We start from the raw sequence: 112,555 nt of genomic DNA on the forward strand, positions 1-112,555 counted from the left end.
CAAGGAGGCAACTGTCGGTCGAGTTGATTATTGTATCGTGGGGGGTGCGACAACACACACACAACTGAGAGTACTGAGATGTCGTGTGAAGGGCTTCCCCTCTCCATCGAGTGCACTATTCCATTGGCCCTAGAGTTCTCCGGTAGGAGCAGCAGAATTCGCAATGGCTGATGGGATGCAGCCAGGAAGACTGAGGGAGGAGGGTAGTTGGCGCACCGGCAGCTCAGGAGGATGCTGGGACTTTCAGCCATGCAATGGGGGAGGGGCAACATGTTGTGTGAGGAGTACCAGGAGAATAATGCACGGTGAGTGTGTTATTACCCCCTCCGTTGCCTAATATGTTGTCTAACCTCATCCCAACAGTGGTTTAAGTAGGCAACTGTTAGTTGAATAGTCAACGGTTGGTTATTGTGTTGTCTGTCAGGCAAAAACACCCCACGGCTGACTATTTTCCCAAAATAACCAACGGGGAAAAAACAATGCTCTGTGGAGTTGACTAGTCACACAACCATTGGTTAGCATGTTGTTTGTCGGGCTCCATGGACCGTTTTGCCCCATTGAGTTGACTATTTCAGCTGCCTACAGAGTCCTATGGCAAGAGTGACCAAAGCAGCAGCTGCCGCTCTAGACCAGCTGGCAGAACTTCCAATGGCTGATGGGATATCAGTGGGAGGACTGAGGGGGGGGGAGAAAGTGGGGGGAATGTGTCAGTCAAACACACCATTGACTAATACTCAACTTGAGTCTGGCCCAACCCCACCCCACAGTTGATTATAATCATGTTGTGTGGGGAGTACCCCCTCGATAACCAAACATGGAGTTGACTATTACCCCACCATGGACTATTATGTTGTCTAGTCTCCCTTCTCTGCTCCCTTCCCCTCCAGTGGAGAGAGCCACTCTACAGCCCATAAAGGCAGAAGCTGGGCCAGCTGGGTCCACTAGGTTCAAGCCCTTGGTTGCTTTCCGTTTAAGTAAAGCTATTTAGGATTAAAATCAAAGTCAGCATCTAATGGAGAAGGATGCACACACAGGGGTCATCTTCCAAAGGGGTAGCTGTGTGAGTCCGTTGCAGCAAAACCAATGATGAGTCTATGTGCTATTCATCCAGCTATGGCATTTGGAAATATATGCTGTGGGAAGTAGGTCTGGCATATAAAATATTCATTGTGCGGGAGATGACAGAATGAAAAGCAAAAGAATTGTCTGCCAGCCGACATCTCATCACTTCACAGCCCTGCAGGGTGTGGCATTCCTTACCGTCTGGAGTCTCTCCCACTGGGTGGAGACGTTTTACCACTGATGGAGAAAAAATGGCAAGCTGTGGTAGGTTCACAGCATCATTCCCTCTTGTTGTTTTCAGAAACAGTTTCTGCTAATTCAAGAGGCTCATCCCACTGCAGGCTCACTCTGTAGACACCTTACTATTCAATTAACAGCTCAGCAATCTGCCTTTAAGCCACTGTATGGGTACTTTTTACATCTTTCCCACCTACTAGTCCCTTCCAGCTCATGCTAGAGAAGAGAAGAGGCTTCTTCACATTAACCTCCTCCTGTGCCCTGTTGACTTTTGAGCATTGATTTCCTATTTGTGCAGCTGAGAAGAAGATGCCCATGAAAGTAAACAGGTAACTTTTCAATAAGACAGTGGGAGACAAAGTACATTATTGCTGAGGCAGCTGCTGTGGAAGACTTTCTTGTCGGGGGTAGACATGCTTGTTTTTCTTAAGCGTAGACTTTTGGGGTGGAAGGAGTAGGCTAAGAAATGAGGTTGGTCTTAATTATGGCTTTGTGTATTCTAACAGCAACTGACAAAAGCTTGAGTTCTACCCTAAAAATGCAAATTAAGTGTAAGCACATTTCAAGACGAGGCATAAATTGGGTTGCTGAGACAGCAGCTGGCCCACAGGTAAGAAAAGGATGCTGCAGAAAGAATCAACACCTCCATTCCTTCTTTATTGTTTTATGATTTGGAAGAAATTACAAACTATACCCACGATTAGAAACCGTACAGGTTTTTTACTGGTTGGATTCTACTTTTGCAAAACAAAAACAAATGGACCCTACTTCTTTTGAAAGTTGTTGATCTGGCCTAGTATGTGCCCCCGTCATGTACATCACATGTTCGAAGTTTTGTAAACCATTCTTTTATCTCTGGCAGTTAGGGTGTGAACGGCTAAGGGTAGCTAGGGCATGCTGGAAGTTGTAAGACTTCTCAGTCTAAACATGCTTGGATTGTGCTCTAACTGTGTGGGCTGAGAAGTTCATTATGTAAATCAGCCATCAACTTCTGCTATAAATTTGGAATTCTAGACCCTTAGTTAAACTGTTTTCTCTGTCATAGCCCCTCCTCTTGGAATGTAAGGGCTACTAGCCCTGATGGTTGTGTGCTATCTCCAGTATTCAAGGCAGTAAGCCTGTGTGCACCAGTTGCTGGGGAACATGGGTGGGAGGGTGCTGTTGCACCAGGTCCTGCTTGTTCATCCCTGGCCAATGGCTGGTTGGCCACTGTGTGAACAGAGTGCTGGACTAGATGGACCCTTGGTCTGATCCAGCAGGGAACTTCTGATGTTCTTATACTGGGCTGTCATAAGGATTGCTGAAATGATTACTGGGCCTTATACATACGCACATTCAACCTGTGCATCTTTACTCAGAAGTATATCCCACTGTATTCAGTAGGTATTACTGTGTAGTAAGGGTGCATACAAATGCAGCCTTAATACCTTTCTTGCTCCTTCAGTGTTCATATCACTTTGAATTAAGGCAACAGGCTTTTTATAGATACTGATTTGTTCTTTTATTTAGGCATTGTTTGATGGGTTTTTACACTTTACATTCATTTGGGTGTATATTTGTTGTCTTTGTAAGCCACCTTGAATAGTGTGTATAGATGGGTTGTAACACGTTGAAAATAAATACTTTTAAAATAATGGAGTGTGTAGGAGCAGAACAGCTAAAACGTTGGCTATTAACACTCTAGCAACTAAAATTGTACTTGGCAAACTCTTTGCAGAACAAGCACCACCTGCTGATTATATGGTAGCAACTTTACTCTTTATTATTATTATTATTTATTTATATAGCACCATCAGTGCTCTTCTTTCATTTAGCATAGCTCATGGGCTTCTTCACACAGAGGCTTTTTAATTTTTATCCCACAATTTTCCTGGGGTTTCTGCTTCTGGATTTTTGTGGGATTAAGATCTAGCCCTTTACATGTGTGTTCTGTTTTCCCCCTCTGTGAGTTTTATATGTTTCATTATGCAGCCACTAGATAGCACTGTGGTGTACTCGGTTATTGTGTGACTGCCTCTTTTTACAGAAAATTTCAGTGGCTATAATAGATAGCTCATTATTTCCAATCTTTAAAAAAAAATGGGATAAATGTCAGAAGACACAGGAGAAGCTCTGGAGGCTGATGACATCATGCAAAAGACATGCAAACTTCTATGAGAAACTAATTTCTATCACAGGATAAAAGCCTTATGTAGAAATCCTCATAAAACATAACAGGAGCCGTGTCAGATCAGAACAAAGGCCTTTCTAGTCCAGTATTCTCCTTCCCACGGTGGCTACCCAGGTGCCTCTGGGAAACCCACAAGCAGGACATGAGGGCAATAGCACCCTCTCTCTTGTTCTTCAGTGACTGGTATTTAGAGGTACAGGGCCTCTGATCCTGGAGGTAACTTATAGCCATCATGACTAATGGTCATTGATATCTTCCATGGATTTTTATCTAATTCTCATTTAAAAATTGGTTAGCCATCAGCACATTTTGTTGCAGCAAATTCCATAGTTAAGTAAGCATTTTCACTTATTTACACGTATGAAAACAATACCAATCAGAGCCATATTTTGAAGCTTCAGAAATGAGAGACAGGAGACATTTAACTTGGGTTTTATATATTTTGGCGATATAAAAGACATTAAACTAAATAGCTGGGGAGCATCAATCAGCATCCTTTTCCCCAAACTTGTGTGTCAGCATCTTATTTATTGGATTTCAATTCCCCAACGCTTCAAACTGAGAATTTAGGATGTGTTTACTGATGCCTGGGCAAAAGGAGGGCTAATTAAAATCATCTGATCTAATACATCCAGCTGAAGGAGTTTTGATTTGATTTGACTCTTGCCAAGTTGCTATTTATTGAAATTTTGCAGAAGAATGGCTTGTCAAATAATATTTATGATCAAAGCTTTCAGTGCGAGACACCAGAATAGCATTCAGTGTCACAAAGCCCCATAGAGAAGAAATGCATTCACTCCCCAAGAGGCAGCCTGAACCAGGTCCTAAACCTACTTGCTTTGGCTTGATTATCACTCATTCAGCTGTAAAAATTAAGGTGCATCATTGCCTTTCCATCTCTGATGCTTGAATTCATATCAAACATTTCAATTTACATCTAGACTACATTTCCTATGCACGCAACTACTATGCTGCCATGTCCCGCTGTGCCAGTATGCAATGCTGATAACATGCCCTTGGGAAACGTAGATGGACAGCTTTCTGGTAGCAAGGTGTTACAACTAATGGGTTGTATCCAATATTAATCTAACTTAAACCCCATTCATTTACATGGGTTGGCTCTAAGAAGAACTAACGTTAGATAAAGCCCAATGTTGAAACCTACAGACGTGACAATGCTGGGTTATGGGTAACTTCGCACATATATCAAAAACTGTGTCTTAAATATAAGGAATGAATGGTTCATACCTCCATTTTTCTTAGGCAGTTCAGCAGCAGGAGTCAACCAAAAGCAATGTCTTGTGTTTTAAGAGATTACTTCCTTTGAAGCACTTTGATTGGATGCTTCTTAAATGGGGTCAGTTGAAAGATAAGGCCAGGAGTGTAAAATTCAAATGGGTGGCAGGACCAAATTCTCCATTCAAAGATTGCACCCATAATTGGGCACCAACAAAAGCGTGACGTAATCAATTCCATTTCTAGCCGGTTGCCAGACTTGCAGGAATATTTTCTTATATACTATGCAATCCTATACAGAGTAAGAGCCATGGAATTCAGTGGGACTTACTCCCAGATGTGTGTGCGTTGGATTGCAGCCTTAATGTCTTAAGTGAAGCAGGATTGGTTGCTAAAGGCTTAAAAATGTAGAGCAGTCTTCCTCATTCTGGTGCCCTTCTGATATCTTGCACTACAATTCCCAGAATGCCTTACCACTGGCCTTGCTGGTTGGGGCTGACAGAAGTTGAATCCAAACATCTGGAGGGCACCAAGTTGGGGAAGGCTGGTGAAGAGCATGCGTTAAATAATGGAGACTTCTTCAGAGTCCTAGCACTGCAGATGGGTCAGTTTGCCATGAAACATGGTTGGCGATGTGCTCTGCCTTCCAGCTACATTGGCCATCTGTTCCATGGAGGTTTGTGCTCCCTCTACAGGCCCTGCCCACTTCCTTCCCCATGCTCCATCTCTAGCCCGGAAGCTACCAGGGGGTTGAGGAGGCAGCGTGGAGAGGATCCCCGTATTCTCTTCAGATCACAGATTGTATTGTATTTTGTATTTGTGTTTTTAGATTTTTATGCTCTTCATGATTTTAATTTTTATGAACTGCCCAGAGAGCTTCGGCTATTGGGCTGTATAAAAATGTAATAAATAAAATAAATAGGGGGTTCCCTTAGTGTGCTGCTGAGGTGGCATCCTAAGTGCTTCTCTTGCCCTGCGTCATTCCCCAATAGGGAAAAGTGTGGGGCAGGCAAAACCAGCTCCCAGCCAAAGCACTGGCTGGAGAAGCTCAGAGGAAGACGTGGGGTGGGCAAAGCCAGGGACGGCCTGTGCTGGGAGGAGCAGTGGCCCCAGCGCTGGCTGGCACGGAACTCTATGCCCCTGTCAGCATAAAGAATGGCAAAATGGGCAGGGGTGGGGCAATGGTGTTAGTGGGCATGGCCATGCCTACTGACATCATCCAGTCCATGGAGGGCCTGGTGGTGGTAATAATTCAGCCCCCACCTCAGACTGGTTCCTGAACCCCTGGTATAAAAGAAAGAAATATAAACCAGTTACTAAAAGGTCCCCTCTCCCCCCCTCCAAAAAAACCCTAACCAACATTAGGGGCAGGAACTAATAATTCAAAGAACAATGAATAAGTTGTTTTCACTAATCCCCATCCATACTGAATAAGAAAGAACAAAATTACCAGAAAGGTACAAAGAGGAAACTTTTAATTAACATTGCAGGGTACTTTTGCTGTTGAGCTCTTATGCATGAGTAAGTATTATAGAAGGATTTTGGCCATGTGCAAGGCCATTGTTAGAGTAGCACTATATTAAGTGCTGCTGTGTGGAGCCACCGATTAAACACTGCTTCCAGCTGACTGAGGAAAATAATGCTATTGAAGAAGCAACCTTTGTCTCTTTGGCCCAATGTAAACAAAAGGAGACTTTAGAAATGAGAAGGCTTTTGGGGGACCTTTTAAACCGAAGGGTGTCGTATGCATTGATTGCTGCGCAGGAGAAGATTTGACATCTTATCACCTATGCAGGCAAGCAATGAACCAATGCCATGGCAGGAGTGTAAATGCCTGGCATTAATTCACCAGGAAGGGAGTCCATGCTGGCTGGTAGTTTTCCAGAGTACCTAAAGAAACATCTCCTCCCATATGTACCTGCTCATCTTCAGAGGCCCTCCTCTGGGTGCTCCCTCCCAAGGAAGTTAGGCGTGGTGGCCACAGGCCTTCTCAGTTGTGGTGCCCCATTTGTGCAACTCCCATGCCTAGGTTTGCCTGGCCACAGTGGAGGCTGGTGGCTCTGATGTCAGTGGGGCAGTGAATCCGCTCTGGGTTTCAGTCAGAAACCTGGAGTGGATTCACCGTCCTACTGACATCGGAGCCACCAGCCTCCACATTGATATCTTTTCAGCACCAGGCAAAGACCTTTCATTTCTCCCTGACATTTTTGAAGCTTACATTTTTAGATTTTCATGGCTTTGGATTTTTATACATCTTTCTCTTTATCTATTCCTGTGCTGTTGGTCATTTTGGATCGAATTTTATTCTTTCAACATTTGTAATCCACCCAGAAAATGTATTATCCAGCAGATTAAAAATATAATAAAGAAATACAGGTAAGAAATGTTATACGTGGGGCTGCCTTTGAAAACGGTCCGGAAACTTCAGCTGTTACAAAACAGGGCAGCCCGCCTACTAACAGGGACTGGCTGGTGAGATCATATCACGCCAGGCCTTCTACAACTTCATTGCTGCCAGTCCAGGTCTGGGCCCCGATTCAAAGTGCTGGTATTAACATTCAAAGCCCTAAACGGCTTGGGGCCAGGTTATCTGAAGGAACGCCTCCTCCCATATGTGCCTGCCCAGACCTTAAGATCATCCACAGGAGTCCTTCTCCGTGAGCCCCTGCAAATGGAAGTGAGGACCTTTTTATTCTCTCAGTATTTTAACACCTAATTTAACTTAAATTTAAACTTTGCTGTTTTAATCTCATATTTTAACCTATATTAATTTTTGCTGTGTGGTTTTATTCTGGTTGTGCTTTTCATATTGTATTTTGTATTTGTTTTAAATTTGTTGGTTGTTTTTATGCTCTTCGTGGTTTTAATTTTTGTGAACCACCCAGAGAGCTTCGGCTATTGGGCAGTATAAAAATGTAATAAATAAATAAATAAATAAATAAATAAATAAATAAATAAATAAATAAGAAAAGCTTTGATGGATCCACCTAGCCTGGAGTTCCAGCATGTTGTCTGCAGTAATGGCCAACCAAAGCTCACACCAAGCAGGGTGTTATGGAGATAGCTGTCCTCCTTGGTAATCAATCAGTGGGTCTTTGAACATGGAGGCCCTGTGAATATGCTTAGTCATTTTTAATAACACAGAGGGAGGGAGAGATAGCTGTGCTAATTATCATTGTCAAAACATCATGGCAATGATTTCAGAGGCTTTCAGCTTCCAAAAGTTATGTTAATAACTAAAAGCATGTTTCTAGCTCTCATACTGATTGTAATCACTGGAAGCTTGAGAATATGTGGTATCTGGAGAAGGCTCAGAAGGAGGCAATCTTTAGGTTTACCAAAGACTTCTCCTTACAAAGGACTTATTATTTCAGACAGTATCTGAATTTGTGTTGTTGTCCCAGGCCTCAGAGAGCTTTGTGTTAAGTCTGAAGTCGAGAAGGAAGAGAGGCTTTACTATGAAATTTGCTATATGATAACCCAGGGCAGATCCACACACAGGCTTTGGGACACCCTGAAGGCGCTTTAGGGCGCCCCAAAATCGATGATGTAGACCCTACCTTAACCGTTCCAAGAAGAGGAGGAGGAGGCAGCCCCGCATCGCCCCTCACGGGGACGGGATGAAGAGTTGCCGCGCCCGGCAGCTTCACCGGGGAATCAGCTGCCGCCCACCTACCCGCCGGCCTCCTTTTGCCGGTGAAAGAGCCACCCGGGCCCACCCGGGTCGGAGAGCTCGGCAGAAGAAGCCGCCGCTGGCTTCCGCCTGGGTCATACAGCTCGGCGGAAGCTGGCGGCGGCTTCTTCCGCCAAGCTCTCCGACCCGGGTGGGCCCGGGTGGCTCTTTCACCGGCAAAAGGTGGGTGGCAGCTGATTCCCCGGCAAAGCCGCCGGGCGCAGCAACTCTTCATCCCGTCCCCGCGAGGGGCGATGCGGGGCCGCCTCCTCCTCCTCCGCCTCTTCTTGGAACGGTTAAGGTAGGGTCTACATCATCGATTTCGGGGCGCGCTAAAGCGCCTTCAGGGCGTCCCGAAGCCTGTGTGTGGATCTGGCCCCAGTGCAAATGCACACCTTATAGCACAAAGAGGGGGAGGGAAACATCTCCAAGCGCATACTCCCACACTACTGCCCTGGCTCAAGTGTGGTGCCTCACACTATGGCCTTGACCATTGTTAGGACTGGAGGTGAGCTGAAATGGTGGGGTACAGATGCTTTTTACACAATCATTTGCCTCTTGAAAGAAGTGTCCCTTCTAAGTGCAAACAGGCAAAAGTGTTTGCCCATTCAGAGTGAGGACTTCAATTATTGCCATAACTCAGAACTGGCTTCATATTGTTCTCATAGTCAAATTTGTTTGGTTCCATTGTAACATGGTGATTCTCCATGCTCCACTTGCCCTGCATCACCCCCAATAGGGGAAAGTACGGGCAATAGGGGAAGAGCAGAAGCACTGGCTGGAGAAACACAGAGGAAAGTGTGGGGTGGGCAAACCAGGGACTTGGCCAGCTGAGTGAACCATGGAACCCTATGTTTGCCCATTGAGAACAAGGGCTTCAAGTATTGCCATAACTCAGAATTGGCTTCGTATTGTTCTCTTGTAGCCAAATCTGATTGGTTCCATGGTGATTCTCCATACTGAGGGGAAGAAGCTTTGCCCTAACTTTGAACTGACTGAGATCCAAAATGTCACAGAAGCAGTTTCTGATAGGGGTGTAGTGTATGGACATAAAAGAAGTAAACATTTGGGGGCAATTAATGACACCACTTTTGGACCACCATCACCTAAAATATTCATCTACACAGCCCCTAACCCTTTGCCCAAACCTGAAGGGAAGGGAGGTGATTTAACATGCAAAAGGAATTTATCATGAAGAGTGTGAAACGTCAAGCACATTTGGACATTTTATTGGCTGCTTCTCCCCCCCCCCCCTCCAACGTCCAGTTATAGCCAGAAAGTCTGTATTGGTGTGGTGATTGCTGTAGTGGTGCATGAGCATAGGCAAGAGAGCCCCAGTCATTGTACCACATTGCTTTCTATGCCCAGCCCCTATTCCCATCTCCAGCTGGATCAGTGCTCCACAGCTGTCTTCTCCTGCAGATGCAACTTGTATTGGCATGCTGAATGAAACCCTCGTTTAAGACACAGCTGGTAATCAGGATATTAACTTCATGTTCTGCATACACTTCTTCATCATTCCAACTCACTGGTTTACAACATGTCCATTAATATCCTGGAAGGAACTTGGAAGAAGAGATTGGTGTTTAAAACAAGTCTGAGCGCCATTGAAATGCACCAAGGCCATCAAGCACAATAGTAAAAGTTTCTCGTGTTTTAGGGTTCCTAAAGTCACATTCAAACAATGGCCTTCCCATCATTTGCCACCATTAAAGCTGTCCAGAAAGATCTCATGAACTTCACAAAGCTAATTCAAGTGTTCCTGGATGATGGAGCTCTCCATTTCAGGAGTTCCATATTTGGACATCGGGGCTTGAGAAGTAGGCACTGGGGGATAGCAGCAGAGCTTGTGGTCAGGCATGTAGCTAAGGGATTGTCCAAGATGACAAGGGGAGAAACCAGATCCTCCCCCTCTCCGTAAGTATCGAAATGTCAAAAGAAAAGTCATTTGGATCAAAACAGGCAGAAGCACAAGGGCAGAAACATCAGGCCTCTGGGCCAAAGCATGGGTGGGCTCCTAGTACTGAGGAGAGCAATGTCTTCAGCATCTTGGTTTGGGGCTTTTTTAAAGGCAAGTGTGTAGCCTGTTCTTTGATGCACCTTTGGGAAGTTTTTTTTTACTATGGAATTAGAAAGCAGAGGAGGTTGGTGAGACACATCCAGTGGTCAGGAGGCTAGGGTTTATGCTGGTGCTGCTCCACTCCCTTACCATCATCAGTAAGCCATACCTCCCAAATCACAGAGGAATTTATTTTGATCATCCGGTCTTTTAATCTTCCGCCCCCACATACACACACAATTTTCCACATGTCTCATTCCCCTTCTTCACTGGTCCCTGACACGCAATCTCAAAACCTATAAACTTTGCAAGTCAATTGAATGATGCACAGGAAGAATATTGATGCCACGTGTCATATTAGCTTCTTTCTTTCAGTCAGGAAAATTGGGTTTTCAAGTTGCAGCAGACTTCTGCGCTTTTTCATGGTGTGATCAGGAAACAGCAGTTGAGGAAGCAATTTCCCTTAGTCAAGCAACCCAGTGAAGGTGACTCGGGCTGGGGGGGGGGGATCAGATTTCCTCCCCTTGAACATAGCAATGCTATACTTGCTGAGCTGAGTTGTCTTGATTTCCAGAAGTGAGACTGTGCCCCTGTCATGCACACAGTGGAGCTGCAAATCTTGGCAAACATTGGTGTGTTTTCCATGCAGATTACAAAATACTTTGTCCTTCCCACTGAAGGGGCAATCTTTATGAGTCTTCTGTTGTTGATGATGTTTTCCCTTAGTCTCTGTCTATATCAACATAAAAGCATTGGAGAACAGAGACCCTTGAAAATTAAAGCCTTTCTTCTTAATGGACCTCCCATCTCCTTTGTACTCATCAAAACAATGCTGGCTGATGACAGGACCATCCCAATTGCCATCAGAGGCAATTGTCCAACATGGTGGAGGGGCTGGCTCTTCTGTAACCCACCATGTAGGGAGATTCATGCTGACTGAGTCTCTTTGGCCTGGGCAGAAACTAGGAGAACAGCTTCCAGGGAGATGTTTCCTTCCATCAAAACTAACGTGCCCAGAAAGCATTTGCATGGGAAGTTCTCCACAACAGCTGAGGAAGGAGCAAGAGAGAGTTCGCACGATATCAACAAAGTCTTCTCAGAGGAAAGGGTTCATACTGCCCTGGGAAGGTAGTGGCGGGGGAACTGAGCCAGATAGCGGTAGGAGAGGTTGGGGCAAGTTGCCGGGTAGCTCTGGGAAAGGCCCTGCTCCAGCCTGAGGGAAGGCACTCATGGAGGCTGGAAGGGTCATTGATGGTGGAATGCTGCTGAGTGGAAGAGGGAGAGAAGTGCTGTAGGACATGGAGTTCATGGCCATTCCCATAGCTGCACTGGGCACCGGAGAGCTGGTCCGCATCTGGTTGAGTGTTGGTTTAGGCTGGTCAATGACATTAAAGGGGTTGGTAGGAGAAGGTGTGCTGAGACCTGCAAGAAGGAAAAAGAGACCGTCACCACAACTTTCATCAGGAGTTTAGCGCCCAAAGCCTGAGATCCAGGAAGTGAACACCACTACCACCACCACCCTGAAATTCTGCACAAAAAAGATGGCAAGTTTCACAAGCAAGAAACCTAGCCCCCCTTTAACTTCAAATAAGAAAAGCATGGAAATGTGTCTCGTCTGTATTTCGGAGGGTGCATATTATTTATTTTTTTATTTATTTAGAATATTTATATACCGCTCCTCATTGAAAAAATTTCGGAGCGGTGTACAAGGTAAAATGAAAATAAAAACAGAATAAAACAGTTAAAACAAAATTTAAAAAGAAGCAAAACAACAACAACACAGAAATCCAAGGCTGCATGTTAAAGAAAGGCTTCTTGGAATAAAGATGTTTTCAGGAGGCGCCGAAAGGAGTACAAGGTCGGAGCCTGCCTGACCTCCAGAGGCAGGGAATTCCACAGGAGGGGCACCACCACGCTGAAGGCTCTTCCCTTGGTGGATTCCAATCGGAGGATGGATCTAGGTGGAACCACCAGGAGCAGGCCCTCGGATGACCTCAGTGACCGGGCAGGTTGGTAAGGGAGAAGGCGCTCTCTCAGGTATCCTGGTCCCAAGTTGTTTAGGGCTTTGTACACAAGTACAAGAACCTTAAACCTGGCCCGGTAGCGAATAGGCAGCCAGCGCAGTTCCCTCAGCAGAGGAGTTACATGCTGGAAAGGGGCAGCTCCAGATAACAGCCGAGCTGCAGCATTCTGCACTAGCTCCAGCTTCCGGAGCAGCTTCAAGGGCAGCCCCACATAGAGCGCATTGCAGTAATCCAATCTTGAGGATTATTGCACCATGTGCTCCAATGGTATTTGGGTTTAAACCTTGAAGGATGGACAGTACAGGGAGTCACAAGCAGAGAGGACAGGAGCACTATTCCAGCAAAGTATTTTTTAGTATGGGGGCAGTCTTGATTTTCTGACACCAATAAAGAAATGGCCCCTGGGGAAAGGGGAAAAGCTCTGTGGCAGGGGCAAAGCAGGGGACCATGGAAAGGCCAAGTGCAGGCACAGGTGAGTACAAAGCAGAAGTCAGCGGGCTTCTTGTAGAACCCTCTGCAATCTCCCATGGACCTTCCCGCCTATGTGACCTACCTGCCAGGAACGGGTTACGAGACTTCAGGCTCTGGGGGGCTGTGATCAAGGAGTCCAAATTAACCAAGGAAGAGGCATTTGGGCCAAGAAAAGTCTCTGGAGTTTTGCTATCATTTTTCTCCTTTGAATCAGGAAGAGAGTCTCTTAAAACTGTAATATCAAATACATCCTTATTCCTGACTCCATTTTCCCTGGTGCTTGGAATAAGGTCACCAAAGAGGTCCACATCTACCAACAATAAGAGAGAGAGAGAGAGAGAGAGAGAGAGAGAGAACAATGTGTTATTTCTCTTCTTTATTGTTCAGATGCTCCCATGGTTTGCCCTACATTTCGTCTGGGTTCTCATTGGCTGATTTACATACTTATTCATTTTTTTGTGATTTATTAACTGGTCTTCAGCTGAAGCTCTCAGAGCAGATAACAAACAATTTGAAAGCAACCAGCAACAAAAACAAAAGATATAATGAAATATGCCAGAACAGGAAACAGAGCAGCAATAACATCCCAGCTCCAAGAAATGCAAATGCAGTTGACAAAACGCAAAAGCCTGGGCTAATAAAAAGGGTTTTTTGTTTTTTTCCTGGCACTGGAAAGAAAACAAGGACAGTACAAGGCGGACTTCCCTAGGCAGGGAATTACAAAGGTGGGGAACTAAGGCTGGTCACCCACCTGTCTGATGATGGAGGACTTTGTAGAAGGACCTTGGATATTATTAATATTCATATCCAAGTGGGCTCCTGCAGGTAGAGATGAGCCTTAGGTCATAGGTGGGGAATTTACAGCCCACAGGGGGATGTAGGACACAGGGCCTCCCTAAGTGGCCTGTGCTCTTCTCTCCTTAGTGTGTGTGTGTGTGTCCTGAATAGGTATGTACGGATATGGATGGATGGCTTATGGGACGAGGACTCCACTCACTGCGGGCATGTGGCCACCGGGTTATCCATGAGCAAATTCAGCCTTACAGCTGAAAAAGATTCCCTACCCATGTTTTAGAAAACACAGTGCCCTCCAGATGTTTTGAAACTACATCTCCCAAAATCCCTGACCATTGGCCATGCTAGCTGGGATTGATGGCCATTATAGTCCTAAACATCTGGAGGGCACAAGCTTGTCTACAACTCCTTTAGATACTCAGGTCTCAAGCCATTTAGGGATTGAAAGGTTAAAACCAGCACAACTTATTCTTCTTGGAAATGGAGCTCATTTCACACTACACTTCTACCACAATGCTTTGCTCTTGCAACTCCACATTTTCATTCATGCTACGTGATTTTGTAGCATTGAGTTAATAATAAATATATGAGTCGCCTCTTGACCCGAATAGGACCCCCAAGGTGACTTACAATGAAACTTAAAACAATTTAATGGCATTAGCAATTTTAAGAACTTTAAAACAAATCAAAGCAGTGGGAGAAAAGTGGTAGGTCAAAAATGTTGTCGCCATCCCCCGTTCCCCCAATGGGAGCTGTCAAAACTATGGGGATCAAAATTATGTTGGGAAAACAAGGCAGATGTTCGTTTTTGTCTCCATCTACACAATTCTCACAACCATCTCTTCCCCCTGGACACAGTAGATCAGCATCCACCTCAACCTGGGTCCCTCCAGATGCTGTCAGACAATAACTCCCATCATCCCTGACCAGCTGGCTAGGGCTGGTGGGAATTGGAGTCCAAAACTTCTGGAGGGACAGAGGATGGGGCAACTCCATTAGAGTTTTACTTACCTACAGGGCTGTTGGATTTCACAGAGGAAGGGGCCTGGGAACTGTTATGTTCTGGCTTATCTCCATGCTCTGGTAGCTTTGCAAACAAGTCAAATGTAGCATTGCCTACATAGGAACAAAGACAGAAAGAAAAGTTAGTGGGGCTTAATGGTCTCGCTGCCAGCCCCTTTCGCTCTCTGTTCCTCTCTCCACCACTCTCGGCACCGCTGTTGACCTAAGAGCTCAGGACAAATGGTGGCGATGATCAATCTCCATACTTGCCTTTCTCTCTCAGTGCAATGGAAGCTAAGAACCTGGACAGATGTCCTATGGGTGCTTCCTTTGGGAACCCTAGAAAAGCGGTGGTAGAGATGTGCTCATCCTCTCCCAGCCTCTACCCCCAGTTTGTCCCTTGAATTTGGAGACTTAGTGGGCAATTCTATGCATGCTTAGACAGAACAAAAAATCCTACAAATGCTGGGAGTTGTAGGACATTTTTCAGTCTAGGATTGTGCCCTAAGAGCAGCATTGGCAGAAATGGCCATGCGGCTGCTATATGAACGAAGTCACTGTCCATGGAACTCCTGTGTCTCAATTGTGCCTTTAAGGGCTAGAAGTCCTTAGAGGTAGAACGGCAGCAGAGAGAGATGCTCGCGCAATTTCACAAGGTGGTGGCCAGTCCCATCTCTATTCCTCAAGCTGACAACATTGTACATCTAAGTTTCTTCCATGTTATATAGAGCTTGATATTCAAGTAATCATCTAGCTGAGCAGGTAAACAGGACATTACGTGGTGTGCATAGGTAATGGACATTATGAGTTTCCTTTTTTAAAAACAACAACAGTTGCTTATTTTATTTTTAATGATATGTTTAAAGCTGCATTTTCAAATTATCCTTTTCCATGTGTTAGCGCCTTCCCTTTAAAATTTGTTTCAACTGTTGTTGCTGTTGCTGCTTTTAAATACTTTCTGTTTTATCACTAGTTTTGTTGTAGTTGTCCTTTTTTTAATTATTATTAAGTATATCACCTTGAGAGCTTTGGCTACAGGATAACTCATAAGTTGAATTAATAAATTATCATCTATTATTATCATTATCTCTTTTTTCGCTCGTGGCGGTTTTCCTAGACAGAGATGACGGGCTTTGCCAAGTCATGCTGTCTTTTACTAATTCAGGAATTTCCTGACAATGTGCGTGTTTTAAGTATGACTGCTTTCTGGATGTTGGTGTTGATGTATTTTGGTAGGCTCAGTTTCTGAAGGTTTTCTGTATAGTTTTTTGATGTGATGCTGGTGACCGATGTGACTAATGGAATAATTGTGACCTTTTCCTGTTGCCATATTGCTTTAGCTTCCATGGCCAGTGGTGTATATTTCTCTCTCTTTTCCTCTTCTACAACATTTTTTGTCATTAGGTATTGCTATGACAATGAGGTGTGTGTTTTTTTTCTTTTTTTGGTCTATGGGGGATTCTACACGTCATACTGAGGGCACTTCCATGCGCCCCCAGTGCGGCCCCAAAGCGATTGTGTAACTTGCCTGGAGAAGAGACGAGGAAGAGGCGTCCTTGCCGCCGCCACCCACCTACTTCCTCGCCGGCCGGGTCGGAGAGCTCGGCGGAAGAAGGCGGGATGGCTCTCCACCCCACCTTCTTCCGCCGAGCTCTCCGACCCGGCCGGGTTGGAGGTAGGTGAGTGGCGGCGGCGGCAAGGACACTTCTTCCTCGTCTCTTCTGCAGGCAAGTTACACAATCGCTTTGGGGCCGCACTGGGGGCACATGGAAGCGCCCTCAGTACGACGTGTGGAATCCCCCTATAACTTATGTCTGGTTAGTTGCAAGGTATTGTCTTGTCCGTGTGAATTATTCTGTCCCAGTATATTTTATGATCCTCATTTTCCAAGACTGTTTCAGGTGAATATGTATAGCATGGTGTAGGTTGTTCAATAAGGTTTAATTTGATGGCTAGTTGATGGTGTATTATTTTTGCAGTTGTATTGTGTCTGTCCTCATAGTCCATTTATATTATTATTATTGTTGTTGTTGTTGTAGATGATGATGATTATTAAAACAAGGGGGGAACTAAGGCCACCTGTTACAAAGGCAGAGGGAGTAAACCAGTGATACTTCACCTTAAGTGACTTCTCTTACCAACTGTGGAAGATTTTTCAACAGAGCCTCCCCAAGGATCAGAAGCAGAAGCAACACCTGCAGAGACCGGAGCAGGTGGCGAGGCCTTTCCCCAGGGGTCTGACGATGAGACACTTGAAGGCAGGGACTTCATCCCCCATGGATCAGAAGAAGAGGCAGAGGAGGAGGAGACATGAGGAAGATTCCAGGTCCCTGGAGAAGTGTGATTTGTGGATGATGTTGTCTGGCTTAGTGAGTCCCCTGAAGGTACAGGCACCCAAGGGTCTGCAGTGGGACCCCAGGAAGTCCCTGTTGATTCCACAGTGAATTTGGTATCTGAAAGAAACAAAAAGACCAGAAAGTGTAGAGTGAATCAAAAAGCAGTAAGGCCGACACAAGGGAAAGGGGAAGAAAGTGGGAAATGAATAAACTTACAAACTCAAAAGCAAGAGAATGAATGGGCACAGCATTTAGAGAGGTCACCTGATTCAAGAAAACTTACTTGATTTATTTTATTTATTTATTTATTTTATTTAAATAAATAAATTGATTAATTGTATGAATTTAAATTGCTTAAATCTGCACATGTTTGCACATGAATACATTCTGAAGGGGGCTGGAAAAATCACTTTTAAGTGATACGTATGACCCAAACAGAACCATCTCAGGAGAAGCATGTCTGTGAGAGACGGAAAGGGAAAACAGTTCTCTGAAGGTGGCACCTGCCACTCAAGGGTTTTTGCAAGCACTTTTAACAAAATACTTGTAAGTACTTTGGGAGTAACAAACATTAAAAGGGAAAGAACTGCTGTCCAGTTAATCAAGGGATCTTTTAATCAATCAAGAAGTTTTTAATCACTTAAGGCGCGATCCTATGCATGCTTAGACAGAAAGAAGTCCTACAACTCCCAGCATTCCTCAACCACCGTGGCTGGCTGGGGAATGCTGGGAGGTGCGGGGCTTTTTTTCTGTCTCCGTATGTATAGGATTGCGCCCTTAAGCTGATGAATCAACCCCAAGTGCTGCAGCCCGAAGCAGAACATAAAACATGGCAGCCCAAAGGAACCCATACAATAGCAAACTACAACAAACAACAGCTAAATGTTTGCCCATGCTGGCTAAAAGCGTGAATGGCAGGGGAGAAAGGGAAAGAGAAGGGAAAGAAACCTCTACAAAGCTCCTTACTGTTGTGCTCCCAAGAATTGGACAGAGACAGAGCAGGAGGGGAGAAGGCTGCGTCATGATTCCAAACCTCAACAGATCGAGAGTTGCCCCCACCTGGAATATCCCACGGGTCAGCAGAAGTGTGGGTAGAGGTGGCCGGTGCTGGTCCAAAAATGTCTGCCAGCTCTAACACAGAAGACTGGAAAGATACAAAGGAGCACAATGGATTGAGGCCACAGATTTCCCGGAGTGTGAATGGTTCAACATGAACCAAGATAGATTTGGAAGCTGGTGGCTCCAATGTTACGGTGACCATATGAAAAGGAGGACAGGGCTCCTGTATCTTTAACAGTTGTATTGAAAAGGGAATTTCTGCAGGTGTCGTTTGTATATATGGAGAACCCGGGGAAATTCCCTCTTCATCACAACAGTTAAAGCTGCAGGTGCCCTGCCCTCTTTTAAATCTGGTCCCTCTAGTATAGCTCCTGCAGCTTTCACTGTTGTGATGAAGAGGGAATTTCACCAGGATCTCCATATATACAAATGACACCTGCTGAAATTCCCTTTTCTATGCAACTGTTAAAGATACAGGAGCCCTGTCCTCCTTTTCATATGGTCGCCCTATCCAATGTCATTGGGCAGGGAATCAGCTCCCGGTTTCAATCAGAATCAGTCAGAACTCTAAAGGTACCAACCAAGGTGCAAAGTTCTGACTGGTTCTGACTGAAATCTGGAACAGATTCACCACCCCACTGACAGTCAGAAATCTAAAGAAGCTATCCAAGGAACTCATGTAAACCCCACCATTCGCCAGCCTGCATGGGGAATGCTGTGAGCTGTGGGACATTTTTCTGTCTAAACATGCATAAGATTGCAGAGCGTCTTGGATAGTTCCTTTAGAGTTGCAGAACACATTGGATGTAGAGCACCTTGGATGCAGGCAGAGTACCCTGGATAGCTTCTTTACACTTCTGACTGAAAGCCGTAGTGGATTTATTACCCCACCGACATCGGAGCCACCAGCCTCTGCTGTGGAAGCTATAGAAAAACAGAGCCAGCATTAGTTTCCACCTGACAGAATATTTAGATTCCTGTTCCTTTAAGTTAACTACTGGCTTTCACACAGCTTGGTATAATTTGCAGAGGAAGGTTAATTCCCCTCAGAGCCAGCAGTGAACAGTTACTTGTTGCAGCTTGTGAAGAGTTTCCTTATTAAGTAAAAGGACTTATGTCTCTTGAATTATACTGTATATGTTCAGCTAATTTCAGCTTTATATGTGTATTTCTTGATACAGATAAATGTGTGATATAGAGGTTCAGAAAACTTCTCACCAATATAGAAAACATTTAGAAATGTGTAAGTACTGAGGTTCTCTATTTTATATTTTAAAAAAATGTTTTCTGAACATGTATAATGAACACATACACATTGAAACATTTGGTATTTTAAAGCTGCAGTTTGTATAAATTATTGTATCTTATCTATCAACATTTGTATTTTGAACAGTCTTCTCAGAGTGGGACACCATTCCTGTTATCACTCATTAGCCTTGAATAATTTTCCGTGAGGTGGGCATTGCTCCTGCTACTGTTAAATAACATGATTCAAAATAACAATTTGAAAAAGATTATTTGAAATGGCAGTATACTAGATACCCATCAAAAAGAGGTCTTCTTGAATCATTAGTGTGTGTTTTTATTGTAATCAACAACTTTGTATGTTCATGTCACAGAATGGCTATAAAACAATGTTCATATTTAGAGGTTACATGTAAACAGTGAATTATATTTCTTACGATATTTTCATTTTTGTGGTTTTTCCACTCTTTTGTGTTTTCAGGAGTTGGAGCCCAAAAGTGTTTGGAGGCTCACAGGTTCCCCACTATACAGGCTGTGGGTTTGATAATGGACTGTGGTCACATGATGTTAATGTTGTTCAAGTCTGTAAAGAGTCTATGAGGCATTCAGAGCATAGTGGGATGAGTGTGCAATAAATTAATACAAACAGCCCACTATACTTGGATCTGTAACAAAGGCATCTTGAGTGACTGGGCATTTTTAATTCTTTTAACTTTTAATGCAGAGAGGGACAATCCCCCAGGTAATTCTTACTCTCACTCTGTCTTTACAACTCAAGGACGCAGCCAATAAATGATTAACATGCAAACTTTTTGGTATTTCACCCTGCCAATACAGGGGGTCCAGTCTAGAGAAATTTAAGCACAGTTAAGTCCTACTGCAACCACTAGAGCTTGACCATATATTCAAGTGTTTCAGTCCCACTGAGGGCTGTTCTTCTGACAGTTCTCTGGGTTGTAGCTAATGATTCAAGAAAGTCCACCTATGCAACAATAAGAAGTTTGAAATCACCCATCCTCAATCAGAGACCACTGGGATGCTATAACCCAGTCCCCACATTATGCCCCCGTAAAAATTTTGAGTTTCAAAGATGAGCAAAATTGGGACAAAATTTGGAGATCTAAGCACTGAACCAACAAAATATCTTATTGAATTTGGGGAAATACCAGTTGACTGTCATTTTGAGGAAGTGGAGAAGTACTTTGGAGACATCTACAAACCTCACTCAAAATGTAACACTTTTGGCAGTCTATGTTTCAGTAAGTGTAAAAAATATGTACCAATCAGTGAGCTTCTGCCCACATTGTAGCCACCATAGCTGATGAGTATATTACAAATATGAGTATATTTGTATATACTCATGAGTATATACATACTGATGAGTATATTTAAGTATATTACAAAACAAAATATACTTAAATTTCATTCCTTTTTTTAAATGAATGATGCAATAAACCATTACTAAACCATAATGCTTAAACCATAAACCATCATGAAAAAAATAACCATATAAGCTAATAATTCACATTACATGGCCTATTGTAGGGGGTGGAAGTTTGGATGCCATTTTTAAAAATAGTGGAAGGACTGCCTTACCATCAGAACTAATGCCATTGTTGACATCCTCAACCCCCAAACCCTATACTTTAAAGCCAAAAACATGTTTGTACGTTGACTTGTCAAGAAAATGACACATCATTTCACTGCCGTCTTTGAAAATGGCAGAAGGAATACTCTGACAATTAAATAATGTATTCTTTGAACTCCTTGACTCCAAAACCCTATAATTTGATACCAAACACAAGATAGTTACTTCTGTGGTTGACGAAAACTAGTGACCTAAAGAAAAGTGTCTGCTATTTTGAACATAGTGCCTAAAATAGTTTTGCCCAAGTATCAGAATTATACTCCCCAAGTTATTACGTTAATCCAATACCTCAAGGTCACATATCAGCAGAGAAAATCTCTAGACCTGGGCTGGTCCATGAAGTCACGAAGAGTTGGAAATGACTGAACGAATAAACAATAGCATAGTGTGGGGAGGACAAGATTATTATGGTGAAGGGAAAAGCCTGCTACTATGTCTGGGCTCAGACTCTTTGCAAAGCTTCTGGCATGGTAAGCTGCAGTAGCGGGGCAACGTGTGCTGATCATACATTTAATCAATGAGCATGTGGACAAATATTGCCAGCAGTTAGTGGGGAGGACTCCAACACCAGGCTATCTAGTCTGCAATTCCATCTTAAGTAGAAGCCATTGTACGAACTTCAAAGGAAGGATGGAGGAGGCAGGCAGCACAGGAGAAATATAAGTTTGCTCTCTCCAAGGTAGATATTTCCATTTGTCCCCCATAGGGTGGCCAGGTGTCCTACTTTACAGAGGTCAGACCTCTATTTTGAAGAGCTGTCAGAGGACAGTCCTTTATTTGAAGGTGTCCTCTGCTTGATGGGTTGTCCAGTCTAAGTCTGGTTTGAAGTCAGACAACAACAAGGAGGGAGATCAGGAGAGGCCTTGAAGTTGCTCATCCACAGTTAGCACCTGACAGCAGACTGAGCAGGCACACAAGTCACCTGAGCTAGATCTATACCCAGAGGACCTTCTCTTCTGCTGCTCCCAGACTGTGGAATGGCCTGCTGGAGGAGACTCATCAACTTAACAGTCTATTAGCATTCAAGAAAGCTATGAAGACTGATCTCTTCCGGCAGGCCTATCCAGTGGAATTTTAAGATGTTTTTAGGATGTTTTAATGTATATTATGTTTTAATTCAGTTTTATGTATTTTATATTTACTGTTGTTCCCCGCCTCGATCAAAATGGAGAGGTGGGTAAGAAATTATTATTATTATTATTATTATTATTATTATTATTATTATTATACCGCTTTATAGTGGTATTGAAGTGCACTGATAACTGTTGGGGCACATTACACATTCCGTATATTGCTTTCATAGTGTTATTTCCTGTTTTTATTCCACATTATCCAAAATACTGCAATAAATGTCATTATGTGACCTACGTGGCATAAATGCACAAGAGGGATATAGCATTACCATGATTGGATCATAACGATTTGACATAAAGTGTAGATCTGGCCCTGGTCACAGTTTTCTCCACTATGGTGAGATGCATTGTATTTCTGTTCCAATTATTTCTGTAGCAACTATTTCTGTTTTCATCTATACATATAAATTAGCATATGCAAACATTATGCAAATATGTCTCCTCCTCTGTCCTCTTTTTTTTGGTGATGCATAAGTGACCACCCTACTCCCCCACCAGTCAGCTGAGCAACTGAGGTTTCATACCTGACTTTTCTTTGTCTTTTCTTCTTCCTCCGCATCAGGGTGACTCTCTTGCAATGCCCTCTGCAGGAGTGAACTCTCTCCCTGCCATGCCCTAACTTCCTGCAATCGAAAGAAACAGCACACAAGTCAAGTCCAAGAAAAATGAAGGATTATTTCCCACTGACAATGATTACTGTTTAGGGAACACCATGTGCACTATTAATAGCAACAACTCTTTTAATTTTTGAATATGCTTGTATACAAATGCATAAAATCAGGTTTAAGTGCTCTCTGTTAGGAATAGTTAGTCTTTAGAACTGTGAAAGTTAAAAGTTACCAGCCAGAAAAGAACCAGAAGGCAGAAGAAAAAGGACATAGCTGAGGGTGATGGCAAGGATTGGGGGTGGGTGGGTCTAGAATTTCCTCATCTAAAGAAACCCCACAAGTTCTGTGACCATAGGCCCCTGTTGCAATTGTACGCACACTTTATTGGAAGTAAATCCCATTGAGCTTGGTGGGGATAACTTTCAAGTAAACATGCGTAGGTGTGGGTTCAATAATTATGAAAATAGGTGTTGAACCTGCATATTTTGACTTTACATTAATGGTCTGATTGTCAAACTTTGAGTTTAGCAAATTCCAGAATTTGACAATTTTGTCATGGAAAGAGAGGGAGAGAATCCATAAGACCCACTCTTGGGTTTTGAGTCTCTGAAACTACTTTCCACATGATGCATAGTTTCTTTTATAATTGTGAAGACTAGAAACTTAATCCCCCCCCCCACATGAATATTCTCAGGATTCCAACAAAGCGATGGAATTTCGGAACCTGTGGCAAGCTAACAGATGTGCAGAATTTCTAGACCCTGATGGATATAGCAGCATTGTCTCAGGAAGAAGATACAAAGCTAGGCCAAAAGCTGCCAGGTTAAAAGAGACCATGAATTCAAGAAAAGGAAAGTTAAAGTGCCCTTTCACCCCCTGGTCTTGGGATACCTTCTCATGCTCCTGTTGGCTCAGGGTAAGTGCAATCTGTAATTGCAAATCTTCATCTGTGCTGGAGACTGGAGGAACTGGCTGCTGACAATGAAGGAGAATTGGGTAAAAGGCTGATCTAACTCCAGGTCTTGATATTCAATCACTTATCCTGGATCTGTGTTCCAACCCCTCTTCCCCTTTTGTGATCAAACAGCAGGATGGCTTTGAATCCAGCCACGCAACTATTCAACTATATTTGCTCATTTAGTTACTCACCTGTGTAACTTACTGCCTATTCTTTCATCAAGTTGGCAGTCCCTCCCTCCATTCAACACACCTCACTCCTCCCTTGTTTCTATTTCTGTCCACCCACACTGTATTTTTGTATGCCTTATTTTCTTCTTCACTTGCTTACAGTATTGCTAGACCACCCCAACAAGCATGACAGTCACAAGTATAAAACAGATGGATAAAAATAATCATGTTGAACTAAAGCAACAAAAATCAGGGGCATGAATGGCAGCAGCTAAACCTATGTCTTCCAGCAGTGAAGAATGTAGCTGATAAACCAACATCCACCATCGGAGGATCCAGGAGCAATGCTAGCTTTAGTAGCACCTCCGAGCCATGAACGTACTCTTTGTGGGAGAACGTGACCCCTATCAAGGACAGGGCATTTTCCCCGGCCATCCAATTCACCGAGTTCCCTCCACCATCGTGTCTGTCTTGGCTAGATGCAGCTTCAATTTATTCACCATTCATGTACAACTCATTTCAGACACCACTTCAGGGAAGCAACCACTTCACCAGGACAGGAAGAAAGCGAGAAATGAAGCTGAGTGTCAGCACACTGATGGCACTCAACCCATATCTTCAGTTGAATCCTGCCCCCCCCCCCCCGGTGGTTTCATGTTAATGTTTAAAAGCACGGGGGCCTAAACCAAACCCCATCAGACAAATTCCCATACAGAATGGAACAATAGTCTCTCAGAATCTGTTCTCCAGGAAGGAGCAGAAGACCACCACAAAACGGGGTCTCCCACTCCTAACCCATGTAAATGGCCTAGAAGCAATGACATCAAAGACCAAGGAGCAATGGTGTAGTGTGGCTGGTTTTGAAGTGCAGGCACTCCTCATGACAATCCCTATAGCTACACTCCCAGGAGAGTCGAGCTGTGTTGATCCACAGCAACAAACCTGTCCTGGTAGTTTTCATCAATTAGAAGCAGGACTTTTGTAAAACTCATGAGTCTTGGTGGGGCTGTGGCTTAGGGGTAGAGCACATAGTTTGCATGCAGCATCTCCAGATATGGCTTGAAATGTTCCTGCCTGGAGACCTGCTACCAGTCAGTATCAACAGCACTGGGCTAGATGGACCGAGGCTCTGACCTTGTATTAAGCAACCTCCTGTGTTCCTATGGCTTAATTGCCCATTCAAGACCAAGCCACCCCAGAATACTTTACATTACAACAAGGAACACCATATTGCTGCTGGGAAAATTCATTTCTCCCCAGCTACTGTGAAAATTTCAGCTAAGCTCAGAGGGAGCAGGGAATTTGGAGGGGGCTGGCAGGTGCCATCTGCGGACGCCAGTTGTCAGCCTTGGGCAGCCAAGGCCCACTTTGTCTGAAAGGAATCCAGATAATCAGCTTCTTCCAAAAGTACCTGGAGTTCTCCAGCCACCACTCTTCTGAATACCTAGCCCAGAAATGGCAATTCTTTGTTTTGTTTTGTTTCTGTACTGTCCTTCAATTATACATTCCCAAGGAATTTTACAATAGGTCAAAATGAGAGACTAGTGTACAGTCTCCTGAACAAGGTCAGCCAAGCCTAAGGGTTTTCTTCCAAAGGGGGAACAACCTATTGTGCCTTCTTTGAGCCAGCAAGCTCATATCCTGCCTTCTTAAGAAGTACTAGCTTTCCTGCCAATCAGGTTGGCCAGCCTCTGACAACCTGCCATTCGTCAGGAAGGACAAGGGTAGAAAGGACATGGTCTGCGTCTGACCCAGAAATCTCCAAGCACCTTCTCTGCCTCCTTAGGTGAAATCAAGTGAAGCTTATATTTAAGCTTTCATATTACGTTTTATGCTCTACTTATGATTTTAACTTTTGTAAACCACCCAGAGAGCTTCTGCTATTGGGCAGTATAGAAATGAAATGAAACAAATAAATAAAATACATAAATTATCCAGGCAACCACATGTAGCAGTGCCTGAGCAAACAACCAATGCAAATTCCTGAGATCAATGCGGCATCCAAATCACAGCAGATATGAGCAAGTCAACATCTGGCAAGTCAGCCACAGTGGGCTACTAATGCTTCTAGCGATTCACTGTCAAAAGGCTGTATAAGCAGCAACAGCAGCACTATGGTAGCAGAGAGGTCTTCTGCATTTTTCACAAAATCAAAAGGCTTTGCCTTCCCACTGGGCCACTGACTTTGCCAAGACTCGCATGTAAGGAAATGATCCAATAACCCAGCTTTCCCCAACCTGGAGCTGCCCTGATGTATTGGACTAAAACTCCCATCATCCCCATGATGTTGGGCATTGTAGTCCAAGACTTCTGGATGGTGCCAGAATGGGAAAGGCTGCAACAATCCTATAAAAACCTGTAACATCACGTGAACTATCTACCATTAACAACACACCAACACTCCATTATGTTGCACTCAGTGGCTGTCTGTGTGTTCTGGTGCCTACAGCTTTGGGGTTTTATTTTGCTTTGTTTTAGACTTCTAGCAAGCTGGCTGGCTTCCCAAGCTAATGTAACCTGAGAGCTTGACTCGCTGGCTGCTATGACCCTTCTGTCCTTTCTTCAGGCTGGAACTTATCAAGTGCCGTTCCAAAACCCAGTTCCCTGCAATGAGGCCAAACAGCAAGCAAAGAGATTGTGGCACCAGCAGGTACATCAGTTTTGTTGTGACCTTATTGGGGAAAAGGCACAATTGCACTTTTGTAGAAGGACAAACAATAATTGTCACCGCTCCTTGCAGAAGCATTTTCACGCGCTGCCATTAATGCCGCATTTAGAATGACTGTACTAGTAGTTACATTGATCTTGTACTTTTAATTCATAAAATGTTTCATGGGGCTTAATGACTGTGGCTCTGATCCAGTTCTAGTCTTGGGTGACTAGCTGAGTGTTACAAAATGTGGTTTCAGGCAGGATTGCTACACAAATCTCCATTTGTATTAAAAGGCATATCCAGACAATTTAGCTAATGAACCCCATGATACAAACATGGGGTACATTTCCAGGTGTCCATCCACATCTGTGTCAGTGACGAGAGCCAAAGGTTACTTTTGCACATAGATGTGAGGTACATCACTGTGGGCTTTGGATCTCCTCACAAGCAAACACTGATGCAACTTCCTATATTTATCATGTTTGCCTCCCTAGGATTCCTGGGATATAGATCTCTATGACCCTGTTCAGATGACACACTAAGCCATGGTGGTTATGCATGTTACGTGAAACATTATGTCTTAGCATGTCATGTGAACCATTCCTAATCATGGTGGCTACACGCTCACCAACCATTTGCTGCAAAAATAAATAAATAAAAGAGTTAGTGGCATAACCATGGCTTAGCATGTTGTTTGAACATGGTCTATGTCACTTCAGTTTACAGGTGGGGAACTGAGGCTGGAAGAAAGTGAGCTGCACAGGGCCATGCAGTAAGTCGATGGCAGAGATGAGATTTGAGCCTAAGTCTTTAATATCCACGGCCAACCATTTCATCCACTGGACTGATCCCCTGAGAACAGCCCAATGGCACAAGATGCCATTGGACCTTCTGCTATGTATTGCAGAAGGTCAGTATGACATAGGTTGGTCCATGCCTGGATGGAAGATTGCCTGAGTTCTCCAAAGAAAAATATAAATAGGGTAAATAAAATCCTGCCAGGAGAAGGAAAGGAGGGGGTGCTATTCTGCCTTTGCCCGGCAAGGCCCCAGGAATTGTATCCAACCTTGCCGAAAAGAATTTGAGGTTGTTTACACGATACACTAACTCATGTGTTGTTGATGAACCGTTGCTTGTTTGGTGAACCATGGGTTAGCATGTTGTCTGAACCCATGACATTTTCTGCAGGGTGGCTTGCTAACCACCCTGAAGAACCCAACAACAAACCATGGGTCCTCAAGGTGGCTTGTCTGAGAAAAATAAGCCACACTGCTTATAAGCCAAACAACATGCTAATCCACAGTTCAACAAACCACAGTTCAACAACAAACCACACTCAACCACTGAGTATGGGTTAGTGAGCTGGGCAAACCCAGCCTCTGTCTCATCTCTGCTTCTGGCAGTTGTTCCAAAAATACAAATACTAGGAGTATTTTTGGAGTGGGAGAACACACACACACACACACACACCTCTCTATTAGATCTTGATGTTCCTCCATCCCACAAGACAACTTCTCCAGTCTTTCAGTTCTTTCTTCTGACTTTGGCTGTGTCAATAGTATCAAAGTTCTACCCATTAAACTTCCTTAGAAATGTGTTCCTTCATGTATTGTTTTATTGTTGGCCCAGTACAAAATGTCTAGGAACTCTTTGAGCCTTTCATGTTGCAACCCTGCGTGCTGTACACAACAGGCTTCCTTTCTCCCTATGAATCTCTCTCTCTCTCTCTCCATTTAGCAGTGGGAAGAAGACAGATTTTGTGCTTTAAAAAAATTGGCACTAGATGGGCCTTTCAAGAGCCTTCCTTGAATCATCACTAAACACATAGAGGTGTGCAAAGCCTGGAAATCAGAGAAGCCAAAATGAGAGGAGGTTTCTGTGAGAGTTAAAAGGGTTGGATATGCATGTGTAATACATTGCTAATCCTTTTTTAAAAAAAGCAGATCAAGATGGAAAATAATGTGAGGACAACTGAGGAATTGCATAACAGGTCTGTTGCTACTGCCAAGGGATGCCATGGCAAGTCTTAAGATGCATTTTGAGGTACATTTAAAGCCCTGGATAGACACAAATCATGACAGGACATGAATATTTTGTGGGTCTGTATGCTGGCTTTGAATGGTATCTGGTACAGAGGACAGGGCTGCTGCACCTTAATAGTTGTGTAGAAGAAGAATTTAGGCCTCTTCTACACAACTATTAAAGGCACTGAAAGCCTGTCTTCTTCGGAATCTGATCACCATAGTACAGTTATCAAATTTCCTTGTCTCTTTCCTGAAGATTTTGGGAGGAATATGGTGACAGATGCATCAAATTTGGCTTGGCTTCTGTTGACCATGGAAACGTAGTCAGAGGTCAGCAAGATTTTAATTGTACATTACTTGGATTTTATCATTTTGCTTTTGAAAAAAAGTGGGGGATATAAATGTGAATGAATAAACATATAATAGCAGAAGATCACGCTGATATTCCCCAGTGCTTGTATATGTTCAGCCTGACACAGTGAATGCTGGGAAGCCATTTGCCTCCTCTAGAGCAGCCCTCCCCAACATGGTGCCCTCCAAATGTTTTGGATTACATCTCCCAGAATTCCTGACCATTGGACATGCTGGCTGAGGCTGATGAGTCCAGAACATCTGAAGATCTGGAGTTTTATTGCGTTATTCTCCTTTCTCAATTTGTCCTGACTCTACTGTGAATCTGACAGATATCATAGCTCCATTCCAGAAATGTGTATAACTAAGCAATTATATAATTGGCTGTTACCAGATCAAAGTTTTAAAAATAAGAGATGCTCTTATTCAAGAAATGTTTAAAATAGAGCAAAAGCTAGTGTTTTTTGAGGGGGAGGAAAGGGGAAAGAGAAAAATATGAATACAATTTATACTGGTATAAGTAACTGTGTGCGTCTGTGTGTGTTTAATTTGTCACACCCAGTCTGAAAATTGAAATTGCTGCGTAGGAGAATAAAAGGCTAAAACCATCATTAGGGCATCACTGACCTGTTTTCCAACTCTGTATGTAATAATTAAAATAATTAGAAGGATATGACTACATCCTTAAGATGATACTGTGGCCACAATAAACCCCCTGATGTCCTACTCATTTTGCTGCACTGCTGAAGGGCAGGTTATCCACATTTGCCATGATAAGAGGAGAAACAGAAGCCCAGGCCAGGGCGATTGAGCCATCAGCTCATGAAGGAACTTTCAACTGGCCTGAGAGAACCATATTCTCAGGGGGAAGAAAGATTTTTGGGGGAGGACACTTGTTTATTTCAGTATTTAAAAACTGTACACTGCCTTGGGAGCGTTGGCAGAAAGTTGGAATAGAAAGCTATTAAAAGAGTTTACAACTGCTCATTTTGTCCTTTAGCCATTCCCTACCCCTGTCCTAAAACCAAACAAGCAACCTGGTATTAACATTTAAAGCCCTAAACGGCTTGTGGCCAGGCTATCTGAAGGAACGCCTCCTCCCATATGTACCTGCCCGGACCCTAAGGTCATCCTCAGGGGTCCTTCTCTGTGAGCCCCTGCCAAAGGAAGTGAGGCAGGTAGCTACCAGGAGAAGGGCCTTCTCTGCTGTGGCACCCCGGCTGTGGAATGAGCTCCCTAAGGAGGTTTGCCTGGCACCTAAACTATATTCTTTTAGATGCCAGATGAAAACCTTTTTATTCTATCAGTATTTTAACAGTCTATAAATTAATTTTAACTTTGCTGTTTTAAATTTGTATTTTGACTTTGTATTTCTGTACTGCTGCTGATTTTATCCTGGTTGTGCTTTTATATTGTTTTTATATCATGTTTTTATATTTTATACTTTGAATGGTTTTAATTTTTGTGAACTGCCCAGAGAGCTTCAGCTATTGGGCAGTATAGAAATGCAATAAATAAATAAAACACACACACACACACACACACACACACACACACACACACACCATAATATAAGGGTGATGGAGAGCAGATGATTAAGAGAAGGGATTTATTATGTGGCCTGTAAAGAAACTGATTTGAAGTTCTTAGTCAATGGTTTAGAATTGTTATTACTAAGACCAAAACAAAGTATCTCCTATTGGAGGTTGTAAGGAGAGTGGGTGTGCGGTATGGAGGTAATGTATCTCTCCACTCACATCCCACGGGCCAGAAACTACGGCTGTGGTGGAGCAGAAGGGAGAACTTCTCGTCATCTGCCCACAGACCTGATTACATTGCACAGAGACAGGGGCGGGGGAAGAGGGGACACAGCAGATTGAAGTTAGCAGAAGCATGAAACAAGAGCCCACGTGATGTAGGATTTAGCATGCTGAACCATAAGACATGAAGCTAACTGTAAGGCCTCGGGCCAGTCAGTCTCGCCACCTGACACATCACACAGGGGTGTTGAGAAGATAAAAAGGACAAAACCCCATTTGTGCCACCCTGAATGTCTTGGAGGAAGTGTGAGATGCAGGTTTAATATACCTTGTAGTTCCTGGGATTTGTCTTCTGGACTAATCAAGGCACACGCCGTGGGTGGGAAGGAGGAAGCCAACCCCCAGGCCTCCTCGGGAAAGCTTTTCTCCCATTTTGAGAACAGCTACTTAGCTGGCACTTCACTGAACAGCAGAACGCGCAAATGGCGTCCGATGCATCCAAGCATAAGGGCACACTGTGGGCATAATTCAACGCGGCTTGAGAACTCCTGAGCCAGGGAACAGGGAAGAGCATTACTATGTGTGACAGAGAATGGCCCAGGTAGGTGGAAATGCTGTCACTTCCAATTGGTCATGCAAGTTTGTTAGAAGGACACAAATAGCTTTCCCTCCTCCGCTGCCTGCCTTCTCTACGGCGGTGGAAGTTCTGAGAGCCAAGATTCCAAAACTCCTCTTGAGACTAAACATCTCTTTCCTTCGAGGAATCACATCAATGGATACTGTTTTTATATTGTTTTTATGGGTTTTTTAAAAAAATTGTATACTTTTAATGTTTACTATTTTTAATGTTGTAAACTGCCCAGAGAGCTTCGGCTGTGGGGCGGTATATAAATGTAATAAAATAAATAAATAAATAAATAAACCTTAAGAGCAGCTACCTGTTCCTCCCCACTGTGCATTTAAATCATAGGTACCGTTGGAAAGGGCACTGCATGTGAGCAGCTTTTGTAAAACTCTTTGGGGAAAAATATTGCAGGTACAAACCCCCAAGCACTCGTGATCTGCATACACTGGAGTCATGTGTCCTATTTACAAAAGTAAATATTTTACGAGTGCTCTCGAACCCTGTAGGAAACCAAGGACTTTCCCAGTGCCTAAGCTGCAAAGAGAAGGCCCCTTTAACACACACCCCCAGTAGTACCCTTCCCTGAGGTGGTTGTGGGTGGTGAAGGCAGGCCCTGTTTGCCTGGAAATTAGTCCTTCTGATCTGGGCAGGCTGGAGCTCTGTTTTGACCCAGGAAGGTGGCAGGGACCCCGGAAGAGAGGAGAAATTGATCCGATATAGATGTTTCTTGTCAACATAGGAAATGAGAAGAAGCCCTAAGAGACTACATGGTTGAAGAATGCCAGTTGGGCACTTGGTACATGTGTACACATTCCCAAGTCTTTGGTCTTGGACAGCAGGGGTGGGGAACCTGTGGCTCCCACCCAGGGCTGGCACCAGACTATTTTGCGCCCTAGGCAGGCACGCTGTACTAAAGCCGCCCTGCGCCCACTCTGACGCTGGGGTTGGGGGGTGGGGGGTTGGCTTCGAAGCAGCGCACCCAGAAGTGGCTTCTGGGCATGCCGTTCTGAAGCTGCTGCCCCGCCTCCAAATCCCAGCATCCTGGCTTTGAAGCCAGGATGCTGGGGTTGGGGGCAGGGTGGAGGCTTCGAAGCAGCGCGCCCGGAAGTGGCTTCCAGGTGCGCCGTTCTGAAGCCGCCGCCCCCCAACCCCAGCATCCTGGCTTCAAAGCCAGGAGCAGCTTCCAGCTGGGCGCTGGCTTCGAAGCCAGGATGCTGGGGCTGGGGGGCGGCCGGGGCGGTGGCGGCTTTGGAACAGCGCGCCCGGAAGCCGCTCTGGGAGAGCAACTTCCAGGTGCGCCGTTCGGCGCCCTCCTTTGCTTGGTGCTTATTATTATTATTATTATTTATTTATATAGCACCATCAATGTACATGGTGCTGTACAGATAACACAGTACATAGCAAGACCCTGCCGCATAGGCTTACAATCTAATAAGTTGTAGTTAACAATAAAGAGGAAGGAGAATGCAAACAGGCACAGGGAAGTGTAAACAGGCACCGAGTAGGGTAAAGCTAATAGTATAGAGTCAGAACAAACTCAATATTTGAAGGCTATAGGGAAAAGAAAAGTTTTTAGCTGAGTTTTAAAAGCAGTGATTGAGTTTGTAGTTCTCAAGTGTTCTGGAAGAGCGTTCCAGGCGTAAGGGGCAGCAGAAGAAAAAGGACGAAGCCGAGTAAGGGAAGTGGAGGTCCTTGGGCAGGCGAGAAGCATGGCATCAGAGGAGCGGAGAGCCCGAGCGGGGCGATAGTGTGAGATGAGAGAGGAGAGATAGGGAGGAGCTAGACCGTGAAGAGCCTTGAAGGTCAGCAGGAGAAGTTTATATTGGATTCTGGAGTGAATTGGAAGCCAATGAAGAGATTTCAGAAGTGGAGTGACATGGTCAGAGCGGCGGGCCAGGAAGATGATCTTAGCGGCAGAGTGGTGGACAGCGCCGGCCCTGCTCCCACCCAATGTCATCGGATTCCCCACACATTGACTTGTGTTCTCAAAGTAGAAGAAGCAGGCCCAGCTCTATCATGTCGCAAGGTGAAGCAGTCAGGATGATTTAGACGGTGAGTTTTAGGGGGACAAAAGGGCAGGAATTGATTTCTGAATGGTGCAAATGAGAGCTTGACCATTGGCTCAGGGAGATGCTATTTGGAACTCTGCTTCAGCAAAAATGTCTTGGGTATGGGCTAGCATTGAGCAAATACTATGGTCCTCTTTTTGTTCATCTCAAGGTTAGGAATGGGATCCCTTCTAAGAATCAACCACCACTCTCCACTGCTAAAAGGGGGGACATGATAGAGGTCTTTAAAATTATGTATGATGTGGAGAATGTGGACAGGGAGAAATTTTTCTCCTTCTTTCATAATACTAGAAACTGGAGTCATCCCATGAAGCTGATTGGAGGGAGATTTGGGACAGATAAAAGGAAGTACTTCTTCACACAGTGTAAACTATGGAATTAGCAGCCACAAGATGTAGGGATGGCCACCAATTTAGATGGCTTTAAAAGGGGGGTTGATACATTTCTGGAGGAGAAGGCTATCGATGGTTACTAGTAGGGTTGTGCTCTGCTTCACTTCAGAGCGTAGAAGCAATAGCGAGGCGGCCTGATTCGCCTCCGACAAAGGCGGAGACGAAGCGGGTCAGGAGGGCTGTGGATCGAGATGAAGAGGATCAAAACCAAGCGGATCCTTCGCCTCGATCCAGAGCTCTGAAAAAAAGGTAAGTGGGGGCTTACCTGGCGCTGCTGCAGTCCATGTGGCAACGGCGGCAGAGCCAAGTAAGGGGGCAGGGAGGAAGGGTCTTACCTGAGTCTGTCGCATTCCTGCAGCGGCTTCACTTGAGCCCGAGGATTCAAACTGTTTGAGTTCTCGGGCTCAGGTGAAGCCGCTGCAGGAACGCAATGGATGCAGGTAAGGGGGGAGGAGGGAGGAAGGGCCTTGCCTGGCGGCGGTGATGCCATCACAGTCCATGCGGCGATGGCGGTGGAGCCAGGTAAGGGGGCAGGGGGGAAGGGTCTTACATGAGTCCGTTATGTTCCGGCAGCAGCTTCACCTGAGCCCAAAGACTCAAACCGGAAGACCAGGCCACGACTGTGGCCTGGTCTTCCTGTTTGAATCCTCAGGCTCAGTTGAAGCAGCCGCCGGACTGCGACGGACACAGATAAGAGGGGAGGAGGGAGGGGGGCCTTACCTGCCGCTGCTGCCACCGCTGCGGAGCTCCAATTTGGATCCGGAGTTCTGCAGCAGAGTGGACCCGATCTGGAATTTGCGGATCGGGTGCGGATTGGATCGGGGGGGGGGGGTCCGTGCACAGCCCTAGTTACTAGTCCTGATGGCTATGTGCTACCTCTGATATCAGAGGCAGTAAGTCTATGTTCACCAACTGCTGGGGGACACAGATAAGAGGTTGCTGTTGTGCTCATATCCTGCTTGTGGGTTCCTGGTCAACAGCTGTGTGAACAGAATGCTGGACCAGATGGACTCTTGGCTCTTCTTATGAGATTCGCTACCACAAGAGGTTGTGAAGGTCTCCAACTTGGATGGCTTTAAAAGCAGATTAACCGAATGCATAGAGGGAAAAACTGTCGATGGCTTGTAGTGAAGATGGCTACTATGTACGTATTACCTCCAATATCAGAGGCAACATGCCTCTGTATGCCAGTTGCCGGGGAACATGAATGGGCAGATACTGTTGTACTCTTGTCCTGCTTGTGGGCTTCTCACGGGCATCATCTGACAGGCCATTGTGGAAACAGAATGCTAATCTTTGGTCTGATCCAGCACTGCTCTTCTTATGTTCTTATGAAGATGTTTGGTGGAACCTCATTGCAACAACATCATGTCAGCCTTTAGAAATGGGGCCACAATGTAAAAATGTGCCCAAGGTCATCATTAACTCTTGGCAGCTGTTTGGAGTGGGGAAAGGTCAAAGATAATGCCACACTGCATCTACTCAGGGTATTATTATTCAGTGGCTGCTTTGCCTGGAAAGAGCCAATCGTAATCCTGTCTAAACTCCATGGAGCTGTTCTCATGGGCCAAATGGACAGGGCCTGAGTCTCAGAACTACAAATGGCTTCTCCAAGCTACAGATATCCTACACCTGCCCTAGAATCCGGCTTGGCCTAACAATTCTAACTTGAGTACTCATGCTCAGGGAAAGAATATAATTTCAGTGGGTCATTGTGCCACAAACCTTGTAGGCGGGCTCTGTCTTCTGGTCAGTCTTCTAAGCAATGCAATGCATTTGGCTCATCAACAGGAGAAGGACAATCGGTGCCCCTTTCATTCAATGAACTTTGTAAGAATCTTTACTGAAAGATGCAACTTCATTCTTTAGGATGCTTTATTCCCATTTTGCTGTACTTGGAGCCCATAAATCAGAGGTGAGCACCTGGTGCCCCCCCTCCAGATATTTTGGCCTACAAGTCCCATCAGCCCTAGCCAGGAAAGCCAATGGTGAGGGATGATGGGAGTTGTAGGTCAAAACATCTGGAGGGCCACAAGGCAACCAGCCCTGCCTTAACAAGCAACCGTCCACCACACCCCATTCAGTTTCTTTACACTCCACCTTTTAATCCCCAGTTCTCATCTCCTAGTGCTCCCACCTAGCTAATGCCTTGACAAGCTGCCTCTTAAGGCTCCAGCTTAGCTTTCCTAGATGAAACACATGGATAATTGGGGTAAATGATTCAGCAAGTTGAAGGAGTGGGCCTGAAAGACATGTGGGGCCCTGCTAAAGGGAGACAGTCGCTTAAAAGAACTTCGAGAGTGATCTTCGGTCTGTTCTAGCCATTTCTGTCCCAGAATGGCTTGTTGACACAGCAGCTGTTACCTGCCCTTTCAATAAGCTATGCTGCCAGAGAAATGCCATTTTGATATTGATGGATTTCCCTTATCGCTCCTCTTGGCTATCAAGCCTTTCCTCTAAGTAATCAGACACTGGCCATCTATCCATCAAGGCCAGGGGTTAGCATATTATATTGAAAGAAAATATAATAGATGGTGCTCTCCTCTTTTGATTACTCCGTGAGATGGCTTCATTCAAAGGAATGTAGGCTCGTGTTAAAGGTTTATTCAGCCAGATTTACTACGCAGATGCTTCTCAGGGTGGGTTGAGCTCACAGTAGAAAGGGGGGAGGAACCTCTTTCAGCCAGAGGCCCGAATTCCATTCCAGAGAAACTCTCATGGGCTGCATTCCAGTGGTGGGCGGGGCTGAAGGCAAAAGGGGAGGGGCCAAGATATCACAAAATGCCAACCTATTTTAGCGTTAAACTGTTGCTGCCAGTAACTAAGCTGGGAGAAGCATTTCAGCCTTTTAAAAGGTGGAGGGGGTCGGACTGCACAAAAAGCCGGGAAACCACTAAACGATAGATGGTCTGGGAAAAGGGGCCGTGGCTTTCTCGGGAACCTCAGGGGAGCAGGCAGTGGAGGCTGGTGGCTTCGATTTCAATGAGGCTGTGAATCCGTTCTGGGTTTCAGTCAGAACCAGCCAGAACTCTAAAGGAGATATCCAAGGTGCTAAATCCTGTCCCCAAAATAGGGTTGGCACACTGGATAGCTACTTTAGGCTGGTTCTGGCTGGTTCTGACTGAAAAGCAGAATGGATTCACAGCCCCACCACCACCTAATTCACAGCCCCCTAACCTGGCCACCAGCCTCCACTGGAGCCAGGTTTGGGCCTCCAGAGGGCCAGATTTGGCCCATGAGCTTGAGGTTCTGCACCTCTGCACTAGAAGCACAATATCCATGAGTTCTTGATATTGCTTAGCCGTGCTAAGGCTGCACTGAAGGAGAATGCAATTCTGGGCTTTGACCTTTTTGCCCTTGAAGCAAAAAAACCAGAGTAAGCCAACTGAGGAATTGAGAATTAGGCTCCTCAAGAGATTAGGATGTGACCAGGCTTCCTCAACGTGTGTGTGGTACAGAGAGGAGTATTATCGTGATATGACTGATGTGCTAGTTCAAGGGAACAGGTCTTCGCAAGAATGTGCAGGCGAGATCCCGCCAGGCAAAGCTTGGACAGAAATACGCATGCTGTTCCTTCCTTTACCGGCTTCAGGCGTCTCCAATGTCACTAGTGCCATTGGCGATAAGAAAGGCAGTCAAAGTTAATCTTGTGTTTGCACATGTAAACAAGTGCTTGAACTACCTGGAAAGGGAAAAGCAGATCTGCTGATAGGGAGGGCTGCTGGTGGAAAGCATTACAAGGGGCAAAAAATCACTGGGCTGCAACCCTGGAAGCCATTTTCAGCTTAGCAAACCAGAGTGGCTTCAGAGAGGTTAAGGCAGAAGCACAGTCAGCCAAAACTGCAATTTCTACAGCCGCATTCAGCTGTCAGTGCTTCTTGGGCAGACAACCTACACAGTCAATATTTGTGGATGCAGCTTGTGCAAGCTCCCTTTCAAATATTAGAAGACGACCTGGCAGCTGAATATGGAAGTGTGGCATCTGATTGGCTGCACAGAGATGGATTAGAACAGTACAGTCTTCAGCTCACCTTCCGTATCACAGAACAAAACACACACACACACACCGTGTGACATGTGCATGGACATTCCCTTCCGATATGATGTTTCCAGTAGTGACTCGTGGGAAGCCTTCTTTTATCATCCAAAATGCAACATGGATCCTCAAATGACCTCCAAAAGACATGTATAGAACATTTTGGCTACGTTCAATTGCTGCAACCCACAATGCCTGGGGAAAGTAGATTCTTCTTGAAGGCGGCCATGAAAAATAACTAAGTATTCCTGAGCGGATTTCAAAGCATTGTAAGCCAAAATAATGGAAACCGACATTTAAGGCCACTGATGCAATCCACCAAAAACAGATTCATTACAACAGGAGCTGGAAAGATGTGGGGTGGGGGCTTTTTCGTGACACCCACCCCACCCCCAGATCTCTGCTGCCGTGTCATCAAATTTGCCAAATTATGACAACCTCTATTCATGTCAATGTCTGATGTGTTACACCCAGAAATCCCATATGCAAAAGCCCAATAAGCAATACAATGCTACACAGGTTTACTCAAGAGAAAGTCCCACTGAGATCAGCAGGACTTTATTTTCTAGCACGTGGGCAGAGGAATTCCGCCTTTGAGTGAAATCCAATATTGTGCGAGTGGAAAGCAGCTCACACAAAGGATCTGTCCCTCCACCTCCTCCTGCCCTGCAGCCCCCTGTGCCCCTGAAAAGCCTCTCTAGAGAGTCCGGGGGACCTACCAAACAATGTGTCTTATGGGGCTGCAATGGGAGAGGGGGATTGGCTAAAACTGGGTAGAGGAATATTACACCCCTTGAGCAAGGTTCCCCATGTTGGCAATTCCCCCCTCCCACTTTAGCCCATAAGACTTGGTCCACAATGCTCAGTAGGTCCCCTTGACCCTTTGGGGAGGCATTTTGGGGGGGGGTGCATGGAAATATCCATAGGGCAATGTTGGATTCCACCCTCGGACTTCTGGGACCTTCATATTTTATTTTTACGAATTCTGGATATGTGTCTAACCGAATTCTCTCTTTTCTTAAATAAAAAAAAGGAAAAAAGATCAATCATACTATCATAGAATAGTAGTGTTGGAAGGGGCCTACAAGGCCATCGAATCCAACCCCCTGTTCAATGAAAGAATCCACCTTAAAGCATTCCTGACAGATGGTTGTCCAGCTGCCTCTTGAAGGCCTCTAGTGTGCTTAAAGGACATTCATAATAAAGAAGGCAAGGTCAAGGTAGACAGTTGCTATATCTACCTTACTGATTCAAGGCACAGTAGAATCCACTCTCCCAATTTTAATATACCCGTAGCCCAAGAAAGTTAAATCAACAGAGCAATCAATCCCCATCATTATGTCCTGAGTTGTTGAGGCTCATCTGGAACTGCCCATAAGAAATCAAGACCACGCCTTCCGTAACACTGTGGTTCAAGGGGTCCAGAAATCGCTATCCAGCCCCACTCACTGTGGTGTCTAAAACAAAACCGAGAAGGCAAACAACCCAGACATTACCTTTTCTGCCTCCTCTCGACTCATGGCCAGGGCCAGTTGGAGCTGCAGCTCCTCTTCTCCAGTAGTCTGTGGTCTTGCCTGTTCCAGGTCGGAATTGAACCGGGGCGATGAGGAAGAGGCTGAGGCACAAGACAGAAAGGAATTAATGGGGCAAATGGGATGGGGCCAAGCCAGATGCTCTTCAGTGGGGCCCAGCAGGTTCTCCATATGATGTTTTCTGTGGGTGAGCAACTGTGGCTCCCAAGCCTAATTTCAGAAGCCTGGTTGTTGCAGGAGATCAGTGCAGACCTATGGCAAGAGCAATCTGCCCACCTCCTCTCGCTGGGTGGGGGGGGAGGGAAAGAGAAGGGCGTGGCAGGAAGCAGTGGGGGCTAAGAGCTCTAGTGTCAGTGGGGTGGTGAGAACCAGTCAGAACCAGTCAGAACTTTGAAGGAGCTATCCAAGGTGGAAGATGGAGGCTCCGACTGGTTCTGACTGAAACCCGGAGCGGATTCACCACGCCACTGTCACCGGAACCCCCAACCTCCACTGGCAATAATATAAAAAGGGATCTCCCCAACTACTTTTGGCTCTGTCTCCATCTGCCATTGGCAAATGCCCCCTGCCCCGGGAATGCAGGCCTCCACAGAAAAAGGCTTCTCCACCCCTGTCCTAGGTAAAAGTTTTGCACTTATCTCCTTCTGGGGCGATGGCCTTTCCCATTCCCCCCCCCACACACACCTATCTTTTGTTTGTTAATTTTATGAGATGATCCACAGTTTTAGACTACTAGCCCAAGATGCCATATATGAAGGGTGATGGAAAGAGCTGGAGAAGAGAAAGCGTTCTGTGCAACTGCATTTTATTTTGAGAACTCCCGTCCTCTTGTGTTTCCACAGCAACATCCTACTTCTTGCAGTTAACAAGTAGAGCAAAAATATGTTGCTGAGGATCACTGTTGTACTAGAACTTTAGGCAAAGAACTGAATAGGCTGTAAGATCCATATGCTTAAAGAAGAGCTCCGTGAGGCTCAGAGGCCTCACACTTCTCCCAAACAGAAGTTTGACAATTATTATTACTTTCTTCTTCTTCTTCTTCTTCTTCTCCTCCTTCTCCTTCTTCCACCACACACAATTTACAGGGCAATCATCTGCATGTTTACTCAGAAGTAAGTTCCGGTATCTTTGATGGGGCATACTCCCAGGAAAGTGTGCATTGGATTGCACCCTAAGACTGCCACCCAGTGCATACTTACCTGGTAATAAGCTCCATCGAACACTATGGGACATATGTCTGAGTAAACATACAGAAGACTGTGTTGCTCAAAGTCATTTCCCCAGCCCAGGGAACTCTGTGAAATGTCAGCTGGACTACATGATGGGGCCCAGAGGCATTCTTTGGGAATGAAGATGGTGGGCGGCTGCTGGCCAATGCTTTGCTCTGCAGCTCATCCAGACACCAAGAAAAAGAAGGGAGGAAAGGATACAGGTCTCTAGTAAGCTGTTGGGGGTGGTCTAAAGAGGGCAATGGGAGGGGGTGGCTAGGACCAGGAGCAGGAAGTCAGTTGCGGGGAGCAGGGAAGCCAGGAGGGAAGGGTATTGAGAGCACTGAAAACTGGGTCCAAATGAGTTTTGATTGGGGCTTAGACTCTACCTCTGCCTGGTACTCACCCCTTTGGGCAGGTTACTTGCCCTTTGGAACTAACCATGCCTCCCGTGGCAGCCATTTAGGACCACTAAGCCATGGTTAGGCCACTAACCCCTTTGCAGCAAATGGTTAGTGAGCATGTTTAAACCGTGGTTATGTAGCCACCATGGTAAGGCATGGTTCACAAGACATGCTAACCCATCATGTTTAGCTCAAAATGCTTAACCACCATGGCTTAGCATGTTGTCTGAACAGGGTCTTAGTGGTGGTGCTCAGGACAGTTTCTCAAATGACCAAATGTGCCAACAGGCCCCAAATGGTTGCTAATGCCTACCGCTCGCGTAGACTAGAGTGCATGATGACTGCACATGTGCCATGTACACTCTCTGAAAGGCTGTCATCGGTTAGCATTTGGCCAATGTGTGTAGACCAGCCTTCCCTAACCTGGTGTCCTCCAGATGTATTGAGCTATGAGTCCCATCATTCCCAAGCAGAATGTGGTGGTGGTGGGGAAATAGTGTGTGTGTGACCTTCATATGTGTGACCTTCAACAGTTTTCCATGTTGCTTCCATGGAAGAGCCTTCTTTTAAAGCACTAGGTAATGCAGGGATGGGCACATTGTGGTGTTCCAGATGTTTTGGCCTATAACTCCCATCAGCCCCAGCCAGCATAACCAATGGTGAGGGATTATGGGAGATGTAAGCCAAAACATCAGGAAGACCACAAGTTGCCCACCTCTGGTGCAATGTAAGAAGTATCCTGAATATGGCCTTTTAATACAGAGCTTACCATCTTCCACCAATCCTATTTTGTCCTGTCCCTGTTCCCCGCCCCTCTCCGCCTCCCCTTCACATTCTGTCTTCATGGTTATGGAGAGAAACCTGAAAATATGCATGTAAATTGGCTTATAATTTTGAAAGCAGAGAAGTCTTGTTTCAAGGTTCCAGTGTGTTTTGTGGGGAAGGGCATTAGGCCAGGGGAGAGAAGGTGAAAAAGGGCCTCTAAACGCCATACATCTCATTTCTCCTCATGGACCTGCTTGAACCCCTGCCCATTCACCCACCTGCACCCTATTTGCCACCCCTAAAGTGAACTCAGGTCCTCCCATCTTCCCTTCCTCAATCTCTATTCTAGTCACTCGGGGGTCAGGGAGAGAGAGCAAGGTGTACGGAAACCGTAGAACCAAAAGCAAAACATATTCTGAAAACTGCAAATTTAACCAAGAACACCACATGCATTTCTTCCAGCCACAGGATCAAAGGGTTTGTGGAATATTGTTATAGAACCACCTCCACCTCCCTCCCCTCCCCAGAAACAACAAGCATTCACAAGCAGCATTCATCCAGATACCCTGTTAGCCAGAGATGTGGCTGCATGCCTGGAACCATCAGAGAACAGGCCCATGTCATGGTGTGCTACTCACAGTTGAAGGAGGATGGAGACCCTCTTGACCTGCCGTACTCATCTCCATACTGTGACGCCCGCCGTCCGTAGGCGAGTTGCTGGCTGTTGCTGCTACTGATGCCCATGCCCTCCAGGGACATCCGCTCTTTGGTTTTCAGGGCGTAGGCTCTCTCCTGCTTCAGCCTCTCCTCATCCTTCAGCAAGCTCATCACCTGCTTTACCTTTTCCCGAACATTGATGCCCTGGTCCTTGCCATCACGGTCTATGTACTGGAACTCCTTTAAGGTCTGGATGGTGTACAAGTTCTCCCGGCACTGGTGGGCCACTTTCTCCGAGCCGGTTTTGATGAGGTAGTCCAGAAGCGTCAGTGCCTTGTAGACGTGCCGCCAGTTCTTGCCGCTGTCGTTCAGCCGCCTCCAGATCATGCCCATGACCTCCGCAAATGCCACCGTGTTGAAGGTCAGGTCTGCAATCTCAGACATTAAGGAGCTCGGGGGTCCCCAGGGGTCATTGGAGGTGGCCTCGCGCACCTTGATTTCCGCCTCCGAATAATTGTGCACAATGTTTTTTACCTGCCGGCGCAAGGCAGAAGTGGTCATGGCTGAACCCTGGAGGAAGATCTCGCCTTGCAGAAAGAAATGGAGCGCAGTGGAGGAAAAACAGATAGGAACCCAGGGGGGAGAAACCAAGCCCCAGCGTGATCAATTAAGGGGCACTAGTTCTTCAGTTTGTACATTGATCTAGAAAACAAGTAAGGGAAAATAGGTTAGGTTCAAACATTTTAGCTGATCACCAGTTCAGCTGTATCCAGTTAGTCAAAATCCAGTTAGGTTAGTTCCCCTTGATTCTTTCAATGATTATTCCCATAGAACAGGGGTGGGCAATGCGTTGGACTGCAACTCCCATCCTCCTCACCATTGGCTATGTTGGCCAGCGATGATGGGAGTTGTAGTCTAGAAACATTGGGAGGGCCACTAGTTGCCCACGCCTTCTACATCTATCTCAGATATTCAGAATAAAACCCTTGTGGTTGAATTTCTCCAGTGTAATTTTAAAATAACTTTTGTTCAGCCTTTGTATTTAAAAATCTGGCATTTAAAGTTAGTTGATGAGTGAAATTTCTCTCTCAAATGCTCACGACAAGTTAAAATATAACTAAAAACACAAAAGCAAGAACACAATGTCAAAACTTAAGATGACCTCCTGGGGAAAATGTTAAAATTAGAACTGCTATTTTTTAAAAAAAAAAAAATATCCATATCATTATATTTTAATTATAAAGAGCCTAAAATTACTAGGTGCTGTAGAATACTTTTTAAAAAGAGGCAATTCCTTGCCAAACAGGTTAACCATCTTAAATTGTGACACAATAAGAAAAATAAGGGAATGGATGGAGAAAGAGGCTTTTTTTGAGCAAATTGTGGGGTTCCAGGTGTTTTGGCCCACAACTCCCATCAGCCTTAGCCAGCATAATCAATGGTGAGGAATGCTGGGAGCTGTAGGCCAAAGTATCTGGAGAGCCGCAAGTTGCCCATCCCGTACCTTCACTTGCTCAGCTGACTTTCACGTGGGACTTGCCCTGCTTGAGCCCGTGAGAGATCCATTCAAATTTCACCAAGGAATCAGATCTCCCAATCTTATCTCTGACTTCATCTTCCCCACCTTTTCACTTTCTTTCTCCATGTTGTTGCTTTATGAATAGCCATAGTTTTAAAAAGGCAGTGATGGTCAGGGAAAGGTTTAGTGACCTTTTCCCAGTACCCTTCTGGTTATACTAGTAACTACAGAAGGAAGCCATCGGCACAATCCCGCCCAGAGATACGTGCTGCACACTGAATCCCCACTGAAATCAACAGAGCTTGAAATCAACAGTAAGTCCATGCAAGCATGATCAGAATCCAAGTGACAAGAAATAACTGCCCATGACTCAGCGTCACTGAGAGACCTGAGTTTGATTTTGGCTTGGTGGCTGGCTCTGATGAGCAGAGCCTACTCACTTAGACATAGACATAATAGGTCCTGGTTCGTATTAGATGCCCTGTGCATGTGTGGCAGAAAAGGTTGCCACATGGGTCACATAGATACTCTTTCATTCCCCTTTCAAAGATGCTGGTGATGCAGCAATTGCTGCTAGTGCTGCACGAGGGGGGGTGCTCATCCCTGCTGGAGGAAGATGAAGGGTGGATGTCAAGTCAGGGGAGCACATTGTCACAGCACTATACAGGTGCATTGCTCCTGATAGGCAAGCAGAGCCAGCTCCTGGTCTGAGGTGTCACTGAGGAAAGGGTCCTTCAGTGGACCATCTCTGTCGGTGGACCCCAGCAGATTCTTCTGGTGCCAGCAGCAGCACTCCAAATAGCACCAAATAGGTGTGCCTTTGCCACCATTTCAATTTCTCACCATGCCCCAGGCAACACTACACTGGGAACATTCTGGGAAATTTCAATGGTGGCTAGGCATAGCTATTTGGGCCACTGTCAACTCAGCCTGCCAGGCTCCACTCTTAAACATCAGTGTTCATAGAAGCGAGCTGGACTATTTTCTTTTTAAAGTGAGATCCATGGTTGGCATCAGCAGTGGCCCCTGCTGTGGACCCTGGCAGCTGCCCAAGGATTTCAGGTTTTGGTGCTGAACCTAATAGCTGGATGCCGACATCAGTGAGATGCACAAGACACTGTTGGCTGTAGACCATGATGCTGGTGGACTCTCCCTGCCTTGAGTATGAAGAATGCTGCTCTAGATCTAGAGACTGGGGAGAAATTGTTCAATTTGTGTTTTAAGACAAATTTATCTAATTTCACACTTTTAACCAATATCTGAAACAAAATTCAGCTACTCTCCAAAATTTGCACTTCTCCAAATTTTGCAACAGAGTTCTCAAATTACAATTGCATCCAAAAATGTGCATATTAGAGAAAATAAGATTAAAAATGCATTATGTTAGGGAAATTGTTTACCAAAATTGTGTAGATAAAGCAAAAATGCATACAAAAATGCATGAGAGAAATGCAAACATTTTTTAAAAAATCAAATTTTAAGATTTACTGATTTTAAGATTGGGAAAATGAATAACTAAGGGAAACTACACTAGATAGATTTGTTCATCCCTGTGTAGATAGCCGAAGCGCAAAGGTGATCCCAATCCATTTGGCTCAAAAAAGAAGGCCAAACCATGTCACTTTGCCACAAGGAAGACAAATTTCCAATCTGACCTCAAGAAACTTTCCTCCTGGTTCCAGTCAAGTATGGTAACAAATCAAATTGTCAGCAAAGAAGCAAAGACAAATAGCTGATTCATGGCTCCATCACCACTCCCACGACCTATCTGCGCAATCTGAATTCAGATGTTGAAAAATTTAATACATTCATTGAGAAACCTCATCTTCATCCACCAAAAATCAAGTAATGTCATTTGACCTTCAACTATGTGCTTTGCCACTATTTTTTGCCACTGTAAATTTGGGGGAATGTCAAGGATTTTAAAAATCTGGATTCTATCATCAGCATCATCAGCATCATGAAAACTGACTGGATTTAACAGAGTTGCTTGTGAAGAGACTCAAGCGAGCCCAGGAGGTCTTCCAATCCTCCATTTGGAGAAACAGGGATGGACTCATGTATGCTTTCAACCCTATTTGCTTCCTGAATGAAAACCCCTAGAGAGGATTACAGGACTGTTCCTGAAATGTAGTTGCTTCATCCTTTACCTTCTGAAATGACTCAGAATCAAACCTCCACTTACAAAACGTCATTTTCTCCAGAACTTGAAAGAGGTGGCCCTGAAACACACACCTGGGAAGTATGTAGGACTCCCCGAGCCAGCAAAATGAGTCACGTATCCTAATTCTCTCTAGGGCAACTCCACCCTTTGCAGCAAGTATGACCTGTCTATATACCTCCTTCACCATTCCAGGGCAGGCATGAGGCATCCTTCTCCACCCGATGACAGGAAGCATCATTGAGAGTGAGTCAGGGAGAGAGAACCTGGAAGCTGCATGAGCAGTGCTCGCAGAGTTTCTTTCAAGACATTTCCCTATATTGATTTCTGTACACAATCCAACCCACATACTGTTTTTAGACCTTCATGGAAGCTAGATCTTCATGTGCCAGGAAAATGACTGCAGCCAAGCATAGTGACACACACAGAAGGGGTGAAGGGTGTGTGTGTGTGTGTGTGTGTGTGTACAGAATTTCATGGTTACTTTAAAAACAACAACACCTGAGGTTTTTACTACAGCCGCCTGGACCAAGCTGACTTGCACTGGACCTGACTTTATTCAGTCTTTCAGATGGGGTTCCCTTTCTGCTAACATACCTGTACCAGCTGTGTGCCCCCTGCAAAACAGGACAATGGGGCACAGTAGAGACCATGATGACTAAACAGCTTGTGAGTAGCCAGCCTGGGGTTTCAGAGGTGCTACCTGACAGCTATCCTCTGTCAGCCTTACCAAGCATCCACTCCTGCATATTGGCTCTTTAAATCATATGCTCCAAAGGCATCATTCACCTCACCTGGCCTCGCCCAACCTGGCACCCTCCAGATGTTTTCGACTTTGACACCATCCAGCCCCAGCTAGCGTGCAGTTGAGTGCATACAATCTGTTCCATGCAAAGATCCCTAGATTGGGGTACTAATCCCAATATTTGTTGCTTGGTACATAGGTCAAATTAAGGTATTCTTAGCTCAGGGGCATCCAAGCCCTACTGCACCATACATGAGATCAGCCTTCCCCCAGCTTGATGGCCTCCAGGTGTTTTAGACTTCAGCTCTCATCAGCCACAGCAAGCATGGCCAATGGCCAGGAATGCTGGGAGTTGTCATCCCAAACACCTGAAGAGCTTCCACTTGGAGAAGGCTGCCCCATATATGGGCTGGAGGTCACTGACTGCAAGCTTCATCAGATGAGCGTTTTATCACACGCTCGCTACTGCCCACTTACAGAGGTTCGCACATCCTTTAGGCAATGACGTCAGCCTCCCACGTGCCTACTGCTCCTTCTTCCATTGCAAAATAGACCCCTTTTAATCACTCTTTAAAAAAAACAAAAAATCATGGAATGAGCTGCCATTTCCTGCTGTGTGCAGGAAAAGCGGCACAATATAAATGGCCCCTGAATAGGCCACGTGGTTGTTGCTGTTTCCACTTTCTCTCCCCATGGGGAGAGAAAGGGACAGCAGCAGCAGGCCATAGCGATGGTAGGGAGACATGAAAACCCACTCTTCTGATGATGCTCTGTGTTTGCATCAAGAAAGATGCGGCAATCCTATTTAAATTGGTAGGGCTGCAGCTAATCCAAAAAATCAGCGGAAAGGGAAAAGGGTGGGCTGCCACAGGTGCTCCGGGAGAGGGCCAAATGGATGGGTGCAAGGCAGGGACAACAGAAGTAGGGAACATGGAGGGCAAAGGGAGGGTAGGAAGCTGCAGCAGTGGAGGCTGGTGGCTCTGGTTTCGGTGGAGCTGTGAATCCATTCTGGGTTTCAGTCGGAACCAGCCAGACCTCTAAGGAGCTATCCAGGGTGCTGAGCCCTATCCCCCATGTGAATCGTCTCCCTAGGAAATTGCCTTGCACCCGGACAAACTGTTTGTCTGTCTAGCCCACTACTGCCTATTCCAGCCTTCCTCAACCTGGTGTCCTTCAGATGGTTTGGATTACAACTCCCAGCATCCCGCAGCCAGCCAGAGGTGTAGCCTAACCCACCTGGAGGACACCAGGTTGGGGAAGGCTTGTTGGCTCTGATGAGCGGTAGCTCTCCAGAGGTCTTTCCCATTGCCTGCTACCTTCGCCTTCTTATAGGGATGCCAGCTGCTGAAGCTGGGGCAATCTGGACCCAAAGCAGGTGCTCCACCCCTGTGCTCTCTTCCCTGCTTGTGGAGTGCCCAGGGCAAGGGGATGATGAAAAGGGGTGGAAGAACAAGCAGCGCCAAGTTGCTGGAGGCGTGGGAGGTCTTGAGTAGGTTTCAAAGGGCTGGGATGGGGGATGGGTGGGAGTGATTGGACCATGAGGACCATCAAGGGACCAGAGGCCCACCTGGCACTGACGCTGTCATCTTTTCAGTGCCAGGTTAAGGCTTTCCTTTACTCCCAGGCATTTGGTGGTACAGCCCAGCATCACTGATGTTTTAGTTGTTTTATAGGGTCGTGGTATTTTAATGATCATTGTTTTTAGCTGTTTTAAATGTTTGTGAGTCTTTCTTTTAGGAAGGAATCTAAACAACAACAACGAGAAGGAAGGAAAGGGGAAGGGGAAGGGGAAGGGGAAGGGGAAGGGGAAGGGGAAGGGGAAGGGGAAGGGAAGAAAGAAAGAAAGAAAGAAAGAAAGAAAGAAAGAAAGAAAGGGAAGTAATCTACTAAAGTATATGCCATAGTGACCAGCAGTGTTGGGGAAAGCGAAAGATCTGGCAAAGCCCTGAGGCTGTAGGAGCAACTAGGTTGCAAGCTGATGAAGAATCAGAGACATTTGTGCTCCCCAAGGATGGATGGGAAGAAGGCATAGACTGAAGGGAACACAGTGGCAGGTGAGGGCAGCCCTGCTGCCTAAGGCAGCAAAATGCGTGCCAGCTCCAGAGATCAGCATTCTCCTTCTGGCCTCGACAAGGTTATAGATAAAGTTCCACCTTCTAAAAATGCCTCCTCCTCCTCTGGCAAACACTGCGTGAGTACTGATGGAAATGTCCCTCGAACCCCAGTCTTGGGTCAGGACATTCTTTCCGAGCAAACACCTGGTTCCTTCCACTGGAGGAACTCCAGGTGCAGTCGCAGGCAGCCCTGAGTTAATTAAGACTGCGGAAGAGACACGTTGAAGAAACTGCCCAGGCGGTTCATTCACAATATAAAGAAAGGAAACCTCTCCAGTGCCGGGAGGCAGGGCCTCACATGGCACCGCTCACCTGGACTAGCTGCCAAACCTGTTTTTGATCAGCACAGGTCAAGGCTTAGCTCTGGACCGTGGGCAGTCACGATCGCTCCTGTGCCCTTGAGCATGTGCAAAGGGCCTTGTCCTCAGTACTTGGCCCTCCTTACACATGGGAGGGAGAGGAGCAGGAAATGTTTCCATGGCTGAACAGCTCACTCTGAAGGCCAGCACGAGCCCCGAACATCTCATTTCAGCACGGGAGTGGGGAGGAGGACTGGAGGAGGAGGAGGAAGAAAAGAGAGAAGAGAGTGTTTGTGTCTGGAGCATTGCCAAGGGTGTTAAAAGCAGTAAGTTTTTATCGAACACAAGATTCCCAGGAACACAAAGAGAGGGAAACAGAAACTGTGTGGTAGATAAGACAGCGGCACCAGGCAGCCACATATGAAATTACTGCAGTGACCTTGAAGAAAAGAGCTGTCAGGTGGGGAGAGCATGCCGAGGAGGAGGAGGAGCAGGAGGAAGAGGAGGAGAAGAGGCAGTTGCCCAGGGCTGCCCAAAGTTTCTTATGTGGCGTGACACATTCCAGGAGAAGAACTGCCACCTCCTCTAGAGCAAGAAGACAATCACTCCTACATTGTGGTCCATAATTTTCTAGGCTGCGATCTACAATAAACCAGAGAGGGCATCGCTCTTGCAAGGCTCCCATCCCCGTTTTAAATAATAATAATAATAATAATAATAATAATAATAATAATAATATATTTATTTCTTACCTGCCTCTCCCTTTGGAGATAAATAAATAGAGCTTGGGCAGGAGAATTTCCTAGTGGATTGTACTCATAATCCATCCTTCCCCAACCTGGAAGCTTCTAGATGTGTTGGACATCAGAACCCATAAGCACCAGCCAGCATGGTCAATAGTCAGGAATGCTGGGAGTTGTAGCCCAAAACATCTGGAAGGCACCAGGTTGGGAAAGGCTGCTATAACTTTTGGACTAAACAACACCTGGCCTTATTTGTAATTGTGCTTTTAACCTGTTGGTTGTTTTATTGTGGTTTTAATGTTTTATTGTGGTTTTAATTTTTGTGAACCACCCAGAGAGCTTTGGCTATTGGGCGGTATAAAAATGTAATAAATAAATAAATAAATAAATTTTAAGAGATGTCTTGTACGTTCCCACACCCTGCATCTCCAGGGACAAGAGGGAACTTCCCTTGTGCCAGAATTGTAGAACTAGCATTAGCTTAACAACAGGAGGAGAATATGAATTCGGGGTGGGGGGGAGGATGGATGGATGTGAAATAGGGGAAGAAAGTAACATCTGCTCACATCCATCACTTCTTACCTCTGTCTCTTCCTTTCCTCCCTTCCCCTCCCTTTGTTGTTTCACCCACTTGGGGGCAGGGGGAGTAGATACACTGTAAGCTCCTCAGGGCAAGGACCTGTCTTGGTTGCATGCGCCACACTGTAAAGCATCACAGCCACTGACAGCACTTATAAAACAAAGCAAGGGTGGGGAACGTGTGGCCCTCCAGATGTTGTTGGACTTCAACTCCCATCAGCCCTAGCCCGCACAGCCAACAGTGAAGAATGTTTGGACTTCTGGAGGACCACGTGTTTCCCCATCCATCCCTGACATAAAAGAACAAAAGAAACAAGTGGGGGTTACTCTGCCTGGGTAGGAAAGCGATGGAGCAGGTGGGGTGGAGGAAGAAGGCGCTCCAACCCCTAGCAAAGAGCAGCAGCACCTGAATCAAAGGACCACAGACACTGGGGCAGGAAAGGGGCAACGTGCCACCCATCCCAAACTGTCTCCCCTAAAGCTGCCCCTTCATCTCCCCAATAAGATTAGGGCTACTAGCCTTTGTGCCCAGGCTTAGGTTTCTGAGGAGTTTCCCCATCTGCAGCAGAGTTGCCAGATGTGTTCCCCCTTTCTAGAACTCCTTCCCTGGTTTTCTTTTCTTTTATCCCTTACTCCTGAACAAGTGTGCCTCCAGTTTTAGATTACAAAAGCCAGACATTACAGAAGCCCTTCCTAGAGAAGCCAAGACACTAAAGCAGCTCTCAGCCACCAACGACAGCAACGCTAGAATCTGAGTCCTACCCTAAACTGCCCTGGGCCAGATGGCTCAGTCTGGGCAGGGGGAGGAAGGACTTGAACCTGATCAAATTCTGAGGGAAGACTGAAATCGGACCAGCGGTGCAGTTAGGTCATTTTATACTCTGGTATCAGGGTTCGTGGGGGGGGTGGGGGGGGTGGGGGGTAGCTCTTTAGATGGAAGTGTTGGAAGCCTTCACTGACTTCAAACTGCTGGGAGTCGGCGCTGCTGCATTTGCCCTCCCCATGTTTATTCTGCTGAATGGGGTGCCCTGGGGGCCTCGACCTCTGCCCCAAAGTCCTGTCCTCATGGTACCGCTGAGACAGAGCTGGGAAACGGCAGCCTGACTGGCCGCGGGACCCGAGAGGAAACTTTCAAAGCCTGAGTTGAAGGAGGGAGGAGGGGGTGTCTCCCCAGTACAATACAGCGCCGGTGGAGGTGGCGGCCCTTCCCCCGTGTTACGAGACCCCCACTTATCCCTCGCCGGCTCGCCCGCGCCCGCGCCCAGGCGGCAGCCCAGCTCTGCCCGCCGAAACAGGCGGCATTACATAACGCTGCTGCTAAATCTCACTGCGATCCAGAGCTGAGCGAGCGGGCGGCCCAAGCAAACGGGAGGGGAGCCGAGGGACGGGCAGAGGAGGTCCGCGTGTGGGAACACAGCCGACCCACACCCGCGCTCGTGCCCACACGCACCTGGAAAGGATCCGGCGGAGTTGGGAAGCGGCGGCGGCTCCCCTGGCAGAGGCGCGATCCATCCAAGCCCAACCGCGGCGTGCGGGGAGTAGGGGGATCCGGGGAGCGAGCGAGGGCCGGATGCGACTGAGCGGCTTTGGCCGGGCACTGTAGCCTGCAGGTGACAGGCACCGATCGGGCAAAGGAGAGGAGGCAGGGAGGGAAGGAGGAGGAGGAGGGCGAGGGGGCGGGCGTGAGAGGCTGCCCGCCGCGCCCCCACCCCCACCCCCGGCATCTAGGCAAGCGGAGGATGGATCTCTGGGGCAGACCCGCCCGCACACATACGCCAAAGGCGCCCCCTTCAGGGCGGAATCGCCACGCAGCACCCTGGGCCGGGGAGGAAGGCGAGGCGGCTCTGCCCTCCCTCGGCTCGGCCTCCCTGCGGATCGGGAAACTTCAGGCGGCGGCGCACTGCGGGGAGCCCAGGGGTGGGGGCGGGGGGGGTGCTGGCCCTGGCGGACGGGGGGGGGGGGGGGCGAGCGGGGAGGAGCGGCCGGTCCCGCTCCGCTTTGCCAAAGTAGTGATGATGACGACCAAACTGGGCTTCGCTGCAGCCAGGCGAGCTCTCGGCGTCCAGAACTTTCCTACGGCTCCCGCTTCCCCCGCCCGCACTCCCGGGTCTCCCTCCCCGCAGCCTCCCTCGGAATATCTGCAGCAGCTGCTGGTGGTCCCCTTCGTCCCCCTCCTCCTCCCCCTCCTCCTCCTCCGCTGCTCCGCTGGCGAAAAGTGATCGTGGACGGAGCCGGTTGTTTCCCCGAAGAGATGCTGTGAAGCTCACGCACCACAGCAGCGGCGGCGACGGGAGTGTTCTTACCTCGGGCATTCCTGCTGTCTTCTCCGGGCTCAGTAGCAGCTTCTGCAGGCGGCGGCGGCAGCTGATGGCGCGGGTGCCATCCTCCCTGGAAGCAGCCTTTCCCGCAGCCCGGAGAGCAGGCAGGCGCCGCCGGCTCACCCGGAGCCTGCGCTCCCTCGAGCCATCCAGGGCGAAGACGAGCCACCTCCGGCGCTCCTCTTCTCCTCCCCACCACCTTGCAAGCGGACTCGGAGCGCAGAAGCGGGCACGGCGGAGAAGGTGGTGGTTGGTGGCGGCGGCGCTCTGCCTGCCTGCCTGCCCGCCCGCCTGCCTGCCGCGGTGGCGACGTTGGCGAAGGTGCGTGCGTGTGTGTGTGCGCGCGCGCCTGCGGCGGAGACGGGGCTGTCGAGGCGGAGAGCGTCGCCTCCCCGCCGCCCGCAAGCCGGCGCTTACGAAAAGTTGCCAAGCTCGCTGGGCAGGTTTGCTTCAGTTTGAACAGGACAAGCGTGGCGCAGAGGGGGAGGAGGAGGACGGGACGGGCCGGGCCGCCGCTGCTCTTCGTACCCACGTCAGGCCCCCCGCGTTGGCCGAAGGGTCTCCCAAACCCTCCCCTCTGGTCCTGGGTACAGAGAGCGAGAGAGACTCGCGTAGTAGAGCCCAGAAGAGATTATGAAAGCAGAGGCCGTGACTCAGCGCCTTAACCCCTTCGGGCACCGAGCGCGCGCGCCGAGGCAGCGGCTGCCAACGGGCGAACGGAGAGGAGGCCGGACGCGCAAGGGTTAAACGCCGCGGACCAGGCTCGTCTCACTCAGTCCCCGGCTGCCCCCGTTTTGGATCGAAGCCACCGGGTTCCGTTGTTTGGCGTTTGCACAGCCAGCACTCGTGCACAACCCAGGGCGGCAAGCCTGCGTTTTGTTTTTGTTGCCCCGGGGCCCTGCCGGGTTGCTTTCCAACCGCTTCCCTTCAGCGAAATTTTGACAGCAGCTACATGCGGGAAAAGAGCCACGAGCGAGTGAGCAATGGGATGACATGACAGAATATTTCTTCTCCCTTGCTGCCATCCTCCTCCTTGCCGCCACTCCAGCACTCTCTGCCTTTTAATATTATATTGCGTCGGCAACAGATTCCTCCATGCACATACCCCACACACTTGTTTTATATTTGATGGCCCTGCTGTTCTCCTAAATAAAAATACACCCTCTCCTTCTGTGCTGGAACGGCATTGAGAACCAGCTCCAGCTAACACCCACCTATCTACTCTGAAGAACCAGCATGTCCTGAGTGAACACCTGTGCCTTCTGCCTACAGAGCCCGTGGGGGCCTCTCATCAAAGTGATCCCGCCAGGAAGAGGAGGAGGTGTCACAACACTGGCCCTGCCATGAGAGAAGTTTTTTGCATACAGCTTCTGCATACCGAAGGCCCTGGGTTTGATACGTTTATATCCTCCTTTTCCCCCAAGGAGTCGAAGGCGACGCACATGATCCTCTTCCTCCTCTCCATTTTATCTTCACAACAACCCTTTGAGGTGAGGTCAACCAGCAACTCTGCCCTGATCAGACCTCACCTCAAATACTGTGTTCAGTTCTGGACACCATGCTTCAAGAAGGATTTAGATACGTTGGAACAAGTTCAGAGAAGTGCAACAAAAGTGATCCGGAAACTAGAAACCCAGTCCCTACAAGGAAAGACTGAAAGAACTGGGTATGTTTAGTCTTAAGAAGACTAAACATATGATAGCATTTTTCAAGGGTTGTCACACAGAAAAGGAGCACAACCTGTTCTCCATCATCCAAGATGATAGGACATGGAATAAAGGGCTTAAGTTACAGGAAAGCAGAGTTTGGTTGAACATCAGGAAAAACTTCTTAATGCTCCAAGTGGCCTAAGGAGGTGGTGGGATCTCCATCACTGGAAGTATTCAAGCAGAGATTGGACGGCCATCTTTCAGGCATGCTTTAAACTGGATTCCTGAACTCTGCAAAGGGTTGGACCTGATGGGCTAAAAGGCCCCTTCCAACTCTGTGATGCTAGGTCGGCCAAGTGGGGACTTGAACCTGGGTCTCCCCAGTCCTAGTCCAACCCTAACAACACCTACACCATGCTGGCTCGCAATTCCTGAAATCTCTTGTGTGGGGTGGGTGGAGAATCGTGTAGCAAGTGACACAAAAGACCTTTCAGTGGAGTGGTGCTATCAGTCAGAAGAGGCAATACTGGGTGGGCTAGTTGGTCAAACAAACTAGCTGACCTGGGATAAGGCTGCCTCTGAGGAAAAGCAAGGCAACCACTTCAGGCACTGGATTTTGGGCTGAGTGCCTTTCACAATCTACAAGGGCACAGGGATGGTGGTCTGTACAAGACAGCTGGGATCTCTTCCACTCCCCTTGATCCAGCCAGAAGAGCTGGCTATGCTTCTGGGAACTCGTTTGGGCTTTCCCCAGATACTTAGCCTGCAATGCTACAAAACCATCAAAGGAGAAAATGCCTGTAAGTAGATAGCTAGAGATGTGGGATGTGGCCCAGAAGGCTGGAGAGAAGCAATAAAGTACAGGCTCTTCACTGCTGATGGCACCAGCCCCAGGGTTCATTTGAAGAGTGATAGGGAACAACAGCCTTCTTTGGAGGAGGCCTCTATATCATGGGTGCTGCTCAGCCATGAATAACGTCTGTGCTCTTGTTTTCTTGTTTCTTAACCGGAGCTGCTTCCCTGAGCCCCCATTCTGGCTGGCAACTTATTTTTAACAGGGCCTGCTGTTAAAAGGGTCCCTCTTTATCCCCATCTTCCCTGGAATTGACACCAGAAAGACTTTGGCACCTCAGTGGCTCACTAGCATTTCCTTGCCCCTTGGCTTGTGCATGGGAGTGAGCAGCTGAGGGCCAAACCAGGCGAGATGCCGCTCACGTGGATCCAAATCAACACCTCTACTTTATACCACTAACAATTCAACCCAATACAATTATACAAAAGTAAGCCCCACTGAGTTCAGTAAGACTTACTCCCCCAGGAAAGTATGTTGAGGACTGCAGCCTTACAGGGTTTTTTTTTTAAGGAAAACCTTTACATACTGCTGTAGGTTTATGGGGAGAATGGCTGGTTGTCATCACCAATGTCAAAAGTATTATCCCGTCCATGGTCTCAGTAGATACATATTCGATTGCAGAAGAGCAAGCAATGCTTCTGGATGGGAACTAGTTCAGGCTTTTGTCTGAAGTGCTACAAAACCGGTTAGACGAGAAACCATGGTGGCACACAAAGAATATTCACCACAAGCAACGTCAGCTGAACAATACCACTGGCAAGTCTCTGAAAGGTTATTGTCCGTTAAAAGGCTACACTGATGGAGCTCCACAGGCACTAACTCAGTGCGCTGCAATGCGTGTGGAGTAAGCTGCCAAGATCTGTTTTAGCCAAGAGAGCACCTGACGACCAACCCCAATAAAAAACACATCATGGGCCATTGGGTTCGGCCATGCACTGGGTATTGTACGGAGTTAGTGTAAATCTAATGGGAAAAACATGTAAGATTGCACATAGCGTTAGTCCGAACACCTTGGCAGTACTGCTGATGACTGCCCTTCATTACATGTCTAAACATTCTCAACTGTGTTGTACAAGAGGGGAAAATATACAAGCCAGCTAAACATATGCCTGCAGGGAGGGAGCAAATTGTACAGATTAGCCTCCTAGTCTTCTTGTCAATTGCCAGTGTCATAAACAAAAGGAAACGGCTCTGAAGCTTTTTATACAAATATAGCTTTTTATTTCACTGTGAAATCACTATTTAAACAAAAGGTGCTTTATTCTTCTCTGGGGCATCCTTCTTCAGCCCCTCAAAGAGGAAAACCATTTTGTCCACCATTGAATTCAGCAATCCATAAACCTAAAAGCAGGAGTCAATTCAATGAAGCTTTCAGGACCAAAAAAATGGACATCACTTCTCAGCAGGAAGATATGAATAAATGTTGAGTTCTCTACAGACATATGATCAAGTACACCAATCTTCCCCCAACCTGGTGCTCTCCAGATGGAATGATAAATGTTGCTGTCCATCATATCTGGAAGGCACCAGGTTGGGGAAGGCAAAAGTAAACCTATGAATTTTACAGATTTTTTCAGAAGTCGTAACAAACATTGTCAGGGCAGGTGTGGTAGCAAATTTGATGTTTTCTAATGCCTATCTGATATCTGAATTTAGTGCCAACTAAACACTTAAAACTTAATCCACTTTAGTCATGGAAATAGTGGGTGGAAACCAGCTTTCTGTGCCATAGCTATAGAAGAATGTTATGCCTGGCAAGAATTGTGGAGTCACGAAAATCTGCTCCATATGCTTGGCTATACAACCTCCTTTAAACCTCCACAGAATGACATGCAAAGAGACTAGAAGGGATCCCTTGCCCATTTTGTGCAAATGCCCTTACAATACAATTAGTTATGAGGTGGGTCTATCAAACCTGGACCTAGACAGGTTCCCTGTAGCAGTAAGAGCAAAGCCGAAAGATGTTTTGATTATAAAAGATTTTTCCATGGATAATAAAGACTTTCCCACTGCAATCATGAACATCTTTTTGTGTACCTCTACACTGTTGCTACTGAAATCCTTCATCAACGACAAACAGAAGCAATTGAGACAGCTCTTAAAACCACATTGTTTCATTACCACAATGGCCAAGGAGATTACAAACATACATACATTAATTAGGAGCACACCATTCTCCTTAACCATTGACTGAACATATCTTTGTTTTTTTATGGGCAGAGAAAAGGCTGACATGACAACCGACAGGAGAGGCTGCTTTACCTCCCTACTTTGCATTGTACTAGTGCAAGGGAGGCCTGTACGCTTAGAGACGAAGTGAAAGAGCCATGCAAAGGGATAAGTGTTTCCTAAGAATGCAAGCAGCACTCCCTGGGCCACGGATCCAGGCTCACTGAGCAGAATGTCCTCTCCCATGACCTGCTGGCTGAAGAAGATGCAACCAGGACACCCAGTATGTGATGGAGATTTGTGATAGGATGTCCTGTCTGCTGGCAGCCATGCCAGATCGTGGGACCATCTTTGGTAATGTAGCCAATCAAGTGCCAGTACAGCCAGCCATTCTAAAAAAGTTCAGGGGTAAGAAGTAAAGTGAATTCAGAAGCAATCCTATAACACACTCTCCTGCGAGGAAGCCCCACTGGGGCTTAGTTCTGATTAGGCATGTATAGGATTGCACAGTTAGAGATGTTTAAACTTCCTTTTGCTTCCTCCCTCTTAGCTACATTATTCTTTTTAAAATATTATGGTTCTGGCTGACATTATTCTGAAATAGCAGGTCTACGCATACTGCCTTGCTGCCTTCCTCAGGGATGGGGAACCTCTGGCCCTCTATATGTTGTTGGATTACAACTGCCATAATCCCTAACCATTGGCATGGTTGGCTGGGGCTGATGGGAGTTGGGAGGCCCCAACATCTGGAGGGTTACAGATTCTCTTTCCCTGATCTAGCCCTGTGGTAATAGCAGAATGACAGTAATTATCCCATTAGTCCATTAAGCTTCCCAATCTGCCTGAGTCTGATAGTAGAGATCAGTGGTTAGAGTTCAACCAGATTCAGGGACTACTTGAGAGACTCAGTTTTGCCTCATGCTCTATCGTCACAAAATAAAACCCTGTTCGGTTAGCCTGGGCCTCAAACAAGCACACACCTATCGGTGGAAGCAGACAAAGCATTTGAAGAGCCACTCTGAACTTGCACAATGCAGCCATTTAAGAAGTGATGCATGAAGGACCCATCAGAGAGAAGTAACTTCAGTCTTAGGGGTTCAGATGAAACTGCTGCTGACATCTCACAATGGAGAGAAGAAGCTCTGAGACAGACACGTAAACCATCATATGCTGCAAAATGAAAGCAGGCAGTCCCATCCTGGACACATTTACTTGGAAGTAAGCCCCACTGATTTTAGTGGCACATACTTACAAATCACCGGGTTCAGAACTGCAATCAAAAAATAAAAGCAAACGGACAGCTCCGGACACACTTACTTCAACATAAAGTTTCTCGTGGTACTTTTCCTGCAAAATTGGATCCACTTGTTCGTGGCGAAGGGCTTCTATTTCTGGATTGTCTACTGAAAAAGATATCACTTCCTTTGCTTCCTTTGTGGAAAGTCTTCCTTTTCTGTCTTCTTTCAATTTGGTTTTCTTGCTGTTTGGCCGTTCCTGCTCAGAAAAATGGAAGTATGCTAAAAAGAGACGAGAACAAGCTAAGTAAACACACATAACATACACCCAGCTTCATAACAATGTCATAGGAAGGTGTGTTTCAGCAAAGAGTCAGCTCAGTTCAGAAACTCCAAAAGTGCATCCCGTTAATAGTTCCTCTGAAGTAAGTCTTTCATTTCTTGGTATTTGCCTTGAAGAACACAACTACATACCTCTTTCACTGCTTTCCCTTTTTCTTTTTCCTTCATAGCAGCCTTCTTATCCTCTTTCTGAACTTTCCGGTCCTCCTTCCCTGGCTTTACAACTGGTTTCACCTCAACTGCACAAAAATCAGAGCAGTTCACTCAGATGAATCCTGTTGAACTAAGGTTGACAGCTGTCCTTCTGAACAGTAAACCACATATACACACACACACACACACACACACACACACACACACACCTTTTGGCAGGTAGGCAGCACTGAGGTCAGAAAAGCCTGTAAAATTTGAGATCCATTTAAAAAAACAGACCATTTTCTATTGATTAAAATATTGATAATCAATTTTCTATTGATTATCTGGATTAGCCAGGCCCTACCTCTGACCTCCTCAGATTCTTCCAAGCCCCACACCCTCCCCCAGACAGACCAGGTCTGTTTTGATGACAGCTTACCTTGTTCCTCCGGGACAACTTCTACATAAATGTCCTTCTCAGGCATACCAAGGAGGGCCCTGAGCATTAGCGAGCTGCTCACCAGACCGTCAATGACTTCACGCCACAACTGGAAACTGACATGCAAAAGAAAATTATCTTTATTTCTGGATGGAAAGGAAAGGAGAGCAAGGCAAACCAGAATTTCGCTATCTGTCATTTTGGCGATTTTCTCTATCTCCATAACTAAGGGCAGACTGAAGCTAGCAGGAGCTCATGACAAAGCTAACTTTTAAGGCAGTATTTCCCCAAAATTTTGATGACCATGACACCGACTTAAAAAAATTAAATTGAATTAAAACTGAAGACAAATGGCACTCTGACATGAGTAGGTTTACTTTTAGACTGCAAGAATTACTCACCCTGTCCCTCAAGCAATATTTAATTCCTTCATACACCTAAGATTTTTAAGATGCTGTGATTGTTATTTTAATATTGTATTGGTTTTATATGCTCTTTTAACTAAATTTATGTATTATATTGTGTTTGATGTTGTTCCCCACCTCGATCCAAAGGGAGATGCTGGTAATAAATAAATAAATATATTATTATTATTATTATTGTTATTTACTACACAAGGGGAAGAGATAAGCAAACATATTATGTACAGAAGTCCCAAGCAAAGGGGTCTGGGTATCTCCAACCTGAAGTGAACTTACGATGCTTTTCCACTGAGGCAGTCTCTATTTGTAATAAGAAACACATGAGAAAAGCAAGGGGTCTCTATGGAGCTCCCTATTCAGATTACTCCAAATGATTTGGGACCTGTCTTTTTAATCAGAATTACTCACCGTTAGTGGAGCCTGCTCCCTATGTTCCTGTGTGCATCTTGGGGAGGCAAGCCCAGAGCAGAGATTCACACAAAAATGGGATGGGCAGCCTCCTCTGAGGAGGTGGGGATTTTGACGCATCTCTGTATTGGGTGTAGTTGAATGGTCCCAGTGCAGAGACATGGCAGAGTTACCCACACCTAGCAAAGGCTTCCTGGAAGGGAGCAAGGCCAGCGCTCCTTTGGGCTCACTGGAGGAGCCTTTCACTCATTTCTGCCATCATCACCCTCTCCGTCTGCTTCACCAAGCTTGGGGGGGGGGAGGGTGACCTCTCCACACAGAGGCCACCGCCACGAACTGCCCTATGAGCAGGACAGGAAGAAGCAGCACACTGCCATCATCACCAGCTCTTCATAAATAGTCTACTCAACTGTTTTAATGACAATGTTGAGCCTTGTTGAGGTAAAAATGCTTAAAAGAAAGAAACAAATAAATAACTTAACAACTCTCTCTTGGTACACCCCCAGTTTGTGAATGCTGGCTGTGAAATGCTGGGGGCTGTAGGAGTTTTTTTTTCTGTCTAAACATGCATAGGTTGGCACCCTAAGGAGACTACTGCAAAAAGTAAGGGCCAGATTCCCTCTGCCCCCCTCTTCCCGGGAAACTGAGATATACAAGAAAACTAATTTTATTTCTGGATGATCAGGCTTATTCTGTTTTTGAAATCCCTACAAACTTTTAATCTAATTATAGATTAAAAGAAACTCATCTCCACCGCTCTAAAAACTGAGTGGATGTTTCATATGGAATGTGTTTACGAGTTAAGAAACCTGGTGTCCTGAGTGAGATCTCCAGAAAAGAACTCTAAGAGACACTGGCTATTTCTCTAAAGAAGGAAACAAGGGGACACGTTCTAAGAGATTGAGGTGCAGTGGTTAGAGTAGTGGGGCAGAACCAAAGAGACCTTGGTTCAAATTCCCACTCAGCCAGAAAGTGCATTGTGCAATGCTGAGCTAAACACTCTCTCCTACACGAATCCATCTCCAGGATTGATGTTGGGGTGGGGTGGGGAAGTGGGTCAGGGGAAGGCCAATGGATGCTGTTCTGAGTTCCTTGGAGGAAAGGCTGGATATTTTTTAAAAAAAATAAAGCCATGTCTAAAACAGCCTTAATAACTAGAACAACTGCTAGCTACCCATTAACTCAGAAATCTTCCCTTCCCTGTTGGAAGCCTATGTGTGTCTTACTTGGCCTGCAGAGGGGTTTGTTTAAGGGGCTTGCTGATCATAGAATAGTAGAGTTGGAAGGGGCCTATAAGGCCATCGAGTCCAACCCCCTGCTCAATGCAGGAACCCACCTCAAAGCATCCCTGACAGATGGTTGTCCAGCTGCCTCTTGAATGCCTCTAGTGTGGGAGAGCCCACGACCTCCCCAGGTCATTGGTTCCATTGTCATACTGCTGTAACAGTCAGGAAGTTTTTCCTGATGTCCAGCCGGAATCTGGCTTCCTGTAACTTGAGCCCATTATTCCTTGTCCTGCACTCTGGGAGGATCGAGAAGAGATCCTGGCCCTCCTCTGCGTGACAACCTTTCAAGTATTTGAAGAGTGCTATCATGTCTCCCCTCAATCTTCTCTTCTCCAGGCTAAACAGGCCCAGTTCTTTCAGTCTCTCCTCATAGGGCTTTGTTTCCAGACCCCTGATCATCCTCGTTGCCCTCCTCTGAACACGCTCCAGCTTGTCTGCATCCTTCTTGAAGTGTGGTGCCCAGAACTGATGATGTTGCCCATTGGCTAGGCAAAGTATTTGTAGGACAAGTTGTTAATAATAATAATAATAATAATTTATTTCTTACCCGCCTCTCCGATTGGATCGAGGCAGGGAACAACAACAAGCATAAAATACATAAAATACTGATTACAAACATGGAATACACTGTTTAAAAACAGCCTAAAAACAGCCTAAAAACATCCTAAAATTCTACTGGGTAGGCCTGCCGGAAGAGATCAGTCTTGATAGCTTTCTTGAATGCTAAAAGACTGTCAAGCTGACGAGTCTCCTCCAGCAGGCTATTCCACAGTCTGAGAGCAGCAGAAGAGAAGGTCCTCTGGGTAACAGTTGTTAATCTAATTCTTGCTAGCTGAAGTGGATTCTTCCCAGAGGACCTGTGTGCAGGGCGGATTGTAAGGGAGAAGGCGATCCTGCAGGTAGCCTGGACCCAAACCATGTAGGGCTTCAAAGGTGATAAGCAACACCTTACACTTCGCCCGGAAACTAATTGGCAGCCCGTGAAGAGATTTTAAGACTAATGCTCCTACTTTAGTTTTATTCTGTTTCTTTTAAATGTTTGAAGTTTTTCTATGGTGTTTTCTTACTTTCTTGCATTTTTATAGTTTTACATCTTGTTTTGTAAACCATCCAGAGAGTTTCAGCGGTTGGGCAGGATAGAAATGTAAGGCATAAATACTATCAACCACACACCAGATCTGATACAGGAGGTCAGCCTGAGGGGTCAACGGTATGGCACAAAGCTCCACTGCTGCTTTATTGATCTGGGCCAGAGCAGCCTCTCGCTCATCTTCTTCAGGAATTGTCAGCACTGTCTAATGAGACAGAAATCACAGTCAAGTTCAGAACTACAAATATCCCTGGCTATCCATGGCCAGCACAAGGCCATCAGGTCCTGAAGCAGGACAAAGAGGCAGAATGGGCAAGATACTTCCCACCCCCAATTGCCGTGCTTTGCAAAACTAATAGCAGTGCATCAGCCTTGAAGACACCCCCACCCCACCCCGCCCCTGGGCATCCTTCTACATCCCTCACCATGGAGAGAATTGAACGCCTTAAACCAAGAACTGTGCATCTACTGTCCCTGGGGCCACTCCTAATGCACCAACTCAGATGTCCATGCCCAAAATTTGAAGATGATGTGTAGGACTGCACATCTGCATTTCCAGACCACGTATGTATCTGGAAACTCAAGTTTGGAACGATGTGTGCCAAGCATCTCAAATCGGTGCACATGCATTCCAGTGTCTCAGTGGTGGACGCAGTCCTGGTATTGTCATGTATGTCCTTACTGCTCCGGGGTTGGGACCAAGTGATGCAGGGAGTCCATCAGAAACAGATTCTGATTCAGAAGTTGCCGAGCTAGTGGGGAAGGAAGTTCACACCGAAGAGCCTTCCAGCTGCAGATGCGCCCCTCCCGGAGTCTGTCTCCTCAAGGCCAGAGCCTATGCTCTCAGGAGACAGGGAGTCAACTTCCGGGGGTGAACATTCCAAAACATTACTAGATGCTAAGAATCGCCAGAAGTTAAAACGTTCAGCGAGATCAGCACCAAAGCGACAGTCGGAGAGGTTGTGTGAGAAGACGTCTACGCTCCCTCCTCTACCTTGAAACTTCAGACATTTGAAAAGCCTTTTCTTTCCACTGAACGGTCAATTCTACGCATTTCCCCGTAAAAGTGCCTAATTTGTGTTACAGAAGTGTTAATTGTTTGCAATAAAGCTTTGTAGATTAGCCCAGGAGCTTTCCTTGATTTTGACTCCTTGAGGACACTTGAGCACCTACAGCCCACGACAGGTATCATCCTTTCAACCCAGCTGCTGCCACCAGCAGAAACTTTTGGATATGCTGGGAAGAAGACGGGAGATGTGCTCAGAATATTCCAAGGCTAGGAAAAGTAAGGAACGCGGGTCACACACCTGTTTAAAATCTGCAACAGAAAGATTCCACTCCACCCGCATCACTTCCTCCATTTGGTTCACATCCTCCATCACCGTCCCACTCAGCCGGCCAATCATCTCCTCCATCTCAGAGCTCCTTGCTCCCGAAAAAGCTGGGGAGATACTCTTCTGGTGCAGCATCTCCTCCGGACTCTTCTGCAAGTCCGCGGCACTCTTTGGTGCAGAGGTTTCACTGATAGCGCTTTTCATCTGACCCTCGTAGGCATATAGGTCTGTCACTGGAGGAGGATTCATGAGTTTGTTCCATAACTCATGTAGCCCCTTTACCACTTGGTGTTGGTAGTGCAACTGTAACGAGAGAAGATGAGAAAGCGGGGCAAAGAGGAATTAGATACACAATGATATAAACATCTTTGGACAGATTCTGCTAGATCCACAGAATCGTCAAGACCTCTGTGAAAGCCCATTTTGGATAGTTCTGGATACTTTAGCTATATGTACATAAAAATGGACCCCCAGATTTGCCATGGGAGCATGAAGGATAAGTCCCCTTCCAGGAAACAGCAACTATGCACCCACCCCCGGAGGCCATGGAGCCACATCCTTCTAGCTAGCCTGATTAGACAACAGAATTGCAGTCATACTACTGAGTGAAAATCATTCAAGAATGTTCCTGTCTTGGCAGACACTTATTCCTTTCCTGTGCCCATTTGCTTCTAGTAATCAACAATGTGCTGAGATTGAAAGCTAACTTCCCCATTGGTTGATCCTAAATTTGAACTGACACTTATCCCCACCCTCAAGCATCATTGACTAAGCCTGCAATTCTATACACACGTACATAGGATTAAGTCTTACTGAGCTCAGTGAGAGTTGTATGAGTCCTAAAGCAATGAGTCCTAAAACAAAATTTGGTCTCTAAAAACGCCCATTGGGCGGCGGGGGGGAAATGAGGATTTTGTTCCATGGGCAGAGGATTACAAGTCACCCGTTTGGGGGAACATGCTATCAGTCATGGCTCCAATTCAGCTGTGATTATATAAATATTGATTTGTGTAGTGCTGTCCTAAGCACACTTACTCCTGAATAAACATGCTTAGGCTTGCACTTTTAATCTAGTAACTTTCAGAGTCTGCAGCTGTAGCTCAGCAAATTACCATCAAAGCAGAGGCAGAACAGAGAAGTTAAAAATAGTTCTAGTATTTAGTTTCTTTTCTAAACTGCACCTATTTTTGATCCTTTTCTCTCACTAATAAAAAAAATGCCCTTTTTGTTTTAAATCCCTTACAGTGGTGTGGTCCTGCATACTCAGTAATAACATTATGTGCCTAAATGCTTAAGTAATGTTACTGGTTTGAAGAGGAGTGGATACCAAGTAATTTGGGAAGCCAGGGAGTGGGTTTCATAGTCCTAAATCTGATCCACAACCCCTGGTACAAACAGAAACGAGATCAAGATCTTAATAAACCATCAGATAATATTACTGGAGATACATTTGTGTAAGGAGCTCTAAACTGTCAATATCCAACACAATGACATAGCTTTTTTAAAAAATAAGATCCTGTACAGATGAAATAGAAATGCTTTTAAAATCTGTCAGCGTTATCAAGACAATGTATGGCCAGTGTTGACATTGTGTAAGTCCAGATACTAAACTAGTTTCATATTTGATGGAAGTGTAAACAGACTGCAGGATTCTAGAAAAAGTCCCTCATAATGCAATATTAATTCCTGGTTTATTGAAAGAGTTTGTTCTCTATAAATCAGTGGGAATGATGTTAATGGCTGCTGTTAGTAATAGCAGAGATCTGGAAATTACCAAATATTCCTAGACTGAATGAGTGGTTTAAAAGAACTTGGAATAGATTGTACATAGCCAAATTAAGACATATTTTGCAAGGTAATGGAAGAATTATAATTCGAAAGGACCCCATTTCTTAATTTTCTGTAAGACCCTGCAATTTTTAATGTACTGTATATTTAAGAAACTACTTATACTACCTCAGCTATGATGACTAAGTCAAACCTTTGCTGTAACTGTTTTCTATTTTTGATGCTGTTCTGGTTGTGCAGTACATTTTATTTTTTTACAATATGGCTGATATGAATATAAATTCCAAAGGTGTAGCAGTGTCAGATTCCTGTATGAACCCAAGAGCACCCTTTCAGCCCCAAAGGGCAAATGATACCTCTGGATTCTTTCTGTAGAATAACTCTTCCTCCGTGACATATGCATCAAAAGGAGATTGCAGTCGCTCTGGCGTACGGATTCGATCAAGAAGGTCCTTCAGATTTTCTTCCACTATGACAGCAATTTCCTGAGTTTCTAGCTCTTTCTGGAATTCCAACAAAACCGGATGTGAGGTATGATAACTACAGTCCTTTACAAATGTCAACTAGTACACATTCCTGCTACTTTCTCCCATAGAAAAAGATACATAAATATACGTAAGTATGCAGCCATGTGGCCCTGGGAATGCAAAAGCAAGCGACGAGGAAGGAAATACTGGCCTCTGCTATTGGCCAGAGAAACAAGGGCCACGGGAGGCTGCATCCCTTCCCACTCGGGAAGAACATCATGGAAAGGGAGGACCGCCTCTGACGGGTACAGAGTTATATCTCTCCATTTGCTTCTGGTATTCCCCAAAGTATTTCCCTGCTCTGTTTTTCCTTTCACCTTTCCAGCCTTTTTCATTTGTGAACATGAGGGCAGGGTCCCATTTTCTGATTGATATGAACTACTTCAGGAGACTATATTTATCTATAAAGCAGGATAAGAATAAATTAAATTATATAACCAAAACGTTGCCAGCCTCCATTAACATGTCATCAATGTCGCATGAAGGCACAGTATATTGTGGTATCATATATAACACAGTGTGTGTGTGTATATATATATATGTATATTCTGAAAGGAAAAAAAACACACACCATAGCATGTGGCTAGTTCTATATGCTAAAAATTGAAGGAAAGCAACCCAATAGTGTCTGCCAAGGGCCCAAACATGGTGCAAGGAATTAAGCTTTATCTCACAGGGTGAAGGAGATGCCGCATTCAAAAAAAATCCTGCAGCCACTCCAGTTCAGCTGGAGAGAGGGCAAAAGCATGGGGGCGGCATTTATCCATCACCAAAAGGAGGAAATGTTTAATCCGAAATATAAAGAGGGTACAGATTTGCATAAAATTTGCAGATGCATCTAGATACAATTTTACAAATAATTATTATAATTTAAATGGAAATAAATGTCACCATAGTGCCCTAATTCAGTTTAAACTAGATTAGACTGGTAGTGTGAACGTATCCTAAAAAGAGAGAGAGAGAGAGATTATAGCCTTGTGAACACCCACTTGTAGGCCGAAGATCTTCCGATCATAACATCTAACTCATGCTATGCTTCTGATCATGGTCAGTTGTAGCAAGGAATAGATGGAAGGCTGCCTGCTCCTAGCTGTCTGACCCTTCCATAATGTATGCAACCAATACCTATCTGATTATACAAACATTCTAATGTATTAATTGATTACATTTTTAATCTGGCCTCAGCTGAAAGAGCATCTGGCTTCATGACCAAGTGGGGATTTACATCCAGCTCTCTGGGGACCTAACCTGGCATTCTAGCCATCTACACCACACTGGCCATGATAGCTGGGGTGAGTGGGTGATGGGAGTTGTAGTCCAACACATCCGGAGACCATCAGGTCAGGGAAGATTGATATAACTCAACACAAGAGTCTCATCCATACTCCTGGATCTCTGCAGAAATCCAGATGGCATCCTTTTCTTCAGAGGACCATGAGAAGGATCTTTTTCTTCTTCTTCCTTTGTTTGCAGCAACAGCATATTTGTTGCTGTGCAAGTCTACTCACTGCACACAAACCTTCAGTCCCAGAGCAACATGGACTTCCAGAGCCCCGTTCCACCCCATAACTCATTCAAAGCATGAAGCTCACAGCTGCCTGCTCCAACTGTTTGGTTACCTGCAACTCCTTTCTGAGACCAGCTGATATATCTTCATACAGAGCAACTCCCCATAGGGTCACTTCCAAGGTAGCCCCTCCTAGTAACACAGGATGGGTACCAAATTCCCAGGACTCCTTGAAGATGCCTGCATTCAGTGACTTGAAGATGAAAGTAAACTTCCTGGTTTCTCCAGGGAGGATAACTCCTGAGAGAGACAAGATGGAACATATTGGGAATGAAATGTAGCAGTTTTCCCATGGCAGGAGAACTCCTCTGAGGGCCACTTGACATGTTGCTTTTATTTTTATTAACTTATTATTTTATTTTTTAGGTTTATTTCCTGTCTGTTAACAACAACAACAGTTCTCAAATTGGCTTTTGAAAGTAACATGGGATAAAATAAACAGAGTTTGTCACTACGTACATAATGAAAGTGCATGTATGAAGGCCACAGCGCTCTACTCCATGTAGAGCAGAGGTGGGCAGACTTCAAGCTAGATCCACTAACCCGTCAGATGCAAAAGAGATACACTTGGCATTCAAGAACAGGGCATCTCCAAGCCTAGGAATTAGTTTTCAGTCCCAAACCTGAACTGAGTTCACAGTTCTTCAAGGAAATGTCTATCTTGGTGACCCAAAGCTTTCTTCATTTCAGCCTAATTTGGGTGGGAATGGTCATTTTATTGTTGCTACTGTTAAAACAATTGGGAAACAAATGACCTTGCCAATCTACTGAAAATCTCCCAAAGATCTGCCTGTAGATCCTGTTTTTCCACCTGCCCACCCCTATGTGGAGGAGACGGTAAACATGCATTTATCACTGTGTAATGTGTGCAGCGGCCCAAGACAGATCTGAAGGACATCCTGCATTCAATGCGTTGGGTGCCCATTTGCCAGGATACCCCACGTATCTTCACACTCTGCAGTTCATCTCCCCATTCATTCTTTCTCATACACCCTGGCTAATTTCAGTAGCATCTTTTTATCAGTGTGTAAAGACCTTAGTTTTGAAAAACACATCCAGCTTTTGACATTATGTTCCAGGTGCTAATAGTCAGGTATTGTAAGTGTTTGGTTGAAACACATCAAGGCAACTCTACTATTACATCTCATTTACATTTGATCCCCAATTCCCTTTTGCCCACACTCCTGATAACAAGACCTGCAATATGGAAAGAGAATTTCAAAGATGTTTGACCAAGATAATTGAAAGCTACTGGTAGGGCATGAAGTTGATGAAAAAGTGCATACTTGATTGGATCCATCATGTGCAACTCAGCCTCCTAAGGAGGTTCTCCTTCCTGTGTGCATCTGGCATTTATATGAAGGCGTCAAATTTGACCTTAAAAAACAAACAAACCCAAATGCATCGCTCACCTGATCTGGTGTTAAAGTAAAAATGCGGTATCGTTTTCTCCTTTTTCTCCTGAAAGGTGAAGGGCTGAGGAAGCCTCCGCCAATCATACCAGATGGCAGCTGTGCCGTCATTGCTCACCGTGAGGCAAGATTCGGCTTTCTCACCTACCAGAATTTCAAAGGTGACGCGGGCAGCAATGCCAATTTCACCCTATTAGAATGGAAGAAAACAAAACACAAACATGCCTGCAATGGGAAACCTTTGCCTTGGCAGGACGCTATCCCACTCCACCCTTCCTGCCCTCCAGCCCATGGCCAAAGGACTGTGTTGTTTTCCAGCTTCGATGAATCCCTTTTGTCAAAATAAGACCCATACATTTTATAAAGTATCAAAACCATCGGTCATAGCTCAGTGGTAGAGCACCTGCTTCGTAAACAGAAAACCCCAGGTTCAATCCCTGGCTTCTCTAGGTAGGGCTAGGAAAGAATCCTGCCTGAAAACTTGGAAAGTCATGGCTGCCAGTCAGAGTCAACGATATTGGGTTAGACGGAACAATGGTGTGACTCAGCACAACGGAGCTTCCTACATTCCTATGTAATGTTCTTCAAAGTACACAGAAGCTACTTTTTGGTTCCTTGGAAGACAAATTTGGTTGCATCATTGGGCATCACTACAAGACCACACAACCTGAGTAAAAGGAAGACAGAAGACTACAGTGTGGTATTAAAAACCCAGTTTACCACATGAGTAGTAGTGTTGATCCACCGAGCCAGTTCTCCACAGAACTTCAGAGATGGACCCAACACAGGTTCCAAAAAAATATCTGGATATTCTTCCAATGGGTCCCTATCAAACAAAGCAAAAATCAGGATTATTTAAGGCAGGGGTACACAACCTTTTCAGCCCTGAGGGTCACTTCCGGTGGCTGTGTGCACATACACACTCATTCACATATAACATACAAATCACTCTCATACACAGACTACTCACTCAAATCCAACTCCTGGCCAAGAGTTTTCACAGCCCTGTCACCTACTTTAATCAGATAAAACCAACACTCCTCCCAGAATCCTCCGTTCTCAAACTGCCCAGCCATCCTGCTCCTAGCCCTTCTTCCTATTCTAATCCACTCCCTTATTTAATGAGTCTGATATCTCACACATTGTTACCTGGAATTTCAGGGAAAAAATATTCTAGGAACGGGCTCTATGGTTCCTGCCATAGAACCGCCATTCCTGGAATGTCCTAAGAAACAGACAGGAGCATTTAAGTACTGCTTCCTAGGATGCTCTGAGGATGCTCTAGGAACAGGAATCCTATGGCAAGAACCATGGAGCCCACTCCTAAAGCATTTGTGCCCCATCCCCCCTACTGTTTTTTTCTGGAGTTGGGCGTTGGGGCGGACAGGCCTTGGGGGTCACCTGTGGGCTGAGCTTTTTGCACTCCTGACTTCAGACAAATTAATATGCTTGGAGGGAGATGCAGGTTTTGTCCCATGTTTGTCTCTGATCATATCTCAAGAACCAATTAACTGAAGACTCACTTGACCAGAGCTCCTTTGAAGAAAGAATGGTTGAATACCACTGCCTGGTGAAAGTGTACAAACGCTAAACCAGATATAGAGATGCATGGGCAGTATCTTACACTGCTTGCATGACAGCAGAGCGTACCGCTAGCGCAACAGGAAGTAATAGTTCCTGAGAAATTAGTGGAAATGCTCATTTCCAGAACAAGTCAGGTCAGTGGGGCTCATAGAAGGGAGCTCTGCTGACCTGTTTGATTTCTGAAACAAGTGTTTCCACTCGTTTCTGGGGTTGTTTCAGGAACTATGAACTCCTGTTGCACTCGCAGTCCGTTCTGCTAGAACAACAAAGTTTGTGTACATGCAGCAGCAGTATAGGATACTGCCATATATCATATATAAAAGGAAAGAACAGAACTCAGGTTAAGGAGCAAATAGACAGAGCCATTTACCTAAGGATTATCTTTCTTAAAAGGTAGTAAAGATCTGCCTGGGCCACCACACTTCAGGTGGCAGGTGGAGGTTCACCTGGCTGAATACTCCTCCATACAACCCCCCCTCCATTATACAAATATTACATTACAGAGGAAGGTAAATTAAAACTTCTCCATGACTTCTAGGTTTCTATGTGGAAGGATTATTTTTTATTTTTGTATTGTGAAGCGTTGAATTATGGGAACCTAAACCTGCAGTGAGAACTGATACAGCCTAGAATTACAAGGGTTGAGAACTAGGCCTCAGTCCTGGAAACATTTACCTCAGTGAGAAAACACAGTCCATCAATAAACTCAAGATAACATCAATCCCACAATAACCCATCAAACTGGGAAGGACTGTGGGCAACTGTCCATAACCCTCTAGCCTTTCATGACACTGGGAAGCAGCAGCTCTTACAGTACAAGGATATTAAATGTAACAGAGCAGCTCCAGTGTGCTGAGCATCCTCATGTTGCATCTGAGTTACAGGCTGGATTGGGCACTGAAAAGAGGATTCTGCCTCTGGGCTTTGCCGTCATGGAATGGCATTTTGAATCTTCCCCATTGTTTCATAAAGGGAGTGAAGCAGCACTTGCTAAAAATCCACGTGGAATATCGGGACAGGGCACTGCTGCATCTGCCAAAATATTGGGGGGGGGGGGGTTGGGGGGGAGAACCCAAAGTGTCCAGAACTAAGGTAATGGAGAGTAGCAATTGTTTTGGAGAAGGTCAGGAAGGCCATACAAGTGCCCTACTGAGAGTGGGTTGTGGAATAAAGCTGGGGAACTGGAGACCAACAGAGGCACCCCGTATAGGACTCCATATCTCCTATCTCTTACACTGAAAGGGCAGGAAGCACAAGGCACAGAAATTAATGGGGCTGCCCAGAGCAAATTCATTCCCTCTGCAGGTAGGCTGCCTGCCTTCCACTATTAGAAAGATTATTTTGCTTTCCTTGCTCAGCCATGAGCTAGACTGGTCTATACAGAGTAAAGTGGGAAAATAATGAATATTCACAGAGAATGTTAACATCTATGGGTCCAATGTTTTGAGGCCAAACTAGATATTATCCCAACACATGTGTAATCCTCACCCCATGTTTGATGAGATAAAAGGGAATTATGAATGTCAGAATGACACCCCCCCCATTACCCCTTTATAATGGTAGAATTTTTTTTTTTACTGTCCAACCTTAACTAAAGAGGCACTGCTGTGCCTCTTTAAATACAGGAAGGAGGAGAACTTACACGGGACGAATGACAAGAGGGAAAGGTGGTTTAAGGCTGCAATCCTATGCACGTTTAGACAGAAAAAACTCCTACAACTCCTAGCATGCTCCAGCCAGTTGTAAGACTCCTCTGTCTAAACATCCATAGGATTGTGTTCTAAGTCTTCCTGTGCCCACGGATTATGCACTGCAAAACCCACCCACCCACTACCGCCAAGCCATAAATCCCCCAGGTGATGTCACTTCTGTTTTCAGAAGATAACTGGTGGTGGGGAATTAAGGTATGTGTGTGGCGGCTGGAGAGGCATTTGCATGGAGGGAATCGGAGGGGGGGGGGGAGAGAGTTATGTAGCCACTTCCACTCACTAATTTCCCCCCAAATACAAAGAAAACACCATCTTGGGAAGGCCAGGTTTCCCTCACAAATATCTTCACTGCTCCAGACAACCACCCCAAACATTCTTACTGGATTTTTTCTTCTTCAGCAAATTCTTTTTCTTTTTCACAGGGCGAAATCCTCATTGCTGACACGTTGGTGAAAGGTTGATTTCTGCTTATGACTTCCAGACCATCCAGGTCCTGGAGTTGAGAGGGGAAATAATAGTAATTTTAAAAAAAGTACTGTGCTTCCATTAGATTTACTCCTGTTGTTTTACACCGAAGTCAAAATGGCTAAGGGTGTGATCCTTTGAATGTTTGGACAGAAAAAAGTCCTTTCTTCCATCTAAACATGCAGAAGACGCTAAATTGGATTTACGTCATAGGATGCTTCCAGATGAGGCTTTTACAATGCAATCGCAAAACTCATTCAGAGAATTTTACGGAGAGACCAAATGACGCAGTCTTCCATTTGTAACCCTCTCATGTTTTCTCACCGCCCCTTCCATCTTTTTGCTGATCTGAAAAAAGAAATCCTTTAAAGGGGGGGGGGGAGATACAGAAGAGCAGCACCATGCTTTTGGATTGGTAGCATCAGAATCCCTCTGTCTGGAAGTACCCGGAACATTTTGGGAGGCAAGATAAAAACTATACAAGAATTATACTTTTGCTACATATAAATAGTTTTGCACACTGACAAGCATGTATCACCATACCGGGTTATAAAAATCCAGCTGTTCTAAGATCTCCTTTAACTCATTTCGCCGATGCTTCAGGAAGAGACTCTTCTCCCACGTGCGATGGAAAGGGAGGTGTTTTGGAGGTCTGGTCCCTGTAAAAATACCCAACTGTGACCTCTGTATTGGTGCATCAACTGGTCTGCTAAAACTAACTTTAGTCACTTGCTGAGATTTAATAATTACCTATGGGAAGTGCCCTCTTTAATGTCACACCACAACCTTAGCTCCCTCAGTTTCCAAGTTATCCAAGTTCAACTTCACAGATGTTCCAGCTCCCAAACAGCTTGAGGATCTGCCCTATTTATCACCCCATCCCCTTTGAAGAAGTGGAAATTACAAGAACTGGAAATAAGAAATTAGATGTGGTGGCTGTGATGCATCCTGCCCCCTGTGTCGTCTCAACTTCACGTGAGATACCCACAAGCTACCTGACAGGACTGACCACGCCACTAGCACCCAGGACCAATCCCCCCTGTGCTAATTACATGTGTGAGGGTTTAGGCCTACTGCTGCTGCTCCTGTCTTGCCTCTTCTTCAGGCCCCACAGCCCAGCAACCTAGCCCTCAGTTTCCCATTCCACTGCCACCATTTGTTGTTTTCTCCTGACACCTTCAGAGACCACACCAGTTGTTTGTAAATATAATTGGAATTTATTAACTCAAGTAAATGTGTGTATAAGCTTAATGGTTTCCTCAGTTCAAATGCATATGGTTACAAGGTTCAACGTGTATTGGTTTCAGTCACTTCTTTATTACAAGGTTCCACTACATAGTCTTAAAAATCTTCTACTTCTCTCTACCTCACAGAATTCTAACCTACACACTGTATTTCTCACTCTCTTCCCAGACTACCTCATAACATTCAAGCTCTCAAACCCCACAGACTCATCTACCACTGACTCATCTACACAAAACTCGCCTGCTCATACTACACAGACTTATCTACCCACTCCTCTCACTCACTTAACTATATATAGATACATTTCTCTAGCTCCTCCCACTCTTACTCAGCCAATCTGCACCCCCCCTCAACCATCCAATCAACACACAGGCATTCAACCCCCCCCCTACTAATTGTAAGTACCTTGAGGCCTACTTATTTCCTGAACCTTATACATATAAACAATAACTTTGTGTGTGTATGTGTATACATACACACACACACACACACACACACACACACATACATATATATATATATATATATATGCACACACAAACACATATATATTGATATAAATATATATATATACACACACACAAACATATACATACACACACACATACGTACATTTATAACATATAAGGCAGCTGAACATCACAGTGACACCTACTAAAATGCTATAATAATTTTCTTCTCTAAAAACTCTGTAGTCAAGTTTTACTTCCAGGCTCAGGGTAGAACTGATTTGCCTGTCAGCCTCGGATGACATTTCCCTTGGAGCAGGTTAGTGATTCTGGTGGGATTTGCTTCGCTTTCCCCTGCAGTATACAGTCAGGGATACATGGGGCACATTGTACTTGGTCCAAAATCTCTTGCCACACTAATGCTGCAATTAAGAAATAAGTGGACAATTACCTCTGATCTGACATTGAGGGTGAAACAGTCTTTTGGGGGGGACTGACTGACAGTGATCACCCACACACCCACACCTACCTCCTCAAGACAGGAAATTGAACAGTCTTGATAGATTGAAGTTTATGTCTGGCTATCTACTTCTGTTCTTATTTTCTTTTCTTTTGTATTGGAAGTTCTTGTTTTGAGCACCATCTCTTGCAGAAGAGCAGCATACAAATAAACTGATGATGTTGTTGCTCCTTGGACCATTTTGCCCTATATTTACGTCACACTGTACACACCTACTGAGTAAGTCTTAATTTGCTTTGGCAGGAGGGATTTTGACATTATACACATCATCGTATTAGTCCCTGTTATAGCTAAACAACAGACAATGGTGCACTTCGACACCTTGACACTGCCAAAATAAATTCTGATTACACAAACTTCCTCACAATAATGTACACCCAGCAGGAAGTGATTTCACCTTTTTAACTTCAACCTCATCATATCCCTTTATGAAATGTCTCATGCTTGTGATGCCTCACCCATCTCCATCCAGATGCTGGAAGGTTTCCCAACGTGAGTGACTTCTTCTGGGAAGCCACGTTCAGTCTGGCCCAGTGACACTGTCAGGCCGGTGAGCTCATCTCCAATCTGCACAGGCTGGCTCCAGAATTCACTCCCTACACGGTAGCCCTAGTAGTCAAGAAAGTAACATTCATATGGGCACGCTTGGTTTTGTGACACAGGATAAAGCACTTCCAATAAAACTGAGGAGAGATGTGTGATGTAAGGAATAGAAAGAGAACATGGGATCAGAAAATGACCTCCTTACTCCTTCTCTCTACTGGTAATTCATCACTATTTTTATTTATTTATTTATTTAAAGCAGAAGCCCTCACAAAGCAGCTTACAACAATAAAATACATTAAAATACTTAAAATATTAAAGCAATAAAAATATAAACACAGTAAGATAGCAATAAAAACAGCAACAACAACAATGGCAATACGAGCAGCAACTGTAGTCATATCACGAGAAGGCTACAGTAAAATAATACATCTTCAAGGCCTTCTTAAAAGTTTGCAATGATGGAGCATGGTGGACCTCTGATGGGAGCTTGTTCCAAAGGTGTGGGACCACTGCAGAAAAGGCCTTCTGCACTGTGGGCTACAAGTGGGTTAACCTTATAGCCCTCTGTGTGCCCCTAAATTCTACTCTGGAGGGTTCAGATAGGGGGGCTGGGGGTAGGGAGGAGGAGACGATAGGAAAGATCCTTCTGTGCAAGCAGACGTCCACTTGCACAATGTTGGATGTAGCCCATAGAATCTACACCACTGTTTCATCAGCAGATGGTCACAATTAGATTTCACCCAACTCTTCCTACTCTAAATAAATAAATATTTTGATATCCATTTATTTATTAACTCGCTCCTCTATTTTTTTAACCCCTCAAAGCAAAGTGGCTTACAAATGTTGAAAAGAAATAAAAACAAAATACATATTTAAACAACTGTAATAAACAATCAGAACAGAGCTAAAGTATCAGATTAAATATTTGCACATAGAAAGCAAGCTGAAATACAACAACGCTGACTGAATAGTTGTTGGCCAATATTAGGGCACAATCCTGGAATGAAAAATACCTTACAACTCCAAGCCAGCATGGCTGTCTTTGGCATGTTAGGAAATGCAGGGGGTTGGACTCGATGGCCTTATAGGCCCCTTCCAGCTCTACTATTCTATGATTCTATGAATGGGGGACATTTTTTTTCTGTATAAACGTGCATAGGATTGCACCCATAATTATTTCTGCATATATTTCATGACATGTTTTAAATCCTTCACAGATCTTCTGCCTTCACAACTCCCAAACTCCTTATTTTGCAGACAGGCGAGCGCACCCCTTCTGAAAATGTGTTCTGTGCATGGGAGCTCCAGATGTGCACCATTAAGCTTCCCCTCCTACAACTGTTTCCCCATCCAGGGCGGGGTGGGGGTGGGGAAATCAAAATAAGTTGTTTTTAAAACAGGTCTTTTTAACTTAAATCAGAAGTTTATTCTTTCTCTTTTTTCATTGCATTACAGTAAGTGCTACTTTTATTTTTTAAAAACAGGTTCAAATGCAACCTGAGTCTACAACAAATAACAGTGCCCTATTCAGACAACACACTAATCCATGCTGGTTAAGCGTTTTGAGCTAAACATTATGGCTTAGTGTGTCTTGTGAACCATTCCTAACCATGGTGGCTACATAACCACAGTTTAAACACGCTCACTAACCACTTACTGCAAAGGGGTTAGCGGCCTAACCATGGCTTAGCGTCTGAACAGGGCCAGTGTTAAAAGCTTACATTTGTAATCTGTTAAAATGGAACCCATCACCCTTTATCATAGCTCAGTAGTAGTACACTGGCTTTGCACGCAGGAAGTCCCAGGTTTCACACCTGCCATCTCCAATTAAAGGGATCTCTGATAGCACTACTGGGAAAGGCCTCTGGCTTTTACCTTGGAGAGCTGCTGCCAATCACAGTCAACAAATAGTATAGGACTAGATAGAACAATGGTTCAACTTAGGGCCGGTGCTACCATTAGGTACAATGAGGCAGCCACCTTAAGCAGCTGAGGCAGGAGAGCAGCAGTGACACCTCTGCAGCAGTTTCTCCTAAGTGTCTCAGCCATCCCCTCTCTGTTCGAGGGCAGAGCTACGGGTGCTCTGCCCCCTAAGCTAGGCTGCTGCCCTCAGGTACAGTGGAGAATGCTGTTCCATCACCAGTGCAGATTTTATTGTCAGTCCAGTCAGCTTCAGTACATGGAAGGAGGGGTTGGGGCGGAGAGGGTGCCCTCTTGTCCTTTGCATCCAGGAGCAAACCGTTTTGGGCCAGCCCAGGATAAGTCAGGTTCATATGCTGAGTTAAAGGCACTATTGCGGGTTTCATACTGGACCCAGGAACTGACAAATCATCATATGCAAAGGATTCAGGAGACACCCTACAGCATCTCATCAGGGCTATCGTCTGAACTGACCTGAGTGATCTTATACTCCTATTTCATGCCTTCTAACTCTCAATGGCAAAGGACGGATTTTTCATATTAGGAACATCTACAACCACCAACCAAACGCTGTGGATATATACTTTCCGACTTACTGTACTACCTAAACCCCAGCCTTTGCTTCTGGAAAGTTTTGGGGATAGTTCTGTAGTGCAAAAGGCATAGCTATATATGATCAAGGGTTCTGCATTTCTTATATAGTAGTAGCATAAAGGCTCTATTTAGTTCCAAACAAATATACTGTAATTGTTAATAGCAGTCACAAGCATCCAGGGAACAAATTCAGGGAATAAATTCAATTAAACTGAATTAAAACAACAACCACACAACTTGGCTTACATCAATAATTTCATTTGGAGGTCTTTGATTCAACAAAATCCACCCTGTACCCTGTTCATTTCAACGAAGGAAACAAATTCTCCCATTGGAGTGAAAGTGGGCCATCCCTGCGCAATGACATCCATGAATAAGAAAGCAAAAATCTCTGAATCTGACCACCACCTGCCATTCACTACAGAAGCCTTCCCTAACCGGATGTCCTCCAGATGTGTTGGACAACAACTCCCATCACCCACAGCCAGCCTGGCTGGGTATTATGGGGTGTTGTACTCAAGCATATCTGGTGGGCATTCAATTGACTCTTGAATAGGATATCATAAGGATACAGCAAATTACTATTATTCTGACTCATCTCTCTGCAGATAATTTCCCCATGAGACCCTGTGGCTATATAATTCTATCCTCGGTAGATTCTCTGCTGCCCATTTACCAGAACTTCAGATAATCATCACAAAAGTTGTACCGCAAAATTGCCATCTGAAAGCACAGCTGTATGCATTATAGCTCTTGAGCTCCAAAGGCAGACAGCAAAGTCCATTTGAGCTCAGCAATTCTTGTTAAACCAATTATAAAATCAAACCGTGTTTTTCTTTCAAGAAGCTGCAGATTAAAAAAATAATTGAGGATTCATGACATTAAAAAGCTAAAAATATCCTTAACAATAAAGCATGCAACTTAGTTATGCTCCTAGGAAGCAGGACTATATGAATTTTCAAAAGATAGCAATCTGGGTAGCACCTTGATTTCTTGAGAACTGTTCTGGGTTTTTCTGTTGATACTAGTTCAGTAATGATAATAATTCCTCACAGTGTAATCTAAGGGTGGGCAACTTGTGGTCTTTCAGGTGTTTTATTTATTTATTTATTACATTTCTATACCGCCCAATAGCCGAAGCTCTCTGGGCGGTTCACAAAAATCAGTAACATTCAAAGTATAAAACAACAATATAAAACCATCAACCAGATAAAAACAGCAGCAATGCAAAATTACAAATTTAAAACACCAAGTTAAAATTTATTTATAGACTGTTAAAATGCTGGGAGAATAAAAAGGTCTTCACCTGGCGTCTAAAAGCATATAATGTAAGTGCCAAGCGAACCTCCTTAGGGAGCTCATTCCACAGCAGAGAAGGCCCTCCTCCTGGTAGCCACCTGCCTCACTTCCTTTGGCAGGGGCTCGTGGAGAAGGACCCCTGAGGATGACCTTAGGGTCTGGGCAGGTACATATGGGAGGAGGCGTTCCTTCAGATAGCCCGGCCCCAAGCCGTTTAGGGCTTTAAATGTTAATACCAGCACTTTGAATCGGGCCCGGACCTGGACTGGCAGCCAATGAAGCTGGAAAAGGACTGGCATGATGTGGTCTTGTCAGCCAGTCCCTGTTAGTAACCGTGCTGTCCTGTTTTGTACCAGTTGAAGTTTCCGGACCGTTTTCAAAGGCAGCCCCACATATAACACATTGCAGTAATCCAAACGAGAGGTTATCAGAGCATGGATAACTGTAGCTAGGCTATCTCTGTCCAGATAAGGGCGCAGTTGGTATATCAGCCTAAGCTGATAAAAGGTGCTCTTTTGGCCTACAATTCCCAGCATCCCTCACCATTGGCTATGCTAGCTAGGGCTGATGTGACTTGCAGACCAAGCCATCTGGTGGGCCACAAATTGCCTGCCCCTGGTGTAATCCTATGCATGTCTACACATGGGGCACATGAGCATAGGATAGTCCTGTTAATGTGCTACATTTTCCTCAAACGATTTTCTCAGGGACGAAATATTTTTCCATTAACAAACAATGCCATAATCCTGAGCTTCTGTAAACCCATTATTTACTTCCAACAATAATGCTACAATTTGTGATGATCATCTGTGCCAGGGTTGGCATGTGTCAAGATCAGCTGACCAACCTCTGGGGTCATTCTGAACAAGCACGTTTGTGAATGACACAGGAGCACGAGTAACATTAATGACATCAACGTGGAATTTAGCACAAGCCTTATCAAAAGTAACCCTTAAGTAAATCAGGGCTCGAAGGAACTATCACCTTTCCGGAGTACAAAGCCGGGAGACTGCGATCAATCAGAGTGCGTTCTTCCTGGATTCTCCTGTAATTCTCTGAAAAGTTCATCAGTAGCTGACTTTCTGATTTCTGAAGATACCCTTTAAAAAAAGGTCAAAGAAAAAAAACACAGTTTGATAACAATGAATATTCTGCTGCTACAGGCTAATCACAACGCCTAGGAAATCAACTGAGATCTAGTTTTGTATCTTCCACCTCCAAACTTGCCTTACCCTTCCCTCCAGCCAAAGATGCATAAGCCATGACCAGCATTCAGCACCGGGCCAAATGCACTCAGTCATTTCTTACACTCGTGTATGAACATAGAATTTGAAGTGTCTGCAACATGCTTGCTCCAATGTTTTATGTTTGGCCCAACCTCAGATGGCGAGTCTACTACCAACGTAGTGGCCCTGCCCAAATTTTATTCACCACACAGCTTTTTCTGCTGTTTCCTCCGGAGAGTCATGTTGCGATGCCAGTTCTGAAGCGCCATGTGCTGCGATGAAGGGGTCCGGGCCGTTTTCTTCCCTTGCTCACATTTCTCTCGATACTTCCCAAAAATGGGGACTGCGCTTGATAGCTGCGATTCATCAGGAACCAGCCGTGCAGCCTGAAAGAGACGGTGGTCTGGAGACTCTTTGTGGATATGGCAAGCACAAAAAGGTAAGGTGCCGACTGTACGCAGGCACCAGCTGTTTGTCGCATGAATAGTTTATGCAGTCTGCGCTATCGCAGGTGTGTTCACTAATCAACACTTCGATTCCTTGAGTGAAAGCTAGTACTTCATGAAAACATTTCCGCCTGTCTTCCACCCTTCCAGCAATGTGTTGTTGTGCTTCCCAGCAATTAAACAGTGGGCTCCACTTGACGTTGCTTTTTGTGATGCAGCATGGCTTCCTCCCACACACCCTGGAAAATGTTAAAAGTCCCAGGTCATTGGGGGGTGGGTGGGGGTGGAGGGGAGGGGAGGAAGGAGAAGGCCGTGCTGTGGTGGCGTCTTCCCACAGCAGAGTTGCCCTCTCAGAAACTTCGGAAACTCTGGTCTGGGAAGGAGCTGCGGTGGCAACTCCACCAACATGTCTGGGGCCTCTGACATTTCTTCATGTAGTGCTAGAAGGAGCTGGGCTGCAGTGCTCCCATGTTGTAAAAGGGAAGTAAAACAGGGCCCCTTCGATGACCACAGCCAAACATTTCCCCTCACAGTTCCCAAAGTGACCAGCTGGGATTAGTGAATGCATATTTCTGCTTCTACCCATGAGTAAATTTAACTGAGGGGAGCTGTACCATGACATCTTTCCCAAGATTCATATGGAACACTGCTGTGCACCTTCTTTTAAAACAGTTTACTTGAGAGGAGGTGCACAAGCACATCACCATTGCTGCTCTCCCTTCATATTCCAGTGAGGGTGCATTCTTTTGCAGGGGAGAGGAAGAAATGTCCACATAAAGAATGGCATTAAAAAAAAATGCATACGTCAAAATAACAGTTTTAAAGAATAAGGTCGCAAGTGGAGGGAACAGCCTATGGTCTGCCTACAAACAAAGGGGAATGCCTGTGAATCACACATGGAAAACAGCAGAGACAACAGCATAATATAAAACAAAACAAAACAGACATGGCACAGAGAGGTGTTGGGGCAGGCACCTCCTATAGAAAAAAAGTCGTTTGGATTACAATCTTCATGACGACATTTTAAAAGCACCATAACTGGACTTGTAGGCCTACATCTTGCTAACCATATATGCCACTAATGGCATTATTTACCTGCTTCCGCTAACTTTGGCTGTAAACTAACACTACATATAGTTGGTCAAACCAACCTGAGAGTGTCCTTGCTTTAAAGCTTCTTGCTTAAATTCCCAGAGAGTTCCTAAGATGCTGTGGGGGAGGATATGTCCGTAGTTATCAACTGTGGGTCCTTCTAAACCTGCAACAAAACATAGCAAAATGTGCCCAATACATCACAGAGCAGACCCATTAGACAGGTCAAATCCCAAGGAATTCAAAAACTCCAGAAACTATTCAGCAATCTCAAATATGGCTCATTTTGGAATACCAAAACCACATTAAGGGAAAATAAAAGCTGGAGGTAACTATACCAGAATAATTCAGAGTTTTCTTGGATTCATCTGAAAGAGCTGGATAAGCAACCAGGAAATGTGCTTTCCTCCCATCCTCTTGGGGCCTGGATCTGCGAATGACGAACTTCTTGGTTACAGGCGGTTTCTCTTTCTCTTCTTGAGCTAGATGTGCAGTATGGAGCTATCAAAGCAGAATATACTCCCAATGAAATCACATACAGAAAAGGCTCGATGTTCATCCCTGTTATTCTCCTATCAATAATAGGAACTAAAGAATTTGTCCAAGAGGTCAAATGAAACTTGGTCTGATCCCTTTGCCCGGACCCTAAGATCGTCAGGGGTCCTTCTCTGTGAGCCGCTGCCAAAGGAAGTAAGGCAGGTGGCTACCAGAAGGGCCTTCTCTGGTGTGGCACCCCAGCTGTGGAATGAGCTCCCTAGAGAGGTTCGCCTGGCACCTACGTTATACACTTTTCGATATCAGGTGAAGATCTTGTTATTTTCCCAGTATTTTAACAGCTCATCATCTTAGTCTTTTAACTTTGCTGTTTAAAATCTGTATTTTAAATCTGTATAAATCTCTACATTGCTATTCGGTTTTATCCTGGTTGTGCTTTTATATTGTACTGTTATATTGTGTTTTTATACTGTTGTTTGTTTTATACTTTGAATTGTACTTCATGGTTTTAATTTTTGTGAACCACCCAGAAAGCTTTGGCTATTGGGCGGTATAGAAATGCAATAAATAAATAAATAAATAAATAGTTTGATACAGCAAAGCCTTCAAGGAAACTGACACAGCTGTCAGAATTGGACACATTGTGCCCACACCATCTGAGTGAAACTATGCCTGCTGGCACCACTAGGCATGACCCCTGCAATGGTGGACCCCTAAAGCCCCCTGAAGGAGGGATGTGCCCATTTCATTCCGCTGAGGAGGGGTCTGCCCCAGAGCAACAGAGAGTGGCAGGCACATAATTTTGCCCTACTAATTTCCCATAACTTCAAATTGTATGGACTGCAAAGCTATGAGCTAGTTAGGGAACTATGACCCTAGTGATTGAAGATGTTACTGTACAACCACAGGGGCACGTTTAAATTAATTAAAATCCATCAATGTGTTTTAAAAACAACATAATCCCCTCAGGTGCACACTTCTGGGTCTCCTCAGAATGCGTGCTATGTTTTAAGTGTCTATGTTTCATGGTCTTGGTGCTATGATGTGAACAGATGGACAGACAGACACAATTCTCTTTTATTATTATAGTGCCAGGATGTTTGTGTTATCAGGAGCAACTGCTTTGTGAATGGCCATTGTTAATAATGTGATTGTTAGTACTTTCTGCATTTCATTTGCAGACCTTCAAGGGGAGAAAATTCCGTAACTGCAATGCCACTACTGAGTAGGCCCTGCCTCTGTCCATGGTACCCGCCAACTGGAACTTTACTAATGACGGGCCAGGTTGCAGAACCTCAAATGTCAATCTCAAGGTTTGGGCAGGTTCATATGTGAGGAGGTGGCCCTTAAAATAATCTGGCACTAGAATGGAATATGAAATAATGGACCATGACAATTACACCCATTCAAGAGATCAAGAGATAAAAGTAATTCTCTTGAGAAGAAACCCCCCAACACCACCAAAGAGTCAGTGAAGGAAACTACCCTGGTTTTGGCAAAAGATGCCAAAGGTCCTACACCCACCTTTGCCAGGTCGTCCAACTTTATGGCAAGAGCTTGGATTTCATCTCCCTGCAGTACACAGCTCACAGGCTCTGGCTCTTCTTGAACTGGCGAGGAAGGCTGCTCAAATGGTTTGGGTCTTTTCTTATCTGAAACACAATTTACTTCATTTCTGTGAATTCTTTCTTTCTTTTCTTTTTAACAATTAAAAAAAAACTCCATTAAGGAACCAATCTTGTGCTCCCTGGGAGAACAGCTGAAAGGCTGTTGGATGCTTCAGACCTCCCTCTCCGCAGGTGGGAAGCCTCTCTGGTGCGGTGGTGCCAAGCTCTGCTGCCATCAATGACCGACCCTGTCAATGGGGGCCTGAACAGGGGATTCTGCGGAGTGGGAGGGTATCAGGGGAGGCCATGAATCCACAGGATCCTAAACCCCCAAACTGGCTCTTGAATGACACCAGACCCGGAGTAGTTAATTCCTTCCCACTGCTTTCAAAGGGAGTGAAATGTGTGGTTTTTTTTCCTCTAAAAAGCCAGGAAAGAAACCAGCAATCCCCACCCACCCCGTCTTAGCCATTTGGAGCTGGCACACCTCTGGGTGCAGCAGTAGCCTTGGCTGGCCCAAGAGATTTTGCTGTGCTGCCAAAGAAAAAACACAAGATGGCATCTCCTCCCATGCCATGTATAAAAGCTGACTGGACTGGCAGTTGGATCTTTCTTCAACACTGGAACAGCATCCTCCATGGACCTGAAGGCAGCAGGCTAGCTTAGGGGGCTCAGGGCAGGCCATGTGGCCTACAGCTCTCTCCTCTAACACCTTGCCACCACCTCAGGCAGCTGCCTCACTCTGTCTAATGGTAGGACTGGCCCTGGCTGTGGATCTCCCCACCACCACCCATTACTTAGGATTGCTCTCCTCAAGTTGAAGACGACCCTGGAACAAAGGAACCTGACACTCTACCCCAGGTATATATGACTAGAGCCACATTGATCAATATGTAGAAATATGCCACAAGTTACTCTCCTTGGTATTTTTCCAGCCATACAGCGTTCTCAAAAAATATGGTTTCAGCATGCACATGGCATATATTAAATCAAATTGATTCAATTATATACTTTTTTCCAACGGCTTTTAATATTTGGTTATAAAACAGCCTGACACCAATCCAAATATAGCTACATGCAACAATACACCTGCAATTTGAACAGAGAGTTTGAGGAATGCACATTCCTATCCGCATTGCAATGTGGATGGAAACGTATAGCTTCCTCCACAGATATCACACATCTGCATGTGTTTTATAGATGCACATCTCCATCTAGCCTATACATGTGGTAGGAAGAGGCAAGAAGCAGCTTCACTGTATGGATAAGCTTACTGAATCCAGGGCTCATGCCTACAAACAGATCCTCTAAATCAGCCTTTCCCAACCTTGGGTCCCCAGTTGTGCTTGGACTGCAACTTCCATCATCCCTGAATATTGGCCATTCACACTAGGGGAGGATGAGTTGTAGCCCAACAACATCTGGCAACGCAAGGTTGGGAAACGCTGCAAAACAGTAACAATTAGATCCTCTATTTCTTATTTCAGTGTTTCTACCCTACCCTTTCTATGCAAACTATTTTTACAATAAAACCCACAAATATATTAAAATCACAATAAAAAAGTACATCAAATCCACCCCTTCAAATGTGACACAGGGGCTGCTCACACATGACAGCCTACCATGGGTTATTTAACCCACAGTGAAGCAGCAGGTCATGTGGAGTACGTGCAGCCACCATTCTGAATATGCAACCCCTGCTTGGGGTTTGCCGTGTTGTGTGATCCTGGCGCATTAGCCATGCTTGCTGGGTCCGTGGAGGGGTGTATATGCAATACGGTGTCTGCAGGCGCTGCGGTTCATTATGGATTAACTACAGTGTGTCGTCCGAACCTGGTCACTGTCACCATGCCACAGTCAATGGGTGCGTAAGGCTATTTCAGCACCACATTCTCTCTCTCTGGGCACATTTGCGCAGCAGGTTTCGGTACTGTGGGTTTGGTGCGATGCTTCATAACCACAAGCATGGAAAATTGATTGATCAGGTAACAACTACTGAATCTGCCATGCCCCGTCTTTGGAAGTATGAATCGTGTCATACAGATTGCACAGCTCATGGTAATTTCAACATCAAACCCACTTGCAGAAAGGAGGGGCAGGATCTTGCGAGGCTGGAAGTCTCCAGTGCATGCGGGTTGCAAGGGCAATGCTATGTGGGCAATGCTAATCTAACTGCCTTCAAAGCTGACCTGCAGGCATTGACTCTGACCCCTTTCTGTGCTACTAAGGGTAACAGCTTCTCCTTGTGACCAAACGAACAGGAGAAGAGCTCTATTGGGGCATCAGACCATCTAGTCCTCTTTTTAGAAATGACCAATGAGATGATACCAGGAAGCCCACAAGCAGGGCATGATGACAAGAGCCTTGTCCTGCTGCTATTCCTTAGCAGCTGGTGTTCAGTGGCAGACTGCTTCTGAACCCGGAGAATATATTTAGTTATCACATACGGCAGACCTCTCCTCCACTCATTTGTCTAAAAGCCATCTAATCCAGTGGTTTCTTGCGGCAGTGAGTTCAATAAGTTAATTATGTATTGTGTGAAAGAGTCCTTTCTTATGACCATTCTCCTAAATGTACTGCCAACTGGATGACTACTTGCAAGATGCCCATTCACTTTGCCCTCTTGTTCTGGTCAAGGCCTCTCACCGTGGCATCTGCACCCTGTCCTCTTCTAGTGTCCAAGAGTAGCACAGTGGGACTGTACACCTAACCCCATACTGACTTCTTTGAAACATCTGCCAGCATAGTGGCCCAGCTTCACAGAGCTTAATTTTAGCTATCACTAAAACCTGGAGCCTGTTTTAAATGGCAGGCCTCCATCCATCACAGAAATGGACAACAGTCAAGAAAGAGAGTGCATCTGAAGGTAGGCAGAGTCTATCTGCCTGATAAAGGAAACTCTGCTGCCCACTACCACACACCAAGACTTAAAAGGGAAGGGTCCTAGTTTAGTTGAGCATATTTATTTACTAAAACATTTTAAAATTACCCTTCATACCTGCAAATACCAGGTGGTGTACAAATATGATTTTAAAAATACACAAATACAAAGCTGCACCAGCTGTGAGTCCCCCGCGTCTCCTCCCTCTGCCTGATACCCAAGAACCAACTTCCCAACCTGGTGCCCTCCAGCTGTTTTGGACTACAACTCCCAGCGTTCTGATCACTGATGGCCATGTTGGCTGTAGCTGGTGAGAGCTGGGAGTCCAAAACATCTGGAGGGCACCTGGTTGGGGAAGGCTGCCCAAGAAGGCGCTGCAGAGCCCTGCAACCTCGTCTGACCCTGCTGGCTGGGAGCTGCAGCACGGTTGGCGGATCCCCAGCTTGGGTAAGGCTGATCCGTACTTTTCAGAATGCCCCCTCCTCTCCGTGCCAAGCTTAGCTCAGGGGCATTTCTACGGCTCTCCTACCCGGGGGCGTTTTGCTGCTGTTGCGCGAATCCTTCTTTCCCGGCTTGTTCATCGTGAGGATCAGCGCGGCAAAAGCCGGGAGCGCGAGCGAACCGCAGCGTTCCCGTCTCTACGGCAACCGCGTTTCTCCCATCGACCCCGCCCCCTCCAGAACCACCCTGCCAATCAAGCTGCAGAGAAAAGCCCCGCCCACATAACCCCCGCGCGCGCCGCATTAAGGGCACGCGAGTTCGCGCCTTTAAAGAGACGCGCTCGTTCAGGCTAGTAGACGATCGCGCTGCGGGTTTGCGAAAAGCGGGGCGCGTCTTTCCAAGCCTTGCAGAGAGTAGCGCTTTGAACCGATACTAACTGCTTCGCTAGCTATACGGAGCCTGGTTCAAAGTCAATTCTGAAAGTGAATTGCTAGCGTAGAAGGGAACAAGAGAGAACTCTAGGAGCTCCATCACACCGGGGGTTAACTCGCTCCCCTCCCGTCGCTTCTCCGCCTGTGATGTCGTTCCTCAGTTACACAAGGAGCACGAGGCCCATTGAGCCCGCTGTTTTAATGGCGGAATGCGAGCGGCGTCATGTGAGGGACCTGAGCAAACTCCGTGAGCGCCCAGTAACAAGCGTGCAATAAAACGCTTGTGGGATGGAGCTTTAGAATCGAAAACACTTCGGCTTTAAGTCTGATCAAAGGTGCTTCACAAACGGACTTTGGCGCACCCAAAAGCACAGGAATTTGGTCAAAGTAGATGAGATTCCATTCATGCAACTGCATAGGGTTGTTTGTTTGTTTGTTTTTAAGTAAATAGGTATGGGGGATTGGGAAAGCTTTAACCCTTTGCCTCCTGCTGCGCTCCTGATCAGTATTGGGCTCACCTACCTGCTGTTCATATTGGAAGATGGAGCTTGCATTGAGATGAATGGGAGCTTTCTCCCACAACTGTATTTATTTATCTATTTATTAACAATATTTATATACCGCGTCCCATTTGAAACATATCCTGAAGTGGTTTACAAAAGGTTCAAAATAAACAAAAAAGAACACAGACACAATAGTATCATGAGGTTAGTCCCCTCATAGCTGGAAAAAAGCCAGAACAAACATACATTTTCAATAAATGCCTAAAACACAACAGTTTTGAGCCCTGATGTACCTCAGAGGGAAATAACCCCCAAATGGAAAACCATAGGCCATGGCACAGACAACAGGGCCTACCCTGAAGATCATAATGGCCTGGGAGGTTGGTATAGGGTGAGGTGTTCCTTGAGGTAACCTGGACCTCAAGTTGTATAGGAGTTTGTCTACCAATACCTATACCTTAAATCTAGCTTGGTAGCAGACTGGCAGCTGGTAGGCCCTAATACAACAGAAAGGCACCCCAGTCCATAAATCCGTCATTACATTCTGCACTAGTGGCAGCTTCCAAACCAACCTTAACTGCAGCCTCGCATAGAGGGCATTACAATAATTCAATCTCAAGGTTAGCAATGCCTGGATCACAGTGGCTAAGCTATTTCTGTCTAGGTATGTGTGCAATTGGTGTACCAGCCTAAGCTTATAGTGGGCACTCCTAGCTGTGGAGGTCACTTGGGCCTCACAGTGATGGATCCAAGAGCACCCAAAAATTGCAGACATGTTCCTTCAAGGAGGAATACAACCATCCAGAGCTGAAAACCCTGGAGTTGGGAACCACTTACCCACAATGCCTATGTGTTATTGGGAATCAGCTCCAGTTTATTGGCTTTCATCCAGTCCACTACTGCATTCAAGACCAATCTAGGTTATGAACGGCTTCTCCTGATTGAGTGTAGTAGAGAGATTTGGGTGTCATCAGCATACTGATGGCAGCTAACCCAAATCCCCTCATGACTGCACCCTGTGGCTTTATATAGATATTAAACATCGCTGGACACAAGATGGTACCTTGAGGCAACCTCCTAGCGAGACTGCCAAACATACAGTCCCCCAATACTATTCTCTGGAACCTGCCCTGTACATAGGAACAAAACAACCCCAAAACAGTGCCTCCAAGTCCACATAGTCAGTCCATGATCAATGGTATCAAAACGCACTGTGAGATCAAGTAATAGTAACAGAGTCACACTCCCACTGTTACTCTTCCAATAAAGGCAACCAAGGCTGATTCTGATCCATAGCCAGGCTGGAATCTAGACTGGACTGGAACTAAACAATCAGTATCCTCCAAAACACTGTAGCTAAGTTACCACCACCCTCTCAAGCACCTTGCTCAAAATGGGGTATTTGCCACCAGGCGGTAGTTATTGGAGACCTCTGGATCAAGGGAACCTGAGATAAGCTATGGAAGAGGTTGGATCACAGAATAAAAAGTGTACAGTTTAAAAGTTGTATTAAACATGTATCACTGACCTAAGCTACAATGCAGCCTGCAGTAGAGGACCTGGGCCAAAGGAATATGAAAGACTGTCTATTCTGGTTGGGAATTATGGGAATTGTAGTCCAAACACATCTAGAGGGGTGATTTGGGACATGTGTTGACTACTTACTGAACTTCTTGTTTAACTCTTTCCATGCTTTTTGGTGCGTAAGTATATTTGTAAGTGCCTTAACTCTTAGAAGGTTCTTCTATTCTATTTTTTTTCTTTTGAAAAGGAATTATATTGACTTGTATTAGTCTCTCCAGAGGGGTGGGGATATTTATTTTAGTCGGACTCTATAATAATCAGAAGGTCTAATAATGCACTCATGAGATTGTAAAGTCACACATTGCATATTCAAGATCAGTTCCATATTTAGTCATGAAACTATCTGGCTGGCTTTGGACAAAAATCCAACCCCTTCTCTAACATGTCACAAGATAACGCTGATAAACTTTTTTTAAAATCACAGCATTTCTGTATATTGTAGAGTAATAGCAGCAACCAGTATGCACTACTACATTGATCATGTAAAGTGTTAGATGAAGACCAAGTTCAACTCCTCGCTTGCCAGTATGATCTCTCTAAATAATCTGTTCCTAGTCTCGCTAGGCCAAACCTTAGAAGCACCTGGCATGTCTTTCAGATATCTCAGCCTGGCTGCTTCATCGTCGTTTGAAACTTAATATGGCAAAGACTGAATTGCTTGTTTTTCCTCCTAAACCTTCTCCTCATCTCTCATTCTCTCTTACTGTCAATGATGTTACGCTTACTCCGGTCAATGAAGCTCGTAGTCTTGGCTTTATATTTGATTCCTCGCTCTCCTTTATTCCTCATATTGAGGCAGTAGCCAAATCCTGTCGCTTTTTCCTGTATAATATTGCCAGGATTCGATCATTTGTGTCTGTCTCTTCTGCCAAGACGCTTGTTCATGCACTGGTTATTTCTCGGTTGGACTACTGCAACCTTCTTCTCTCTGGCCTTCCTTCTTCTCACATCAGTCCGTTGGTTTCTGTCCACCACGCTGCCGCTAAGATCATCTTCTTGGCTCGCCGCTCTGACCATGTTACTCCACTTCTGAAATCTCTTCATTGGCTTCCAATTCACTTCAGAATCCAATATAAACTCCTATAAACTTCAAAGCTTTCCACGGTCTAGCTCCGCCCTGTCTCTCCTCTCTCATCTCAAACTATTGCCCCGCTCGTGCTCTTCGCTCCTCTGATGCCATGTTTCTCGCCTGCCCAAAGGTCTCTACTTCCCTTGCTCGGCTTCGTCCATTCTCTTCTGCTGCCCCTTACGCCTGGAATGCTCTCCCAGAACATTTGAGATCTACAACTTCAATCACAGCTTTTAAAGCTCAGCTAAAAACTTTTCTTTTTCCTAAAGCTTTTAACACTTGATGTTGCTCAGACTTTAGACTGTTAGTTATACTGTTAGTTTTACCCTACCTGTGCCTGTTTACCCTACCCAATGCCTGTTTCCATTCTCTTCCCCTCCTTATTGCTTTACTATGATTTTATTAGAATGTAAGCCTATGCGGCAGGGCCTTGCTATTTACTGTTTTACTCTGTACAGCACCATGTGCATTGATGGTGCTATATAAATAAATTATAATAATTATAACCTATGTCTCTCAATCTCTCTCTCTCTCTTTCTCTCTCTCTCTCTCTCACACACACACACAGAATCAAGCTCTACACATAGGCTGAGTTTGGACTACACATTAATCAAGGGTTGTTTCCCCTTCTGTTCCTATTACACACACACACTCCGAGTTGATTAGCATGCTGTCCGAACTCAGACGTAAACTTTTTCATATAGTCCACACAAGCCTGTCCTCTTCACTCCTCAACATCACATATATCCATACACATTGATACACACTTCATAAACCCCCTCACACATTTTGTAGGGGATCCTATCCACATATCCTCTTCGTAAAAAATCTTTGCGTACACACATGACAATCAACACAATTCACACAAGTTCACCCACACACCCACAAGTTCTTCACAAAAACCTAGACACACAAATGCCCAAGCAATTCACAGAGACAAAGTCCGGGTTTGGATGACATGCTAATCAACAGTTGATTTCAATTTTCCTCCTATTACCCCCCCCCCCCCCGTTGATTAGTGTGTCATCTGAACCCAGCCAAAGTCACAAATACTTCACTCTCTCACACACTCACGACATTTGGTTCCCTTCCTCCACCTTTGGTTTCAGTTGTAAGTCTCTTCTGTTTGACGGCAGCCATCTTTCTTTTGGAAAAAGGCTCCACCTAGGAGGAACTGAGCTGGTACTGACCCTGTGTTGAAATACAAATCGCCCTTTCTTTAACTGCTGGTTTAAATGGGAACTTAGAAAACTTAGAGCCAGTGTGGTGTAGTGGCTCAAGTGTTGGACTGGGAGTCAGGAGATCCGGGTTCTAGTCTCCACTTGGCCATGGAAACCCACTGGGTGACTTTGGACCAGTCACAGACTCTCAGGCCAACCTACCTCACAGGGTTGTTGTTGTGAGGATAAAATAGAGAGGAGGATTACCATATTTCTTCGATTCTAAGACGCCATCGATTCTAAGACACACTCCATTTTTAGAGATGTTTATATGGGGGGGAAAGTGTATCGAAGAAATACGGTATGTATGACACCTTGGCTTCCTTGGAAGAAAAAAGGTGGGACATAAATGCAATAATAAAATAAATAAATATTCTTTTGAATATAAGACAGATGTTCACTAAGCCATGAAGGGCTAGACCCCTGCAATTTCCTTGACTTTTTAAAAGAATCCAAAATGGTAAAAGGAAAAACAAAGTACATTCTGGTTGTAAACACACACACACCCGAAAAAAGATACAGATGGGTGAAAAAATGTACTCAAGGGGAAATCTTCTGTATGTCAGCAATTTCCTATTGATTTGGGGGTCATTGTTTGTTTCAGAATTGGGTACCTGATAGCACCCACCACATAGATTCGTTGGGCCAAATTCATGTGATTGTGACTGTATGCTATAATGATTAGAATATTCAAGCATTTTAAAGGTAGAATACTATTTGTCCCATCCATACCCCTATAATAGAAAGATGTTTACAGGGGATTGTTTGAGAGCTTGCTCCCTTCTTCCCTTACCCACTTTGAACTAAATCTTAACAATTTTTACTCAGAAGTAAAGTTTACCCAGTGATTTCGATGGTGAATCACAGCCAAGTAAGTATACCTTCCCAACCTGGTGTCCTTCAGATGTTTTGGATTAAAGTGTCCATCACTTCCAGCCAGCAGGAACAGTATCATGATGGGAGTTGTAGTCCAAAACATCTGGAGGGCACCAGGTTGAGGAAGGCTAAGGTATATCTTCATCTTGAAATATGTGACTTGCTCTAAAAGGCATCCACAATACACAGGTGATATTTCCTGCCTCACCCTCTCATGTTTCTATTTTGCTTAAAAAGCGCCATGACACTTAAAAGATTGCATGTTTTTGAGCAATAGGTGTTATAACAAAAGGTACTATTTTAAGTCTTAACTGATAAAAACAAATTAAGTAGGGATGCTGGACTTACATTGATTCATATACTCTACTCATAAAAAATACATTTGTCCTGATCCAGAGAAAGTGGCAGCCCAATCTATGCAGAGTTAGGAGTGTTTGAGACCACTGATTTAGCTATGCCTGTCTCTACACAGGATCAGGTTGTTTGTTTCACTTCTCCCCTTGAAATCAATGGTACAATTAAGTGTGATTATTGATTTCAGTGGAATGTACTCATGACTAATGTTGGGTTGGGCTTATTACATAGAATTTCTTTCCACTGAATCAGTGGAACTTGCTTTAAATAATGTGTTTTACACTGCTATGTTAATACCACTGACTCAAATGGAAGAAGCAAGGCAACTTTGTAATATTTCTCCATCTTTCATATTTAAGGCAGGATGCATGGGAGTACTTCACAATCAAAGCAGATTATAAGGTGGAAAACTTCTGACTCCTTTGCATGCAATTTGCAGTGATTGCACAGGATAATGCTGGTATGATAAAGCTCTGGGTCTCTTTTTCTATATACAGCACTTGGCTGCTGTAGAAACATTTTAAGTATTAAATACCATTAGTCATAGTAAAAAACAGAGGCTTATTACTTAAAGAAGTTATGTGAATACAAGGGAAGAGTGGATGGAAATCCAATGTAAAAAGCTGCTGCAATTAAAGGAGCTGTAATTATTCCACTTTAAGTTTCATTTCGGCCCTAACAGTTTACTCTTTCTTCCCAGGGTGATTGTAATAGGCTTTAATTGCTTTACTGGTTTTAATCAGCCCTTATATAGATGTGAGCATGTTTGTCTCCCTGCTTGATTTGGAGGAAAACTGCAAATTTGCATGGAAGAAATTATATACACCAGGGTGGACCCACCTGTAGCCCCAGGGTCTAGTTTAATAAAAAAAAAAGGGGGGGAGGGGCAGGAGCTGAAATGGATAGACCTCGGGGAGGGGAACCTTCTCTAAGAGATCAGTTCAGATCTCTGGCAAAAGTAATCTCGAGAGAGTGAGTAAAGGGTGGCAAAAAGGTAGGCCCCCCACTTCTGAGTCTGGCCCTACCCACCACTACCTGACAGATTGCTGCCAGTGGATTGCAGCCCTCAAACGAAAAAAGTTCTGTTCCGACTCCTGATATCCACACTGGGTTGGATCCAGAGTTAGTCATGCTTAGACTCATTGAGGATACCAACTGAAATCAACCCACACTCATTATGTTCCAACTAGAGCTGTGAGCATGTGGTCATTTGAAATTCTCCACCCTATTTGTGGGTAGAGAAATTGGGACAATTTCACCAAATTTCTCCATGGGGAGGAGAAATTCTCCCAACAATTTTTTCATAGGTAGGCATCACCATTGGCAAGGGTTGTAGAACAGATTCTTTCTTTTCCTAAGGATTTTGGGGGGGGGGGGGTTGTACTGCCAATGCAAGTGGTAATAACATCAACTATGTTGGCAGCCTGTCCCACCCCCACCTCATTTTTCATCATTCATATAACTAGGATGACCCCAGGGCATTGAGGGAAGGGAATGCAGCCACCACAAAAAAAATAATTGTGAAGAAAATGTGAGAAAATTCTAGGGGGTAAGAAAGGAAAAATCTCAAGAATTTTCTGAGAAAAGTATTTTGTTTGTTTTTGTTTTGAGTGACTTTGGCTCAGGTCTAGTTGTCGTTCTTCAGGGTAACTTTTCTAGGGTCTTCCAAATGTGACATTTCTGAGAGATGATTGTGGATACATCTTGAGCTCCATCCGATGAGCGTTTTATTGTACGCTCGTTACTGGGCACTCGTGGATTTTTTGCAGGTCCCTCTCAAGATGTCGTCTGCCTCCTGCCCCTTCTGGCCTTCCTTGTGTGTCAAAGACTGTCTCCACAAAGTATGATATATTTTAAACCTGGAAGTTGCTGCTCTCTCATGCTGTGTGTAGAACAGCCAAATGAATGGGCGTCATGCTCATTGTGTAACTGAGCAACGAAAACATGGGTGGAGAAGCGACAGTAGGGAGCATGTGTGTGTCCCCCACCCCACCCCACGTGAGTGCGGGGGGAAGGGTTGGCAGTGTTGTATCCAGGTCCAGGAAAAGGGTGGAGCTAACACTGTGCCAAAATCCAAGCTCCAATTTCCTTAAAGTTTTCTTCCACCATGAAAGAGGCTTCCATTTCTCAGGGCATTTTAAAATTTATTTTGACTGTGTGTTGGTGGTATTTTTGACCTTACATAAGCAGTGTGGGGTGGCAGAGGGTACTATGTGTATTTTGCTTTTGGTGCAAATACCCTACTTACATCTCTTTGTTTTCTTTATTATAGGGGTTTATACCCAACCCTTCAATGAATTCCCAGAGCTGCTCTCAAAGTTTTTTTTAAAAAAACAACTTCTGTACAGCAAGAAAACCAACAATGCACGAGAATGTGTTTTTTCTCCTCACTTGTTCATAGGAAAAGCAGTATAAAAGTAGAGTTGATCACAACTGAAGCAGATTCTTTATTAAGAACATTTCACAAACACCTGAGATGAATTTTATAATTAATGACAAGACTGATTTGAATTCAGGTCTTCCTTTCAATCTGCACAATCTATATTTTTCATTATTTTCACAATCACCTCTCAATGCAAAGCCCTAGTGAGGTGATCACAATATAAGAGCTGAAGACAGACATGAGATAAAAAGGGTGCTCAATGTATCTCCAGCTGCGGGATGAGCCCAACTTCCTCATGGCTTTGAAAGTGAAATGTCAGCTGCGTGTATCACCAAATCAAACATTGACTCAGAGGTTAGTCTGTTTCTCCCTGCATGCTTCAGGCAGGTTGTCCATTTAATTGGATTTTTAGAACCATTAAGCTCATGTGCTCATCATTTCCTTCATTGCCTTTTTTATTTATTTCCTTAAGTGCAAAAACTCTTTAGGGTTTGAGGGCAAGGATTGGTGACATCACAGACCAGCCAATCAGCACCATGTTTAGCGGACTTCTGCATCAGAATCCTGCCTTTTCTCTCTCTCCAGAAGTTTTACTTGGGCAGGAAAGGTATGTCTGAAGGCTTTTGGAGTAACACCACTGCTTTAAACATGTTAAGTTCTTTTAAATAATCCTTGATCTCTGTATTACTGTTCTAGGTGGGACATCTGAAACTCTACCATGGCAATGCAAAGTAATTTTTTCCCTTGCTGTCCAGTGAGTCAATGCATGGAAGCTATATACAGTGCACACAAACCCCAGCGGAGCTCAGTAATTTATTCTGTTTATTCAAATTCAGGGGAATTAGCTAAAGCCATTTTACTTTTGTCGGTTTTGTCATCACTTCTATAATCGTATCTGGAAAGAATCTTGATGTTTGTCTAGCCAGCCTTCTGCAATGGCATGATTCCTAGATTTAACATGCCTCTGAAATATATTCATCCTACCTCTGACCCTGCAAATTTTGAATTGTGCTTCCCTCTTCCCCTGCCATGTTTAACCATGTCTGACATTTCACCTGATGTAGAATTCTTGTTCAGCTGGTTGGACCTGTGATTAATGACACCAGCAGGCCAGGCCATCTGAGGATAACTGGGCCCTGCCCCTGTTCAGATCAATTCACTGTGTTCCATTTGGTTGCCCTAGTTTCCCTTCCTTGCTACTAACACTATGAGAATGCTGTAGTTTCATACTGCATCTTTCATTTGCCAAGCTCACATTCATTATCTCTCTTTTAGTAGGTGGAGGAAATGAGATCAGGATTGGGTAGATTATTAGCCTAGGATTATGCAGTGAGTCAGAGCACAAGGTGGAACATCCCGAATTTTCAGTCTTCTGCTCTATCGATAAAATGCCATCTCCTGTTATTCTCCCCCACCCCCCTCACTCACTCCCACAAGATCCTAAATAAGGATAAGCTTATTTCCCCCATTCTATTCCTTTATTGTTCAATGGGTTCCCACTCTCCTGCATTCCCATTAAACTAGGATAATTTCTAAAATTAATTCCATACTTAGAACATGCACAGTTTGCCATAGGTTTCAGTTCCTTCATTTCATTTACATTCTCTTCCTGCTCATTATCAATGAGCACACACGATCATGCATGCATTCATAAAATTCTGCAAAAAAAAGTAGTATTCATGTGATCATATGTATAGTTACATTAAGATTCTTAGTGAAGCAGTGTACTGAAGTGCACACATGCTCCTGCACAAAAAAACCCAAACAATACAGTTTTATTTATAATTCATTTTAAAAATGTTTGAGTCACCTTTTGATCCAGAAAAGGCCCCTAAGACAACTTGAAATTCAAAACTGTAAAAACAATCGTGTCCAAACCTATGCAAGTTTAGACATAAAAAAAAGTCCTGCAACTACGGGCATTCCCCAGTCAACCATGCGTAGTGCTATATTACTGCCACTAGGTGGCAAACTTTCATTTAACAGAATAGCATTGCCTAGAGGGGAAGTTTTCAATTCAAAATCACGTCGCCATTGGTTGCCGTCAAAAGGTGGCCATAGTGTATGCAGAACGACCCAAGAAAAATAAAGCCTGGTAAGGATGCAGACTTTTCCCTTAATGTAGATACCTCCTAGGATGCATGCCAGTGCTCCTTCAACCTCATAGGATACCACTTCCTGTTGTGATAAATTCCAGGGAAGTCGGTTGTATGCCATACTATCTCTTTCACTGTTTCTTCCACCATTCTCCTGTCCAGTCTTACTTCTGAGTAGGAAGGAATTCCTGAAAGTGCAAGTTTAGAGGAGCCCACTGTCGGTTGCAATTCCATATTATATGAGATTCGGTCTGCATTTGCTTTACCTCCCTTAAAACCAGTATATAGCCAAAATAATCAAGTGACCTAGTCTGAATCCAATTTTTAAAAGGTTTATTTTACTTTTAAGGAAAAAAGGATCAGAGAGAAATCAAGTGAGGGACAATAAAAATAGGCCAAACAGATTTCTATATGGCCCACATTGAATCACTAGGAAGCTAAGGATAATTTACATGCTAATCAATATGGGTCCTCCATGAATGTTCAGGTGAAGACAAACTGGAAACAATAACAGATTAAAATCATCCTATCTTTATTCTGCGTAGTGTGTGGGTTGATGATTGACAAGTAAAAGGCATCCACCAGTTAGGGTTACTTGGTGTAAGTATCACATATGCTGGGGTGCCTAGGAGATGGATAATTAAGGATGTTTATTGCTTGCCAGGAAGAAGAGGGAAGAATCAAGGTCCCATTTCCCTTCTGCTTGGGCTAGGCAGATTCTGTACCATAATCTTCATCTGATGGATTCAAGGAAAAGAAAAGTGAATACACATCTTGGCCACTTTTCTATAACAGAGAAGGGAGTATTTGGGTAGAGATAGTTCTTAAAGGGACAGATCTGTTATGACTTAAGGGTTTCTCTTCGCAACACAGATGGGGGAACTAGAAAAAATTGCACTCCCACTTTGGTGTTTTTTACAGGGACTTTTTCTTACTTAACCACACATGCACCATTCACATTTGATGATGCTGTGTGTATATTTGTTACTTGGACTCAGGTACTATTTGGACCTGACTTTAAAAAGTAAAGTGTGAATTAGCCCTCAAATGCTATGCAGGATTACAAAGCCTTCCAATGTGGACTCTATAGCAGATAGAAATGTAAAGGCAACCAAGAGTGTTTTCTTTTTAGATCATGTTCATACACTTGCTGCTGGAAAGATGAAACTATGACATCTATAGGAAGAAGAATAAACTAACAGGATATCCTACCACATAGCAGGCTGTTGCCCCCCACACACACACACTTTGCTATGAAGTGGCACCACTCATAGAGAAGCAGTTGAAAATCATCGAAGATCTGGATGCAAATATCCTGAGTTGTAGCTAGAATGAATTCCATAAAAAACATGAGCAGTTGCACTGAGTTAACACATGCTAAATATTTTCCCATTAGTAACTTGATTCCTAATGGGTTGAATGTGCAAGCTTTTGAGCCTCACCTTCTCAACCTGCCTAAAATAAATGGCTTAAGAAGGAACAGGAGACTTGTGCATCCTAGCCTGTATGAATCAGTCCCATAAAAGCCATTGCCCTTTATCTCCTAGAGGAAGTCCATCTCTATGATAACAACACAAGTATTTTTAAAATGATCATATATGATGTACCTCTTTTAATAGCCCCAATTAAAATAAGTGCTGGCACGACTATGTCGGGCAGAGGGTATAATTGAACATAGTAACCAGTTAATATAGAATAACTTGGCCACTGTTCTGGAAAATATCATCCATATCTTTTGGACCAGAAGCTTCACATTCCTAGATATCTCAAGACTGTTTTATACTACACAAGGGGCGAGTGTGTAGTTTACTTGTACCAACTTTCAGCGACGATTCAACTCTGATCTCTTATGCCTAGGATAACATAACAATGCTATTGCATCCTGTAATCTTGGCATTAGGAACCTGGCAAAGAGTTTTAAAAAAGCAAGCCCAGAGGATCAGGAATTACTCAACCCAAGGGCAATGCCTGATTCATTATCCAAAGCAAATAAATAATAAATACAGGTCAAGACTTTTCTCTTCTCCCAGGCAGTTAAAAACATATGCTGAGGTTTTTTTAATTGACCCCAGGATAGTTGTTTTAAATGAATATTGTTGTTTTTATGCTTTTGATGGTTTTAAATTTTTGTATATTTGTCTTTAATGTTCACTGTTTTAAACTTTTGTAAACCGCCCAGAGAGCTTCAGCTATGGGGTGGTATATAAATGTAATAAATAAATAAATGCAAATCGATTATGCTGGCTTGGGAAAGGGCTGTAGCTTAGTGGCAGAGGAGATGCTTTACATGAAGAAGGTTCCAGGTTTAATCCTGGCATCTCTAGGTAAGACTAGGAAAGACTCTTGTCTGAAACCGTAGTTCAGTATAACGAAGGACTTCCAGGAGGACAAAAACTGCAGTGAGATGCAGGTCATCGATGAGGCAGAAAAAAGGGGGCTAATAGAGGAAACCCAGCAGACTGGTTGGAACAGAAGTCTGGAATTTGAAACAATAAAGCCCATGGCTGGAACAGGGCATCAGGAGCAGAATGTTGTATGGCAAGTTACCGTCGAGGAAGCATTGCTGGCTTTTTACTCTGAGTGCAGGAGGCTACCCAGAGAGAAAGCCATTTTCACCCTCTCGGTTGTACTCTGCGGAATTGAACCATGAGAACAGGGAGCTGCCCTGTAGATTCAACATGCTAATCTTTTGTTATTTTCATGGTCATTTCCTCCCACAGAAACATTTCTTTATTGTTCACTCACAAAAGTAGAAGACTTCAGTTAATGAAAACCAGTTCACATTTAATTCATTCATTATGTAGCCTAAGGATATTTCATGCTTTATTTCCTGTACAAGCCACAAAGACCACACAAAAACAGTCTTCCATCTTGGTACAAAGGGGCCAAAGCCCCTTTGCAACAGCTTAGTTACAGCCAAGTCTTACACCCGATGGTCTGAGACCACAGTCAACTCACCAGCTTCATTTCAGAAACTTGTTTCTCTGGATCTGACCTCTGCATTTGAACCACCTTCTAGACTGGAAACAACATGTGAGCACTCTTCAACGCCAACTTAGACGGCCCTTTCAAGTGTGCTCTGCTGCAAGTTAGTTGAGTACGGTGTGTGTATTTCAGGTCCCACTGAATGTTTTTTCTCTCTCCATCCAAGCCTGCTGGAGCTGGCTAAGAAGTGTCAGCAGAAGAGAATCCAGCACAGCCAGACCTTTCCAAGAACACCGAAGTCCCCTGCAAAAACAATCAATCCCCACCAATGAAGGACATGAATTAGAGCTCCATCACACCTACTTTTTTTCCTGATATGCACCCACGATTTTGACCTCCATTTCAGTAGTACAGCAAACGGTCATTTTCCCGTGTGTGCGCTGTTGCGCTATTTCACCTCGTTCACTCTCCTACTCCACCCCACTCCTTCTCCTTCCCCCTCCAGTTCATTGGTTCTTGTTGATAGACGGCCGCCTTCCCCACCCCACCCCGTTGTCTAGTAGAGGTGTACTGAGCAGGTCTGCTCCACCAAGAACCATTCCGTTTTCAGATAACCACTCTATTATAGCCTATGGGAATTAACCAAAATGCTTACAGTTATGTCATTTTTAAAAGTAACGTGATGAAACTTGGAAATGTGATTCTCTATTTTTATAAACTGGAAAATAGAGATCAGCTGTGCATCCGCAAAGAAAAGGATAAAAGTTCCTTCCATAAATGCACAGGGGTGAATTAACGCAGAATCAGAGTCGTGTGCATGTGTTTGGGGGGGGGGATGGTTTGAGGGGAGATTTATTTTTTAAAAAAATCCTAAAAAAATCAAGAAATGAACCGACCTGATTCAAACTTGGCATGCCTAAAGCCCTACTTAGGAGATATCATGGTGCCAAGTTTCATCTCTTTATCTTTAAAAATGACAGTGGTTTTGTTTTTAAAAATTTAAAACTTCAAACTTTAAAAGAATTCCTAAAAATCAAGGGATAAACCGATCTGCTTTAAATTAGGTATGCCTAAATCCCTACTTAAGAGCTATCTTGGTGCCAAATTTCATCTCTTTATCTTTAAAAATAACAGAGCTGTAAGCGTTTTGGTTAATTCCCATAGATGAGTTGGGGTTGGAGCAGCGAAAGTCTGTTCAACTAACTAAGCACAAGCCCATTCGTTCGACACAGTGTGCTGGAGAAGGAGAACCACCTGCCCTCCTCTTCCATCAGCAAGACCACCCTTCAAAACACACACACACACTAACAAAGGGCATAGCACAAGGACAGCAATACACAGGGGCAGAACAGAGCTTTAATCCTGCATGGAGGAAATAAGCCGGACTTTCCCCACTCCAGGAAAACACAAAAAATGGAGGGGAAATGGCAGGGTGACTGCAGGACAGGCACGATGTCATGTGAGTACTGCGCTGAAAATCACGCATGTCGAGTGTGATAAAACACTGGTGTGATGGAGCCCATAGTCTTCTTTAAAGACCAACAGCATCCTCCTTCCAAAGACCCATGAAACCCTGCAGTCCCTTACCTGTTGTCTAGAAGCAGCAAGCCATGCCCTACCAGCTCTTTCACTTCCTCTGATTCTCCAAACACATCCCACAGACTGAGTTTGGGGGCAAACTGTAGCCAGTGCTGTAAGAAGAAAATCCTACTATTAAAAAATGGAGTGTCTCTCAGTATACTGAAGAATTAACTTTGGGGCTAATCTCCCATCAAAAGACAGAAGGCGCAGGAATAGCAAAAGGTGATGATTTAGGGTACAACTAAATGTAATGTTTGACTCAGTACTGCTGCCCAAACCAGAAGCCTGATGTTAAGTTATTCTCCCCACCCTGGTAGTTTAGTCAGCTTTAGCTGTACCTTTCCCTTTTTCCTGGCTCCCCTCCAGACCTGAAGACATAATTAGCTGCCCCTAATAGAACCAAGGAAATAATAAGGGTAAGTCTGAAGCAAATTTATAGGGAGAGGGGAGAGTACTGTATGGGTTTGCTGGTTTTAGCAGCAGCAGCACTTTTAATTCCATCCTTGATAGATCACTGAAAGGGACAATAAACTTTTTGTGGAAAATAGACTGGGCTTCATGAGAAATGAGGAAAAATATCTGCACATCCAAAACTCTAGCTTCAGGCCTACTGGAAGTCCCATACAGACCTTTTCAAGTTTCTGTTCATTTAGCAGCTATAGCCCATATGTTTGCAAAGGTTTCTCCTCAAAGGCTAGAAAAGCAATCTTTTAAAAATAGCTTCAAAGCACTGTAGCCAGCAACACATATTTCAGTTCCTGACCACCTGTGTCTCTATTATTCTTCAAGTACCAACAAGCCTCTGCCACTAACTAACTTGATGAAAGGGCTGACAGTTCAGAAAAATAAGAGTAATAGGCTTTTCCTGATGGTGGAATTAGGACAAAGTTGTAAGTCCACCCAATCAGTTGCATGAGCAACTGCTGCCACCGCTATCACCAAGATACTGGAATCTTACCTGGTGTGTGATTCCTGCATTCATACGGAGTCCCATCATCAGAACCTCCTCCAATCTATGAAAGAGACAGACGACACAACATAGGCAAGTAATATTATCTCCATATTACAGATGGAAGGTTAAATGGGCATGGCATGCCTTAGAGCACCTTATAAGTGCATGCCTGAGTCAGCTCACTCCTTCACCATACTACCCTAGTTTTCAGGAATGCCACTTATGTACATGAAAAGGAAATGACAGAGTTCATCTTGAAGCCAGCAGCCCCCTCTCATCCCATTTTACTTACACATCCAGTTCACTCAGTGCAGTCTGCTTCCGGGTCCCATGCCCAACGGCTAAGACCTCTTTCATCCATATATCTGGTTCCAGAGTCTGTATTCTGACCTCTCGATGAATCTTGCCATCTCCCCACGGCACAAATCTCCCATGGGCTCCTAGGAAAGAGGCAGCCAGTGCTGAGACTTATTCCTGATCTCTAGATGAAGCAGGTATGAAAAGCAACCCAGCAATACTTGCTGTCAGAGGCCCTCCATTCCTCAACTCCCCATGTTTATCATGAAGCATCATTTAAATTTTATTCTCTGAAAAGCACTTCAGTGAACCCAACTTGGGAAGCTGTTGTATTACTGGATATAACACTAGGCCCCTCTCATCTCCCCAAACAAGCTCACCTGGTCCAAGTCCAATATATTGACTGCCTTGCCAATAGGAGATGTTGTGGGTACTAAATGCACCCTGCAGAGGGGGGGGAAACACACAAAACAGTAAAGGATTGCTAGTCTGCACATAAATGTTACATGAAGCTGGACAACCTTTAGTAGCTGATTCCTGGGGGCCCTCAGCACCACACTGGGCCCCAGAATTCAAGCTTCTTTGAAGTCGAGCCATTCTGTTTCTTGTAACAACTTACTATTCTCTGTTGGGACAGGAACTAGGCCTTGTATCCAAATTTATCAGTCTCAGGCTATGCCTCCATGAAGCATGTCCTTATTAAGAGGACATGCTCAGTTCAAATTCCTGTCACTTGTGTAGCAGGAAGACATTCCCTCCCTTCCACACTACAAGCAAACCTATTTCACTATCAGGACCTTCTGAATTAATGTAGTCTTCTCCCTCCTACTTAGGTTATACAGCACAGGGACTAGCCAAAGGAAAAGACTTACATTCCTAGCAAAATTGGAGACCTCATATTGGCGAAAGCCCGCATCCTGCAGAATGTGCCGTGCACACTCATACATCTCTGATACTACTTCCAGATCAGGCATGGGCAGGAAGCCTTGATGGACCTGTTTAAAGAGAGTAGTGCCTCTCTCCAGGGTCAGCTGGTAGAGAGAGATGTGGTCATCACATACTGCGAGCATCTCCTCCAAACACTGGACCCACGAGGCAACTGTCTGACCCGGGAGTCCAAAGATGAGGTCAATGGATACACGGCCGGGAAAGAGTTTCTTGGCTTCTTCTAAAGTTCTTAGAGCATCACAAGCTGTGTGGTTCCTTCCAAGGAGCTTCAGTTCTGCATCATTAAGTGACTGGGTGAGAAAGAGAGGGGGAATGAATAGGTTTGGTGAGCTGAGAATGAGAAGAGGAAGGAAGAGCCTTGGGGAAGAGTTATAACTAAGGTGAGAGAAAGAGTTAAAATAGTATAAGAGCATACAAGCATTTCTCTGAAGTGAGCGAGCAGAACGAAAGGAGGCAAAGAGTACAACAGTAAGAACCAAACTACACTATATATGGGAGATTCCTGACTTTTGAAAAAAACACCTGAACTGCACACACGGGGTTAATCAGAGCAGTAATGGAGATGGGTGTTTACATTTTTTTCCATGGTTTTCCCAATGAAAATCACTCCCTCAGGTTGCTGCTTCCCTTCCTGCTGTTTGCTTTCCCCCTTGCCAAATTTACAGCTCAGTTCTATGCATATCTTACTTATAGAGACCTCATTGGAACTAAGAAGGAATTATTCCACAGGAATTATTCAACTGTGCCATGTGGATTGGCTTGTATTTTTTTCTGCTTGTTGCACACCGTAGCCTGGAAAAAGGCAGGGGGGAAGAAGAGGAGCAGGGCAAACTAACTGACTTTTTGGTCCCTTCCAGCTCTACAATTCTATGAAAAGAAAGCTGCTCAAAATTAATATAATTGATACTAAGTACAATGGGTTAAATTGAATGCTCAGCTAGCAGACATCTCTCTCATTATTATTATTATTATTATTATTATTATTATTATTTATTTATATAGCACCATCAATGTACATGGTGCTGTACAGAGTAAAACAGTAAATAGCAAGACCCTGCCACATAGGCTTACATTCTAATAAAATCATAGTAAAACAATAAGGAGGGGAAGAGAATGCAAACAGGTACAGGGTAGGGTAAGCAGGCACAGGGTAGGGAAAAGCTAACAGTAGAAAGTAACAGTAGAAGTCTGCACAACATCAGCCCTTGCAGCTTTCTGTGACACCCAAAAATTTGCTCTGGAGGGTTTATTTATTGCATTTTTATACCACACAATAGCCAAAGCTCCCCAGACCCCAGGAGCAGATTTTGAAAGTGTGGGAGGAGGGCTACGGGGAGAAGAGGAATTATTCCCCACCACCACGAGTTCTGCTGAAGGAACTACTTCCATCAATGGAACAAGAACGACACCGTTGGATACAATCCATGTTCTTCATTTCCCTCAATAAAGTATCATTTGATGGTTACAGATTAATACAGCCCTGAAAGCAGTGCTCCCATTCTCTCACCTGGATGCCAATGGAGAGGCGGTTGACACCCGCTTTCTGGAACTTGGCAAGGCACAAGGCACCTGCTGAAGCTGGATTAGCTTCCAATGCAATCTCAGTGCCTTCTGCTAAATAGGTGCATTGGGAGATGGTATCCAAGACAGCAGCAATGGTGAGTGGGCTGGCCAAGCTTGGTGTTCCCCCACCAAAGAATACCGAAGTGACTCTGCAAAGCCGAGGAAAAAGAGGGAGGGAAATATTTGAGAAAATATGGAGCCATTCCAGAGGGGTAGCCATGTCTGTTGCAGCAAGTTTATGCCATGATATATTTGTTGGTCTTTAACGGCTAGAAAACTCCTTGATGTAGAACCATGTGTCCCTCCGTCATATTTATTTCAGGGAATATTTTTTTGTTATTGGGCTTCCTACTGCTCAGAAAGACTTCTGACCTCTGCAGGTCCTTACTGAAGCTACTGCCTCAATGGAGTTGGCACTGCTTATTCCGAAGTAGTAAAACTCCAATCACAAGATCTGTTCCTGGCTTAATTATAAAACTCACTTCTATCAAGCACTTTCCCCCATGCTTGCTAAGTCTCGCAACTATAAACTGTGATTCTTCAAAGCTGTCCTTTTCCTCTTGCGCCATTACCTACCTCTGGACTTGACTGAGTTGGATCAAGGTCTTGGCTTCCTGAATGAGGCAGTTCCTCATTCTAGGTTCATTAAGGTTTCGGGGTATATACTTGTTGAAATTGCAGTAGCTGCATCGTTTCTCACAGTAAGGCCACTAAGAGACCAAAGAAATGAGAATTATTGTTTGTAAAGACCAATCTCTCCACTGCTATTTTTCTTGGCATCTTCACCTAGCTGTGCCCAGAAATTGTCTTTATTTTCCCATAGCATGGCCTACCACGCAGCCACTCACAGTAAAGGATGATGAATAAAACAGACTGTAAATCAAAAGATTGATAGCTGTACCCCATTCTGTCCCAAAGGCTCATGTGCCTAGCATGTTAATTAAAAAAAAACACCAGATGCTAACTATTCAAAAATATTTATTAGAATATACACAACCCTCAGCCTCATAATCACCTGTCAATAAATGTTCTACTTCAAGATGTTCCAGCTCTAGCTTTAGTTAACCTTCAGAAGCTTTTCCATCACCATGCTGTCCTCCGAATACTGACAGTATTTGGTGTGCAGGTGACATGCTTAGAGATCACTCTTAGCCAAGGAAAATTCAATGGTTTTCTGTTTTCATAAACAGAAAACAATGGCCTGGTAATAACTAAAATCTCCTTGAGGAGGGGACAATAAGAGCTGGTGGAAGAACAGCACAGGTCATGCCGACATTCTGCACTTGCTATGGCAGAATGCCCCAACATATGCTTGTTCTGGAATGCTATCAGTATGCAGATTGGGATCGTCCTAAACACAGATTTTAAATATAGGGAGCATCACATTATTTTAATACCATTCCAAAACACATCTAATTCACAGAAAATCAGCACAGATGATTTTGCAAGGCTTAATGTATCCTTTCAAAAATATCACATAGTACAGTCCTCTTAGGAATGTACTATTTTTTGAAGGTGGGTATGCATCTGTAAATGCTCCTTCGTGTAAGACCCCCCTCCAAAACCTCGCTACACATGAAAAACTGCAAGCTGAAACTAAGCCAGAACACTTCTTTCTGATGTGCTAACAGTTTGTTTTTGCTAACATGGGGGAGCATTCAAATATGTGATTTTGTTTATGTGTATTTATTTATTGCATTTATATACCGCCTTTTTCCTCCAAGAAACCCAAGGTGGCATACATAATTCTCCTCCACTCTATTGTATCCTCTCAACCACAACCCGGTGAGGTAGGTTGGGCTGAGAGTCAGTGACTGGCCCAAAGTCACCCAGTGAGTTTCCATGGCCGTGCAGGGGCTAGAACACAGATCTGACTCCCAGTCCAACACTCTGACTCTCAAAAATCCTCCTTCAGTCTAATATCAAATCACATAGCTCAGGAAGTTTGGTAATATCTGATAGTCATATGTAATTTTACTCTTAACTAAAGAAAAAAGGAGGTACAAGCCCAGAAAGTTAGACAACAGAAGGCTGACAGCAAGACCTGTATTCAGAGGTCAGAATAAAATGCTGGACTATGATGCCACCTGGAGTGTATTCTTAAAAGTTTCTCTCAGACATTAAAAGGCTGGTAACGTTTTGAAACTCTATACTTAAGACTTTCTCTCTGAACTACACTGTGGAATAAACTAGATGTGTACAATTACTTGCCATGTGGTCCAATCCAATGCCTTTAACAAGGCTTACTCCTAATTAAATATGCACAGTACTGAAACCGTATCTTTTTGCTGTGCTTCACTTGAAGATTTGAGGGATGACAAAATCACAATAAATGTGATAGAATTAAGGAACTTTCACTGCTTGTTTCATTATCTCCTACATAAAAACTGTAGGATAAAAGGATAGTCATGCTACATATACTAACAATAAGAACTATGGAAGATCTAATATTTCTGGTACTCCTTCTGTATGCTTTAAAGTTTTCTAAATGTATATGCAACGTTATTGACAACTTTTGTACTGTTTTTGAGTATTCAAGTTATTTTCTGCATGTTTAAGATACTGTTTGTGTTGCTCTACATATATAAAACTTTATTATTTAGTAACTTAAGAACCTTTGCTATCCTTGAAAATACAGTACAATTCATAACGGGAGGGGGGAGAACTGGCTTCCATTTGATGACTTCTATTTTTAAAGTTTTGTCAAACTTCACACCTTAAATTCAACCCCAGATTAATATACAAACCCATTATAAACAAATGAAGCATTGGTTAAAATACTGTTCGTGGCCTGTTGAGTGCACATTCTTCACTACTAGTACGGTTTTCAGAGCAGTTTGATCGGACTTGCAAATAATGTTTTGAGGAATGGTCACTCGTCTCATTTCACCTTGCAGCCCTTCCCATGTTGCCCTCCCCTGTATGGCTGGCAGGGGAATGGTGGCAGTTGTAGAACCTTCCCCTGCCTAAACTTGCATTGGATTGTGCCTTGATGATACTATTAAACAACGCGGGGTTGGGAGATGGACTTCTAAGAATAAGCCGCATGATTTTCTCGTGAGACCTGCTCGCCCCCACGGAGCTAAGGAGGGCCAAAGGAGCTACTCTGCAAGGACAGGAGGAAATCGAACGACCGCCGCGCGGAAAGCAGCTCGGCGCATGCGCAAAGCGTGATAATAGCTGTGAGAGAGGGGGGGTAAGTGGGCCTTTGACGCCCGTCAGAGTGTCTAGAGAAGTTCTACTGCGCCCGCTTGGCTTCCATTCAGCCGCACTCTAGACACTGGTAGCCCACAGAAGCAACGCAGAAAGGGGGGAAATGTCCCACTTTCAGAGAAAACCCCAAACAGACCCCCCCACCCCCACTTTATTGAAAGGGGGAGAGCGTTCCCGGTTGCCACATTGGCGTTAAGGTGTTATGTTAACACACGAGGCGCCCGAGTTTCTCCGCCTCAGGAGGGGAAGGGCAAAGAAGATCCGGTTATTAACTCAGGGGAAGCCACCGCGCCTGCGCGACGCCGACCCCCCCCACACACACACACCGCGCGCCTGCGTATAGGGTTTCCAGGTGTGTCTGCTCTGACTCCGACGCAACTCACGTGGACGTAGAGAGCGGCTTGCGCTGCGGAGGGAGGCCGGGGGTGGAGTTGGGCAGCGTGGCGTTTCGTGGGCGGCCGGATGCCGCGCTGCCTGGCGGAGAGCCCCGGCCACAGCTTGCTTAGTCGTGCGCTCATGGCGATCCCGCGGATCTTGGCCTTGAGGCTCCGTTCCGGCATCCGCGGCCGGTGGAAGCGACCCAAAGACCCGCCCCCAGCGGAGGGAGAGCAGCTCGGCTCGCCCCAACTCGGCGCTGCCTCTATCGGAGAGAGGCGAGTTAGTTGGCTCCTGTCCCAGTTACGTGCATAACGCAGCGAGGCTTCATTTGAGCCCTGGCGCCCGTTTTCACGTGAAGGATGCGGATTGAGAATGGGTAGCGTAGGAAGAAAGGAAAGAACATTAAGATAGTTAAATTATTTTATTTTTTATTTATATCAGAACCTTACAGGTACAATACTTACACACGCAACTTGCATAATTATACATAATTTATTAGAATGTAAGCCTATGCGGCAGGGTCTTGCTATTTATTGTTTTACTCTGTACAGCACCATGTACATTGATGGTGCTATATAAATAAATAATAATTAATAATAAGCTTTTTTAAAAAAAACAAAAACAAAAACACCACCCTTACATGACCCTAGAGTAGAGACTGCTTTTACTAACAGTTCGCAGCAAGCGCTAGCAGCTGCACAAACCCTGCCCACCTTATCTGTAATCTCAGCCCAGATCAGAAAGGAGAACAGAGAGATAAAATTCGTTACATCTGTCTGGCATTTTTGGTAAAATAGGTATAATAAAAGTACAGCGCATTTCTTGATAAAAAGAACAATATAATAAAACATTCCCAACCGATTCCACTTTCCCTCGTTCATGGTATAAGACCCTTCAATATCTTCCCTCTAAAAGCGTACATGGTAACATGAAATCGAACTAATGTAAAAGGCTTTTCTAAATTTGGAGATTATCCAAGGGCTCTTAAAATGCAGTATCAATGTATGATAATAAGTTCCTCACAAAGGTAATGGGGTGACCATATGACTCTTGTTCTCTCTACCTAATTTACTTCGCAGGGTTGCAATGGTATACTTTGTTGCGGGGGGGGGGGGGAGGAGAGAAGTACACTGCTCTGAACTCTGCTTCAAAGAGGGGAAGAATTTATATATTGATGCAGTATTAATTAAATATTAATTATAATAAAATATGGAGCCGGGTTTTCAGTACAGGTATTGTCAACATAGGTTTCATTTGTGGAACTCCTGGTTTGGCTTTCAGGACAAATGGAGCCCCGGCACATTATTTTAGAGAAATTCATCATTGGCTGAAATGCCTAATGGTGGGCACATGGAATTGAGAAAGTGTATGGGGGAGGGAGTTACTTTCCATTACCTAGGCTCCCCTGCCTCCCCCCCCCATTCCCTCATGACCTCATAAAAAAGGACACAGAAAACTCAATAAAACCCAAGTCCTTTAAGAAGCCAAATAAAACAGTGACATTTATTCTACACACTTTTTAAAGTGAATCCATGTAAGTTATGTTATTTAAAGCAGCGCCTTGAACTGGATCATGAACATCTCTTACTGTGAGCTGTTGAAATGACTTTACAGTTCCAACAACTGAACAGTAGATGGCAAACCTGAACCATTCTGAAGGCATCATGGCCACTCACTACTTGAGCACAGCTTCACCACCTCAGAACTTTTGTCCCAACAACCACAACAAAAGGCAGAAGAAAATTGGAGGTGGGCTGGAGTCACACACTTCCAGGTTTCTGGTCCGACTTGGAATTGACTGACCAGTAACAATCATGTCAGACGCAAATGAGGGAGAGCTGGATGGTTGCAAACGCAAACTGCGTACACCATAACGCAGCACCTACCCAGTCAGCCACATGAGACAAATATATTCCATGGGGTCATCTTCCCAAACACCAGCCCATAAACAATCAGGACCAGTTAGGTTGCATGTCCTGTGGGTTAAACAGAACATTTCATGTAGGTTAATGTGGGTTAAACAGAACATGTCATGTGGGTTAAACAGAACATTTCACATTCAAATCTGATATGAAAGGAAGACCAGCAGCCATGTTGAAGTAGAAAGTGAAGTGCCTCTCCCAGTGGAGATAGCTCCTCCTTTCCTGAATTCCTTTTCACTTACATT

At 44.8% G+C, this 112,555-nt stretch overlaps 3 protein-coding genes across 8 annotated transcripts; all 3 read right to left on the reverse strand.

Moving 5' to 3' along the window:
• Nucleotides 1-11,371: 11,371 nt before the first annotated feature.
• EPN3 (epsin 3) lies at nucleotides 11,372-52,884 on the reverse strand. Of its 6 annotated transcripts, none has more exons than XM_063120230.1 (10): nucleotides 52,826-52,884; nucleotides 42,344-43,064; nucleotides 39,293-39,411; nucleotides 23,650-23,733; nucleotides 22,675-22,773; nucleotides 18,032-18,209; nucleotides 16,868-17,182; nucleotides 14,739-14,843; nucleotides 13,015-13,242; nucleotides 11,372-11,859 (listed from the first exon to the last, which is right to left on the reverse strand). In XM_063120230.1, the coding sequence occupies exons 2-10, from the start codon at nucleotides 42,921-42,923 to the stop codon at nucleotides 11,534-11,536; spliced, it is 2,034 nt and encodes a 677-aa protein (XP_062976300.1). In that variant the 5' UTR covers nucleotides 42,924-43,064; nucleotides 52,826-52,884; the 3' UTR covers nucleotides 11,372-11,533. The 6 variants fall into 6 exon arrangements, with proteins under 6 accessions (XP_062976300.1, XP_062976302.1, XP_062976301.1 ...); XM_063120232.1 differs by lacking the exon at nucleotides 52,826-52,884 and adding an exon at nucleotides 49,214-49,253 and having other exon boundaries at nucleotides 13,015-13,164; XM_063120231.1 differs by lacking the exon at nucleotides 52,826-52,884 and adding an exon at nucleotides 49,214-49,252 and having other exon boundaries at nucleotides 23,650-23,730.
• Nucleotides 52,885-56,563: 3,679 nt separating this feature from the next.
• On the reverse strand, nucleotides 56,564-88,155 carry MYCBPAP (MYCBP associated protein). The gene is made up of 19 exons (XM_063120235.1): nucleotides 88,104-88,155; nucleotides 84,611-84,738; nucleotides 82,930-83,092; nucleotides 82,651-82,757; nucleotides 81,259-81,439; nucleotides 80,812-80,927; nucleotides 75,927-76,077; nucleotides 73,798-73,913; nucleotides 73,170-73,282; nucleotides 70,217-70,322; nucleotides 69,497-69,686; nucleotides 68,137-68,324; nucleotides 66,347-66,493; nucleotides 64,176-64,505; nucleotides 62,952-63,073; nucleotides 59,663-59,778; nucleotides 59,221-59,327; nucleotides 58,829-59,005; nucleotides 56,564-56,683 (listed from the first exon to the last, which is right to left on the reverse strand). Exons 1-19 carry the CDS (start codon nucleotides 88,153-88,155, stop codon nucleotides 56,585-56,587), a joined length of 2,709 nt encoding a protein of 902 aa, XP_062976305.1. The 3' UTR covers nucleotides 56,564-56,584.
• A 12,973-nt stretch (nucleotides 88,156-101,128) lies between these two features.
• Nucleotides 101,129-110,530, reverse strand: RSAD1 (radical S-adenosyl methionine domain containing 1). Its single transcript, XM_063123216.1, has 9 exons — nucleotides 110,394-110,530; nucleotides 107,374-107,507; nucleotides 106,742-106,946; nucleotides 105,159-105,524; nucleotides 104,667-104,730; nucleotides 104,282-104,429; nucleotides 103,996-104,050; nucleotides 103,044-103,147; nucleotides 101,129-101,759 (listed from the first exon to the last, which is right to left on the reverse strand). The coding sequence occupies exons 1-9, from the start codon at nucleotides 110,526-110,528 to the stop codon at nucleotides 101,645-101,647; spliced, it is 1,326 nt and encodes a 441-aa protein (XP_062979286.1). The 5' UTR covers nucleotides 110,529-110,530; the 3' UTR covers nucleotides 101,129-101,644.
• Between the last annotated feature and the right edge of the window lie 2,025 nt (nucleotides 110,531-112,555).

The sequence above is a fragment of the Elgaria multicarinata genome, chromosome 3, assembly GCF_023053635.1.
Source record: "Elgaria multicarinata webbii isolate HBS135686 ecotype San Diego chromosome 3, rElgMul1.1.pri, whole genome shotgun sequence".
Classification (NCBI taxonomy): Eukaryota; Metazoa; Chordata; class Lepidosauria; order Squamata; family Anguidae; genus Elgaria; species Elgaria multicarinata.

Coding starts and splice junctions, on each gene's coding strand:
- MYCBPAP (XM_063120235.1), bottom strand. CDS start 88,155: ATGAACAAGCCGGGAAAGAAGGATTCGCGCAACAGCAGCAAAACGCCC. Junction 63,074..64,175: donor CTGTTGCAGATTTTAAACAG/GTGTGTGACCCG, acceptor CTGTCTCATTAG/ACAGTGCTGACAATTCCTGA. Junction 59,006..59,220: donor AAGGGAAAGCAGTGAAAGAG/GTATGTAGTTGT, acceptor TTTTCTGAGCAG/GAACGGCCAAACAGCAAGAA.
- RSAD1 (XM_063123216.1), bottom strand. CDS start 110,528: ATGAGCGCACGACTAAGCAAGCTGTGGCCGGGGCTCTCCGCCAGGCAG. Junction 107,508..110,393: donor AAGCCGCTCTCTACGTCCAC/GTGAGTTGCGTC, acceptor TTGGTCTCTTAG/TGGCCTTACTGTGAGAAACG. Junction 103,148..103,995: donor ATGCAGGAATCACACACCAG/GTAAGATTCCAG, acceptor TTCTTCTTACAG/CACTGGCTACAGTTTGCCCC.
- EPN3 (XM_063120230.1), bottom strand. CDS start 42,923: ATGACCACTTCTGCCTTGCGCCGGCAGGTAAAAAACATTGTGCACAAT. Junction 39,412..42,343: donor GTCTCCATCCTCCTTCAACT/GTGAGTAGCACA, acceptor CTTGTGCCTCAG/CCTCTTCCTCATCGCCCCGG. Junction 14,844..16,867: donor TGAAAAATCTTCCACAGTTG/GTAAGAGAAGTC, acceptor GTTCCTATGTAG/GCAATGCTACATTTGACTTG.